The following is a 121,896-nucleotide window of genomic DNA, read 5'->3' as shown; positions in this document are numbered from 1 at the left end:
ACACCAAAGCAAAATTATTATAAAATAATTACTATAAATGTAAAAATTCCCGAGTTGCGGATGATGTTGATGTTGTTTCGAGCGAGCCAGTTGCAGTACGTGCACGGCGAGTCGCGTGACTCCATGCCCACGATGCACTTTGGCACTCACAGTGCGTGTGGTGTGCTTGGCACAGCAACACAGCCGCCGTTCGCCACCAGGGGCCGGTGACGTCCCCACGGCACCTGTGCCAGGCTCGGTGCACTTTTGAGGCCACGTGAAGTGCCGAAGGCTCGCTGCTGGCAGGAGGTCACGGGGCAGACCCTGGGTGCCATGGGTTGACCGACTGAGATGGCTGGCAAGTACACACCAGCTGTCCCCCCTGCTGTGCCAACTCGCTGCTGTTTCACCGTCCGGCGCTCCGCTCGTTGTTGTGAGCGTCGCTTCTCCGCCCCCTCCGTTGTTGCTGGAGGACGACTGCCTCCAACTTCCCAGTAGCGTCCTCCATGAGCCTCCTCCACAGAGGCTGAACTCGACACTGCTGGTACCGGTCATCGGCAAGTATCACATCACTCCATCTCTTCTCTAGCCCATGCCGCGCACGTTTATGTATGTACAGCATGTATATTGAACTTCTTTCGCACCATACGCAGCCACCCGTGCTAATCAGAGGTGCGGTCGAAAGACAAATATCTCCATCTATCCAGGCCAAACAGAAGCTGCTTGGGCATGCGGCGCTTGTGGTTGATGCATGCACCTAGCCTGGCACAAGCGCATTGGTGACGTGACCGCTACTCAGTGACGAACAGCGATTGTTGTTGCTACCACTGCAGCTGCGGCCCCTCGTTGTAAGCGGGTGAGATTTTAATCTTTGACCCTGCGCGAAGACCCAGAAGCCCGCAGGTGGCAGTTGCGGCGACGGAGGTCAACTTTACCTGCTAACCCCCTCCGATGCGTGGATCGTCTATGGGTGCTCCAACTTCCTACCCGCATGCGATGATGTGTATGCTTGTTTACCCCAGGAAAGCCTGGGTAAGTTTTCCCAATAGTGAGTGATGTTGCTTGTGTGTGTGTAAACCCCCACAGAGTAGTTAGAAGGTATTTTTTTAGCATTAGGATGTTTGGCCAATACCGCTTATTTGTTTGTTTGTCTAGCTATGGGAGGAAACCATAACCCAGAGGAAATCCGTGCAGAACAGGGGGAGAGTATACAAACTCCACACAGAAAGGTCCCCTTGTGTCAGGTATCAAACTCAGGGACTTCTTGCTGCGAGGCTGCCCACTGACCCTTTACACGACACGGGCCAGTATCTAAAAATAGTTTTCAGATTCTTTTAATAAAAAAAAAATGTCGAAAATAATTCCACGCGAGTAACACACTTCTTCGACGACACACATGCTGCCAAAAAAATAATCCCGAGTTTGTGTCCGGGTTCCAGACAGCTCTCTGGTGTTGTGATCGAGTCTATCCAGAGCAGGGTTTGCCTGACGTGAACAAACGCTACTTGGCTACATCTCCAAATTTTATAGGTCAGATTGAAGCAGCAGCCAGGGCGATCGATGATAGAGCACTCACCGATCGCTCGCTCACCGGCGGTCAGTCCCCTCCTTGCCACTCTTCTATCGCTACTACTCACTACCACTACGGTGAACTTCATTTACCGATTCCTCCACCACCCCATGTTGAGGACTCGGTCTACCAGACACCGTTTCGTCTCATCTCACACGGTGTTCAACCACCGCACTTGCAGGTTACAACAACTCGCACGCCCACTCACCCGCTCCCTCGCTTGCTCACTCCGCCACACTGCAGGTCACCACATTTCTATTTCTGCTTCTTCGCTCCCACTGCTCCACTTTGGAATTCCCCGTGATTTCTCTTTACAAGCTCAATTCAATAAACGTCTAGACTCTTATTATAATAATTGCATTGGTAATTACCAATGCAATGGTTGTTTGTTTCTGGCCACTTGATATTTTGGGCCAGTGCTGAGCAACTGCTGTGTTTAGTAAGAGTAGAGGCAGCACTGCGGACGATAGAATAAATGTCACTTTATTTTGGGTTGATAAATAACCCTGTTGGAACATCTTACGGATACATCTAGGCCAGCGTAATAAAACAACAAACCGCAACAGATGCAGAGCAATCGCATTACTGGTGGAAGCACTTCTCATTTCCTTAGTGCATGGCTTGCTTTTTAATTGTTGCCTGGAGCGTAAATTTCAACTGGCAGGAGATCCGATCCAACAAAAGAGCATCTCGCTCTCATGAAACGTTCAGCTTTTTAAAGCTTTCCTTCACAGCTGCCAGGTGTTTCAGGGGTTCACGGTGGCCATGCCAGAGACACTGAGCCAGTAACATCGAGAACCTGGGCTTGAACTCAGGTTTAAGCCGCCAGGGTGGCAAGCTGATTGTCTGAGCCTGGCTACCAATAACCGCACAGAAACACCATTGCTATCATAACTCAATTGTGCACTTTCCAGCTCCGGCAACAAAACATTTGGAGATGATTGCCAAACGACGACAATTGATTGAAGGACACAACAGAGGCAACCACCTGGGGCATGGATACTCGGCTCCTGAAGGGATGTCAGAGGTAGTTCCGTGACAAACTTGCGGGGCCATTCTCTGATAATGTCACACTGCTCGCTGCGTTTTCCTGATGGAAATTGCTTTAATTTTGACTTAAAACTTTCGTGACTGCAGGAATTCATATTCTTGGTTCTATCGGTAAAGTCACGTAAATATAAAATAAAAAATACAAATATACAAATTATAAATTGAAAATAATAAAAGCAAAAAACTCACGTTTCGATCGCAACAAAAGCGGTCTTCATCAGGCGGAGTGAAAAGAGGGGGCAAGCCTCCAAATGTAACTGCTGAGAAGGGTTCCAAAGTGAGTGGGCGGGGGACGAGAGCTGCGCAAGCAAAACGAGCTGCGCAGGCAACACGCGATTGTTTTTCTTCTATCTACGTGACTTTACCGAAAGAACCAAGAATATGGAAATGGATTGTCTCATGATGATGCCGAGAGCCGAAACGCACGCCGACGATGAAGCCGTTCTCTTCAGTCTAATGTTGACCAACCCCACTTTCAAAAAACAAACAGAATCTCTGCTCAAATGAGAAATGGGGTGACGCTCATCTCTACTGGCAGCTCTGAGCCAATGGTTAAAATTCCACATTACTATGGCGGGAGCCTGCCTTCCCAAAGGGCAAGGCTGTTGGTCACTCTGTGACGAAAAGACCCCTCGCTAAGCAACAAACACTTGTATCGATCCCAGAGGGACGATCGGTTCCGTTTGACCTCTGACCGGGATTCAAACTCGGTCATATTCTGACAAAGAGACAGCGAGAAACTCCTCGCAGAGGAGAACCGAGCACCGCTCTAGCCACAAGGCCACCGCGTCTGGCGCGAGAGACGGTCACCCACGGTGAGGTTTGCGTGTCAGGCCACGTGGCCTCCTCAGATGCCCTGGTAGAGGAGGTCGTATTGCGCGATGTTCTGCGGATCGATCGGACTGCGCACCATCAGCTTGCCCCGCATGGCCCCGCGGTAAATCACCTCCACCAGGTCGATGAAGTCCTGCTTGCTCTTGAAGCTGCCCACAAACTTTGTGTGGTCGGGCGAGCTGTGAGCGAGGGACAAGACCATGAACGTCAGCGGTTGGTGATCAACAATAAAAACCATCAGTCATCTCCTGATCAAACAATTCACACTATTGTAAACTAAACTATTTTAAATCTTCAAGGTAAGGTGCACTGACCTATATAGCTCTTTTTCAGAAATGACCTGGCCACAAATGATAGCTCAATGAAGTGGCTTATCAAAATGTGGAAATTCATAGCAGGCAAATATTCTCATCCCTTGTTTATAAATATCGAGGGAAAAACCGGAACACCCAGAGAAAAATCCATGCGACCACGGGGAGAACATGCAAACTCCAAATATACAGGCATCAGGGTTGAGATCGAACCCTGTATACGGCTCTCAGCAAGTGGTGGAAAATCCACATTGCTATGGCGGGGACGAACGTATCCATAGAACAACCACTGTTAACTTTCCCATGAAGCAGTAATCGGTGTATTAACCATGGAGGGATGATAGCTGATTATGTATTTTCAAACGGATAAATCTTCCTCAACCTTTTCACTTGCGATTCCTGCCAAAATGATATGATCTCTTGGCTTCCCAGGAGGCAAGTTCTGAAGCCAGATAGGGTGAGATTAGTTTAACTCTATTTACGTAGGGACCACATATTTTCTCACATTAATTATTTACAAATCATTTTGTTCATGAAACGAACAGACAAGATGCCTCATTTCCATATTCGTCTATAAAAACTAGGGTTCAAGTAAAAATAAACCTACGTGTTGAACAAAAATAAAGTTGTTTGTTGTACAATCATTCACAATGCTCTCCACCGTAGTGGATGTCATTGGCCTAAGGCCCTGGATGGAGATGTCGCAAAAAAACATTTCTGAAATCCATTCCAGTGACCTCTTAATCACATTCCGTGGCATTGCCATCTCTCAGCCGCCGTGCGAAAGTGATGTCAGTGAAATTGCAGGAACATGTTTAATGCCGAGAGCCGTTTTTTGGCCAAATAAAGTGAAAACCCAAGTAAAATTATGGCTTTTTTTCCGTGTACTGTGTGTATGTATGTTGAACTTATACTGGTAGGAACGAAGTAGACCAGCCTACAATAGATTATATCGTCCGTCCGTCCGATGTCCGATTACGTGTAGCAACATTGCCCCCTACTGAAAACACTTGGCATGACCCTACAAAAACCTTTAGACTGTGAGGCTTTCCTGGCTAAACAAGTGTAACATTCCCTTATAATTCCCTCAGATAGCTTTCAATTAAAACATTTAAATTAATGAGGCTTTCCTGGCTAAACACGTGTAACCTTCCCTTATAATTCCCTGAGATAGCTTTTAATTAAAACTTTGAAATTAAATAAAAAACTCACAGCGCCCTAAAGCCTACAGCTAGGCCTAAAGCCTAGAACTAGGCCTCAAAATCTCCCTTCAGATCGTCCGATTAGGTGTAGCAACATCGCCCCCTACTGCAAACACTTGGCAGGACCCTACAAAAACCTTTAGACTCAGTGGGGCTTTCCTGGCTAAACAAGTGTAATAATACATTATGTTTATATTCTTTGGTTATTAGTTCCTATCAGTCCACCCCGCAGGGTCCTGTTTTCACACCATATGTAGCCAACCGTGCTTATCGGACGTGCGGCGAGAAAGGACAGCAAACTAAACAGAAATGTAGTTCTGAAGAAAAAAATCTTCAATCCAGATTATTTAAAAGTGCATTGCTCCCAGTCGCTTCCTAATATCTCAAGAGCTGACCAGGGCTAAGACCATCGACTCACTACAATTAACAACCCAGTTGAACCACGTTCATCCGAAACCCACATTCAAACCCGACGTCTTAGCCGTCGCTGGCTCGGTGCCTTAACCCATGAGAGTGAAGCTACGGTTTTTGGCACGAGATAATTTTTTGCTGTAACAAATAATTCACGACCAAGGTACAACGAAAATAAACTGTAGTTCACTACGTTCATGGACAGGGTCACGGAAATAAGGTGGGGAGGTGCCCGACCGAACAATTAACTTTGTAATAATTCCTTTTTATAAATAATTACATTTATTTACAATTTTTCAGTAATTATTTCTCATGATCCAGTGCTACTGTCATCCATCTCGCTCCTGCATAGGTGGCTTATGCTTGACATTTTGTTACGTCCAGTGGACATGATAAACAATTAGAAAATAGATTTGTATTTATTTTAATATAGGTCAACCGGTTTGCATAGGGACAGTCATCGGCCTCGTGTGGTTGCGGGACCTGCGAAACGAAGTTGCAGGCCATGTCTGGCCCACGGGCCGTAACGTTCTTATTAAACTATTTTTATTTTACCGGGTAAGGCCCACTGAGCTAGATAGCTCTTTTTTTGGAGTGACCTGGCCACAATTGATAGCTCAACGAACCGGCTTATCACGTGGAACTCGATAGCAGCCAAATACTCTAAAATGCATATTGATTCTAAATATGCAGGGAAAAACCGGAGGCCCCAGAGAAATATCCACGTGACCACGGGGAGACACCGCAAACTCCAAATATACAACAGGCTCCCCAGCCCTGGGTAGGAAGAGCAGCCGTGTGCAGCTGCATCATACCGAGGCCCTACCCGTAGTCCACCTTCATGTGCTGCCCGTTGAAGAAGAAGATGGTGGAGGGGGTGACCGTGATGTCAAAGTAGTGTGTGTACACGGGCACAGCGCCCACATCCACCAGGTAGATCTCGGCCATTTTGCTCAGATCATGGCTCGTCTTCCATAGCTGCACTGTGCACACACGTGCGCGCGCACACACACACACACAGATGCACATACATAAACTCTCAACTATTTTTATTTTAACAGGTGAGTCCCACCAAGCTATATAGCTTTGTCAGAAGTGACCTGCCACAAAGGATAGTTCAACGAAGTGGCTTATCACGTGGAAATTTATATAAGTCAAAAACTCTAAAACGCGTGTTTCTTAACGTATCGCACGGCATAATGCAGTGATAACAGTTTAGCAGGGTCTACCTCCAGCAGTGTACCCTGGTGGCTTCGGGTCTCGTTCGCTTACGTGCGAGTGTTTGGTTCCGACCACACCACCCCGCTTCTGAAAAAGAGCTATATAGCTCAGTGGACCTTACCTGGTTAAATTTTAAATAGTTTAGTTTTAAGAATTTCTTAGGTATAGACGGAGATTATTTTGATCTCCACCACCACGTGGTCTCGCGCTTCTTCTCTATACGGCTGATGTTGTATCGCTGTGATGATGCCTCCTTCGTATTTGTGAATTGCGTCGTGATGTTCCATGGTTCTGTCGTGGGTGGGTCTACTGGTCTTTGCGTGAGGCTGTGGGTCTCTGTATTCTTCGTAAGGCTGTGATTGTAGTGGAGCAACAGCTGTAAGTTAACATTGAGACGGTTGAGTCTGATGATTGCGTGAGTAGCAGAGTGGTGCACCATCACTCTGATGATGCCCCCTTCATACGAGTCATTAAATGTTCCACGATTCTGTTCTAGGTAACCACAGACTCTGCACATTTAATTTTCCATTTGTGAATCATCATCACCATCATCGAGTGTCCGCATCTGCTGCTGCCATGGTTTGTGTGCGGATGCGGTTCAGGGTTTTGGCCCAAGGAAGCTTCACGGGTGATCGAAGCCAGGGATCTTCTGTGTCGTCGGGTCAGTCACGAGGTGTTTGTGACTTCTTGTCAACTCCCATTCAGCTTTCCAAGCGTTATCATCATCAAAGTTGAAGTTGTTGCATTTAAGTTGCAATGGTCTCGGCGCTGGAAGTTCTTGTGACGCCATCCTCTGGCCACTCTGAGCAAGTGTGATACCGAATAACACTGCAGGCTTTATATGCCTTTTAAACAACGTTTCGGGACCGTGGCACAGTGGCGCTAATTGCACTACGAAGCCAGACGTACGTATGTTGAACTTCCTTCGCACCGTATGTAGTCAACCCGGCTAAATGGAGGTGTGGGGAAAGGACAACAAACTAAAAACAAAAAAAACTGTTCTGAATAAATACGTTTTCAATCTAGATTATTTTAAAGTACATGGCTCCAGTGGCTTCCTAATATCGGATGGAAGAGCATTCCATATGGGCGCCAAAGCGCATCTGAAAGCGCCCGATGCGGTGACCAAAATTTGCTTGATGGTTTATGCTCTTCGATGTGATCAGCAAGGTAATCTGCTTCAGGTGTTGGAAAGAAATGTGTGTAATGAGTGTGACCTTACAATGTATTCGTTCAGCAACCGGAAGCCAATGCAGCTCAGCGAGCACTGAACGGACATGTTCGGAACACACACTTGAGTTTGCGGTTTCCCAGCCATGGCTAACATCAGTGGTGGGTGACACACGGACAAGTCCCAAGACTCCCTCCACATTCGCAGGGTGGTACTGCAGCAAAAGTAATGTCCTATCAATGCCTCACGGCAGGGACTGCGTGGAGAGAGAAAGAGAGGCCTTCACCCAGCACAGAGTGTTGTTGTTGCTCTGGAGACAGGGAGATCAATAATCGATTTTCGGTCGGTGCGTTGTTGGAATTCGTCGCGTTGCTGGAATTCGTCGCGTGAAGGCTGCCAGACAGTAAGACGACATATCACGACGCAATGCCATGGTTTGTGTGCGGATGCGGTTCAGGGTTTTGGCCCAAGGAAGCTTCACGGGTGATCGAAGCCAGGGATCTTCTGTGTCGTCGGGTCAGTCACGAGGTGTTTGTGACTCCTTGTCAACTCCCATTCAGCTTTCCAAGCGTTATCATCATCATCATCAAAGTTGAAGTTGTTGCATTTAAGTTGCATTGGTCTCGGCGCTGGAAGTTCTTGTGACGCCATCCTCTGGCCACTCTGAGCAAGTGTGATACCGAATAACACTGCAGGCTTTATATGCCTTTTAAACAACGTTTCGGGACCGTGGCACAGTGGCGCTAATTGCACTACGAAGCCAGACGTACGTATGTTGAACTTCCTTCGCACCGTATGTAGTCAACCCGGCTAAATGGAGGTGTGGGGAAAGGACAACAAACTAAAAACAAAAAAACTGTTTTGAATAAATACGTTTTCAATCTAGATTATTTTAAAGTACATGGCTCCGTGGCTTCCTAATATCGGATGGAAGAGCATTCCATATGGGCGCCAAAGCGCATCTGAAAGCGCCCGATGCGGTGACCAAAATTTGCTTGATGGTTTATGCTCTTCGATGTGATCAGCAAGGTAATCTGCTTCAGGTGTTGGAAAGAAATGTGTGTAATGAGTGTGACCTTACAATGTATTCGTTCAGCAACCGGAAGCCAATGCAGCTCAGCGAGCACTGAACGGACATGTTCGGAACACACACTTGAGTTTGCGGTTTCCCAGCCATGGCTAACATCAGTGGTGGGTGACACACGGACAAGTCCCAAGACTCCCTCCACATTCGCAGGGTGGTACTGCAGCAAAAGTAATGTCCTATCAATGCCTCACGGCAGGGACTGCGTGGAGAGAGAAAGAGAGGCCTTCACCCAGCACAGAGTGTTGTTGTTGCTCTGGAGACAGGGAGATCAATAATCGATTTTCGGTCGGTGCGTTGCTGGAATTCGTCGCGTTGCTGGAATTCGTCGCGTGAAGGCTGCCAGACAGTAAGACGACATATCACGACGCAATGCCCTATCCACAAATACAATACCTGTCAACCCATACTGTTTACCCATATTCTTGTACAGGGAAATTGAGTTTTTAGGTCCATACGGCATACAGCCGTTTCAATACGGGCAACAAAAAAACGTGACTGTTTGTTTGTGTTTCTCCCTTGTGATGGGACTTAGCAGGATGAACGTTGAGATTATAAGGGCACGGGGTGACCAATAAGGTCTGAATTGGTCTGTAATGAGGTAGGCACTGATAAGGGGTGGACAGGTATCCACAGATACGAAGGAGACATCACAGCGATACACTCCGCTGCTCCTGACGCAGTTGGTGCTCTGCATCTACATCGGCCATACGAAAGAAGAACAAGAAGAAGATCTCGCAGAGGATTGACTAAAGCAGTGGTTCCTCTTAACCTGTGGTGCACGCACCCCCTGGTGGTGCGAGATGCCCTTTCTGGGGGTGCAAGACATGGTCAGATTTTTGTTAATAGGTAAATATTCGAAAACACAAATTAAGCAGGGGCACGTAAGTACAACTACTTTGTTTCATCAAACCCTATGTAGTTATTAACATTGTACATTTTTTTTACGAGTGAGAACCAAAGATGTGTAAGTCTGCAGTAAAAGTTAAGAACCACTCGAATAAAGGGATTGTGAATTATAATTACGATGTACGGATAGGTCGGCCGATGTGTTGTACAAGTTCTGCTGCTTTGCATACCTGCCAACCCCTTATGAGTGCCCTACCTTATTACAGACCAACTCAAATCTTATTGGTCACCCCGTGCCCCTTATACATCTCAACGTTCATCCTGTACAAGAATACGGGGTAAACCGTATGGGTTGACAGGGATGGGTTTGTATAAATGTCCCCCTCCATCGCTCTTCACTCTTCTTGGGTTCCACTCGGCCCACCAAACTTCCCGGGGTGGCCACCGCGTTCATGCACGGGCATCGTCATCCTGTGGGAGAGAGTGCGGCTCGACATTTTAAAGGCAGAGCGAGAGCATCTCTGTAGGAGCTAGGAGATGTCAACGACTTCGCCTGGTCTACAGGAAGTCGTGGTTCCGATCTCGACCCTGACGCCTGCTGCTGCTGTATATTTGTAGTTTGCGTGTCTCTCTCGCTCTCTGTGGCCGCGTGTATTTTTCTCCGGGTCCTTCGGGTTTCATCTCCACATTTAGACTCAACATCACGCGTTTAGAGTGTTCGGCTGCTGCTATAAATGTCCACACAATAAGCCACTTGGTTGAGCTGTCGCTTGTGCTCGCCAGGTCGCTTCTGAAGAGGAGCTACTTAGCCCAGTGGTAGAATAAAAACGCCTTTGCCTCCCCAGTGTTAAACATCAACACTGGGGAGGCAAAGGCGGCCGGGCGTGGTGGTTGCTGCACCCCCCCCCCCGTTCCCACCTCGCGTGCCGAGTCGGCCTTCACAGGTGCTGCTACTCGCTACAGGCCCGTGTGGGCTACACGGGGGACCTTCGTCTGTATGGGTCACGACCCTGACGATGAGCCTCACTCATCCTCGCCCTCACCGTCTCGTCCAGGTGCCGGCAGCTCGGCTCCTCGCTCCTACCGAAGCGCAGCACCAGCACCCTGTCCGCCACGTTCCTGATGGCCGCGTCCACCTCCGCCTTGCAGCCCAGGTGCGGCAGCATGTAGCTCATGGTGGACCAGCGCAGAGACGCCGTGCGTGATGACGTCACCCCGGCCTGATGTGATGACGTGCCCCGGCCTGACGTGATGACGTAACCTTGGCCTGACGTGATGACGTAACCCCGGCCTGACGTGATGACGTAACCCCAGTCTGACGTGATTACGTAATCCCGGCCTGACGTGATGACGTAATTCCGGCCTGACGTGAGAACGTAACCCCGGCCTGACGTGATGACGTAACCCCGGCCTGACGTGATGACGTACGCAGCACTTGGCCTTGTCGATATTGGGACGCGATGACGTCTTTTCGCTCGGCGTGATGACGTCCCGGCGCGTGCCCTCCTCCCCCGGTTCGCGTTTGTGCACCACGTGGTGCTCGGGCGCCAGAGGTCGCGACCTCTGCACTGTGAACCCGGCTGAGCCCCCCCCACGTGCTCAGCACGTGGGAGGCGCAGAGGGCAGCGAGGGAGACGGTGAGAGACGCTCACACAGAGAGACTCACAGAGACAATCACAGAGCGACGCTCACAGAAACACAGAGACACTCACAGAGAGAATCACGACACACTCACAGAGATACACTCACAGACTCACAGAGACAGTGAGACACTAACAGAGACACACTCAGAGACTCACAGAGACAGTGAGACACTCACAGAGACAATCACAGAGAGACTCACAGAGACAATCACAGAGAGACTCACAGAGCGACGCTCATAGCAACACAGAGACTCTCACAGACACTCACAGAGAGAATTACGGGACACTCACAGGGATACACTCACAGACTCACAGAGACAGTGAGACACTAACAGAGACACACTCAGAGGGACACTGACATAGACACTCACGCAGACACTCAGAGGGAGACTCACAGAGAGACTCACAGATACAGATAGACACTCACAGAGACACACTCACAGAGACACACTCAGAGGGACACTGACATAGACACTCACGCAGACACTCAGAGGGAGATTCACAGAGACACACTAACAGAGACGGTGATACTCACACGGACACTCACAGACACGCAGAGACGGCGAGACTGTCACAGACAAAGATCGCCCGTATAGGCTGTAACAGACTGTTGGGGCAAGTGCTGTTAGCGACTAGCACCTATGAAGGCCGGTACGGCACACGAGGGGGTGGGTACCCGGGGAAACACCCGGATATCAGGAGGTTTCATTTAACGCTCCGTCGCTGCACCGTACTGCTATCTCTTTAACCTGCCTCTCAGACCAAGCCTCCAGGACCAGCTCTTCCCAGGGAGTCTCCCATCTCTACACTAACCAGGCCCAAACTTGCATTCACGGCTCCTAACTCGTTCCTGTAAATGACACGAAACCGTGAATGCGTGCGGGACTCTCTGAACGAGGTTAATTTGTAGACAGCAGAAGGGTCGACTGCCACCACCAGGACGGCCCTCCCGTCATCCCCGGCACTGTGATGCACACACTGTGGCCACGTAACCCTGCAAAGTGGCAATCAATGAGACCACTGCCACTACGCCGGTTATGTCTTTGACTAGGAGATGTTTACCACCTCGCCTGGTATACACGAGGTCGTGGGCTTGATCTTGATGCCCGCTGTATGTTTGGAGTTTGCGTGTTTCTCTCCCCGTGGTCTCGTGGATTTTTCCACGGGTCCTCCGGTTTTTCCCTCCACATTTAGATTCAACGTCATGCGTTTAGAGCAGGGGTCTCAAACTCAAATTACCTGGGGGCCGCTGGAGGCAGTATCTGGGTGAGGCAGTATCTGGGTGAGGCTGGGCCGCATCAGGTATTCCACAAAAAAAACTTTGCTAAAAAAATCCAAACTTCTCAAATGTCATTACTAACAGTTATTTAACTTCAATGGGTTCTTCTGAACATGAATAGAATATTGAAGAACATGAACGGTTCTTCTGAACATGGCTTCTCTTGCCTACTTCTTGCTGCCAGAGACCTGGCAGCGCTTCCTCTCACATAGCTGAGCCACATTTGGCTTGAGGGAGGAAGCAGTTGAGACCCTCAGTATGGCTTGAAGATGATCATCAGTAAGTCTGGACCTGTACTTGGACTTATTGAAGTTCAAGGTGGAGAAGAGCTTTTCACACAAATATGTGCTCCAAAAAAGGCACATGGTCCGCTTGAACATTCGGGAAAGCTCAGGGAAGCTGGGGTTCAATTCTCGCAAAAATTGCCCAAGCTTGTCTTCTTTTCCACTCACCTCCCTGAACTTGGCTTTGAGGTCAGAGTTGCACTGCAGGTCAATGAGCTCCATTTGAAGCACAGGAGGGGCATCTTGCACATCAAAGGAGAAGGGATCCGCAAAAATTTGAAAAGTGGCTCTGTGCGTCTTGAAGTCTGCAAATCTGTGATCAAATTCCTCCTGTAGCCTCAAAATGGCATCAACATACTTCTCACCACTGAATGGTGTGCCTGCATTCATGAGTGCCTTGCATGCTGGGAAATGGCAAAGGTTTGTCTGAGAGAGCTGGGCTTTCCATAACACAAGTTTTGTGGAGAATGCTCTCACGTCATAGGCAGCACTGACGAGCTGCCCCTGGCCTTGTAACTTCTTGTTCAGTACATTCAGCTCATGCGTGATGTCAACAAGAAAAGCTAAGTCCATGAGCCATTTGGGATCACTTAGCACAGGAACAGCCACCCCATCCTTCTCCATGAAGGCTTTCACTTCTGTTCTCAACTCAAAAAATCTCTTCAAGACGTTTCCCCTGCTGAGCCAACGTACCTCGGTGAAGTAGAGCACATCCTCATATTCTGACTCCATTTCCTCTAAAAAAGTACGGAAAATCCGGTGCTTTAAGCCCCTGGATCTGATTTGGTTGATGCATTTCACAACAACAGACATCACATTGTCCAACTTCAGGCATTTGCTGCAAAGGGCCTGCTGATGGATGATGCAGTGCAGAGCAATGGCCTCCTCCACACCCTCCTCTTCTAGTTTTCTTTGAACAAGTGCCACCAGTCCATTTTTCCTCCCTGTCATTGATGGCGCTTCGTTCGGTTGTTATTCCAACAAACTTCTTCCATGGCAAACCGGCATTCACAATGGCATCACACAGCTGGCAAAATATCTCCTGAGCGGTGGTGTGGCCATGCATTGGAATTACTGTGAGCAACTCCTCCATCACTTCAAAATTGTCATCAACACCACGGACATATATTGTGAGCTGGGCAGTGTCAGTGATGTCTGAACTCTCGTCAAGAGCGACTGAGTATGCATTGAAAAATTTGGCTTTCTCACGCAGTTGATCATAAATGTCACTTGACAGGTCAGAAATGCGCTCTGCCACGGTGTTAGCAGAAAGGCTGATGTTGCTAAACTGACCTTTCTTTTCCGGACAGACTATACTTGCAGCGTGTAAGATGCACTTTTTGATAAACTCGCCTTCTGTGAATGGCTTTCCTGCCTTAGCAATCATCTCACTAACTACGTAGCTTACTTCGACTGCTGCATTATTCTCTTTGGTTGCTTTCTTGAAGACATTTTGTTGCCTCAGTAGACATGTTTTAAGATTGGCAACCCGGTTGGCTCTCTCAACTCCCTGGTATTTTGCATACTCCTCAGCATGTCTAGTTGAGTAATGGCGTTTGAGGTTGTATTCCTTGTGCACCGCAACTTTTTCTGTACAAATAAGGCACGTCGGGGTGCTCATGTGCTCAACAAAAAAATATTGCATCTCCCACTTTTCCTGAAATTGTCTGTGCTCGTCACCAACCTTTCTCTTCACTGCAGGCTTTGAAAAAGACATGATTGGGGTTGTGTAACAAGATATATATTCATTCCACTTGCTGTCGCTCACGCAATAAAGTTTCAGTCAAGTGTTTAGCCAACCAGCGACGCACGGAGACGTAATTTCCGCAAATGCACGTCATTTCCGCTTTTTCCGGTAACAACAGGTGCGTAGATTATGGGGGGGGGGGGGTAATGCGTTCCCATCAGATTTCGTCCCCACACCCCAGTCACAGGCAGACACAGCTGTAGCGGCTGCTACTATACACGCTTCTCTGTTCAAAGCACGGGGATCTGAGCCGGGATGAGCTGTGGATCTGCGCTTTGACGCGCTCCTGTGCGCGCACAGTGGAGAGCCGAAAGAGGGAGAGGAGAGAACTATATGAGGCAGCGTCATTGTGTGACCACGGGGTTCAAATGCTGCTGGCCACTGTCGGGGCTTTCGCTGCCTTCAGTCACATCATCACATTTTTCTATACATTTTTGTGCTTACTTTGTGCCGGCGTGTTGGCTTGCCTGCGTTCCGGGACTTATTTGAGCAGATCCGGTACCTCTCGTATCGAAAAAAATATGAATATTAAAAAAGTTTTTAAAGAAATGATTATAATGTAATCACTAGAAAATTACGGAGCCCCTGTTGACATCGGTGGATGAATTACTAATTTGTGGCCACGCAATAACAAGATAATCTAATAAGTTATATATAAAGCTTTCTTATCAACAGCATCACAATTTCATAAAATAACAAATGCAGACTTCTAAGATGAACCAAAATAATTATGCACATCGTCATGTACAGTCTGTGGCTCGGTGCGTAAATGTCACCACCAGAGGATGAGGGAATTTAAATCATAAAAATTCATCCACACATTTCAGGTGTAAATAATAATGTAAAACAGCCCAGACTGTAAAATGTAGATATTAGCTCAATGACGTGTTATAAACTGCTGCGGTTTAGAATAATCCGTCTGCGTAAAGAAGCTCCCAAAACCTCACAGCGCAGCGTGTGCGTAAAGGAGCCGTGGTGTCCCTTGAATTTGCCTTCAATTTAACAAATTGTGTGTGTGTGTTCCGTTCGTTTTCTCCGCTGGACACAGAAGTCGCCTTTGCTCAAGATGCCACTTTATTAATCACTGACACAAAGACTGATACCGTCACTGCAGTATAGCCTAAATAAGTCCCACTGCAATGTAAGTGGCATGTGTGTGCTGTTTTAAGCGTCGTTTTATGTGCGTTCCGGGACCTGTGCTCGTCGTACCTGCGCTGTCATATGTACTTAGCGTTCCGGCACCTTGTGATTTACAAATGAAGCACAGGATACATCATGACCTGCGCGAAAGAGGGCGGAAAACTATGAATTTCACCCTCCTGCTCTCCGCACATCCAAAGCCACTCTTTTCTCTCCCGGCTCTCTCTCACTCTCACACGTACACAAACACACTCACACACGACCCCGCCCCCCATGTCACTCACATGCATGCCGCATTCACTGGACAGGCACACAGTAGGAAACCAGAACATCATAACATTGTCCCACACAGCAGCTAACAGCGGGGTTGCTACAATATAAAACTCGCGGGCCGCACTAACATTAAACTTTCATATTAAGGTGGGGGCCACAAAATATTGTCCCGAGGGCCGCAATTGGCCCGCGGGCCGCGAGTTTGAGACCCCTGGTTTAGAGTCTTTGGCTGCTAAAGAAATCCGCGTGATGAGCCACTTGGTTGAGCTATCATTTGTGGCCAGGTCGCTTCTGAAGAATAACCCTATATCGCTCAGTGGGCCTTACCTGGTAAAATAAAAAAACTGTTGAGTTTAATTAGTACAGCATAACCTGCATTGCCTACTGCTCCCCCCGCATTAGGTCTCGGGGGCTGCGTCCTGTGAGCCGGCCATACCTGATCACTGAGGGCACAGGCTAAGGGCGACAGCTTATTCAAACTACTTTCTCCTGTAAATCATAAGAGACTCATCAGACAGAAAGGTGAGTGCAAGCTGGAAGCAAATCATAGTAACAACTCACTTTAGTCAAGGAACATAAACCATCACGCGAACTCCGGTCATCCTCGCTGCGGCTTTTGGCTGGCCATCGAACGAATACGGTCGCCGCATCGCGCGCTGCGGCCGTCTGGAACGCTCTTCCGATATTAAGAAGCCACTAGAGCTATGCACTTTTAAATCTAGATTGAAAACTAATTTTTTTAAACTGATTTTTGTCTTTAGTTTGTTGTCTTTCCCCCGCACCTCCAATTAGCATGGTTGATTACATACGGTACGAAAGAAGTTCAACGTACATACTCAAGCCTGCGTGTATTTGTGACGAGGTGGGGCGTGGTGTGGGTGATTTATCCGTAGGTCTCCGTGCGCCGTATCAGTTGCAGGGGCCGCATCCAGGAGACACGGCGATGATGCTGGGCCCAGCTCTGCTCCGCGTGGCTCGGTGCGCAGTGTGGCGCCACCGGGTGGCGCGTGTGCCCTGTCGTGGCGAGCCCTCCGTGGTCGCCTTCCGCCAATACTTCACCAACTCCGACGCCGGGAACAAAGATCCGCGTGACGCCAGGGGCAACACCGTCTCCGACGCCAGGACCAAAGATCCGCGGAAGGACAGTGGCAACCGGAGAGAGGACGTCAATGGCAAGGAACGTGTCGTCGATCTGGATTTGTGGAAGAGCATCGCAAGCAAAAGCATCCCACGGGAAGCGTCGGCGGACGACGCGGCTACGCACGGCGTCGCTGCCAGCGCCGACAATCGAGAGGAAGCCCCTCGCGAGCCCGGGGCTCCAAGCATCGCCGAGCGAGCAGAAGCCCCTCAGGAGCCCAGTGCTCTGAGCACTGGCGAGCGAGAGGAAGCCGCTCGCGAGCCCGGCGCTCCGAGCACCGACGAGCGAGCAAATTCCGTTGGTGAGCCCGCCGCTCCGGAGTCGGCGCCGGAGCTGGCGGATGGGCACGGCGGTCTGAGCGCGGCGGTCGAGCTAGCTGGAGTGGGCTCGGCGGAGGCAACGCTGCAGCTCATCGGGCTGTGGCGCGAGGCGGGCAAATCCGTGCCGAGCGTCATGACCGACGCGCAGATCCAGGAGTACCTGGAGATGACGAGCAAGTCGATGCGCCAGCGGTTCCTCCGCTTCCTGCACAAGCGCGAGTGCATGAAGGATGCGAGGAAGCAGAAGCAGGAGGCGAAGAGGGAGGAGCGTAAACTACTGCCGCCAAAGGAAGAGGCCCCCGAGTTGCCTCTCAGGTACTTTGGGGGGGGGCGGGGGGGGGCTGGTTAAGGGTGAACAGTCGAGGAATAAACAATCGTGGTACGTTTATTAATTAGTGATGATAATGACACGGTCGATACCATGGGAGATAACGGCACCTGGCTTGTGACATCGCAAGATGACGTGTGCAGTTAATCCTTTCACATGCCAATGACATACGTGACGTGCATCATCAGCATCGGAATGAAACCGAGGCTCCCACAATGCTATTCGAGAGGGCGTGTGGCACAGTGTGGCGCCAGCTATCGTTCCCCTGCAGGTCTCTGCGGCGAGTAACAACGTCTTTAAATAAATTTAACGCCGAGCCGCTGCGCGTTGAGATTCAGCGGTGAACGGGACACCCCACCCTGAAACTTGCAGACGCCTATGAAACGGGGAAGGGTTAATGTCATCAGGAGGGGATGGGCATGAGATGGGACCCGCATCGCTTCTGGTAAATAAAGGATTTTATTTATCAACGTATTCCACCTGGAAAAAAACCTCTTGAGATGGGAAATGTCATTTGCATCGGTGTCCACGGTCGTCGATTGGCCCGCAGCAAACAAAAAGTGGCGCACATACACACACTAAGAATCTCAACCTCCCCTTCGCCTCTTGCCCGTCCCTTCTAGCCCCTTGGTTTTGTTCGTCTCTCCTCATCCTTCCTCTCCCCATAGAAAAATCCATGCTCCCGCTCGTTGTCCCCACCTTGGCGGGGCAGCGAGCCCCGATTTTGTTTCTTTCCTTCCCCTACACCCAGGAGTATTGGAGTCTCCGGGACTTTTTTTCTGTGACACTCCCTTCCTACGTCGCGGTTTATGCTCTTAATACCGGGCTCTTGTTGAATTACAAGAAAAAAATATCTTAACAATTATATTGCTGCACTGCCGGCTGCTGCTGGCAAGGCGGCCCCACAACAGCGGTGGCGTTCTCCAGCCCCTGGTTTACGCCCCATGGTTGGTGGTCGTCCAAGCGCAGTACGGGCTCAAGTCTGCTTAGCTCCTGAGACCCAACGGGTTAGGGCGCCGTTCTGTGTTCAATTGGACATGATCTCTTCGTATAACCTTGATAACACGGAATGCATGAGACACTGTGTGTGTGTTTGTTCATCCGTGGTGGTGGTGGTGATCGGTAGCGTAGCGGTTGGCGCGCTACGCTACGAACCCGGCGACCCGAGTTCGGTTCCCACTCACGGCCAACACGATTATCTGAACCGGTCCTGGGCCTCCCCTAGGTTGACTCAGCCTCAAATGAGTACCTGGTGCGGTGTGTAAACATCATCACTGGGGAGACAACTGTCGCTAACAGCACTTGCCCTAACAGTCTGTTTAAGGCTATACGGGGGATCTTTGTCTTTGTGTACCTCACTGCGCGCCTTGGTGGCAGTTTAGCCTCTGCGTGTTTTGTTTTTCTCGAGGAGCCCAAAGTTATTTCGGTGCCTTGGCGCTCGCCCGTCAACTCATTTGGTACTCTAGCACCACACTGCGCTTCTCGCAGCTTACCACCCGGCACCGTGGGGGGGGAGGGGTGCGTCACGGTGCCGCGTATGACGGACGCACCCCCGCGGGTCGCCATTCAGACGACGTGGCCAGTTTTACTTTCGCCACCATCATCGTCGTCGTCGCCGCCGTCGCTTACAGAGGTGGCGGCAGCGGCAGCAGCCATGATAAATCCGCTGTTGGATGAAGGTCTCTCCCCAAGCCGTGGCCATCTCAGTTGGCCGTGCGGCAACACAGTGTTCCCTCCGGCACTTACCCACGAGCCAATTCCGTTGTTCGTCTAAACCACCAGCTATTGTTCCTCCTGTTGCCCAAGCCCACTCTTCCTCACGGTCGCATCACACCGTTCACTTGCCTATGTTCTTTAATCCACGTGTTGCACTCAGTGTAATTCTTCGCAGCTTGTTGCTCACAATGTGGCTTGTCATTGTGGCGCAGTGGCAAGAACACTTGACTAACAACCACAAGACTTCCAATTCCCAAGGCCATCATGCCTTCTGGGTTCATAAAATATCTACTGCTTTGTAGAAAGTTGACGGTTGGTTGTGTTGGACATTTGTGGGAAAGAGCTTTATAGCTCATCGGATCCTCCAGTATAAATAAAAATTTGGATTCTGTTGTGGATAGACTGGCCCAGAATGTCGTAGAATGCACGTGGTTTACACGCGCGCAATGTTCACGCACACCGTGGCATTAGGGTGGCACCCAGAGGTTGTGACCCCAGGGGAGACCATGGGTGGGGGGGGGGGGGCTTCTGTAATATTTTTTTCACAGATGACCACCTGCACTGGTGGTCCTTGCGGGCCAGGCCTCCGCTGGCCATCACTTGTGAGATCTAGCATTAGAAAGGAAGCGATGGCGAGGCGTACTGCCACGGTGGCTAGGAGATGTTCACTACCTCGCCTGGTATACAGGAGGTCGTGGGTTCGATCCCAACCCTGACGCCTGCTGTATATTTAGAGTTTGCGTGTCTCTCTCCCTGTGGTCGTGTGGATTCTCCTCCGGGTCCTCCGGTTTTTTCCTTCACATTTAGAATCAACATTACGCGTTTAGAGTATTTGGCTGCTATACATTTCCATGCGATGATGATAAGCCACTTCGTTGAGCTATAATGTTGTGGCCAGGTCGCTTCTGAAAAGGAGCTACATAGCTCAGTGGGCCTTACCTGGTAAAATAAAATAAAAAATGGTAGTGACACCGGAAATGGCCATGACCATGTCTTGGTCTCGCCTCGCCGAACCTGACCACGTGCTGCGATTTTCTCCCCATTCTCCAGGAACAGCTTCCTGTTGACGTTCTGGGCCCGCTCGGAGGAGCGCGCCTTTGACTGGCGTCTAGCGCAGGCCATGCAGCACGGCCAGCCGCTCGTCATCGATATGAGCTATGACGACATGATGAACTCGCGTGCGTCGCGCAGCTGCGCCGAACAGATCATCGAGCTCATGTCCAGCAACCGGCGCGCGCTCGATCCCTTCCACCTTCACCTGTGCGGCTACGCGCCGGGTGACGCCAGCGGCCGGACGGCCAGCGCTGCGCTGGCCCGGCTCTACGGCGCCGACGCACTGCGCCGGATCCTCGTCACCGAGACGGAGCGCTCCTACCTGGAGCTGTTCCCCCATGAGCGGCTCGTCTACCTGACGGCCGACTCGCCCAACGTGCTGCGCGAGTTCGACCCCTCGGCCGTCTACGTGGTGGGCGGCTTCGTCGACCTGTCCATCGAGACCGGCGTGTCGCTGGGCCGCGCCAAGCGCCAGGGCCTGGCAACGGCACGGCTGCCGCTGGAGAAGTACCTTAGCTGGGGCCTGGGCGGTAAGAACCTGACCCTCGACCAGGTGGTGAAGATCCTCGACCGCGTCAAGGACACGGGCGACTGGAGCGACGCGCTGCGCTTCGTGCCGCGGCGCAAGCTCAAGAATACGACCGACGCGGACTTCGCCGCTGGCCGCCACGGCCACCAGCACGGCCAATATGGTCAGCAAGGCCAGTACGGCCGGCACGGCCAGCAGGGCCGGCCCTTCGACAACCAGAGAGCTTTCAGACCCGGGTCGGATGCCGGGGTGCGGCGGGGGCCAGGCGGGCAGCGCGCGGGCAACTGGGGGCAGGGCGGGGAGGCGAGAGGCGGGAGTGCGGGCGACACCGGACGGGACGGAGGCGGGCGGAGTGGAGCGCGGAGAGAAGCGTGGCGATGGCAAGGGGACGACTCCAATGGGTATGAGTGGCACGGCGCCAAGGGTCACGGGACTAAGGGTCACGGGCCAAAGGATGGCTTCCTCAGCACCTGGCAATCAAAATCACCGGACAAGCGGTGATTAGTGGCGGCCGCGCCACGTGCCCCGTGATGTTAAAAACATCTTCGCGTTTATATTCCGCGGTGTCGGGGGGCGCGCGTGCATGTCTGTCCTCGCAAATGAGCGTTGGCCGATGCTCGATACTGTCGGCAGCCCCGAAGCAGTGGTGGAAATTTGTCACTCACATGTCGGGGGGTTAATCTGTGCAGTGGACAACCGCTGGTGACTCCAGCAAAGCCGCTCGTAGTTTTATTGACCCCCATGGACATCATGGGCTGGGGTGGTGCTGCTCGCTCGGTATGAACGGAGCGCTCTCGCCAGGGCGACGCCTGAAATTGCACCACGCCGGATGTACTTTTGTATGTTGAACTTCTATCGCACCGTACGTAGCCAACCGCGCTAATCAGAGGTGCGGTGGAAGGACAACAAATTAAACACAAAAAGCAGAAATGCTTTTCAATCTAGTTGATTTAACAGTGCACAGAGCATTCCAGATGGCCGCAGAAGCACATCTGAAAGTGTGCGATGCGGTGTTTGATGGCTGGCCAAAAGCCGCTGGGTGGAAGGTGCTCTGCAGCAGGGAGTGAGCATTCACAACGGGCGTCCCCGTCATGCACACACGCACAGTCACACTCGCAGTCACACACCCACGGCGCTTGAACACCGACATTCAGCATTTTCCGATGACCAAGTCGCCCGGAATGCGCCCACACTCGTCATATCTCAGGAGCTAAGTGGGGTTGAGCCCGGATAATGCTCGGATCGTCGCCCACCACAAAACAGATGTCTCTCTCGATTTAAAGCTTTCGTGACTGCAGGGATTCATCTTCTTGGTTCTTTCGGTAAAGTCACGTGACTTTACCGAAAGAACCAAGAAGACAGATGTCCCTCCTTCTGGGAGTGCATAATTATCCGCAGCATTGGTTTAACACGAGCAAACTGTGGACCGGTTTCGACACTCAGTGTGTCATCAGCAGATTCAGGTGCTATAGGTGACTGCGGGGCCAAGTCGTCAGCAGAGTGCAGCGCAGCAAAATCCATGCTTGTGCTGTACTATGCTCCAACATCTGTGCTCCCCACCTTCACCAACCCACAAAGACCAGCGTGGTGAAGTGTGTTCTAATAACCCCCACGACCCGCGTGGCGTGGCGTGGTGAGGCCCTTATCCAGCAGTGGATCGATAGAGAGGACGGTAAGTGCACACGCTGCCCCAGCTCTCTGCACCACCCACGCGCCGGGTGGAGTGATGCTGTCCGTGTGATTTGTATTTGGCTGCGTGAATCCACATCTTTGACACAGGCCTGTGCCTCGCCTGTTCCCACCGCCGCGCATTCCTGCTCTGTAACAGCGCTGTTGTACACTGCGTAATGCTGTCAATAATAAATGTTACGGTAATGGGACGGTGTGACTTGCTATTTATGGGGTTTAAATGTGTTAACGTGTCATTACTTGTTTTCTATGTATGTGTGTACGAATGTGGATAGCGGTGGTGTGATTACCGCGCTGCGCAAGGAACCCGGCGTACTCTGCCTCAAATGAGTACCTGGTGCGGTGTGTAAACATCGCCACAAGAGAGACAAATGCGGCCGGGCGTGGTGTTGGCCATCCACTCCCTCGTGTGCCGTGCCAACCTTCATAAGTGCTCACGAACAGCGGTTGCCCCAACAGTCTACTAAGGCTACACGGAGAATCTTTGTTTTGTCTGTAGTATGTGTAATGAGCGACTTCCGCGACACGTCGTGTAGAGGGTACTTCTTTTATTTCTCACACTGGGCACAACACAGGCCAACCTTATTCTTCTCACTCTGAGTATAACGCTTAGATATTAAGGTCTCGACTGGCTACACACAGCCGATCACTCGGCGTGGTCCCATCGCCCTCGGCTACACCGCTGGCTGGCGGCGTGACGATGACGGCGATGGAAACCCCGCAGGAGATCTTCCACGTGGCCAGACGACGGAGAGAGATGTCGGTGAGCAGCGACGCAGCATGGACCCAAGACCCCACACACGAGCCCCGAGCCCCGGGTCCGCTCCCCCTTATATCCCCCCAGGCGTGGCTAGGCCCCGCCTCCGGCCACGCCCTCTCGTGGAACCTTCGAGCAGGTTCCCGGAGTATCTCGACTAGCCCCACCTGGTTGGTACTTTAACCGTACCCGTGATTCCCTCTCCTGGCCAGCAGGTCATTACATGTACATGTTTGGGTATAAATGTGTCACCACGTGTTTGCTGTGCGTATCTATATACATCCTCCCACTTGTAATATTAAATAGAGCCGTTGCCTGAAGCTACCGCGTGGCAGGATCGCCACCGTACTAATTACAAACTGCTTTCCACAAATGAAGCACAATACCTTGGTGATCTCGTCAAGAAGTATAAACAAACATCACGCGAACTCCGGTCATCCTCGCAGCAGCGGCAAACAAAGACGGCCACCGCATCATTGCGCGCTTTCAGATGCGCTTCTGCGCCCGTCTGGAACTCTCTTTTGTCTAGATTGAAAACAATTTTTTTTAGAACTGATTTTTGTGTTTAGTTTTGTTCTTAGCACAGTTAGCTACGTACTGCGCGAAGGAGTTCAACATACATACAGACATACCCTGGGCGCGACACGCCCAGGGTATGGCGCTCCCCATGGCCACGGCCGTCTCTGACCCCCAACCCCCGTGGAGGTGCCGTCGCGGCCCCGCAGGGCGCGTGGCCCGGAGCAGCGCTCAGCTCGCATTGCCCAGCCCAGGAGGCCCCCACGCCACGCTTGGTGTTTGAACACATCCGATTAGCATCGTTGCCTACGTGTGGTGCGAAAGAAGTTCAACATACATATAAAGCATTCCTCAACGCTGGCTGGGCCTTGGGGACAGTGGCTAGAAGATGTTAACTACCTCGCATGGTATACAGGAGGTTGTGGGTTCGATCCCGACCCTAACGCCTTTGGTATATTTGGAGTATGCGTTTCTCTTTCCCGTGGTCGCATGGAAGTTTTTCCGGGTCCTCCGTTTTTTTCCTCCACATTTAGAATCAACGTCACGCGTTTAGAGTCTTTGGCTGCTGCGATACATTTCCACGCAATGAGTCACTTGTTTGAGCTATCATTTGTGATAGCCAGGTCGATTCTGAAATTGAGATATTTAGCTCAGTGGGCTTTATCTGGTCAAATACTACCCACAGAAAAACTGTGGGTAGTAGCTGACGTTTCGCACGATGATCCTTGTAGCACAGAAGGAACCTTTGCCCGAAATGTCGCCAATACTATTGTTGTTTCCTTTCAAGGCCACGGTTTTTTTAAGTAACGTGTTGAGTTTTAGTTTTCATTGTTTTTGTGTTTGCTTGTGCACTTTGTTTGAACGTGGACGGTAGCGGGCTTCTGTATGATGCGTCAAACGGTGCACGTGTCTGCAGTCTGTCTTCAAGTTTAAAGTTTCATTTATTAGGTATAGCCCTGTGAGCCATTCGGCTCTTGAATCGGGTGCAACCGCAACAAACAAAAACATGAACAAGAAAACATCTTAAAGTGACTATGTAACTAAGTGGAAACAGAAAATCCAGGAAAAAAAACCGGCTAAAATTCTAGAAAAAAGCACCGTACACCAACGCTGTGTGCAAAAATCCCAGTGGGACGCAAGTCAAACAACAACAACAACCACAAGACAACTTAGATTAAAGCCATCAGTCTAACTCCGTACTACAATAAACAAACATGGCCAAACCAAACAACTTCGAAATCACCTAAATAAAGCCATAAAAGCAATGTAACAGTGATCATAGAAACTGTGACCGAATTTTCACAATAAACGACATAAACAACATGTACCACCAAACCCTGCAGCCATAGCTGGCTGCATGAGTCACTCCACAACATCAGGAGCATCAGTCGGAGTATCAACTCTTTCAATGCACCTTTAAGATCAGCACACTAAATCAAAACATAGATCATACTTTACAGCAGTCATCCGGAGCGCAACATTTGATTTGATTTCAGGCCACTGAATAGCAGTGGCAGCTAGGGGTGTACAACTCCTCTAGAGCAGTTTTGAGTGAAGATCTCATAGGTAGTGATCCAAGTAGTGATCCAAGTCTTGAGCCACATGATGGTCGCCTGCGGCCCCTATGTCAGTCCACTGCTGGATGAAGGCCTCCTTGTGCTCTGGGGGTTGTTTGACCATTCTTCACCACGCTGGTCAATTCGGGTTGGTGGGGAAGCCGTGCGGAGAGAGACGCGGGTCGCTGTTAGCAATCCGCACACTCGACCGCGCGGTGGGTTACAGCGAACGTGCGAGCTGGGCGAGGTGACGCGGCAGTGATGGTGGTTGGGTGTTAGCGGTGGTGGCGGTGGTGGATTCGTGGTGGCGATGTCAATAGTGGATGGTGGTGGTGGCATTGGCGGTGGTGGTGGATGGTGGTGGCGGTGACCCCGTGAACTTTTGGACGCACACTGCTGCTGTCACCGCCGTGTGAATTGCGCGACACTGGCGGGCACGCTGGGTGAGTGGCACGAGTCATCGAGGGAGCGTGCTGAGTGCTGCCTGGCCTGCTTCGCGCACTGCTCGGTGAGACACCACGCGATGGCCCCGAGGATGGCGGTGGAGCAGCAGAAGAAGAAGGAGTTCCTCTTCAAGGTCCTCGTCATCGGGGAGCTCGGCGTGGGCAAGACGAGCATCATCAAGCGTTATGTGCACCACGTGTTCTCGCACGGCTACCGCGCCACCATCGGCGTCGACTTCGCGCTCAAGGTGCTGGGCTGGGACGCCGACACCACGGTACGCTTGCAGCTCTGGGACATCGCAGGTATGTTACGTATGTTGTATGTATGTTGTATGTATGTTGTATGTACAGGCAGTCCTCGACTGACGAACGCCCGACTTACGAACCAGCTTCGAGGAAATATAACAAAAAATAGGACTGACTTAAAACTCACACTTGCAAACTGAACCGTGGAAATATTTTGTTGAGAGGAGCGATCCTCTGCAAGATGTAACGGGTCGGCCTCTGACTGGGTGCATGAGTGCATGTGTGTGTGTGTGCATGTGCGTGTGGGGCGCGGTAGCGTAGCGGTTACCGTGCTGCGCCACAAAATCGGCGACTCGAGTTCGATTCCCCCGCACGGCTAATACCGATGACGATTATCTGAACCGGTCCTGGGCCTCCGATAGGTTGACTCAGCCTCAAATGAGTAGCTGGTGCGGTGTGGAAACATTGCCACTAGGGAGACAAAGGCGGCCGGGCGTGGTTGCTGGCCACATACCGCCTCTTATTTTTTATTTGTTTATTATTGATTACAATTTTTACCCGTGACTTGTTTGAGTTTGTCAAGAAAGCGGCGGTGTTGTTTTTTGTTGATGAAACACCGATTTAAGAGCCTCTTGGCTCACAGGGTACTTAAAAATAAACTGAACTGAATAAAAATTCAAAATAGGTTTTACCCTTTCTGGCAATAAAACATGAGGTTAAATTAACAAATGGAAACCTTTTGCAAGAAATAATGTCTGCATTAAACACACGTACTTGTGGTGAACATGCAAACAAACATGCTCTGATAATTATAAATGTGTTGTCCATAATAGAGGTTTTTGGGTTAGATCGCTTAAATATATAAATGTGTCGTTAAACCCCGCCACCACCCGACACTGCCAACTAGTAAGGGTTCATCTTCTTGGTTCTTTCGGTAAAGTCACGTAGAATGGAAATAATAAAATAATAAAAATAAAACATAATAAAATTATTCTCACGACGTTTCGGCCACAACGCAAGCAGCCGTCCTCAGGTGGAGAACAGGTCTGTCGAGAAGACAGTCTGAATGACACACCCCAGGCTTGGAGCGTCTATGTAAGCTGGGATGGAGGGGGGAAGAGCGCCTTGACAAAATAATTTGCATATCAAGAGTAATTTAGCATATTTATGGCACATTCTGATATGCGATTAGTACTACTTGTGAAAAGCGTAGGGGGTTTGGCGGGGGGTTTAAAGTCATATTATGCCCGTGCATTATGCAGGATTAGCAGCATCAAAGGGAGGGGATAGGGGTAACATTAATAAAGGGAAGGAATGTTAATAGTATGTAGCTGCAGTAACTAAACCACCACGTAAACAACTAAAGTATAAATTACATAGTATCATCAGTATACTAAATATACTCTCCAATAAGCTGAGCTACTAACAGTAAGTAATACATTACAATTCTATGTCGCAAAAAATATATAATATGCTTCCAGCTAAATTTTATTCTTTTACATCACACGGGTCTACACCGTACTATATACTGCCATAGACAAACCCAACATTAAATTATATACTGTATCAACCACACACAGTACTTGTGGTGAACATGCAGACAAATAATGTACCGACAATATACGCATTGTCCTTGAAACGGAACTGACTGCACGAAGTGCCGGTCTCGACGCGTCTGTGGCTCGGCGCAGGCTGGGCACTGGGTCTCGCAGCTGGAATAAAACACATGTTTAGAGCGTTTGGCTGCGGTTATAAATGTCCACAGGATTATGATGAATGACGATCAGCCACTTCATTTAGCTGTTATTTGTGAAGGCTTCTGAAAAAAGAGCTAAATAGCCTTACCTGGTAAATTAAAAAAAATTGTTTAGAATGAGTCAAATCAATGAAACGGCAAATTAACCACGACGGGAGGGTTTTTTTAATTGTGTACAGTCATTTGTGATCTGGTTGAGACTACTGACTCACTGCACGTGAGAACCCGGGTTAACCACAGGTGGCTGAGAACTGGAATCGAACCCAGGTTCTCGGCGTTGCTTCTGAGCCATCCAGCGGCATCAGCTCACTGTTAATCATCGGCAATTCTTCAAACGGGGAGAACATGCAAACTCCAAACATACAGTAGGCGTCAGGGTCGGGAGGAAACCCACGACCTTCTGCATTCCAGGCGAAGTAGTTAACATCTCGCCACTGTGGCTCTAGCAACATGACTGACGGATTACTGCATTTTTATTATTCAGGTTTAATTAACAGTGTCCGCGGTCCAGTTATAACTGTCACACAGTAATCCCTGCCTGCGATTATTATGCATCAGTGTGTCTTCAGAGGGACAGTGTAGTGGTTAGTGCGTTGAGCTACGAACCCGGTGACCCGAGTCCAATTCCCTCTCAAGGCCACCAACGCCAGTAGCGATTAGCTGAACCGGTCCTGGGCCTCCGCTAGGTCGACTCAGCCTCAATGATCTCGCACCTCCGTACATTCGGGAGTTGTTGCTGCTAACCCCTCAGCGTTCCAACAATGAGAACTCTGAGGTCGGCAGACTTGGATCTCCTCTGGATCTCCAGTCCTTGGGCAGCAATCTCTGGGCATTTTCTTTCATGGTACCCAGACTGTTGAACTCTCTGCCATTTACTATTTTAACTCAGTCACTTCCAATCCATTCCCCCCACCATTTTAAATGACGCAAAGCGCCATTGGGATGTTATCTATATATGTATGTAGAACTTATTTCGCACCGTGCGTAGCCAATCGGAGTTGCAGGGGAAGAACAAACTAAGCACAAATATCAGTTCTAAAGAAATGAGTTTTCGATCGAGGTTTAAAATTGCATAGCTCCAGTGGCTTTCTAACGCCAGAAGGAAGAGCGTTCCAGACGGCCGCATAAGCGCATCTGAAAGTGTGCGATGCGGTGATCCATCTTCGTTCGATGGCTAACCAAAATCCGCTGCTGCGAGGATAACAAGATTTCACTCATGATACTCTTTGGTTCTTTCGGTAAAGTCTACCTACGTGACTTTACCGAAAGAACCAAAGAGTATGGATTCCTGCAGTCACGAAAGCTTCAAATCTAGATTTCACTCACGATGCTTCATGCTCTTTGATAAGATCAACATGGTGATGATGAAAAGACGCCGCTATACACATGCTGTAACAATTGTGATCGTCATACGTGTGTGTGGAGGGACTGGCGTGGGAGGGACGCGCGGTGGTCACGCTAGCCTCTCCGTGGGCGCACGCTCGCAGGGCAGGAGCGCTTCGGGAACATGACGCGCGTCTACTACAAGGAGGCGGTGGGCGCCATGGTGGTGTTCGACGTGACCCGGGCAGCCACCTTCGAGGCCGTGTCCAAGTGGAAGCACGACCTCGACTCCAAGGTCCCCGCTCGGCCCCTGCCACCACTCGTCACACGCACGCACACACGCACACACACAAAGCGCTTGCCGCCACAAGTAAGCCACACAACACCTCGCTGATCTCATCTAAGAGGAGCGTAAAACATCGTCGCGCGAGACTGGTCATCCTTGCAGCAGCAGCGGCGGTGGCAGCTTTTGGCTGGCCGTCGAACAAAGACGGTCGCCGCATCATCACGCGCTTTCAGATGCGCATCTGCGGCCTTCTGGAATGCTCTTCCTTCCGATATTAGGAAGCCACTGGAGCTATGTACTTTTAAATCATCGAGTTTGAAAACTAATTTCTTTAGAACTGCTTTTTGTGTTTAGTTTGTTGTCCTTCTTCCGCACCTCCGATTAGCATGGTTGGATATGCAGTGACCGTCTTTGTTCAATAGCTAGCCAAAAGCTGCTACGAAGATGACCGGAGTTCGTGTGATGGTTTAAGCTCCTTGACGAGATCAGCAAGGTTCGTTTGTGGCAAACACTTTGTGTGTAATGAATGCGACCATAAAATGCAATCGTTTGGCAATCGGAAACCAATGCAGCTCGACGAGCACTGGACGGACACGGTCAGATCTTGCAGTACCCGTCACGACACGTGTCACACTGTTTTGTACATGTTGCAGTTGGTAATGTTTTTTTGTCAGATGTCCCGTAGAGCAGTGAGTTGCAATCATGATGGCCGCAGAAGCGCATCTGAAAGCACGCGATGCGGTGACCATCTTTGTCCCATGGTTCAGTCAATGGCCACGCGCGGTGGTGCCTGAGCGACGTGTCGCATGGCGAGCGTCCTGTCCTGTGCGTGCAGGTGACCCTGCCGAACGGCAAGCCGATCCCCACTGTGCTGCTGGCCAACAAGTGCGACGGAGACGGAGCGGACGCCAGGGGCGAGTGGAGCGACACCGCTCAGCTCGACCGCTACTGCCGCGACGAAGGCTTCGTAGGGTGGTTTGAGACGTCCGCCAAGGTACGTCGCGGGCCGTCTTTCGCGCACGGCATCACCGCCGCCCGCCGCCCTTTCAGCAGAGCGAGCCCAGATGTGGTTCTCGACCAGCGCTCGACATCTTACCTACGGCGGTGCAACGTGCGGCCGTCTCCGTACAGCTGATGTTGATGATGTAGGGCAACGTTTTTCAAATTTGTTTGGCCCACGGACCGCTTTGCCGATGCGAACATTTCCACGGGCTACCCAGCGCCCCCACTACCCCTCGTGACAAAACGCATTTACTTCTTTCTCTAAATATCAGGTTTTTTAAATATATATACGGGGGGGGCATTTAGATCTTAGGGTGTGTGTGGGTAGTTAAATCGCGGTAATTTACCTAACTTCATTTTTTAAATTAAATACAAGTAAAATATAAATTAATGTTCGAAACAAAAAGTATAATAAACATTGTCGCTTTTGTCCGGATCAAGCTGCGTTTGCATCACAGCCCCCGCGGACCGGCTGGAGGAAAGTTGCAGACCACTCACTGGTGGTGGTGCAGGGACCGTGCTCTGAGAACCACTGCTCTAGATCAACAGCTTGGGGCGCCGCGGTGGGGAGATGTTAACTACTTTGCCCGGGTATACAGGAGGTCGTGGGTTCGATCACATCCCTGACGCCTGCTGTATATTTGCGGTGTGTCTCTCTCGCCGTGGTCACGGAGATTTTTCTTTGGGTCCTCTGGTTTTTCCCCCGAAATTTAAAATTGTCACACGTTTAGAGTATTTGGCTGCTATAAATTTCCACATTATGATAAGCCACTTCGATGAGCTATCATTTGTGTTAGCTAGATCACTTCTGAAAAAGAAAAATATAGCTCAGTGGGCCTTATCCGGTAAAATAAAATTAGTTTTAACATCATGGGACCTCCTTTGCCAGTACCAAAATATGATCATAGGGTTTTCCCTTTTTTTCTGGCAACAAAACAGGTGTTAAGATGTTAAAACACCAAACTGAAACCTTTTACAAGGAATCATGTCTGCATTAACCACAATACTTGTGGTCAGAATGCAAACAAAAAACATACTCTGATAATATATGCATTGTCCTTGAAACTGATTGGTCCACACCAGAGACAGCTTTCTTTTGAGCCTAGTCTCAAACGGTGTGAGACCAGAGGACGGCAAAAAGCGTACAGCACAAAGACAATGCACTATCAGAGTAATGAGAGCTCGGGGTGAGCATCTACTTCATGGGACTTCCTTTGCCAGTACCAAAATATGATCATAGGTTTTTCCCCTTTTTTCTGCCAACAAAACAGGTGTTAAGATGTTAACGGTTTCAGTTTGGTGTTTTTACATCTTAACACCTGTTTTGTTGCCATAAAAAAGGGGGAAAAACAGTTTAGTTTAATAGCTATCATTTTATGTTGAGGCGGTTGATCCAGATGATTGCATCAGGATTGTTGATATTAATCCTTTCCTATTCCGAGACATATGCAAATTGCAGGGTGAGTGTCCCATTCGCCGCTGAATCTGGGGACGCGCGAGCGGCTCAGCATTAATTTTATCCAGAGAGGCGTAGTCGTGCCATTGTCTTTAAAGATGTTGTACTCACCACAGGGAACTGTAGCGACACAACCGCCAAACTGTGCCACATGGCCCTTCCCGCATGGCCACGTACATCATCGAAACGGAAGCGGAGTAAAAACCGATGACATACACGCATGGGTGCAACTCCCTATTTCAAGAGGGGGGGGGGGGGGGGCTATGCAAGATCCGACTGTGGGCCCCCTCCATTCTCCCGACTCACTTTTACTGAAATAGCTACTACGGATGTTTTTAACCCTGTATACAATAATATGCAGGCTATAACTATATATATAAAACATTATAGTTGCACCGTGTATTGGGTTTAGAGGAAGACAGTCTCTCAGTGAGAGTATTGATACAAATATTTACGGGTACAATACTCACAATTAAGTTATCGTGCGTCTTGTTTTCATGCCCAAGTCAGTGAGCCAACGAGCCTGATGTTGCTCAGTAACAAACATCGGCAGTTACGCTACGAGATTTTACGCTTTGTGTATTTTTTGGAAATATTATGTTTTCGTTTGTAACAATGGCTTTTGGCATTTATGGTTAATTGTTGTAACATTACTTGATTATGTCGATTCAGGGCCCCCTTGTGGCTGACTGGGCTCCAATTCGTCACATAACGCTGCCATGCATACCCGCCCATAGTTGCGCCCCTGCAGACACGGACGTCATCGGAATGGCAAAGGGTTAACCTGCCCCGAAAATCCGAGGAAACCGTCCACGGGCGTTCGTGTGCGTACGGATGGATGGACGCATGGGAGACCCTGTCCATGCGCGCACGAGCCACACGTGACGGCACGCCACCGTCCCCCCTCCCCCCCACCGCAGGAGAACATCAACGTGGAGGCGGCCGCGCAGCTGCTGGTCCAGCACATCCTGGCAAACGACGTGTCCTCGGCGCAGGGCTGCCGGCGCTGCGAGGTCACGGACAGCATTAGGCTGACCACGAGGAACGGGGGCGCCCGCCACATGAAGTGCTGCCAAAAATGACGCCGCCGCTGGCGTTCTGCCCCTGCCGCGATCACGGTGCCACTGCCGGTGCTCTCTTGCCGGGCCGGCGTCCAGAGATGGATGAATTCCCTGCTGGGAGCTCTCACAGCGGGCGCTGAAACATCACCCACCACCGTCTGTCAGTGCCCCCCACGCCCCCTCCCCCGGAGAAGATGAGATCACAGAACTGTGCTTTTGTTTTTATTGTTGTTTGGCCGTTGTTATTATGCTGCGAGGCATTGAATCCACTTGGGTCTCTGGCAGGGCAGTTGCGACCCTTTTGTATTGGGGAACGGCCCGCAGAAGCGGATATCAAGGAGCTACCTCTGAGAGCCCTATTAAAGTGACCTCTGGTCAACGCAGTAGGGGGCAGCATTTTCCTACCGAGGGTAATGTTCGTTGCACGACAGTCAAAGTTATATGTTAATTCTCAAGAGCTGCAATTTAGGCAAATCAAGCACAGAACCCAAATCTAACGCGATTGTTCACTCTGCAGTTGTTGGTGTATGGACTGAGCCCATCAACCGCAGGACCTAAGAACCCTCATTAAGTCACAGGCAGTTGCTGACAAGGTGGATTCGAACCCAGGTTATCCACGCTAGGTGGCACATACTTTATACTCCCTACAAACGGTGTCCGTCGCGTGACAATTAAAGCAAAATGCTTCGTCCTCACAGCTGGAAGAAGCAAAGCAGCAAAACCAATTTAACGTTACAAAACGCCTCCTTATGTCCCTTCACATACATTTTTTTGTTAAAAGTATTATTTGTACACATTTCATCAGCCTTCCGGGAGTGCATAACTTTGCCAGCATTGCTTCAAGCAACCCTGATTCTGCCAATGAGACACTGAATATCAGAACCAGTCCACAGTTTGATTGTGTTTAAACCAGGGAGTGTCAAACCCAATCAGACAGGGGTGCCGGTTTGGATTCAACTGCAACCTCATAATAATATGGTATTCATTTACCGATTCAAAAATCCGAAAGCACGGGAAAAGAGAGTTGATTTATTTTTATGTGGCAGGGTGCGCGCCAAATTCCCCGTTTGAATGTCCGGTTTAAATTCAGTTTGGATTTAGGTAGAAGCTTAAAAAAAATATATAGAGAAATAAGTTGTGAAATTGAAACACGTGGCGGGCCAGAGTCAAGGGCATGGGGGGCTTGGGGGGCCGTGTGTTTGACAGTCCCGTGTTAAACTAATGCTGCTGAAATTCTACCCTCCTAATGGCCGGTTGGATGTGTACGAAAAAATACACGTTTTGTTTTCTGTGGAGGGACAGGCATGCACAACAGGCGCCTTATCTGCTTATTTATGTTGCTACTTATATTCTCAACGGCGCTCATGATTATTTGTGTTAATCTAACGTGTAACTGTACTCTTGTGTACGGTCGTTGCGAGTGGGCTGACACCATGAATTCGTGACGCTCAATAACTTGCCGTAATCACTGCTGGCTGGAGCCTGATCTTCAACCCAGGCTGTCGGTTGGTGGTGCTGGTTCCGTGTTATCAGCCTCCCGCAATGACCAGCCAACAACCCGTTGTCGTGTTTACTTCCTTGGCTGATAGCACTGCCGCGCAATTCATGTCACGCCTCGTTGGTGGACTGGTAGAAACCACTCCCAACTCACCGTCTATGTTGATGAATCACAGAAATTGGTTAAATGAGAGCAAACTGAGTTTAAGGACTCGCAGTGGGCTAAAGGATGTGATCCATGTGTGACGGATCTCGATGGATTGGTATGCGCGTATGTATGTTGAACTTTTTTTCGCACCATACGTAGCTAACCGTGCTAATCGGATGTGCGGGTAAAGGACAACAAACTAAACACAAAAAGCAGTCCTAAATAAATAAGTTTTCAATGTAGATCATTTAAAAGTGCAAAGCTCCAATGGCTTCATAATATCGGAAGGAAGAGCGTTCCAGATGGCCGCAGAAGCGCATCTGAAAGCGCGCAATTCAGTGAGCACCTGTTCGATGGCCAGCCAAAAGCCGCTGCTGCGAGGATATTTCCCACACGCCGGTGTCAGTCCCCTTTCCTTAATAAAGGACGTGAACACGCCACTGCACCATCATGCATTGCTGTGCTCACTCTTTCACACAAGTCTGTAAGTGTTATGTTGTGTCTAACCGGGTGAGTAATCAAGAAACCAGGATAAAGTCTCATTTTCAAAGACTAATCAGGATATGGCAGTACAGAAATGTATTACTTGTATTCATGAAAAAAATGGCATGCTTGCTGAGCACGGGCTGCAAATATCAAATCGCCCAGCGGCCAGCAAAAAAAACGGCACTCTTAAAGTTACGTAGATAGGTTCAAAGAAAATTACAAAAAACTACGACGTTTCGATCGCAACACAAGCGGTCGTCAGCAGGGATAGGGGGGGGGGGTTAGTTTCTAAAGGCAAACTGTCTATAAAGGTTTAAAATGGGCGTAGCCCAAATGTCAGCAGCATGGGCGGGGCAGCTAATGTTAATGTAAGTAATGGACGGCGACCGCGATGGTGGTGCGTTTCCACAAATTAAAGGGCTGCCAGGTAAAAATTAGGATGTTAATGTAAGATCGGTGAGCGGCCTCCACGGCGAGCGCGCTGAGGTGGCTATGTTAATGTGAGCAATTTTAGCTGTTAATGTAGAATTGGAGAGCCGAAAATAACAACTAACATCGTAAGGTGGCAGGATGGGAACATCACAGCCAGTTATGACTTAAAATGGTTGATAACGTCCTTCCAATGATTGGTAAATTTGCACCCTTCTCGGTTGAAATTGTGTCTGTATATATGGATGGCTTCATGAACGATTCTTTGTTGATAGCCAGTGGGTTTGCAAAGTACCTTCGTCTTAGAGAAATCAATTTCGTGTGAGCCCACCGCATGAAAACAATGATCAGCCACGGCCGAGGTACTGATCCTACCGTATTTCAATCTGCCTTATGTTCACGAACACGGTTCGAGAGATGTCGCTTAGTTTCCCTAATGTAACTACTGCCGCAGAAACAGCTTAGTTTGTAGACACCGGGGTATTGCATGTCAGGGATCACATCCTTCACAGATGGGATCAGATCACGAATTTTATGTACTGTGTTAAATCGAACCTGGATCTTGTGTTTGCTCGTGATTTTGGAAATATTTTTAGTGACCCCTGCTATGTATGGCAAGGTGATGGTTTTGATTGGGTCCTCAGATAGTTATTTCCCAATGGTTGGGGTGATAGCTTTACGGATTGTGTAGTCTGAATATCCATTCATCTTGAGAGCTTGGTGTACGTGTTCCAGTTCACTGGCTAGGTGATGATGGTCGGAAATACATCAAGCTCTATGGTGTAGAGTTTTGATGAGGAAATTCTTCTGGGACGGATGGTGGTGGGAGTCAGGTTTTTGGTAGGCATCCGTATGGTTGGCTTTCCTGTAGACAGTGGTATCTTTTCGATTAAAACATCCAAGAATGGTAGCTTGCCATCCTTTTCCACCTCCATGGTGAATTTAATGGCTGGGTGTATGGAGGTGATGTGGTTGAGAAATTGGTTCAGAGCTGGTAGGCCATGTGGCCAGATGACGAACGTGTCATCGATGTATCTCTTCTACAAGGACGGACGTAGAGTAGATGCCTGGATGGCATCTGTCTCAAAAATGTCCATGAAAACATTGGCTATCACTGGAGGTAAGGGAGAATCCATTGGGGTACCTTCAACTTGTTTGTAGAATGTACCATTCCAGGTGAAGTAAGTGTTGGTGAGGCAGTGTCTCACCAGGGCCGGTACATCAGCATTCAGTCCTTGTTGGACCAAATCTTCAATGATTGCAATGGTGTCAGGCACAGGAACTTTGTTAAACAAAGAGACTACATCGAAACTGGAGATAGTGAGATGTCCTTAATTAATGATACCAAGTGAGCTGAGTTAAGTACAGCTGAGGCGATCTTAGCAGTGAATGGTCTTAAGGTCTCAGACAGAAATCGGGCCAGTTTGTAGGTGAGTGAGTCAATGGTGGAAATTATAGGACGAAGGGGTGTACCTTCTTTATGGATTTTTGGTAAGCCAAACAATCTGGGTGGTCTAGCAGCAGAGGGTTTTAAGGAAACCCGCTTGGTTGGTTCGATTAAAGGTGTCGAATCGGTGATGATATTGTTGGTATTCGTAACGAGGCTGTTGGTGGGATATCTTTAAAGTTTTTGTATAGCTACCCTCATTAAGTAGGTCCTGAATTTTGTTATTGTATGTGGTTTTGTCCATGATGAATGTGGCATTGCCCTTGTCGGCTGAGAGGATGAGGAAGCTCAAAGTGCTCATCCTTACTTATGTTGCTGATAGGTGTCTTAGCATTTTTTAGGATTGCAGCGATTTCCGATCTTGCCATGTCTGCAGCAATGTCTCCCAAACCCTTAAGGGCTACATCGACCTGGGCAATGATATCATCCACTGGAATGTGTTTAGGGGTGACTGCGAAATTTAACCCCTTAGCTAGATCCGATTTTAAGCTATCGGAAATTAGACTGTTACTCTCATTGATAACAATCTTGTCAACGTCTAACTTTTTAACATGTGGATCTGGCTTCTTCTTGGAAAGGAGGTTGAACTTGGAAATCAGGTTATCTTTGCATTTAGCTGACATTGAGGCGGCTGAAGAGGCTGTCATGTTATCTACATGTTCCCAAGCAATCAGATCTAGCTAGAGATGACCCAGGGGAGTCCATCCCAGTCGAATCCATACCGATTAAATAATATTTCATAATCGATTCTGTTTATGGAATCGAAATTACAGGTACACATTTTAAAACATAAATAACTACACTATGAATTAATGTTATTACCAGTTACACATTTCCCTTGTTAGTTATTATCTGAGGTATGAAATGTTACTTTTCATGCATTGTTATGAATCTAATGTGCGCACGACTGAGGGCGCCTGGTCTGCAAGAGGTTGTGGGCTCGATCCCGACCCTGACACCTGTTGCTGTATATTTGAAAAAAGAGCTACATAGCTCAGTAGGGCTTACATGTGGACATTTATAGCCGCCAAATACTCAAAACGCGTGATGTTGATTCTAAATGTGGAGGGAAAAACCGGAGGAACCCGGCGGAAAATCCACGCGACAACGAAGAGACAGAGAGACACGCAAACTCAAAACATACAGCAGACATCGTCAGGGTCGAGATCAAACCCACGACCTCCTGTATACCAGGCGAGGTAGTTAACATCTCCTGGCCACCGTGATGATGATGACAGGGTTACACGCAAACTCCAAATATATACAGCAGCAGGCATCGTCAGGGTCGGGTCGAACCCACGACCTCCTGTAGACCAGGCGAGGTAGTTAACATCTCCTAGCCACCGGTGCCAAACCTCTCCTGGTGTCTGCTCTGTATTTTTTCCCGACTCGCTCGCGTCTCTGCCACAGTGAGACAGTGACGAGTATCTTGATCCCCCACTAGGTCGACTCAGCCTCAAATGAGTACCCGGGAGTAAACATCGCCACTAGGGAGACAAAGGCGGCCCGGCGTGTGCCACAGTGCCGGTAGCCTTCATAGGTGCTCGCTAACGGCACTTGCACCAAGTCTGGTTCAGGCTATTCGGGGGATCTTTGTCTTTGTTTGATTAAACTATGGAGTTTACTCCCACGCGTGCCTAAACCCTTTCGTAGGACACTTGCCATGTTTATGACTCGAGTGTGGTTTGTTTACCACCGTTAAATGCCTCGTTTGTTCGTTGTTAAAGATTCCTTGGGGACCCTGTAGCCGTTCTCTGCAATATTCGTGTAATAGATCACGATAAAAAGGGCCATTGCCCGAAACGTCGCTATTGTATATATTCTCCTCAGGCCACACAATTGTGTATTGACACGGAAACGTGTAAATTTATTTTATGTGCTTGTAACACAGCCGTTAACGTAGCCGCATCGCGCAACAAGTCATGTATAGTTGGTTTATACGATAATAAATATCTTAATAATTTATAAATTGGCGCAGGCACCGAGCGGCTTTTCGCTCAGGCGCCGCGGTCGCCCCCACGGGTTCCCGCGCTGCCACGCGAGGCCCCTCCCCCCCGAGGCCCCGCCCCTCCTCCCACCTCAACCACGCCCCCTCGGGCCCAGCAGTCGCGGGGTTGCGACGGCCGCCGCCTAAAGACGCCGTAGCGGGGTCATGCTTCTACCGTCGGACATAGCCAGGCTCGTGCTGGGTGAGCTCGGATCGCGGCCTCCGCACCGCTGTCCGTCGCGACGTTCGCCATCGGCGTGCACCACAGCCAGACCGCCGCCAGCCGTGGCGCCCCAGACCTTCGCGAAACACCGCGGCGCTGTTATTCCCAGGCCTGGCCGTTTGCCTGATTCGGGTGCCGGGCGAGGTGGCCCCATCCCCAGGGGGCCGTTCTGTTTCGCGTGGGTCGCAGTGTTTTGAAGGTTTTTTTTGTTAAAGTTATTTTAATTTGTTACACGGATGATCCCGTTGAGCCAGTTTCAAGGCTCTTTGCAAGGGAGTTCCGTTGTGCGTCGGTACGGCAACAACAAAGTAAAGACGAAAAAACATCCAATCGTGCAGAGAACGAGTAAACACGAGGGGTTATTGAACGGCCGTCAGTGAAACGGGAGAATGCAAAGCTGCAGATGTGAGCGAGGGGCGCGAGAAAAGTTGGGTAGAGGGTGCCAAGTAAGCGCTGCGTTTTGGTCACGTAGGGAGGAACCAAATGAGGGGGGCGAGTGAAGAGACCGGGGGAACCAAGCTGGGAGATGAAGCAGAAAGGAAGGTTGTTGGTGTTCCAGAAACGTGGAGCAGCAGCAGCGCGGAGAGGCTTTAACCCAGCAAAGTTTCGGAAAGCGGATTTCTCGGAGAAATAGGAAGGCGCTTGTTGAGGCTGCCAGAGGTAGTTAGGTGACCTAAGTGGAACTTTGGGTAACTGGCGGATTTGCTGAGGAGGTGCTTTCGGATGAAGATAGACCACTGCTGCTCTCGCCGGATATCCAGTGGGGACAGATTTGTGTTCATGGCAATGTGGAATCGTTTCACGGGGGTGGAAATCGCTACCGTGTATACGTAGTTGAACTGTGTGGGCAATGTGTTCAGCACTTGGGGCCAATGCGCTGCTGGATGAGGGCCTCCCTGCGCCGTTGTAGTCAGGCATGGATATTTGACCATACTTCACCACGCTGGTCTGCGTGTTTAAGTTTGGAGTGAGTATCAAAAAATGTAGGTTGCCTCTGCCCACAACGCCTATACTAAATGTGCATTGCGATCGCCCATCCAAGTACTGTGCAGGCTCAGCACTGCTTAGCTTCCGAGGTGTGATGGGATGAGGCGCAGCTATTGCTTGCCGTTCCCGTCTCACGCCGCCGCTACTCAAGCTCGTGATGACTGCGCCGTCTAACTTGAGAATGCGTTTGGGTTGTGTGCTGGAACAATTGCTGCTAATGTCACGTCGCATGAGAGCGCATATTACACACTTAACGCATTCAGTCCATATTTCACATTGATGTATTGGTCTACAGCAGACAGCAAAAACAGCAAAAACAACAATGTGCAGCGCTTTATAAGTTGGTGTCGAATTACAATAATTGGTCAAGAGTATACGCACATTGTGCTTGGCTGGTATAGGCTCAGAGGGTCCGAGTTGGGCAGCAGAGGGCAGTGCAACAATATTAGCAGTACTGTACAGTACTTATATGCTCCCGCATCTGTGTTTTTTCACCTTCGTAAATCTGCACTGACCAGCGTGGCGAAGTACGGTCCCGTCGTCTGCGATCCCTTGTTTCGGGGATGATCACAGATTTACATAAGGACCTGGAAATAACTTTGGAGTCTGATCCTAGAACCCACAATCCCGCCCGCAGAATGTACAGACGTTCTTACCTTCCGTGAGCGACGGAACAGGGCTCGTGCATGAACACTTTCAACCTAAGTTGGAGAATGTTAAAAACCGCTCGTGCCAGCTTGATAGGAGCGTAGCGGCGATGACGGCGAAACGCTTGACCGAGCGAGTGAGCGAGCGGAACCCGGTGTGCCTACAGGTTACCTGCAGCAGGAGCAGCTCGCGGAGTCGTGCCGCGTGTTCGTGCAGGAGAGCCCTCACCTGCGCGAGTATGCGCTCCACGCTGCCGGGGACGTCGTGAGCCCCGTGTGTGTGCTGGTGAGTGCCCTGCTCCCCCCATGTACGCTCACGTTCCCCGTGCACATCTCCCTCCACCCCCCAATCTGTGATCCACCCCTCCGACCCCTCATCGTGCTCCCCCACACTTTGTCTGGATAGGTGGCAATGGCTCATTCAGCAAGGGTGCTATGACCTGTGACCTTAAAATGTTAGCCCATATTGGAATAATATAATATTGTAAATTCTATCACTGTTAAAATTCTTAGTACTTTTAGTACTATTTTTATGGTGTCACTGTGGTTATAGAGCTCGACTCAGAATTGTAAGGTTATAATTCCGAATCCCAGTCATTAGTTGACTGCCCATTATCCATTTGTGGTCAGTAAAATTAGTACCATTTGCGTAAGTAAACTAAATCGGCTGGCCTACACTACAGCAGTGTGGAACATCCGCCGCTGGCTTGGCTGCCAACAGAGAAAGCTCGTGAGTTAAAATTCTGACCAGGGGGTTGGACTTCGTCGATCATTACTCTCGGGCTGATAAAATAGGTACTCCTGTGTGGGAAGTCAACCATGGTTGTCCTATGCCGAGACTGGCCCCTCAACGGAAGTGTGGCGTTTCCACCACTATCTTTGTGCAGATAGTGAAAGTGTTCAGGTCACCGCAGTGGTGAGATGTTAACTACCTCACCGAGTGGTATACAGCACGTCGTGGGTTCGATCCTGACCCTGACCCCTATATATTTGAAGTTTGCGTGTTCTCCCTGTGGTCACGTGGATTTTTCTCCAGGTCCTCTGGGTTTTCCCTCCATATTTATAATCAACATGCATACTCTTAAATAAGCGCACAACTTTATCTCTCTGTGATGAATGCTGCACTTTCCGTCGTTTTCATGCAGGGGGCGCTGCAAACCTACGCGCCCCCTGCATGAGCGACGGAGGCACAGGGACAGACGTTCGATTACGTTGGAATCGATCTTCAGACGGCGGTCTTCTCGCACGGATAGCTCTATATCGCCTTATCTCGACCCCCGCAATCCCAAACAGGTGAAAGTCCGCATCGATCCGAACCCCCAGCAAGGCCATCTACTTAACGACGAGAGAATTCACACGAAATGTCCTTTTCAATTAAGTCTTCTAGATGTAAAATGATATAAGTTTTTAATGAAGAAAAAATTATCTAATTCAAAACATAATACAATTCAAAGATGTTTCATTTAAAACTTCAAAACGGAGCATCAGGTGCTTGCGTGAATGCGTCGTTCGTGTGCAATTTTTTGTGACTTTCCTGGCCGAAGGCCGTAAATGGTTGTGAGGGGCGCCACAGGCGCCTCCGAACAACCCCTAGTTTAGAATATTTGGCTGCTATAAATTTTTATATTCTTTGGGTCTTTCGGGATAAATTTCCAGATCACAAGCCACTTAATTGAGCTATCATTTGTGGCCAGGTAGTTTCTGAAAAAGAGCTATATAGCAGTTCAGTGGGATTTACCTGGTAAAATAAAAATAGTTTAGTTTTGACGTTTGACTAGAGGCATGGCAGCAGAGTGTCTGAGTGAATGCTGTTGCGACGTGGCTGTGTGGTTTGTTATGCAGTCGCTGTTTGGACGCAGCCTGACGTCCATTCTTGAGGAGTACGTCGCTATCAAAGCTAAAGGTACGTCACCTGTGCCTCTAGAGGCGGCCACACTCAGGAGGAGAAGGGATGTGCTCATGGCCGTGGTACCGCTGATTTGCTGGGGGATGAGTGGAGGATAAGGCACACTTCCATATTTGTTGATTAGTTTCCATACCATGATTATTATTTGTACCATACCTTGCAAGGGAGATGGGGCAATTACGATGAAATGAGAGTGACCCATGTTTTGGCAGTGGCTGATGTCACGGTGGATACCTTAAGCACAAAGTGAAATGAAGCGGAGCACTCGATATCTGAGCTCACAGCCTGATGAAGCTCAAAGCAGCGAAGGATGAATGTTAATGTTGAGTTCAGTCATGAAAAGTCTTAAGCCACCAGCTGAACTTTATTTGTCAAAATTTGATCAATACATTGGCGTGGGCAAATAATATCTTTGTTAACGTGACAATCTTGTCATTTGGAGGAAGGTTGATGACAAGATTTTTGGTGTAAAACTGCCACGTGCCTTAACCCAATAACATTATTGATCGGGAAATGGAGTGATGAAACCATCTCGTGTTGAGTGGCAAGGTGGCGTAAAACATCTCGGCATCGTGATACATAACAACAGCTTGGGGGAGGCCTTCATCCAGCAATGGATTGATTTTGATGACTTTGCAAGTCCTGTCATGCCAGAAAATAATTTTGTCTCAATGGGTACAACTACATTAATCATAAATCATGTGCTTGTTCATGATGATGAAATTGCTCACTGCCAGAATGTATTGCTTATGCTGATGTCCATCATAAAATGAGTGACTGATTAGACAATACGGGAAACTCTTCATCACTGCAACTTCTGACGTGGCTCATTGCTGCCGTGTATTGCTTTTCAATAGAGCGCTGTATTTTTTGCTTGTCCATCCAGCCATTAGTTTGATTAAAGCGCACAAATACTTTTAATGTTGCAATGACTGTCCCATGAATGAGTCATCGCCTCACGATCCAAGGATTCCATTTACGTGGTGGCATCGTGAACATATTTAACAATATTATCCATAACCCCACCATAAGAATATGCAAATTACACCAATGGCTCATGACCATAAATGGAGGTGAGTGCCACCTTGGGCTCATTTTGCAGGAGACATTTTTTTTTACCCAGGACAGCACAATTGACGCTGCAAACTCCTAAACAACAAGCTCCTGAATTCGGTGGTTTGCCCAGCTTCTTGAATGTGCGTGACGATGATAATGACTTTACTTTTGAAATGGATTGAATCCTTCTCATCGCACTGAATCGGTTCGATTAAAACTAGGCAAGCAACGATTCACCCTCTGTCCTTGAAAGTCGATTCAAATTTATGCATTTAGGATTAAAATTTGATTCAAGAAATTCCTTTCTGTGTATTATTAGACTGTCTAGTGTGGTATTGTCTGCCCCATTCTGTTACATTAGTTTTGTTAGCATAAACGTAACATTTGCAACGCATAGACCTACATTGATTACTCATTACATGCCTAGTTAAAACCCAACGAGGGGCGACCTCATCAAGCCGCCACGATGGCGAGATGTTAACCTCACCCGGTATGCAGGAGGTCGTGGGTTCGATCCTGACTGATGCCTCTATATTTGGAGTTTGCATGTTCCCCACGTGGCCGCGTGGATTTTTTTCCGGGTCCTCTTTTTTTTCCCTTCATATAAACACGCGTTTAGAGTGTTTAGCTCATACATTTCCACATGATGAGCTAATTCGTCGAGCTATCATTTGTGGCCAAGTCGCTTCTGAAAAAGCCATATAGCTTGGTGGGCCTTACCTGGTAAAATAAAATTAGTCGAGTCGTAGCCATAGGTCCCTGCCTGAGCCGTGTGGCACGAGCTGAAGTGACCGCCTCTCTGCTCGTCTGCTCGTGCGGCAGATGTGTCGAGCAATCCGGCGGGGGTCCTGTGTGTGCTATGGAAGAGGCTGGAGCAACTGCTCACACAGATCAGGTGTGTGTGTGTGTCTTTCACTTGATGGAAAGTGACAACCCAACACAACAACAACTGTGTGCAACCATACCATTTTATTCATCAAAATAGTCACAGTCCGTGAAAATATGTGGGCACACCGCCATTATTACGTCTCGCCCTTTTTCGTGTTTTCGCAAAAACGTCGTCGCTTCATTATCAACACCGCCACCCGATTAACGTCGCCTCAACCCCACACTTATGTCGCTGAGAGCATCGTCCATCTTTTCTCGTTATCCGTCGCCTCTCAACCTTCGCCTTCACCATCAGCTACGACTACCTTGTGAATCGCTTTGATTTGCCGCGTTTCGATATTCATAATCGTATATTTCAGGAACGCATCCGTGACATAAACTGGGGTGTTATTGTACTGATATAAAAAATAAGTCTTTGACCAAAGTGCCCAGAATGCATCCAATCCCATCAGACCTTGCAAGATAAGCAGGTTTGAGACTGGATTTTCTTGGATTTTTTTACTATAACCACTGACACCAGCATTGGTTCACTGTAAGCAAACTGGACCAGTTCCAACATTCAGTGTCTCATCAGCAGTCAGCCTTGCTTAAACCAATGTTGGTGAACTGCTACATTCAAACCAAATCAGCACAATCATCAATAACACTGCCTTAAAGGGAAAAAATATATAGAAGGCGACATTTTATTATATTAACTTAATCGTAGCACATCAAGCGCCATTTTCAGAAACATCGCCGATGACATCTTTTTTCTTCACGACGAATGTGTAGTTCTTAATTATTTGTGTTTGTGCACCTGTGCTAACGCAGCATCACCATACACTGTTCCGTACATTCAGATTGCTCTCTAAAGCCACGTTGCGTTGTCGTTTTGCGCATGGCTGTGAAGTCGACAGACGTCTGCCGTTGCTCACCAGTGCCGTTGCTCACCAGTGCCGTGTTGTCGTCTGCCGCGTAGAGAATACCAGAACGCGTCTGGGTCGCAGGTTTCAGCAGACGAGCGTGGCGGCTCCTCCGTGCGTCTCGCCACGCATTCCAGTCGCCTCCCTGAGCCAGGTATCGAACGTTTCTGCATCAAGTGAACCTTGGCAATAAATGACGGCTACATTAAAAATAATGGCGATTTATTTTTAGTGCCGTTGTTGCGAGAATGGTTTTTACATTTTTATCACCCACATTCTGGCGGAAGTCACTTCCCCGTGTCACTAAAAAGAGTTTTGTACATAATTGGTGCCAGTGAAATGCGGGAATATCAGGCACACTTCATCGTATGTATGTATGTTGAACTTCTTTTGCACTGTGCGTAGCCAACCGTACTAATCGGAGGTAGTACAACAAGTAAGTACAACAAGTAGGTTCCTGACCTGACTGCACAGACTTATGTGAATATCATTTCCTACCACGTGCAAAAAACTCTAATTCAGAAGGAATTGGCCAATGTAGAAAATTAATCTTGAGGCTTTCCTATTTACACGCTAAATGAATATAAACGTTAAATGTAATACAAAATTGAATCTGCCTTGCATTTCAGAGTGTTGTTCCTCATCCTAGGTTGGACTAAAGCATTTCTCCCTACACCAGCCATGGAGTTGGGCCACTTAACCTTTTAATGTTTTTTAAACCTGTTTAAATTTGTCCAGGTAAGGCCCACTGAACTGTATAGCTCTTTTAAGCGACCTGGTCACAAATGATAGATCAACGAAGTCACTTATCACGTGGAATTTTATAGCAGATAAATACTCTACATGCATGTTGATTCGAAATGTGGAGGGAAAAACTGGAGGACCCGGAGAAAAATCCACTCAATCACGGGGAGAGAAACATGCAAACTCCAAATATACAGCAGGCGTCAGGGTCGGGATTGAACCCACGTCCTCCTGCATAATATCTCGCCATCACGGCTCCCCACTTAAATCATCAGTAGCCTAGTAGAAGTTAAGATTTTAATTTGGCCACATGTCTTGTTGGCCCAGCGTCAGCACTGGCTCTCGGGACTAGTGCCTGGAGGCCCAGGGGGCCCGTGGCCGAGGTCAACCGTGTCCCTCTCCTGTTTGTACGCCCAGCGTCGGTGGCGAAGTCCATCGCAAAGGGCAGCTCAGCGGCGTCCACGCCGAGCCTGGTCACGGCGAGTGCCGTCGACACCCGCACACTGCCTCCCCGGGCTCCGCACACCTCGACCTCCAACCTCACCCCTGCGTCCTCCGCCACCGCGTCGGCCGCGCTCTTGATGCCCTCGTCCTCCTCCTCGCCGCTGCTGCTGATTTCTCCGCCGTCGTCGTCCACGGTTTTATCCGCGCCGTCGTCGTCGTCGCTCCCATCGTTGGAGCCGAATCCCCCCGCGATGGCCGGCGTCCAGCTGCCGCTCGTGCTCGCCACGCCGCCCTCCGACTGCACGGCCGTCACGTACATGCTGGCCCAACCGTCCGCGTGCCCCGTGCAACCGCCGTCGTCGGCGCCGGGGACCTCGATGCCGGGGCAGGCCTTGCTGTCGTCGCTCGGCTCGGTCCTGCGGCCCAGGGCCACCGTGACGCCGACGCCTTCAGCGGACGTCTGCTCACTGCTGGGCAGCTCCGCTGACCCATCCGAGGCTGGGCCCGCCACGAAGATACTTGCCGGTGAGGCGAGCTCACCCGATGGGCGCGCGTGTAGTTGGATCGGTTGAAGTGGTTTACTTTTTACGATGAACGCATTGAATTATGCACAAAAGATCTGCTTATTTACGATGATAATTTATTAAAGCAATAAACGTTTGTACTTTTTTTTTGTGTGGCTTTGACCAAAGCATTCATAAAGTGCTCAATCTGTGCTAAGCTGCTAGAGTCTGGACAGTGCTTGCTGTGGAAGGCTGCCGATATGGGGCTGTATTGCAAACCCGCGAATGCGCCGGCAGAAGCGCTCGCACTTGCCAATGGCACGAACTTCGTCGACGACTCACCATCCAGGCTTCTCCGCCTTCCTAATATGCGTAGAAACACTCGTGCGTGGCGTTGGCCGGACTTCCAAATAGAGAACCACGGAGCTTGGGGAAGGCAGCCCGTTCTGGCTGCCTTCCCCAAGCGCTTGTCTGTGCTTTGCAACGCCCCGGTGCAAAAACTGAACACGTTACAAATTCCGCGGCGCTTGGAGATGCAATTTGCATGAATAACTATGCAAAATAAAAATAAAAAGTCATTATTACTATACAGTGACCTGTTGTTTTCCAAGGATCTTCCATAGCGTCTCGAGCAGGTTGAGAGGACTAACTCCTGAGCTCCCAAAACCCAGTGCATCTTGAGAGTTGTGATTGGGCATGGAATACGCCACTTCCCATTAACTTCTGTTTTGGTTCGTCTTGTTCATTCAATTCGCCTCCGAGGAATATTTGTGTGTTTTTTGTGCAAGATAAACAAATATTCGGTTCTTTCATAACTCAATTTGATCCTCTTGCGGTCAGCATAATTTATGAATCGATGGAGCTTCACATCCATAATGGATGGCCATTAAACCACTACAATAATTTACCATGTTTATTACTATTATAATTGTTTGCCCAGGAAAGTATGACCAAATCTCTAAAGTATTTTTCAGCAGGGTCGTGCTAAGTTTTTGTCGTAGGGGGCGATGTTGCTGCTGTGTAATCCCGTTGGAATTTGTAGGTAATTATTCCGCATTCAGATGTTTGGCCAATAGCAGTTATACATTGTACGTTTTTTTATTTAGCTATGGGAGATGGAAAGTTTATATCTGGAAGGAAATAGATGCAGAACAGCCATTGAGATCATGACAGGTTTTTTTTGCATTCCTTTTGCTCTGTGCCCCCTGTATGCCGTAATGTGCACTGATTCCTACTTTAATAAGGGCGATATTAGCGTGTAAAATAAAAACCGATTGACCGATCGAGAGGGGAGAGAGCGTACAAACGGCGCGGAGAACGGCACCCGAGTCTCGAATCGAACCCAGCAAATTGTCGCTATGGGGCCACGACCATTAGCTCACATACCGTTGTACTCGCTGCGCTGCCTCCGGACACTGTTTTCCGACGTGCGCAGGGTTCGGGAGCAGCCTCTCGAGCAGGGAGAGTGGAGGACGCGAGGTGTCCAGCACAGTGCTGCGATCCGGGTAGGTTTTCCGTGGAGTCACGTGGTGCTCGTTGTGTGGAGAGTGTAATGGAACTGGAAGAGAATTCACAGATTAAGAACCTTAACACGCGACTTACTGGCTGTGTCTCCAAGGTTTCTTCTGGAAGGTCTGCCAAGCTAAGGCAACGTAGTACGAGGAGTTTTTAATTTGTTACAATTATCTATAAAAGAAGTATTTTTGGGTTGGATCTCGTAAATATAAATGTGTCGTTAACTCGCCACCACCTGACACGGCCAATAAGTAAAGTTTGTGACGTAAATAAAACATGACAATTAGTTACTACTTCAGCACACCGGTGTGTTGGAGAGTAAACCCACAACATATACAATTCAAGTACGACGTTTCGCTGGTTATTCCAACCAGTTTCATCAGGCGATAGCCAGAATTGCGGGGGAATTCCTCATGTTTCACTGCTTGTAAGTACCAGTGAAATGCATACTCTAATTGTAAATGTTGTTGGGTTTACTCTCCAACACACCGGTGTGTTGTCATCGCTCTGGATGACCGTTGCAAAGTATGATCTGTGTTTTCATTTAGTGTGCTGATCTTAAAGGTGCATTGAAATTTTTTGATACTCTGACTGATGCTCATGCTGTTGTGGAGTGAGTCATGCAGCCAGCTATGGCTGCAGGGTTTGGTGGTACATGCTGTTTATGTCGTTTATTGTGAAATTTCGGTCACAGTTCCTATGATCACTGTTACATTGCTTTTATAGCTTTATTTTGGTGATTTCGAAAATGTTTTTTGGTTTGGCCATATTTGTTTGTTGTAGTACGGAGTTCGACTGATGGCCTTAATCTAAGTTGTCTTGTGGTTGTTGTTGTTGTTTGACTTGCGTTCCACTGGGATTTTTGCACACAGCGTTGATGTACGGTGCTTTATCTGGAATATTTTGCTGTCTTTTCCTGGATTTTCTGTTTGCACATAGTCACTTTAAGATGTTTTCTTGTTCATGTTTTTGTTTTTTGTTTGTTGCGGTTGCACCCGATTCAAGAGCCAAATGGCTCACAGGCCTATACCAAATAAATGAAATTCCTCGATTGCTGCAACAACTCCCTGCATTCGCCACGCATTGACATGGTTGCCAGTGCCAAGTCCTTGCCTCGTATTAAGATCTGTGGCTGTCACACCCAACCGGAAAGCATGTGACTCGCGTAGAGTGGCCTCACGTGCCCATATCTACAAAATAAGATCAGATAAAAAAAATATATAGGCTCTACTCTTTCTGGTAATAAAACAGGAGGTGTTAATATAATATTGGTCGTGAAAGCATTTGTTAAACAGGTGTTAAAATGTTGGAACACCAAATAAGTCCCTATTCTAAGACATCAAGTCTGCATTAACCACATATACTTGTGGCAAAACCTGCAAACAGATATGCTCTGATACTGGAAAAAAGGTTCCATAGATATAACTGCTCAGTCCGAGCTATTAATACTTTGATACTTACATTGCCTTTGTACTGTTTGCCTTTTGGCATTATCTGGTCTGACACTGGTGAGACACAAAGCCATAAATAAGGCGGCCTCTGGTGTAGGCCAATCAGTTTCAACACAATGCGTACATTATCAGAGCACATTTGTTTGCATGTTTCACCACAAATACGTTTGGTTCATGCAGACTTGATACCTTGCAATATGTATCTATTTTGTGTTTGAACATCTTAACACTTCCTGTTTTATTGCCAGAATGGGATAAAGCCTATTCAAATTTTTTCATCCTTTTGATACTGCCAAAAAGGTCCCATAGATAAGATGGGGTAGTTGTTTTTGGTGCCGCATCTTTAAAACTCCGCGCGCTTTTCTGAATAAGTCGTCTGTCCTGCCCATGATGTCACCAAAACCCCAAACAGAGTTCTGGTGAGACAGATTGTTGACCCGGTGAGCCAGGCGCCTGGCATCTTGGCGTCTTCTGCCAGCAGCAGCAGCAGCAGTGGCGGCAGCAGCAGCAGCACCAGCAGCACCACCAGCCCCAGCAGCAGCAGCTCTGCGCATAAACTATCGATTTCACTCTCAGTTCAAGACCGGGGTGAAGACGGAGCCACCCTGGAAATGACCGCAGAGAGTCTGTCGGTGAGGTGCCAAGCTATGATTGCTTAATTTCGGTATACCTCTTGTCATGACTGTGGCTACTAGTCACATACCTACCCCGGATTTCCCGGGACGCGGGAAATATTTGGTGAGAACTTAAGCCGTTGTTTGATGTATCCTCAGCCCGTCGCGGTGGGGGTGAGTGCGGGCGGTGGGGACAGGTGGGGGAGGGTCTCTTACAGGGTTCAAGCGGCTAGTAATGGGCGTATCAGAGGAATGAGCCATCAACATTGAGATCATGGGTGGTGCTTGTGAGAAGGTTCCCGTGTGTGTGTGTTGGCATGGTAGGGGGCACAGCTGGTGTATCTGCCAGTAAGCTCATTTGGTCACCCTGTGGCACCTGGGTCTGCCCCGTAACCTGTCAGCGAGCCTTTGACACTTAACGTTGCCTCAAACTACACCTGGACTAGCAACAGGCGCCGTGGTGACGTCACCGTCACTAAGTGGCGAATGGCGGTTGTGTTGGTATTGGTGTGTGTGTGGGCGTGCAGCATCAAGTGTTGGAGACAGCCTTGGAGACGCTGCTGGGCGACTCGCGGCTCCAGGAGAAACTGGCTGAGAACATCAACCAAGTCTTCTATAGGTGTGATGAGGTGGTGGCATGGGCTGACACAGATAGTCTTCCCTCTCAACTCCTCCTCTCCCATCGCCATCTGCCTCTCTTCTTAGTCTTCTGCTTAGTGTCAGGTCTTTCATTTCACTGTCCATCCCCCCTTCCTTTCAAGTCATCCAGTAGCTTCTTTCTTGGCCTCTTGACCTATTTCCTAACACGTTTGCAGAACTTCTCTCATTAAACTCTCATCTCTGAGAACGTGCCACCCAATCCACATCATTTGCCTTCCCTGGGTTGTTCTCTTAAACTTCTCTCCTCCTGAACCTGCTCCAGAACTTTGTCATTCTATCTCTCCACCATCTACCCCCCACCAAATTACGCTTCAGAACATTGCAGGCATCTAACAGTTCACCGATTATAATTTATTCTTACGCCAATGATACATGCTCGTGAATCTCACGGCCAGGACACGGTCATTTCAATGCGTGCATGTCATCTGTCTCTGCCCCTCTAATTATACTTTCCACACGAGCAGCCAGTGCCTACTGCCATAACCCTGAGTCGCTCTCCGCTCAGCGCGAGTTCACTGCCCCTCTTCTGCTGCCCCTGTCGTCTGGAACTGCTTTGTAATTGTTCACGCTGCCCAAGTGCAGCTTCAAGTCCTCCCCCTCCTGTGCCTTTCCCTAGCAAATAAATTATAAAAAGTGTCACGTCATTAAACGCTTGTATGTGAGAGAGTTTCATTTGTTTGGTGGTGTTGGGTGGTGGAGGGTCTGAACAACACAGATTAGGTTTGATCATTATGCAACCGACCCCTCTCCCCCAGCCACCCCACAAGCACACGCTCCCCCATCCCAAAGTATTGTGTAAATCCACAGTATTGAATATTTGATTTAAAAAATGTATGAGCATATCAGCTGCAATGTATGTGTGTATGTTTAACACGTCGGCTTTCACGACCAATATCCATAAAATAGTTTTTTTTGGGTTAGATCGCCTGATGAGGCAGGTTGTAATTGTCAGCCAAACATCACGGTACTCGAATTGTAAATGTGGGTTTACTCTCCAACACACTGGTGTGCTGTACTAGTAACGAATTGGCACGTTCTGTTTACGTGACAAACCTACTAATTGGTTGTGTTGGTTGGTGGCGGATTTAACGACACATTTATTTACGTGACCTAACCCAAAAAATAAAATATGTTGAACTTCTTTAACATCATACGTAGCCAACCGATGTACTCGATCTCATCGGATCTCAGAGGCTAAGCAGGCTTTAACCTGGATAGCTCTTGGACGTTAAAGTTTCAGGTTTATTTTGTTTAACTTGGCGGTGAGAACTCAAGACACCCGTATAGAGGAGTCTTGTTTTAGCAAGAGTGACCTAGGCCACAAACATGAGAAAAGCGAAAGGAATGTAACAAAAGTAGAGCAATGAAGGGGATAGAAAGCAGCAGCGCAAAACAACCGCTTTTCGTGTGAAATCGAATATGTCGCACACGCATAGATCGATGGTAAATAATAAATACCCTATCGCGCTAGTGGAATCGGCAGCCCACCACACACGCAACGGGTTGTTGTGCGCGTGGCTGTGCGGATGTGGAACTACTTTACTTGTGGCAGAGGGCTGTGCAAGAAAATCCATTGTTGTACTATCCCCAAATCTATGCTCCCCACCATCAACCGGCACTGACCAGCATGGAGAAGTATGGTCAAATAACCCCATTTTCTGCAACCGTCTGGAACGCTCTTGCGACATGAAGCCACTGAAGCTATGCACTTTTAAATCTAGTTTGAAAACTCATTTATTGATAACTACTTTTTGTGTTTAGTTTGATGTTCTTCCCTGCACCTACCATTAGCACGGTTTCCTGCGTGCGGTGCGGAAGAAGTTCAGCATCCATACTACATATTAGGATACCGAGGCCTTCATCTGGTAATGGATGATAGAAGGCTTTACATTGTCATTATTTTTTTAGGTTTACATAAAGACTCGTAGACCCGGACAGAGAGACCTATAGACCTGCGTAGAATCGCGTCGAGACCCAAAGAAGGCATAGAAACCCAGACTTCACAGCCAGCAATAACACAATGTGGTGACGTATGGCCAAATAACCCCCCTCGGACCCGTATGGTGTGGGCGGAGACCCTCATCCAGCAGTAGATTGACAAAAGTATCACACACGGGTTATGTCGGTGTATATTTCAAATTACTTGAGTTTTCACACCTGATGATGATTGCTTGTGTTGCAATCTAAACGTCGTGAGAATTGTATTGTTTAATTTTTATTATTTTATTATTTCCCTTCTACGTGACTTTACCGAAAGAACCAAGAATATGTTTGAGTTTTGTTCGATTATCACAGTGAGACTGTGGTGACGGTGACGGACGCGGTGGCTACTCCGTCGGCACCTTCCGCGGACAACGGTGATCCGCAGTCCATTGAAGACTTCCTCAACCTGCAGGTCAGTTTGTGGCATGGGCAGCGAGAAGAACACGTCTACTGGCCCCCGTGCGTCCTCGCAAGCCTTCTCCCAAGTGCGGCCGATTACATTTCCTGACGACACGCGTGGAGGGATTCAATTTCCCACCTGGCGACATTATAAAAACGAAACAATTATTTATATTTGACCAGGTAAGGCTCGCTGAGCTACATATCTCTTTTTCAGAATCAGAATCTCTTATTTAGACCGGAGGAATCCAATGAGCTATGAAGCTCTTTTTCACAGATGTCCAGTAGAGGCACGGAGTCAGAACGTTACAACAACAAACAATGCAAAAACACGATAGGAGTGCAATGTATAGGAAAGGTAAACAAATCGCTTAATTTTTTTTTTAAATACTACAAAACTTTTTATCTTGTCAGGTAAAGCTCACTGAGGTATTTACTTATTTTTCAGAAGCGACCATGATAAGCCACAACAAAGTCCTCGCAAGCCTTCTTCACAATAAAGTGGCTTATCATGTGGAAATGTATCGGAGCAAAATAATCTAAATAATCTCAATGCATGTTTCTAAATGTGGGGGGGGGAAACAGAGGACCTGGAGAAAATCTACGCGACCATGGGGAGAACACGCAAACTCCAAGTACACAGGTGTCAGGGTTGGGATTGAATCCCCGATCCTCTGCATACCAGGCGAGGAAGATAACATCTCGCCACCGTGACCGTCGGTTCGATCCCGACCCTGACGAGATGCTTGTATATATGGACTTGGCAAGTTCTCCCTAGTTTCTCCCTCCACGTTTAGAAACACGGGTTTAGATTATTTGGCTACTATAAATTCCCACACGATCATGCCAGCCACTTTGATGAGCTGTCATGTGTGGCTGGATCTCCTGGCCAGCGGGCTTTACCTGAGATAATAAAATAGTTTAGTTTAAACAGAATTAACTTAAACAAGCGACGGGCCCAACAAACACCTGATCAGCGACCCCAGCACCACACCGCCCGGACTCCCGTCTTCCATGGGTGACATTTAACCGGATCCGCACAAACCACGGTCAATAACCCCGAGCCCCACACGGGGCCCCCATTATATCGGCCCGGGCTGGGGCTGGCTCTGTCCCTCGCCCCGCCCACCTTCTAGATCTCTCGAGCTCTTTCCCGAAGGCTCCCGAGAGCTTCTCTATACCACGTGACCACCCAGCGGCCCCCGTCCACCGGTGGCCCCCCTCCAATATCCAGTCACGTGTCGGCAGGTCAACCAGCATATCATGCCCCAACGTAACCCTGGCTCCCTCACCGAGAGCCCGCACCGCACACTGTACGTGGTGCCTCTGCGCTTGCCAGCGCTCACCCAAGCCCCGCTAGGGCTGGTACTACGCCCAGCAAGCGGGCTACACATAATGCCAACATATCCGCCGTGGCCTCGCAGGGCGGCACCACACAGTGACATTCACAGTCACTACACATGCTCCAAACCGTGGACCACCACTCAAAGAAATTGAGTGGCTAAATCACTTAGAACCGAATCTCTTAATAGACGCTCTACGCTCTTCAATAGGCCATATGAAATGGTAAAATCGTCACGGGTGGAGAGGAACCGCAACTGATGCATTGCTTCCATGACCACTTGGAGCTGCGTCCTGCCAGTCCAGGAACAGCCTAGGAGCAGAGTCCCCACGCTCAATCTGCAGTGAGGCTCCCGCTCTCTCCCTCCACATCTCCTATCCTCCCGCTGCCCGCTGCCATTTGGTGCCAGAGGTGGAAGTCTGGAAGCTATGGTCGTGAAGGCAAGGCCTGCACGCGTGTGTGTGTGCATGCGTGTGGGGAGCACTCGCTGAGCCATTAGCACGCTGCGCTACCAACCCGGTGACCCGAGGTTGATTCCCGCTTACGGCCAACACTAGTGATTATCTAAACAGGTCCTGGGCCTCCCCTAGGTACCTGTTGAGTTGTGTAAACATCACCACTGGGGAGACAAAAGGCGGCTGCGCGTGGTGCTGGCCACCCACCCTCTCGTGTGGCGTTCCGGCCTTGGTAGGTGCACGCTAACAGCACTTTCCCCAACAAGGGGATCTTTGTCTTTACTTTACGCCCAACAATGAGCAGAGCACTGGGCGGCTAGATCACAGCGAGTTGTCACCGTGGGCAACACAGGTGGTGCATCTGCCAGTCAGATCTCCTACTGGACATCTGTGAAAAAGAGCTTTATAGCTCATTGGATTCTTCCAGTATAAATACATCTTCTGATTATGATCCAGTCATCTCAGGCAGTCAACCCATGGCACATAGGTCTGCCCCTTGACCTGCCAGCACTTCACGCGACAACTTCAAAGTGCACCTCGCCTGGCACAAGCGTTGTGCTGGGGTCAACGGCACTTAGTGGCAAAAGGCGGCTGCCGCTATTGTTGTTGTTTCACGCCCATGCTCCGTGCCCCCCCGCCCCGCCCCCCTCGTGTGCAGGGCGAGTGCAACATGAGCCGGGAGTCGATCCGAGACATTGTGACGCTCATGCAGTCCGACCCCGCCTTCCACTCCCTCTTCCAGCTCTTCGACTTGGGTGGGTGGGGGCCACCTGGCCACGGGGATTTTGCGTTCAAAAGCAGTTGCTGAGCACAGGCCCAGAGGCCAGCGACAAACAGCACTATCAGTCTTTTTCCCAAGTTGTTGCAACCTTTTCTCAATTAAAGAAGCACATTGACTCTATCACATCTTTGATGACTTGCTATTCAAGTAAAAAAAACCTGCAATTTGATTTTGATAATGTACAAATAATGTCAGCACGGGTAGTCTGTGCAGATGCGAAACCGAAAAAATGAAGTGCGCGATATTGGCACAAACCTTGGGTTCAACTCCAGGCCTTGAACCCATCATTACCAGCGACGAAAACTGCGTTTGTGTCCAGGGGAAGGTGATCTGCTCGTATGAGCATGGAGGCGGTTCTCTCGGTTCTCTCGTGCCCTTTACAGTCCTGAGCCACAGTGGCAGAAATTCCCGTGGCAGGCGCAAGCGTCTCCATCGAGGATAACCACCGTTGACTTCGCAACGAGGGTGTGTGGTTCACCGCAGTCGGGTCGCTGTGCGGTTGGTCGCGCAGGAACGCAGGGCGGCTCGTCGGGAGGTGAAGACGAAAGCAACGAGGAGATGGATGAGGCAGAAGAGGGGGCGGCCAACGGGGAGGTGGGGGAGGAGGAGATGTTGGGTGGCGCTGACTGCCACGGCGACGACGACGCAAACCCTGACGAGGGTCGACAACACGAGGAGGTGACGGAGATGGGCGAGGAGGAGACGGAGCGACACGCCGGAGACGGAGGGGAGGGTAGGAAGGGTGGGGATGGAGGGAAGGGAGACGACGTGAGGAAGCAGGGCCAGTGCACGCACGACTACCAGGACGTGGGCGGCGAGGTGTGCCTCGGGGACGAGTCACATGGTGAGTCCTCGCCCGTGCAGGCGGCGCCGCACGGCAGTCTCCACCGGTGCTGGGGGCGGCTGCTGCTGCGGTACTGCCGTGTATTTGTGTACGTATGTTGAACTTCTCGCGCACCGTACGTAGCCATCCGTGCTAACCGGAGGTGCAAACAAGGGATAGATTCTGATTTACACCTTAGGGGTATTATGAACCTTTGTGGGTCCAACTGACCTCTCAAAGCACGCTGAAGGGGGTAAAAAGTTCCTTTCCTGCTGGTAGTGGTGCAAGGCAGCAATGGCAAGGGACGGTGGTTACCTGACCGATTCTTGTACATGCTCTTTTCTGAGTCCACCGCTGGATGAGGGCTTTCCCTCCCGTGCGGGTTGTGGGAGTTAATTGAGGATACTTGACCACGCTTGAACAGTGCGATTAAGGTTGGGGCATCAACGTGGCAACGTAGAATCAAAATATTTATCCTGGAGAAATTAGATAAGCCTATGAAGCTCTTTTCTCAGATGTCCAGAAGGGACAAGGGGTCAAAGTTACAATAACAAACACAATACAAAAATCGATGGGAGTGCAAAGTATAGGTAAGGTAAGCAAATCGCTAAATATAAATTTGTAAAAATAGATCAAGTTTAAGTAAAAATTGCATAAGTACACCAATTCCCAGACTTGGGCAAGGCAGCAAAACAACAGAAAGAACAGTCCCAAGATGCACATTACAACCAACTATTGCCCTCTGACGTCCACCGTATAACTCACAAATATGTACCCCCAACGAAGCCTTGTGCCCAAGGCACCCTCTGTTAACTCTTTCCCGTTCCGAGGCGTCTGCAAGTGGCAGGGTGGGTCCCGTTCACTCCTGAATCAAGGAACACGCAAGTGGTTAGCGTTAATTTTTTTTAGAGAGGCGTAGCACCGCTGTTTTTTAACACACTGTACTCATCGCAAACACGACTGCACTCTATGATAGCTGGTGCCAAACTCTGCCACTCACCCTAGCACATGGCAGGGCGTGTGGGCACGTACATCATCGGAACGTAAAACGGTTAATGGGGCTCGGTGTTCCTAGTTGAGGCTCATAGAGCCAGACTATATGCCCTTCGGGATTATATTCGTGCTTGACGCCACCGCCTTCACTTGCGTCGCTGTCCTTCAGCTTGCTTTCACGCGCTCTGCAGCGAGGGAGAAATACATTTTGAGAATGTTGCAGAAGAAGTGCGATTTTACTTATGAAGGGCGAGCGGGGGAGGCGCAAGGTGAGTGCGTGGATGAGGTCACGAGCATCGACGGGCACGCTCCGAGTACGAGGGGAAGTCGGAAGCCTGGACGAGTAGAGGAGGAGGGGTTTCTTTTAGTGTGTTTAGTCTGGTGTCTTCCTCCCGCACCTTCGATTAGCACAGTCGGCTACGCACTATGCGACAGAAGTTCAACATACGTTTCTAGTCATGTCCGACTAATGCTGAGCTCTGTCAACATGCAATGGGGGTTTCTAATAACATTGACAATGCATCTGTCCGTATCAGTGTGCATAGACTGGACGCATAGTGAGAGGGAGTTCCAGGCAACTAGGGTAGCACTGGTGGAGCTTTCACCCAATTTTACATACTACTACGAATGATAATTCCTTATCTGTTTTCTTACTGGACATCTTTGAAAATTAGTTTCATAGCTAATTCTGGCATTGTATGTGGGAGGAAACTGGAAAACCTGTCGGAAACCCATTCAGAATAGGAGTGCAGACACAAGTGTTAACAATGCACCACCTTATGCTACTTCATCTGGGCTACTAGAAATAAAAAAATGTTTTTGAAGATAAAATGAAAATATGTTGACGTACAACACTACAAAATAAAACGTTGAGACTGTGACATTTGACAATGTCACAAAATGCCGTTGAGTAATCGCGCTTTGTGGTTGTAACGTTTGTTTGGTTGCCCACAGACAAATCGTGCGGTGTCCCGATGCCTCCCGCCCACCTCGCCCATGAAACCCTCGCCACGGCCATTCGCACGCAGGTGCGGGATAAACCGGTCGACGGCAGGGCGGCAAAATCTAAGCGGGCAAAGCCGCCCACCAGAGTTGCGCTCCCTGGCAAGCGGCTGGGCAGGCCCCGATCCTCCGCGAAATCGAGTGGAAAAAATTCCCCCAAAGTCTCCCTCAAAAAGCACGGGGCCGGCAAAGACACCACAGGAAGCCAGGGCGCCGTAGTCGATCCGGCCGTGGGGGTTAAAGCGGCGGCGCCCGTCGGGCAAGGAGACGGTGCCAACGTCGAGTCGGTCATGGGGGGCAGCGGAGGTGCGGCGGGCGGCGCCCCCGACGGCGCCACGGGGACGCCGGCGAAGAAGAAGCATCCGCGCAAAAGAGCGAAGGGGAAGAAATTGGCCGACGCGACTGCGGCGGCCGCTCCCGCCTCCGCCGTGACTCCCGCGGGGCCCTCCCTGCCGGGTGCTTCTGAGGGAGCGCCGGCGTCCGTGGAGGCTGCTCGCCGCCCGGCGGCACCGGTGGCAGCGGCTGCGCCGGACTCGGCGGGCAGGGAGGTGGCGGGCGGCGCGTGGGCCAGCGATGTGGAGCTCCGGAGCGCCGTGTTGTCCATCACGGGCGAGAGCGCCGCGACCTCGGATGCGGGTGGTGGGTACCACTACCCCGGCAGTCCAGGGAGTTCCCTCACCCCCCAGCAGTGCAGGTGAGGCCCCTTGCAAAGGGCACGGCGAGGAAGTAGACGGTTAAATAAGATAACCAACCCGCACTGACCAGCGTGGTGAAGAATGGTAAAATTAACTCCCTGTGCCCAATCTTGTTTTTTTTTTCTTTTTCCCGCCTTGCACCCTACCACTGGCATCCACTTCCCCTGTACATTAAACAACACTGCCCATAGACACAACACTGCCCATAGACTTAGCACTGCCCATAGACTTAGCACTGCCCATAGACTAAGCACTGCCCATACATTAAGCACTGCCCAATGACACAACACTGCCCATAGACTAAGTAGACTAAGCACTGCCCATAGACACAACACTGCCCATAGATTTAGCACTACCCATAGACTTAGCACTGCCCATAGACTTAGCACTGCCCATAGACACAACACTGCCCATAGACACAACACTGCCCATAGACTCAACACTGCCCATAGACTTAGCACTGCCCATAGACTCAACACTGCCCATAGACACAACACTGCCCATCGACTAACACTGCCCATAGACCCAACACTGCCCATAGACTTAGTACTGCCCATAGACTAAGCACTGCCCATAGACACAACACTGCCCATAGACTCAACACTGCCCATAGACTTAGCACTGCCCATCGACTAACACTGCCCATAGACCCAACACTGCCCATAGACTTAGTACTGCCCATAGACTTAGCACTGCCCATAGACACAACACTGCCCATAGACTCAACACTGCCCATAGACTTAGCACTGCCCATAGACTTAGTACTGCCCATAGACTTAGCACTGCCCATAGACACAACACTGCCCATAGACCCAACACTGCCCATAGACACAACACTGCCCATAGACTCAACACCGCCCATAGACTCAACATTGCCCATAGACTCAACACTGCCCATAGACTCAACACTGCCCATAGACTCAACATTGCCCCTGTACGTTAAAGAGTCCCACTCCTTAACCTCATTCTGTTCCTCTCTTAAAGCCTCGCCTCCTCTTTATCACCCATTCTCTTCCTTTTCCCCCCCCTCACCCCTCCATTCCTTCCCGTCCCTCTCCTATCCTTTTGTGACCCCACGTGCCCTCTGTTACGGACACTAATTTCTCGCCCCTTGCACATCCCTGCCATCTAAATCACTCTGTTCTAGAGCACCTTGAACTAAGGTGCTCTATAAACATGAAACACGATAACATGTTCCACATAGCATGGGGAGGCCCTCAGCCAGCAGTGGATGGACAAAAGGGCTGTTGCCTATGTGCTGTATATTTATAACAATAATTATCTTTATATAGCGCCTTTCATCGCGGAGGTGTACATATTTGTGAATATATCTGTGGCTGCACTGAAGAGTCTATGTATGTACAGTGGAACCTCGGTATACGTCGTTAATTCGTTCCAGAAGGTAGGACTTATACCGAAAATGACGTATACCAAACGATTTTTTCCCATAAGAAATAAAGGGAAAGGAAATAATCCGTTCCAAAGGAAAATAAATGATATTTTATATGGCATATACATTAATGGGGTTGTATAAAATAATTTAGACATTAACTACTAAAATGCATATAGAAGCCACATGACCGAGCTGCTGCCAGCTGCGCTGGTCACGTGGCGTGCCTCAACCCCGCACGTCTCGCGCGCCCGACCCGGGGCTCCACCCTCCATGGGGGCAGCCCCCCACGTCCCCCGCCCCTCTCCCCCACGTGCCCCGCTCCTCTCCCCCACGCCACCCCGCCCCTCTCGCTTTGTTTCAGTCGTGAACGGGCATACGCGGGTACTGTACACGGTGACTCATCCCGACCCATACAAGTTCTAGCAAACGCGTCGTATCCCAAGCAAGACGTCGTATCCCAAGACATTTTTTCTCTCGAAAAAACACGACATATACCAAATTCGACGTATTCCAAAGCGATCGTATACTGAGGTTCCACTGTATTCCAAAGCGGTCGTATACCGAGGTTCCACTGTACGTTGAACTTCTTTCGTACTATACGTAGCCAACCGTACTAATCGATGAACCTCACCCGCTGTCGCGTGCCGCTACCCGGTGTAGGCCGGAGCGACACGTGGTCATGGCGTCACCGTTGGGGGCGCCGGCGATCAGGGCAGCGCTGCCTCCCGCCGACAGACGCTGCCCCCAGCAACCACGGGGCGGCGAGCGTCAACGGCACCAATCCACTCCCGAGCGGTTGCACGTGCTGGCCGCCGCGCCACCCCCTGGTGAGTTCACACGGATGCAGAGGTCAGCCAGCGAGTACACACAGCCAGGGAGTGGGCACAGCCAGTGAGTGCGGGCAGGCAACGAGCAGGCGCAGCCACCCAGTGGGCACACCTAGCGAATGCAACTCACAGGCACAGAGTTCGTGGAGACTTCAAGGTTTTTGGAGAATTCGTAGAGGGAGCAGTGGTTCGTGCGCCGTGCTATGAATCCATCCACCCGAGTTTGGATCCCAGCCGTGGCTGCTAACATCAGTGGCGAGTGACGTCTTAACCGGTCCAGGTCACACTCCCCTTTACCGACCCGAACTGCCCAGCGTGGTCTACATGTCTCTACGTTGCATGTCTCTGTGTCTACCTGTCAAACAGTCTCTACCCCGTTAGCCACCACTGCCGTCTGCGGAGTCACCGTCTCCAGGAACGCTGACGCGCCACTCTGCGCCATCGCGACGGACAGATTCTGGGGGACCCTGGTGCCGAGCATGCCGCGGCATCCCCCGCCACTTGCCATGGGCAACATCGCCGTTCCCGCGGCAACGGTCACCGTGTCGACCGCCACCCATTTCCTAACGACATCGCCGCCGAAGAACATCACCATGCGCGGGACGGTGTTACAGCCAGGGATCATCACGTCGCCGGGTAGGTGCCACGTTGGCACCGGCCGGGCCGCTACTGGCCGTAATGAAGACAATGCCGTCACCTCCGGCCTCCTACGTTTTTGAGCCCTTTTGTCTTGAAGCCTTTCCTCTTGCCCGCAGGTGGTTTGTAACGGTGGTGTGAGAGGCTCAGGGATCCTTCCTGAGATGTTGGCTTCAATGCCTGGGTCTGGTTCTCTCTACAGGGATGCATCAATGTTAATTACCTCGCTTGGTATACAGGAGAGTTGTAGGTTCAATTCCGACCCTGATACTTGTATATTGGAGTTTGCATGTCTCTCTCCCCGTGGTCGCGTGGATTTTTCTCCGAGGCCTCTGTTTTTTTCCCTCCAAATTTAGAATCGATATGCGTTTAGACTATTTGGCTGCTTTGTTGAGCTATCATTTGTGGCCAGGTCGCTTCTGAAAAAGAGCTCACTAGCTCAGTGGGCCATACCTGGTAAAATAAATAAATAGTTTAGTTATGGTTTCATTGCTTTGCCCGATATTTGGATAGAACTGCTGAGACAGTCCAAAACCCCGGGGCTGAGTGTCTCTCGGAGTATTCATAATGACACCGAGAGACACCGAGCTCATGGGACTCGGTGGACAGGAATTCCAGCACCGGAGGCAGCAGAGGAGGAGGGACGTTGCCCATTGAGCCGAGTGTGTCTGTCCAGTGACATTTGCTGTGTCTCTGCCCGCGTGTCTAGATACGGGCCCTACGTTCTTGGTGCGCCCCGTGCTGCAGGGCGTGGTGGGGGTGCTGTCCGTGCTGGGTTCTCCTCCGCGGACTTTGTCGCTGCTGCCTCACCAGGTGAGGCGGCGAGGGCGCGTGACAGCGCCTGGCCCTAGGGCCGATAAAACTCCACCGGCTCGTTAAGAAAATGGATCGTGCCCCGCCCCCATATTAGCCCGCCATTTTGAGAACACGTTGCCGTCTCTCCTCACCGCCCCACCCGCCCCCATCCCCCCGCCGGTTGTACCGCCCTCCGTGTGGATTCGCAGATCGTGCAGCTGTCGCCTCCTCGACAGCCTGTGGCTGCTGCTGCTGCCGGCGCTGCGCACACGAGGAAGTCCCGCTTCGCCGCGTCCACCCCGTCCAAACCCATCGCCATCTCGCCCGGCATGAGCCACGTGCTGCTCTCCCCGGCACCCAGCACCTCCACCACCACCATCTCCTCGCCCACCTCGCAGCCCCTCATCGTGTCAGGTAAAAAAAAGGTCACCCCCCCCCTCAGAAAGTGGTAGTAAATCGGCAATGTTCTTTCCGCGTGACAGCTTTGTCGATGGGCGGCATCGGGTTTGTGGGGGGGGAGGGGAGGCCGTACCACGGTGCATTATTTTTTACTCGCCTGATGATTTGCCCTCAAATATTTTTTTTTATTCCGAATGGAGGCGAGAGCAGTTTTAGTCGTTAGCGCCGCGCGACATCGCAGGTGAATGACGTGAGCCACCCGGCCGGTCTCTTTGTCACCAGCAGGCTCCTCGCTGGTGTCGGGGATGAGTCGCATCTGCAACCTGGCCGACCGGTGAGCCCACGTGGGGTTGTGTGAACGCTGTTGCTCGTGGCTGGAGAGAGCGGCCAGCCGTGGGTGTGGTGTGTGTCCGGGGATTTACATGCAACGAGTTTGGAGGGAGGTTCGTCGAGAAAACAGACTCTGGGGCGTGAGGCAAAGTCGTCGCTGATATGAGAGATGAGCAGCTGGTTCCTTGCGTTGTGTCTTCTGAGGCGCCTCAGTAATTCGGAGTTGTGAATAATAATCGATGAAGACGTTTTGTTCCCGTATCGCAACGTGTACTATGCAGTAGAGGCAATGTCGTGCTGTTGGCTGTATCGCAAGGTATCGTCCTGTTTGGGTCGATACCCTGCGATAGTATCGCTGAGCGTTGCCCACCTGTGCCCTGCGTGTCAGTGTTGCACAAGAGATTATGACGGTTGTTTTTGTGCACCGCACGATGATCCCAGCCACCTGGGTTCTGTTGCTGGTTGTAGTCAACATCATTGGCAAGTACTTGGGCCTCCCTTAGGCCAAGTCGGTCAAAAATTTGTATCTGATGCAGTCTTTAAACGTCAGCGTGGGGGGTGACCAGGTATAGTGCTTGCGACACCAACCCCTCGTGCACCTTGCTGGCGCTGATAGGCGCTCGCCAACCACTCCGTCCGTCCCGCGCGTGCAGGCTCGAGCGCTGCAAGGAGAAGGAATCACTCGTGCCGGTAGAGGTTTTGGCGTCGGCGCACAAACTCTCCGAGCCGCGTGACGCCGAGAGGGCGGGCGGGAGCAGCATGAGCCCCGCGGACGCCGCCCCGGCGCCACCCGCCCCTCACCGGCGCGTTCTCACCTTCGACGGCGTTTCCCTAACGCGGGCGCCGGGCGGCTCCCGGAGAACGTCGGGCGACGCTGGGCCCGCCGCCACCGCCTCCTCGCGACGCTCGCCCAAGTCTCCTGCACAGACGGCCAGGAAGGCGGCGACGGGCGACGCCAAGGACGCGCCCGGCAAGAGGGGGAAGGGGGAGGAGGGCGCGGGGGCGGTTGCCGCTTCGGAGAGGAGGACGGCGGCGGCAGCCAAACGCGACGCCGGCAGGAGCCCCGCCAAGGGAGGCTCCGCCGCCAGGGCCAGGCCCGATGGCAAGGCCGACAGGGGCAAGTCCAAGAGTCCCCCGGACTCAGCGGCCGGCAGGAAAGTGGGCAGAGCGGGGGGCAAGAGCGGCCCTCGCGCGGAGCCCGGCCGGAAGGGGGACGCCGCCCCCGCCACCGCGCCGGCTCAGCGCAGCCGCAAGGGGCAACGGCGCGACAAGGAGTTCCCGCGGCTCGTCACGCCCGTCATCAAGAGACCCGTACCGCTGTCTGACGCGAGCGCGGGGGCCGAGGCCCCGGCGGCGCTGGCGGCGCTGGCGACGGTGGTGGCGCCGAGAGCGGCGACGCGGAGGGCGGGCCGCGGGGTCGGGAAAGAGGCGACCGCGGCGGCAGCTGCCGCGTCCACGAAGACGAACACCGCGAAGGCGAACGTGGCGGCGCCGGCGGCGCTGTGCCCGCTCACGCCGGACCCGTGCGCCCGCAGCCCCGCCAGCGAGGCCGGCAGCGAGAGCAGCGTCAGCATGGCCGCCCAGACGCTCGTCTTCCTCTCCCAGGCGGCCAAGTCGCGCGGCGCTACCGCCACTCCGCCTCGCCGGCCGCCCGACGGTTCCCCGGCGGAGCGCGACGCCGGCGGCTCTGCCGCGGTGACGATGCCGCCGCCGGCGCACAGGCAGTCGGCGCAGAAGCAGCAGCGGCGCGAAACAGACGGCACGCCCGTGTCCCCGCGGAGGTCGGCGCGCCACCTCCTCGCCGAGTCGCCCAGGTCCCGCCCGGGGACGTCGTCGGGGAAGGCGGGGGGGGAAGAGGCGCAGGCCGGGGCGCCGGCGGGCGAGACGAGGAGGGGCACGAAGAGGAAGGCGAGGGGGCATGAGGGGGGGGGCGGCGGCAGAGGAGGCAGCGGCGGCGGCAGCAGCGAGCAAAGCCGCCCAGGACTCGAACGCGTTCAAGAGCCCCTCGCCCGTGAGGAGGCGCGGGACCAGCACCAAGAACGTGAGTGAGAGGGGTGAGCGGGAGGGGTGAGTGGGATGAGCGAGTGGAGTGAGCAGGAGGAACGTGTGGAGGCCGTGGCGCAGCAATTAGCCCACTGCACGATGACCCCAGTGAACCGAGTTCTATTCCTCGCCAGCGCGAATACCTGAACCAGTCCTGGGCCCTTCCCGAGGTTGGCTCTGGCGTACATGAGTACCTGATGCGGTGTGTAAACAAGAACACAGATAGTCCCCGAGTTACGATGGTCCGACTTACGATATTTAGATCTTACCATGGCGATAGCGATACGACAAAATTGTAAAATATTTTAAATTTCGCGCGGCAGGCAATCGCAGCAGCGTACGAATATTGGTGAGTACAGTACAATATGACACGTTACGATACGTTCAATGCATGTATGATACGTAGCTTTAGCGATTTCATTTTAGGGTTACCACGATACGATACGTTCAATGCATGTTAAAAGTTTTTATAGCAGATAAGATTGTTTCCTGAAAAAACTTTCTATTAAATTGCAGTTCATATAGGTAGGTTAAGAATTTACCTCGTTTTTTTTACTTTACATTTTACTGTGCAATACAGTATTGTAATGAATAAATACATACAGTCTATAGTTTATACAGTACGGTACTGTAAATTGCTCTGTTTTGCTAAATTATCACCATTATTTAAGACTCTTGGGTAGGCTAGGACATCTTCGACTTACGATATTTTTTACTTACGATGGGGTCGTCGTAACGCATCTCCATCGTAAGTAGAGGACTGCCTGTACTGGGGAGACAAATGCAGCCGGGCGTAGTGTTGGGCACACCGCCCCCTCTTGAGCTGCGTTGGCCTTTATCGGTCCTCGCTAACATGGGGGCCCTTTTGTGCATGCAAGGGGCTGGTGGATGATGAGGATTTTGCGCAGGGGATCTGCGGTTGCAAGGAGGGCAGCCAGTGAGTTGATGAACCCATGTGTGCGAACCGCCTTGTGTCATCCCACTCTGTGTGCGATGCACAGTCTTTCTCTGGGTGCTCTTTAACATTGGCGTTGGCCCGAACATCCCTCCATAACGAGTGTTGAGACTTTTAACGGGGCTTTCTTGGGTCTGGATCTCCTCGCAGGGTGACAGGGCTACGTGCGGTGCGAAAGAAGTTCAACATAAATGCGTTTCGTTGTCAGTATAAATATTTATTTATCTCGATTGGCTCTACAAACAGAAGGCCTGCTGTAATAATCTTGTTCTGAAAAGGTAAAAACTCGACACATCAGCCCATAACACCGTTGCCTTCATGTACAATATATAATTAATAATTGTGACATTTCCAGCAAAGTCCTTTATTCAGATCAAACTCGGGTCATTGCCAGAAACGTCGCCTATTAATATTTTTTCCGTTGTCTGTCGCGGTGTTATTGGCGAGTGTGTCGAGTGGTTTGTGGTGCTCGTGCGCCACTGCCCCACGCAGCTTCACCGATTAATCTGTTTTGAGAGCGGAGGTGCGAGTTTCACAGTCCTCCGCAAAAAGCACTGCATCGCAAGGCGTGCGTCCCACCACACCCAGCGCCACGCCTCCATTATTTATTTAAACCCTCGCGCAGCCCCTGCGTCCCCCGTAGCCGGAAATCGCCGCAGTTCTTACGCCTTCGTTATCGCTTAACCTCAGTGCCTAATTCGCCACTTGCTGTCTCTCTCCAGAAACGGAAGAAACAGAGGCTCGACTACTTCCCTCCTGGCGTCGACGTTGAGCAGTTCCTCGCCAAGCTGCACTACGTGGAGTAGCCCTTGCCCCGCCCCGCCCTGCCCCCCTGCCCCCCTGCCCTCTAAGACACTTCCACGTCAGTTTATTTAATTTTTGGTGGCACAAGCGTTGGCGGCGCTGCAGATTTTCCGCGCCACCCCCAAGGGTTCCCGTGGAGAGTTTGGACTGCTGCGACGTGCCTGCATCGCGAAGTGCCTGCATCGCGAAGTGCCTCCCGAGTCGTCGCTGTCTCTCCCTGACTGTGGTGAAAGTGATTTGTGATAATTTTTTATTTATCGTTGTTATTGACAAAAGTTTCAGTGGGAACAGCGTCCCTAGGGTCCGCCATCGATCGGTGCGTGGATGCTAGAAAAAGAGCCCCGTTCGTTTTTAGTGTTGGGATTGCGTCTGTTTTTAAACGCAGCAGGGATGTTGCCCCGTTTTCTACACGTAACGGCCCTCTCTCACTAGACTGCTTGGATGTGGGTCTTCCTGTGCAGTGTTAAATAACAATGGCTGTGAACTAATCCCAATGCAGCCTCCCATGCAGCAGCAGCAGCAGCGGCTGGTTGTGTTTGTGTGAGGGGACTGCAGAGAAAGAAGTTGCTCCAAGTGCACCTACCAAAGTGGATCTGCTTCACGACTCCTTCGACTCGGAGTTGACGTCGTCATTGTTAACGGTCACGAGGAGGCTGTGGAGAACCCTTTTGGTTCTGGGCTTGGCCACCGGTCTGCCGGTGTACCAGCCACCCCGTGCCACTTTAGATATCGCGCGTAGGAGCTGGGACCATAACTCGGACCGTCGCTCTTTTTTCACAACAAAAATTTACGTTTGATTGGTCGGTCTAGAAGCGATGATGTCGTTCGAGCGTTTGATTCGCAGTTTAAAAGGTTGAGAGTTAGAATCCCAGCTCGGGGTCAATTTAGCCCATCATCAGCATCATCATCATGATCACTACCCCTCCACGATTGATTAAATGTATTGTGCAGTCGCTCTATGTGGAGATTGTGCCCCCCAGCATGGGAACATGGAATTTAGACATTTGGCCGAGTTAAGCTGCTGTAGAGGGGGGGAGAGTTGTTGCTCGTTTTAGGTAGGGAGTTGACAGCACGGAGAAAGGTTAAGCGTTTCACATGTAAAATATTCAATGTTGACTGAGCATTCCAACAGTAAACAAAAGTCAATATAATCCATATATTATGTTTTAAATACCGAATTGGCAACGCAAGCCCTTTGAAGTGAATTCAAATGAACTCGACTAGTGCCGCTATTTTGACCAAAACCTCCCAAAACATCAAACCCAACCAAATAAAAGGTGGGTTTACATTTTTTTTCACGGTTCGGTCAAATAGATTGCGCCAACTCTTATTTATTTTACTTTGCGTGAACAGGAGTAAATATATAAGGTTAATGTACATAGAACATGTGAATAAAGTGTACGGAAAGTGTTACAGATGAGGGTGTGTGGTTCGTGGGAGGTTACACGGTTTGGTGTCGAGCACTTGGTGAGCCCTCCGTGTCTCCACGTCTGCCCTGGCTCCACGACCACGGTGCCGATGGTCGCTTGTGGAAGTTTTTGCCGAGATTCGATGTCTTGTTTGGGTCACGACCAAAACGTTTCTTGTTGCCAACGGTTCCGTTTGTGTCGCACCCTGCTGGATTTCACTGTGGGGAGAGTGCCTAACTCCCCATAAACTGTGTTTGTTCACATCCCATTCGCGGGCGATTCAGCCCACCATCCCTCTTGGGTCGAGAACACGAGTACCACATTGTGCGAAGTCGACAGTGGTTCATCCTGGTTGACGAGCCCTCGCCAGAGGAAACGTGGAATTTCCACTGTTGGCACAGGACCACCAAGAGAGGCGAGTGCCGTCCTGAAGTTCATCGTTAGAAGCTGCCCCTGTATATGGCAACCGTGGCATGTTTGTGCTTTGCCCCGTGGCTCAACAAGCCGTCTGCGTGTTAAGCGATTGTTACGTCCGTGGCTTAAGTTCGCCAATCGGTGGAAGTTGTTTGACCTTCCTTCCCCACACTGGTCAATGCCGTGTCCCCTTTTGCAGCGAATCCTATGAGTGCCTCCAGCCAGTATAGTTCAACAGGTTTCAAGGTTTTATTTTAAATGTAATATCACCCCCCCCCCTCCACTCGAGGGGATATCAACATTGTACAAACAGATTGAAAGATAAAATTGGGTTAAAAATACACAACGATGAGTTGCATTTGCGGAGAAAGCAATGAGGGAGTGGAAACTCCGGAGCGCAATGGAGCGCGGCCGGCAAGGCGCTCCAGGTTCGCGGAGCGGCGCTTGAAGCCCCCCCCCCCGCCACCTAGGGTCGGGTTGCAAAATCCACAGTTGGGGGAGTCGGCCCTTCTCTGACGATCGTGGCACATAGGGCGCAAGTCGCACGAGGGACCAAACGGTCCCACACGTATGTAGGTACAGGACCGTGCAGCTGCTTTATAGGCCAAAATAGCCAGCTTGTACTGGACACTACTAAAACTAAACTTTTTTTGTTTATTTGACCAGGTAAGGCCTACTAAGCTATATAGCTCTTTTTCAGTAGCGAACTGGCTACAAAGATAGCTCAACAAAGTGGCTTATGTGGAAAATGATAGCAGCCAAATACTCTTAAATGCACTGATTCTCAATGTGTTAGGGAAAAACTGGAGTACCCGGAATAAAATCCACACGACCACGGGGAGAGACATGCAAATTCCAAAAAGACAGGCGTTTCGAGTCTGAATTGAACGCACGACCTGCATACATTGGGGCCCAGTCTCCAATGACTCCTTTAGGAGCCAGGAAGGGGAAATGATCTGAATTGCAGGTGGTCCCAATTTATCCCGGAAGCAAGTCGTACGAGTGCTGGGGAGAAATTGGGGCGAACATCCAAACCAAGAGAACTCTGGTAAGTGACCAGTGGGACTGCGGGGTAGATCGCACTCCGGGTGGGGTAAATATTATTAGTGGAAATCTCTACATTGCACCTCAGAATGTATAATCCTGGTGGTGGAGCAGTCAGGATGGAGCAGACTGTCAACCATCCTGAAGGGCTCAGCAGGGCGGTTCCTTGCCGAGTCGATCTTCCTGGCAACAAAATGTTTTTTCCAGGAAGCCCGCTTTCATAGACTCCCATTGTCAGACAACCCGGACTGCCCAGTTGGCATCACGGTGAAATCTACGCCAACAACGTTCCTTCCGTGGTTTCGTGCTTCTGCAAGCGGAGCTTAACGGAATACCAAGGGGCACTTGCCACTAATCGATAAAGTGCAACATCATGAATAAAAGAGCGGAGTCTACAATAATACTTGTCGGTGGTGCCACTACACGGGATTGAGGATAAATTAGTCCTTCCGGGCATTTCGAACAAAGGAAATTCCATTAGCCTCTTGGACTGGATCTAATGAAGTTTGAATCCACCACACCATTTGAGAGGGGTATGAGTGCCTCGAAGGACACCCTGAATCACCGTATCACCCTGTGATGAGTTCATGGTGGGGGGAAACTAAGATTGTCAAGTTTATGGCTGTGAGTTGCACCACAAACAGATGGGGTTAAGCTCATGGACCCGATAGACAGGTGGTAAGTTCATCCATGAGATCGTCAACCCAAAATCAGTGGGAAGATCACCTCGGATATTTAAAATTGCTCCTCTACCCAGCGGTAAATCGGCTCAGCCGCGGTATAGGCGGTCGGGCTGCGGTGGAAGCGGCCGGATTAGCAGTCGAGGCAGCCGGGCCCCTGTGCAGGCAGCTGAAGCCATGGTGGAGGCGGCTGGAGCAGCCATCAGGGTGGCCAAGCCGCGATGGAAGTGTGCGGAGTCACTTGCATAGGCGGCCAGAGCAGCGATGAGGCAGCTGGAGCCACCTTTGAGGTGGCTCCAGCCAAGGCCGTGAAGTGTTGAGTCAGCCTCGTCCGCAACACCCGCAAATGAGGCCCTTCCTCGTGTGACTCTCTCATCATCACAGTCAGCAGGTGATGTACAGTAGGCCCCTCTCACCATCACAGTCAGCAGGTGATGCACAGCAGGCCTCTCACCATCACAGCAGGTGATGTACAGCAGGCCTCTCACCATCACAGCCAGGTGATGTACAGCAGACCTCTCACCATCACAGCAGGTGATGTACAGCAGGCCTCTCACCATCACAGCCAGCAGGTGATGTACAGCAGGCCTCTCTCACCATCACATCAGCAGGTGATGTACAGCAGGCCTCTCACCATCACAGCCAGCAGGTGATGTACAGCAGGCCTCTCACCATCACAGCCAGCAGGTGATGTACAGCAGGCCTCTCACCATCACATCAGCAGGTGATGTACAGCAGGCCTCTCTCACCATCACAGTCAGCAGGTGATGTACAACAGGCCTCTCTCACCATCACAGCAGGTGATATACAGCAGGCCTCTCTCACCATCACAGTCAGCAGGTGATATACAGCAGGCCTCTCTCACCATCACAGTCAGCAGGTGATGTACAGCAGGCCTCTCTCACCATCACATCAGCAGGTGATGTACAGCAGGCCTCTCTCACCAACACAGCCACACCTCACGTGGAGTACGGTACAAGAGCCACACTTCGAAAACGTGTCGTTTAAACTTGAGTGTTCTCTTTAATTGGAGGAAGGAAAAAATAACTTACACACTCAATTCCACAATTCCGAATACTCCTCTTCGGATTCGAGCAGTTGTCCATATCACTCTGTTTCCTATATCTGCTATCACAGTAAAACTCTATTTACAGCATTGCATATTCCCACATTTTTCCCCACCCCAAACCATGCCCCCCCCCCCCAAACAAACCACACCCCTCCCAACTATATATAGTTTATTGTTATCATTATGCAGCGTTCACTGTGTGCCCCAACATGGGAAGACGTCTGGTGCACAGGGGAACCGGTTATAAGGTAAAGGTCATGAAGGGTGTTCAGTTTTTGTTCACGTTCTGTCAGGAGTCACATTCAGAAGTATTAACTTCTTCCACAGGCGCCGCACTGCCAGGGAGTGCGACGTGGCCTGGATACCGGATTAATGATTTTTTATTAATAACGACTACAACGTAGGCCCAAGCTCATTGCCACAGCGTCGGCATTCGTGAACTTTTTCTCTGCGCTGGAGAGGCGATTTGGGAAAAAATGGTAAACCTGTTAGATGTTAAGAATGTTGATGTCGGAAGGATCCTTCACATTGCTCAAGCCCAAATGGCTCTTACTAAGGCAACAAGCTCCAATGAATTCCAACCTCGCAGCCTTCCCCTGTTGCGCACCCAACACCCGCAGAGTTACGACGATAAATCCCGTCGGTCCACATGCGCTCGCATACCCACGGCGTGCATTAGAGTTAGCGGGCACCCCCCTCCCGTTGTGGTCACGAGGGCCAGGCCAATGAATGCCCCGTTCTGCTGGGTGGGAGAAGTCCAAAATCACATTCAAGAAGAACACTAAAGAGACAAACACCGCTCTCGTCTTGTCGCAACACGACTGGGCGTTCATGTTCGACAAGAGCCTGAAGCTCCGTGAGCACAATCCCACGCGGTCACGTGCTTCGTTGTAGCTCTGCGAATTCGCTGCGTTGACGTGTCGATTACGGACAGCAGCCACCTCACCGTGACATCATTTGACAGCCGTGATGCAACGCACCTTATGCGTAAATTGAAAGGTTTTTTTTCTCATTGACAAGCTTCAGTGATGGGGGACACACCTAACCACACACGAGCCGTTTGTGTCTCTAGAAGGGTCATCTTATTTTAAGTGCATGCCACCAATGCATTAACACAAACACATGGTGGGGAGTTACTGCATCATGGGACAGTTAATGCACGGCGAAGCTATCAACAAAGTCGCGTTTCCCTTGCACGAGCCAATGCCAATAACTCACAAACTGGAATAATATTAGATCTGGCGGTGTCACTCTGTGGAAGAGCGCTTGGGTCACATTCAGAAGGCCATCATCATCACCATTGCCATTAATCTCTCCAGGGTGGATGAAAAAGGGCACCACTTTGTTGGACAGTAAACTGTGGTTGTGCTATGGAAAGACTGGCCTCTGCCAGGAGAATGTGGAATGTCACCACTGTTCCAGAGCCACCAAGATGAGCACCGCTTCATTGTTTGACCAGGGAGACACTTTGGCCGTGTATAATTTACTCGTTGCTTAATACTCTCAGAATATTTTTTTATTGTTTTATTTCAGGTAGCTACCAGTTGTATTAGGCATTCAAAGACAGATATACAGAGGCCAGCATTTTCTGTTACTCTGTCCTGGGCAAACAAGGCTTAATGTGAGCAGGGTGAGACTGGCCTTCTAATGTACTCTGGCGATTTGACAATTCCAATTAAAAGCAGCAGCGGCACAGAGCTGTTACGAGGCAGTGGACCCCACACGGTGCATCCCCCACGACCAATGGGCGCTGCGCTCTCTGTGCTAGAGCCAGGCCTGCGTTTCCACGGCAGCCAGCTCTGGCCACCAGGTGCAAAACTACGATGCAGGAAGCTCTGACCATTAGGTGCAGAACTACGTTGCTGGGCCATCACGAGATTCTCAATAGAATAAATATTAACCCATCCGCACCAACAACATGCTGTTTAGATCACTTTCTGACCCCAGCCTCCAACAGCCAAAAGAGGAGGGGGGATAGGCAGGGCATGGGTGGGGGGGGGTGCTGAGCCAACAGACCCTCATGGGGACATGGGACACAGGCCCTGGTGCTGCTGCTGTTGTGGAAACGAGGCATTGCCTGCACGAGAACACACCCTTCCGGCAGCGCGCGTGAACATAGCAGCAGGGAATGCACGAGCCAGGATTGGTGCTTCAGGGTAGTGGGGTGGTGCGCCCTGCTCCTCCAAATGTCCCTTTGGCATCACCCAAGTTCACGATTATGCGCGGTGGGTCACTGTGAAGGTGGTCCAACACAGCGGCTCTACTGGCCTCCCATCTGTGAGGAGCCGGGCCTGACGCCGACCTCCTTGTGAGCTTCCAATACCAATCCATAATATAGATTTTTTTTAGTTAGATCGCTTAATATAAATGTGCCGCCACAAAGTGGACCCTCGCCGTCTTGATGCCCGGGGACTTTTTTTTTAACGTGTCATTTTAGGTAGGCGGGAAAAAAAGTTACTTTGAGCAACCATAACCTCATTCGTAACCAGAACAACAAAGAGGGTATATATCTGCACATGCACGCGACGATCATTTAACACTCCGTGGCAAGTCGCACGTCGGCACTGCCAAATGAAAAACTGCCGCTTTCGCGAACGAATCAAAAGTGAACACTGGCCGACAAGGGCCGTCCGTCACTGCAGGCCACCATGACTGAGTTGTTTTGTGAGGGGGGCGACTGGGGGGGCGACTGGGGGGGCGTGAATTCCACGCGGCGCCGCCGGTGAGCTCTGGAAGGCGCTCTCCAAGCCAATGTCGCCTCGCTCGCTACGGAGTCCGGCGCTCGCCCATCTCCCATTTTCTTTGGATTTTAAACTCGATCAAAAATCCCCAAGCACTTTGTACATGAAAGCGCTGCAGAAACAACTGATAACAGCATTAGTCCCGAGCCGGTGATGGGCATTCCACATTCCCGTGGCAGGTGCCAGCCTCTTTATTACGATCACTGTTGATTTCTTCCTCGTTATATCGACGCGGAGGAACGACGCGTTGAATAAATCCACAACCGCGAGTTGAATTGGCAAACCTCGTGACTTGAGTGCTCTGATCGCAGCGCCGCCCCTGGCTCATCACGAGTTTCCCTGGCGGGAATCGTTTCACATCGGCGCACAAATTAAACTACCTCTCGGTGGAATTGCAATCGTGAAACAGCCAGTGCGCAAGCTCGGCTTCACACGTTTACCAATCGCCCATCGGCATACGATGAACAAAAACATCTTTTACGCAAAATGAGAAATACTGGAAAAGAGTGAAGCCCTGACTATGGGCTTGGCGGAGCGGGAGAAAAGGGGGAAAGCGCGGAGACTTGAAGATGTCTCGACGTGACCTGTCAACCCCCAGAGTGCCTCACGACAACCCGTACCAAATGTCAAGGTGGTCGCCACGGTGCCACGCGTTGCACCGGCCTCCAAACCAGTCACGGTGGAAAGCACAATGAAACAAAACCAAATCAAGAATTGCGTCAACCTTGAAAGAGCATGCATTGCAAAACAACGACCATTCACCCAAGTGCTGAGCAGTGCGTACGTGGACACAACACAGAACACGGATGCAGCGATTCACCCCCTCTCACGATTCTACAAATTGTCACGAATCGGGGGGGGGGGGGGGGTAAAGATTTAATTCCCAAGACGGATTATTTTTGCCCTCGTGCACACCAAATCGACAGTGGATATAAACACATGTAACGCATTCCTAACGCGCACGATTCGATGCATGTACCATGAGCATAAGAATCGATTGTGGCGGGTGAAATGTTACGTGCCCAGTATATCTATAAAAAAAAACAGTGCCCACTCTCAGGCAATTCCTTTTTACGTCTCCACTCGAACACGTTTGACTTGAGACGGTCATCCAGTGAGCCCCGTGGAGCCAACAATCACGAGTTTGACGTTTGTGTCCCGGGCAAAGTGGAGCGGGCGGTCGATGGGAAACCAGTCAGCTGATCAAAGGAAACCCCCGCAATCGCCCAACGCCCCACATTCGCGCAGACGCAAGCCGCAAATCACGGAGCCTGCGTTTAGTGCACCGTTCCTATCACAAGCTGCCAGATGTCCAGCAGATGGTATTAGTGTACAGCATGTTGGTTCCAGATATGTCTGTGCAGAGTTTTCTGCTTGTATGTGTGGTGGGATTTCTCCAGGTACTCGGATTTCCCCCCAACATGCGAGCCCACGAATTCTGATGCAGAACCCTCCCAGGAAGTGTCTTGAGGCTCGGCGAGGCTTTCCCCCAGATAAATAAACGACATAAACATCGCGAAAAATGAGAACTCTCTCGAGTGTTCCTCTGCATTTGACAAGAAGCATCCCTAAGGTCGACTCAGCCAGAAAAAAAAGTACCGATATAACTGCAGTTGTGCAAGAGCCGGTCAGAGACATTCCTCCTCGCATCCGGACTGAGAATCCGGTTCCCGCGGAGCGGGCTATCGGCCTCGCTCGCTCAAAACCACGCCACCACCAGGGCCTCGTCGCAACGACATCTTAAATACTCGACCCATTTATATTGCCAATGTACACATTGCGTGTTTTTTCTCCAGGGCACGACGTCCTTGCTAGCGCGGCGGCAACTTCCGTCGCCCGCCGTGGCGGACGGCGAGCGGCAGGCTGCGTCGCTGCACCGCCAAGTCCCTTCTGGGGGTCCTTTGCAGCCTGTGTGAAGTTATATCGGCGCAACTTTGAAATGATGTTCAGCGATATTGGACGGCTCACCAAATGTTAAGCCACGTGCACCCAGAAAATAACAACAAAGACCCACTGCAGAGACCGATTGCCTGTCCTGCTGCCCGCGGGCGACTCCTATGTCTCCTTAACCCAAAACGAACCGTGCCGGAGCCTCTACAGCCCTGACAGCCTCTCCGCTCTGCGCGCTGCAAAGAAGCGAGAACACGCCACGGTTTTTCCTCGCTTGTATCCTGCAGCCCGGAGAGAACCAACCACTTCTAAAAGCCACCTCCACGAGTTTTGTCATTTTCTGATACTTCGCATTTGCAAACGAAACAAAACAACGTGCACACACACACAAAAGCTGGCAGCGGTCCTTCAGTCAACAATTCTTATGCCGGTGAGCCTCTCTCCAACAGCATCCGGTGCTCACGACAAAATTTACCTTTTTTTTCTCTCGTAATTCTCGCAACGAACGGAAAATTCACGGCCGCCGGCGCCCACAGCCGGCCAGCCCAAAGCACCGCGGTGAAACGAAAAACACAACGACGCGCCTCCTCGCCGCTCGCCGGCTCGGCGCCCATCCCCCCGCCCCCCTGCCACGGCGTGAACCTTTCCCGTGTGTTCGAGCGTTACAACAAGCGCTGGCGCCCTGAGGGAAACATCTGGGCGCGGAGGCACCGAGAGCGCGGGCGTGGCGGCACGCTCACGCCACGTACATGAACGTGTTGATGCTGTCCTCGTCGCGGCGAATGTACTTGTGGTCGATGAGCCACTCGATCTGCTCCTTGATCATCTTCTTCTGCGGGAAGAACATGTTCTTGAGGATCTCCACCAGCTCCGTCTGCAGCTGCGCGTTCGAGATCTTCTTGCGCATCTTCATGATCTGTATGATGGCCTCCTGCGCGACGAGGGCGTGACACGCAAACACGCACGCACACACAGGTGTGTAGGTGAACGTGTGTGTGTGGGGGGAAGCGGTGGCCTAGCGGTTAGCACTGTGCTACGAACCCGGCCACCCGAGTTCGGTTCCCGCTCACGGCCAACAACCCCAGTGACGATTGTATGAACTGCTCCAGGGCCTCCCCTCGTGTAAACATCGCCACTGGGGAGACAAAGGCGGTCGAGTGTGGTGCTGGCCACCCACCCCCTCGTGTACTGTGCCGGCCTTCATCGGTGCTCGCTAACAGCACTTGCTTGAAAAGTCTGTTAAGACTATACGGGGGATCTTTGTCTTTGTGTACGTAGAGTGGTGGTGCAGTGGTTTGCACACTGTGCTACAAACCCCTTTTGACCTGCGTTCGAATCCCACTCAAAGCCGACATCAGTGACGAATATATCAATCGGTTCTGGGCCTCCCCTAGGTCGACACAGCCTTATATTGGTACCTGGTGGGGGTGTGTAAAACTGGAGAGACAAAGGCGGCCGGGCGTGGTGCCGCCCACCCACCCCGCTGTGGGCCGTGCCAGCCTTCATCGGTGCTCACTAACAGCACCTTGCCCCAACAGCTCATGGAGGCTACACGGGGAACCTTTGTTTTTGTGTGCGCACACCTGCGTGCGCAGGATCCTCAGCTGCACGATGCCCTCGTTCTCCTCGTCGCGGCTGCGCTCTGTCGTCAGCTGCAGTCGCCCAATCAGGTTGATTTTTCCGCGCTTCTGCACCTTCCCGTTCTTGCTGCAGCGGGATCGACGAGCGACACACACACATGCCGTTACACACACGCCGTTACACACACACACACCGTTACGCACACACACACCGTTACGCACACACACACCGTTACACACACACCGTTACGCACACACACACCGTTACGCACACACACACCGTTACACACACACACACACCGTTACGCACACACCGTTACGCACACACACACCGTTACACACATACACACCGTTACGCACACACACGCCGTTACACACACACACACCGTTACACACACACCGTTACACACACACACGCCGTTACACACAATGTTACGCACGTGCAACGTTACACACACACACGCCGTTATGCACACACCGTTACACACACACATCGTTATGCACACACACCCCATTACGCACACACACACACGCCGTTACGCGCACACACACACACACCGTTACGCGCACACACACACACACTGTTACGCACAAGTCCGGCTAGCCGCAAAACCTCGTTAACATGAGTGTAACAAAAACAACCACCCCCACCCTTAGTTACTTACGTATATTAGTGCGTGTGTAATATTGTACAGACCAAAAAAAAACTACTTACAGCATGCTATCTTATTTTATATTTATAGAGCGCCTTAGCTCAGGGCGCTAGCTCAAGGCGCTCTATAACAGAGTTTAAAAATCGAGAGATTTAGATGGCAAGGACACACAAGGACCGAGGAATGAGTGACCGTAACAGAGGGCAAGTGGGGTCACGTGAGAGCAGGGAAGGGACGAGCACGTGGTCCCCCCATCTCCTCCCCCTCATCTTCTTAGGTTTTTTCGGTAAAGTCACGTAGAAAGTAAAATAAAATAAAAAAATAAAAACAAAAATCACGACGTTTCGGAGGCAACACAAGTCTCCGTCATCAGGTGGGACCGTCACAGCCAGATTAGCTGTATCAAGTGAGGCAATGATTCAAGATGTAATCCCTTAAAAGCGAGTTGAGGGGGGAGGGAGAGGGAGGGGGGAGCTCATCAGACTATGGTAGCCAATGAAAGGAACGTATCGGGAGGGAGGGGGGGCGAGGCCAAAAGGGTGGGCGATGGACGTGGAAGCGCTTGTGCTCAAGCGGCCAATTACTGCACACGCCAACACAATGGAGCGATTGTGCGCAAGCGGCCAGCCACTGCACCCGCCAACACAATGGGCAGAGAGGAGGAGGGGAGGTCTAATACACATGATAGACAAAAGAACGAAAATGATGATGGGTACAAACTTAGGGGGAGCTCATCAGACTATGGTAGCCAATGAATGGAACGTATCGGGAGGGAGGGAGGGGCGGGGGGGGTGTCCGCGAGCACAAGTCAGATCTGAAACACGGCAGAACTGATTCTTCTGCCGTGGCCGATCATTGCTACAACTCGGTGGGCTCTCATGAAATTGTCTTTTCCGAGACCAAGGTTCTCTGCAAACCTCCCGGCTACCATCAAAGGTTTGTACACGAAGCCATACAAATATACAAACACAGACATAATTTCAACCGTGATGATGGGTACAAACTTAGTAATCATTGGAAAGATGTTATCAACCACGCAAAAAAGACTTAATCACAAAAAAATTTTTGGACCATCTTATCTGACAGGCACTATTTTACTGTACTTTACCGAGTGTTAACATCCCCAGTTATTTTAACAGTACTCTCTTCATTGTTCAGCCAGCATTGGTATAAACATGGGCATTTTCGTTCTTTTGCCTATCATGTGTATCAGACCCCCCCCCCCCCTCTCTCTCCATTGTGTTGGCGTGTGCAGTAATTGGCCGCTTGCGCACAAGCGCTTCCACGTCCGTCGCCCACCCTTTTGGCCTCGCCCCCCCCCCGCCCCCCCCCTCCCTCCCGATACGTTCCATTCATTGGCTACCATAGTCTGATGAGCTCCCCCTAAGTTTGTACCCATCATCATTTTCGTTCTTTTGTCTATCATGTGTATTAGACCTCCCCTCCTCCTCTCTGCCCATTGTGTTGGCGGGTGCAGTGGCTGGCCGCTTGCGCACAATCGCTCCATTGTGTTGGCGTGTGCAGTAATTGGCCGCTTGCGCACAAGCGCTTCCACGTCCATCGCCCACCCTTTTGGCCTCGCCCCCCCTCCCTCCCGATACGTTCCTTTCATTGGCTACCATAGTCTGATGAGCTCCCCCCTCCCTCTCCCTCCCCCCTCAACTCGCTTTTAAGGGATTACATCTTGAATCACTCCCCCTCATCCCCTACCACCCATCCCCCACCACCCCTCCCCCATACCCCACCAGTAACGTATTGCTTTAAGTACGTAGCCTACTTAAACTATACATTTTACAATTGTACACATCACACAATGTACAAGTATATAGCATGTACTTTAAATCTTTGCATCTCATTCACATTTTAGATTGTGTCATTTAGCCGACTTGGTGTGGGCACAATGTGAAATCCAGCTATCCATAATTTTTACTGCATTCACAATGTTTTATTATTTTTATTATTTACATGTTTACGCAAAGCGATCTGAGGTGATGCTATCTTGAAGGGTGCCGTACAAGGCAGAGAATGCAGAATTCCATTAGAAATAGTGTGCATCATGTATCGCGCTGGGTGTGTTCTGCAGGGTGCATTCACTGGGTGCATCGCGCTGGGTGTACTCTGCAGGTTGTATCGCGCTGGGTGCATCGCACTGGGTGTATCGCACTGGATGTATTCCGCAGGGTGCATCGCGCTGGGTGTGCCTCACTCGTACGCACATGAGCGCAAACTCTTGGTTGACCCAGAAGATGGTTCCCTCCGTGAAGTCCTTGGGCGACACGGCCGTGGGCTCGTACAGCAGCGGCTGCCGCTTCAGCTTGGGGAACGCCACCAGAGACTGGGGGGTGGGGGGGAGCACAGCCAGGCACAGATGTCCCGGAGTGTACGGAGAATCTGGGCAACTGCCCCGGGCCCCATACTTTGGGGGGGGGGGGAGCCCTGCGCTTCGACGTCTAAAGTTGCTAAATTGTTTAAAGTTGCTAAATTCAAAAAATGACCTGCAAATCACTCAATTGGGATCACACTCAGCAACATCGCCGCCTTACTGCGAAACGACTGCAGACTGCGTCTGTGAAACCCAGCAGCGCCTTTGTGATGATAACCCTGCACTATAAGAATGAAGCAAGTATGAAATTAGTATTATATAAGTAACTAAATAATATAATCAGACCACATGCCTCCTCCCATATCTGTCGCACCACATGTTTTATGCACATCCCATCAGCCACACGGCTTTCTAATGTCTGCACTGATTTAAACATTCTGGCTCTGCTCATGAGACAGTGAGTGATCCATACTTGTTTTGGAGACATTGAATGTCGATTCGTTTTACTTGGAGAAACAGACGTGGGAAGGAAGTGTATCATCTCCTTACTTATTATTATTATTATAAATAATGGCTGATTGATAAAGATGGAATGAGTGGCTGCGTACGAAGTCAGTAGACAAGCGGGTGGACAAGCGGGTGGACAAGTGGGTGGACAAGCAGGTGGACGAGTGGGCGAGCGAGTGAACGCGAGCGAGCGGGCGAGCGAGCGGGCGAGTGGACGATTTAGCGGATGAACGAGTGGACGACCCGGCAGGTGAGGGCGCTTACCCAGAGCGTGCGCCGGAGTTCGGCGTCGGGCAGCTCGGTGGCGAGGCGCAGGTTCTCAAAGCTGATGCGGTCGCGCTGCCGCTGGTTCCACGCAAAGAGGATGGCGAGCTGGAACGTTGTCACCTCCAGGTCGTATTGCCCAACCTCGTTCTTGAACGTGATCTGAGTCGACAAGCAAGCGGAACTCAATGGGGCAAACATGGTGAAGCGGCTAACATCAGTGGCGAGGATTGTCCAAACCTTTGCTGGGATCCTCGCTTCACCAACCCCGTACGGACCGGCGTGGTGAAACGAGGTCCAATGACCCCCATGACTGACCCGCCACGTGGAAGAGGCCTTCATCCAGCAGTGGATTGACAATCGGCTGTATAATAATATAAATGAATGGCTGAATGAATAAACAGCCACAGTGGAGCGTACACCCAATGTCATGGCCGCTGTTCGCCCGCTGCTCTGTGCCTCTGCTGTGTGTAATTAATCGGCCTCCCCCACTTGGCTTGAGGTGGTGAGCTTCACCCTACTAAAGAGTCTCCATTGAGCCACAGCATCGATTTCCACTGCACTGGGCGCCCTGATGTTAACGGATTGTTCAGTGGCTGCGGAGTGGGGGCCAGTGCCGGGCAGGGCAGGGGAGCTCAACCGGCACGGGAATGTGGAATTGCAGAGAGGCTGGCCTCAGCCTTGCAGCGGCAAGAGGATGGAGCACACTCCCCGTGGTCGTTTGAGGAAGAAGCCGCTCTGTGGTTGTCACGTGGTGGGGCCTGTGCAGGGCGGGCCACGCGTGCATGCACGTGCGTTTGTGTGTGCGCGTGTGGTGACGTCACCACCACTTAGTGGCGAATGGTGGTTGTTGTTGTGTGGGGAGTGGTAGTCCAGCGATTAGCGCGCTTCGCTACGAACCCGGGGACCCAAGTTCGATTCCCGCTCACGGTCAACACCAGTGACGATTATCTGAATGGTCCTGGGCCTCCCCTAGTTCGACTCAGCCTCAAATGAGTACCTGGTGAGGTGTGTAAACATTGCCACTAGGGAGAAAAAGGCGGTCGGGCGTGGTGCTGCCCACCCACCCCGTGGTGTGCCGTGCCGTGCCGGCCTTCATAGGTGCTCGCAAACAGCACTTGCCCCAACAGTCTGTTCAGGTTATACGGGGGTTCTTTGTCTTGTACGCACGTGCGAGTGGGACTCACGATGCCGTTGGACATGAGGTGGTGCCAGTGCAGCTTGCGGCCGCTGTGGCTCTTCTTGTAGAACTCCTCCACCTCAGGGATCAGGTCCTCCAGCTCCGTGGGCAGCGACACGAACATCTTCTCCGAGCTGCGCGACCACGCGCCCGCGTTCAGGATCTTGATGTTCACCGAGTCTGTGGAGGAGAGCAACACGCTTCATTCACCTGCTCGCTCGCTCGTGTGCTCGTTCGATCATTCGCATGTCCTTTTTACTCATTCGCGCATATATTACTCATTCACTCAATTGGGGTCATCGACGCTTTGGGGAATAGATTTAATCGGTGCGCCGTTACTCTGCCACCTCGTTTGTTGGCTCGCTCGATCATCCGCCCACTTGCTCTTGGCTCAGATGCCACTTGCATTCGCTCACAACTCGTACAACAAAACCTCGGCATCCCCGCCACCCCTCCCCTATCACCCCCTCCCCTATCGCCTTCTATAACTACATATTTTATACATTGCACACAATAAAACATGGACTACACATTACACATAACGTACGTTCACAGCACGCTCACACTATTATAAATTTACTACTGCATTCACTGATCGCCACGTGGCGCACAGATCCCCACTCGGTCTCTCTGCCTTCGTCTTCCCAGCGACCCCCTCACTCCCCTCCCCAGGCAGAGCGGCGTACCGGCCATGGCCAGCTTGTTGTTCTTGTGCATCTCCTTGAAAGCCTGGTTGAGGTCCTCCGACACCTTGATGTCCTGGAACATGCGCGCCAGCTTGTTCACGTAGTCGGCGGGCATCCCCACCTCCTGCGAGCGGCGGAGACGCGGGGGAGTGTCGGTTACTGGGCCCGCTCGGGGGGACAGCACCTGCAGTCGGGCGGCCCCTCCTCCTCCTTTGCCGAGGGCCACACGTGACCTCCAAAGCACCCTTCGGCTCAAGTCGCTTCTGCCAACGCAGGGGCCTCTTGCCGGTGACACAAGTCAGAATTACTTCAGAATCGGAATGTTTATTTATACTGCAGGAATTCGATGAGCTATAAAGATGTCTAGTAGGGGGAGGTCAGAACGTTACAACAATAAACAATACAATAGCATGATAGGCTTGCAAAGTAGAGGAAAGGTAAAGATATCACAATCAAAATAATATAGACGCACGTTTCTAAATGTGGAGGGAAAAACCGGACACGGAGAAAAAATCCACGTGACCACGGGGAGAACACGCAAACTACAGATATACAGCAGGTCAGGATCGAACCACCGACTCTCTGCATACCAGGCGAGGAAGATGACATCTCGCCACCATGGCACCCCTTAAATAAGTAAACAGGAGTTGAAAGTATTCCCTTCTGGCACCGGATTGGTGCGTGGCCAAGGTGCTTGCTGTGATGGATATAAATATCGCTTGCGGGTCGCTTTGAAGCGAGACACGAAGTCGTGTGAAGTCGTGGGCCGTCGGTGTCTGACCCCAGCCCCATGGCACACAGGCCTCGGGTAGTGACCCAGCGCTCGGGGAAGCAAGGATTTGTGGGTCATGGAGAATGCGAAATTCTCAAACCTGCTGGGATGCGGGGCGGACTGTAGATGGCAGTACGGCAAGTTAGTTCGTGATCCCGGATATGCACAGCTTTTGTACGTTATCCCCTCATATGCTTGTGTTCGCTCCGGGCACTCCGGTGTCTCTTATAGAAAGCAAAACACTCCTGAGATATAAACTGACCAAACCTCTCAATGCACCAGCTGTACACGTGGCCACTCAACTGTAACTCGTATATACAGCTCTCTCACCTCTCTCTCCCTTATCTATCTCTTAACGACAGCTCTCTCATCGCCATGGGGAGGAGAGCAGGTGGGCGGGGGTGCGAGCGGGCGGGTGAGTGAGCGGGTGGACAAGTGCTCACCCTCAGCCACTCCACCATGTTCTCCTCGGTCTCGCTGTCAGCCGAGATGTCGAGGATGAGCCGTCGTGTCAGATGTGCCTTATGGTAGCGCATGAACACGTCCTTGTTCTGCACGTACTTCAGCACCAGCAGCTGTGGGCAGAGGCAAGAGGGGGCAGCCCATTACCGAAAAGCCAGCCCCGCCACGCCACCCCCCATCCCTGCATCTCCACGCTCGCACCCCACTCATCCTTGTGTCCGTGTAGCATGTGGCTGCCTACGGGTTTAACTACAGCTGAAATAACAAGACCATGCAACCGGCAAAAACCACACGCTTCCGTTTTGCAGACACGGGCGTAGGTGGTGCCTGTGACTAAATCGGCCCAAATACGTCTTGAGCATCAGATCTTATGGGTGAAACGGTTTTGAGCCTGAACATGGAGAGGAGAGTGAGTCAGAGAAAGAGGGGTGTGAGGGAGGAGAGGGATGAGTCAGAGAGAGAAAGAGGGCGGAGAGTGAATCAGCGCGAGAGGAGAGTGTAGAGGGCATTTGAATGTGAGAGGGTTTACGTTTATATGGCTGCTTTAGATTTCCACATCATAGGCCACTTCATTTAGCTATCACATTTGTGGCCAGGTGGCTTCTGAAAAAGAGCCCCATAGCTCAGTGGGCCTTAGCTGGTAAAATAAAAAATAGTTTAATAGTTTTACGTGAGAGACAGGCCGCCCGGCCCCCTCCTGCCTGGCCCCCGGCCCCCACCCGGCTCCCACTTAGCCCCCCGCCCAGCCCCCACCCAGCCCTCACCCGGCCACCACTCGGCCCCCACCCAGCCCCCGCATGGCCCCTGCATGACCCCCGCCTGGCTCCAGCCCGGTCCCCATCGCCGCCACGCTCCTCACCACTTCTCTGAGCTTGGCGTCGATCTCCTCGGACGTGAGCTTCTTGCTGAGCGGAGTCTTGCGCAGCAGCATGTCGCAGTAGTTCGCCAGCAGCTCGGGGCACTTGCTCTCGGGCTGCGTCTTGGAGTTGAGCCTGGGGCACCAGCCACGCGCGCGGCGTTACACGAGCCACACGAGTCACGCGAATACCCGAGTTGTCAAGTCCGCAAGTCCCTGGGGGACTGCGCTCAAGGGCAGCGGGGAGCCGCGCTCTCAGCACCGGTGCCGACACAGCCATTGTGAACCCCCAAAAGCCTTCACCAATCCACAACTGAACTGCAATAAGCTAGGTCAAATAACCCCCACGACCCACATGGCATGAAGAGGTACTTGTAAACCTTGTTTATTATATCTGGGAAAACCTCGCCGAGTATCAAGACTCTCTTCAGATGGGTCCTGCGTTAGAACGTTCGGCCAATTCATTATGAAGGAATGTTTTTCTTTCAGACCATCATCCAGCAGTCAATTGACACAATGGAGAGAGACGTGCAGAGCCACGGCTGGGACTGCAGGATCCCTGTGGTGCTGGCTCAGCAGCCCGACCATGATCATGATGAACCCACCAATGAGACACACACCTAGACCTGAACAAGATATCTCAAGAGATGCCATCCCATAGGCTTCGACACAGCCTTTATGGATCTGCTGAGAGATACACTCAGTGCATTCAAACGCAGGACCTCAAAGGTTCTGACTCAATGATTGGACGTGGCCACTGAGAATCACCTAAACCACCCCCAAACCTCCTCCAGACAGCAATAGACGAGCCTAGAGTAAACTACATAATTTTTTATTATTTTATAGCAGCCAAATACTCTCAACGCATGTTTTTAAATGTGGAAGGAAAAACCGGAGAACCCGGAGAAAAATCCACACAACCACCACGTGGAGATATATAGCAGGCGTCAGGGTCGGGATCGAACCCACGACCTCCTGTATACCAGGTGAGGTAGTTAACATATCAACACCTTGGTGTCACCATATTATTTCTTATATCATAGTTCAAATGTAGGCTCAGTTTCCTTCTGGAAAAGTTTTAGGTGCTTAGAAAATGTGGTGAACCATGAGTATAACTCTCTGAAAAACCGAATGCCGGATAGCAGAGCTTTTGCTGTAGTTGTTTTCCACAAGTCCCAGAGGACACTGAGGCTGCCTGCGGCTCCCTCACCCTTTCTGTTTGCTGGGCAGCTCCAGCTTGAAGATGGTGGCGTCGTTCACCACCGCCTTGTAGGCCTACAGGGGCAGAGCGAGAGGGAGGAAGAGAGAGAGAGAGCGAGGAAGTGCTCTCGGGGGACTGCAGCTAACGGGAGACACGAGACTCTCCGAGAATGAATAAACCAATGACTGACAGCCACCGTAGAGAGATGTCGATGTAGAGATGTCCAGCCCTACTGTCGATCCACTGCTGCCCGAGGGCTTCACTACGTCAGTCGGTGCGGGTTTAAGGCACAGAGGATGGACGTGGAAGCGCAGAAGTATGCAGCACAAAAATGGATTTTGCTGCACTGCCCATCTGATGGCCACCACGTAGCCATATAGCACGTGTTATGCATGGTGGTCACCCCACCAGGCACTATCCAGGCACAACCCCTGCTTGGCTTCCGAGATGTAACGAGATCGGGTGCATCCGAGGTCGTTTGGTCATAGACGACGTATCAATCAACTCACAGTCCAAACTTGGCAGGACCCTCCTGCAACAAAAGAGTCGTGAGACTCAGTGAGGTTTACCTGGATACACAAGCATCACCATGAAATCATTTGACAACAAAGTCAGAGTCCGTTGATACGAGGAGTGTCTATAATTATAGCAAGATTTGAATGAATGACTTGAGAGTGAATGAATGACTGACCTTGTCCCGGGCTGTAAGGAAGCGCGGGTCGTCCCGGAACGCGTCCTTCACCAGGCGGCTGAAGCGGTGGAAAAGCATCAACAGTTGCTCCACGTACTTCTCAGAGTCCTGCAAAAAGCAAAGACAAAGATTACCCCGTGTAGCCTTAACAGACTGTTGGGACAAGCGCTGTTAGCGAGGCACCTATGAAGGCCGGCAAGGCCACGAGGGGGTGGGTGGCCAGCACCACGCCAGAACGCCTTTGTCTCTCCAGTGGTAATATTTACACACCGCAGCAGGTACTCTTTTGAGACTGAATTAACCTTATAGAGACCCAGGACTGGGTTCAGATAATCTTCACCTATGTTGGCTGTGAGCGGAAATTGAACTCCGCCCGCCGGGTTTGTAGCAAGGTTGTTACAAGATCTTGGTGAAAAAAAAGACAATGGAGGGAATTCCAAAGGTCAGCAGTGTGAGGGACAAAGCAGAAAAGTGTTGTGACCTGCAGTGTGACGAGTGGGTGAGTGTGCGGATGAGTGAGTGGGTTAGTGGGTAGTCGTGACCTGCCATGCTTTTGTCAAAGGTAGTGTGGGATGATACGAAACAGTCAGTCTCTGTCAGACCGAATCCTCAACAAGGGTGATGGAATGAACGAGTGCAGTTCACGGGAATGGTAACCATGGTAGCAGCAGCGATAGAAGGGTGAATTTGGAGGGCAACCACACATTTTAGACTCACTTCAGTCGCAGGCATCACCGCAAGAGACGCCCTCTTGAGCACGGCGCTAAAATTAGTAACGCAAAGTTTCCAGCTGGAAAGCATGCCGCTCTATCACGCGATATTGAGAGCCGTGGGTCAAGTGATCGGGGCCTCATGTGGCCACAGGACGTAGGTCTCTCTCTCTGATGCACAAGCATCCGTTTTTATGCAGGTGAAAAAACGCTCCACGCATTGCATGTATGTTGAACTTCTTTAGCACCGTACGTAGCCAACCGTGCTAATCAGACGCGCGGGGGAAGGACAACTAAACACAACAAGCAGTTTTAGGAAAAAAAAAATGTTCATCTAGATTTAAGAGTGCACAGCTCCAGTGGCGTACCGACGTGCGCGTGCTCGCGAATATCCACTATGGGGGAGAGAGGCGGCTGGGCCCAAAGCATCGTTACCATGCAGTGGCGAAAAGACACAACTTACATGATGGGCGATAGCGGTGTCTCGAAGCCTAAGAGACTTCCTGCTCAAGTGAACAGAGGTGGCGGCCCACCTCCCATCTACAGCCCTAAAAGTGGTACTTATTTTACCGACCGCGGACAGCTGATGGGCAGTCAACCCCAAACCTGGAATTGAACTCGGAACCTTCTGATTGTGAGCCGCTCGTTCTCCTGCTCGCTGAGCATCCGCCAGGTGGGGTATCTACGCTGGAGACTAGCGAGCTGCGGCTGAACGGCATCGCGCATCGCTGGTGTCGCAGACACAGCTACCTCACGAGCTCGCGCGGGAGGAGGAGCCTGGGGGACAAGGCCCGAGCCACGAGCGGATGGCGAGGAAGGAGCCCGATGCTCACCGTGGTGATGGACTCGGCCGTGGCCACCATATCTGCCAGGCCGGCGCTCACAATGTGCTCCTCCAGATCTTTGAGCATGGGTTCGATCCCCGCGGGAACTCGGTCCATCAGCTGGAACATGAGTTGAAGCTCTGTGGGGAGTGGGGGAGTGGGGGAGCGGAGAGGGGGATGTGGGAGGGAGGGATGGATGTGTGAGTGTGAGTCGGGGGAGCGATTGTGTAGTGAAATAAGAACAGGCTTTACCCTTTCTGGCAATAGCGCAGGAAGTGTTAAGATGTTTAAATAACAAATAGACACCTATTACAAGGCATCAAGTCTGCAATAACCACACATTCATGTGGAAAAACATGCAAACAAATATTATCTGATATCTGCATTGCCTTTGAAACTGATTGGCCTACACCAGAGACACCATTCTTTATGGTCCCATAGAGATTGTGTAGTGGTTGATGCGCTGCTGATCAGCGGGGAGCGGTAGTGTAGCGGTTCGCGTCGCTGCGCCATGAACCCAGTGACCCGAGTTAAAGTCCTGCTCATGTCCAACACCAGTGACGAATATCTGAACCAGTCCTGGGCCTGCCTCACATCAACTCAGCCTCAAATGAGTACCTGGTGCAATGTGATAAACATTTCCACGAGGGTGACAAAGGCAGCCGGGCGTGGTGCTGGCCACCCACCCCCACGTGTGCTGTGTCGGCCTTCATAGGTGCTCTCTACAGCACTTGCCCCAAAACAAAAACAACGATCCCCAATAGAGCCGTTAAACGTAATGATCAGTGATTTGTGTATTAAATATGTTTTCAGCCAATTAGTGAGTGTGTATACATGTGGGAGGAAGCAGGAGCACCCAGAGAAGACCTACACGTGTGAGGGGAGAACAGACTAGTGGGGCTGTACGTGCAGTATTAACCCTTTCCCATTCCAATGATGTACATGTACGTCATCAATGTTTATTCCAATTCGGAAGAAAAAATTAAATAACTTTACCGGTACATCTTCAGATCGGAAGATGTATCGAGGCTCCCATAAGGCCATGCAGGATGACGTGTGGCAGATTGGCGCCAGCTATCGTAGAGTGTGGCTACGGTTCTCTGCGGTGAGTACAATTTGTTTAAAAACGGCGCTACACCTCTAAATCAAATTAACGCTGAACCGCTTGCGCATTCCGAGATTCAGCGGTGAATGAGACACCCACCACCCTGCAACCTGCAGACGTCTCGGAATGGGTTAAGGGTTAATAAGCGCACCACGCCCGGCCACCTTTGTGTCCCCAATGCTGATGTTTACACGGAAAACTAGGAACTCGTTTAAGCCTGAGTCGATGCAGGGGAGGCCCAGAACCAGTTCAGATATTCGTCGCCGGGTTGGTAGCGCAGTGCGTCCGTATGTGTGTGTGTGTACGTGTGTCTGGCACTCACTCTCTGTCTCGTTGGCTTTGATCATGCCCGAGCACTCAGCCAGGATGGTCTCCTTGAAGGACGTGACGAGCGCGTTGACACAACAATCCACCAGCTGACAACAAATACAAAGATCCCCCGTGAAGCCTTAACATACTGTTAGGGAAAGTGCTATTAGCGAGTAGCACCAGGCCGGCATGGCACACGAGGGGGTGGGTGGGCAGCACCACGCCCCGCGGCTGCCTTTGTCTCCCTAGTGGTAACATTTACGACACACCGCACTAGGTACTAATTTGAGACTGAGTCAACCTAGGCCCAGGACTGGGTTCAGATAATCGTCACTGGTTTTGGCCATGAGCGGCAATCGAACTCGGGTCACCGGGTTCATAGCGCAGCTGCCATACACACGCAATAACAGTTGCATTGCATGTGTTTTTCCAGCTATGGAAAAATTAAAAAAACAGGACTCGGAGGAAATCCATGCTGAACATGGGGAGAACGATACAAACTCCACACATAAAGGTTTTTGGAATCAACCATCGGCACTTGTGGCTGAGGCACGAGTGCGGCCTCTGCACCACCACCCTCGCTGCCATTAACTGACACTCGCAGGACTCACCGCCTGCACGGAGTTGCAATCTTTCCGCGTCTCCAGGTATCGCAGCGCTCTCTGCTCCTCTTCTTTCAGTTTGGCGTCAGCCTGCAGTCGTGCGCACGCATGCACACACAAGGGGGCAGCACGCATTAGAAGACTCGTCACAGGGAGTAGCAGACAGTATAGGGCACTTCATTCGGATGCACTTCTGCGGCCGTGTTGAACGCTCTTCCTTCCAATATTAGGAAGCCACTGGAGATATGCACTTTTAAATCTTATATTGAAAACAATATTTTTAGAACTGCTTTTTGTGTTTAGTTAGTTGTCCTTCCCCCACACCTCCGATTAGCACGGGTGGCTACGTATAGTGCAAAAGAAGTTCAGCATACATACATACATTTGTGATCTCTGTTAATAAGCAGGCGAGAAAACCCGTTGGCTAATGCTTGGATGGGCGACCACCACGCACAAGTAAGTTGTCATCGGGCTGTGGGGCTCGAACTGACAGAAGTGACAATTGCAGCGAAATCCACTCGTCCTGCACCCAACTCGCCCCCCCACGTACAACCCCCCGCCCCCCCCATCCCCCCCGCGTGACCGGGGGAACCCCCACGGCATTACGACGCACGTATTTCATGAAGTTCTGCACGCCGTTCTGCTGCAGGTACGCCGGCGCCTGGGTGCGGTAGAACGTGTCGGTGGCATCCAGGTACGCCTTCTCAAAGTTCTCCCGGTAAATCTGCAGCCGGTCCTCGGCGTTTGAACACAGGTTGACTGCATACACACACACACACGCAACATTTGCCACCAAGCAGCGGTGAGGTCACCGTGGTGCCTGTACTGGGCCACGTGGCCCACTTGTTCTCTGGCTCACTCGAGAACCAGGCCACTCATCTGGTCACTCTTACTCACCCACATTCCCCCACTGTCCCATCCCCTGACCATGCGACTCCCCAACCATTCACTTGCTCTCCCCCTCACCAAATAATCCACTTCCCACTTTTTTGCCAAAACATCACAACCTCTTTTTTCCAGCTCTCCCACTCACCCACTCTCCTGTAACCCACTTCCCATCTCTCCCACCCACTCTCCTGTAACCCACACCCCATCTCTTTCTCTCCCACCCACTCTCCTGTAACCCACGCCGCAGCTCTCCCTCCTCGCACCGTAGGACTCGCGCACGCCGATGACGAGCTGCGAGTCGAAGGCCTCGCCCAGGCGCTCCGAGTGCACGAGTTTCATGGCGCTGTCCTGGAGCCGCCCCTTGATGTTGGAGAAGATGGATTCATTCCACGTGTCCAGCATCAGCTGTGCAGCGGAGCGTGAGGGGAGACGGCGAAGAGATGCAACGTGCGTCGGTTACGACTAGACCCATGACAAAACCGATCTTCACGCAGCATCAAGCGAAACTGTTGTCGAAAACTGAGGTTCTAATCCTGGGCTGGGTGAATACCTCCGATGGGTTTCACAAATGCCGGGTCTGACACGCACTGTGCTCGCAATGCTAAAAACCTCAAGATTGATTCTGGGTTTCAGCCGTTTGTGATTAAATAAGTTTGGTCCATCTTGCTTGTTTTGACCAACAGCTGAGAGTAAACATATACCTATACAACTCTTTGTAAATTCACTGCTGGATGAGGGCCTCCCTAGCGCTGGTGAGCGCTGTTTGGTAAAGGTGGGGGGCAGATAGTTGCGCATAGTACAGTATAATGGATTTTGCTGCACTGCCCTCTGCTGACAACTTATCCCCGAGCAACCTATAACACCCATTTTGTGAACGATGATCACCCATCAAAGCACAATCCAGCAGGATAACCCCTTCTTACCTATCTTTATCGAAATAAATCAGTTACACTCGGTGTGCTTAGTTCACAGGCGAAAGTAAACCATTATCATATTCTTATCACAAATCGAGAAGGCTTACGTGTTACAATGACAAATCCAACTCAATCAACTCAAGAATCACGAACCACCACACACATCGGCGATTCAAGAGCCGAATTTAAATTAACGAAATACCACGCGGCCACGAAACAACTCGACCAAGCATGAGCGTCGACCAATCGCGAGGGGGTGACAGAAGGGGAGGGCCCCCGTAGGGGGGTAGCGGGGAAAGGGGGTTGGGTGGGGGACACGCACCTTGCGCACGAGGCTGTCCTCGGTGCTCGCCTTGCGAGCCGTGCTCTGCTTGCCCAGCAGCGCCGCCTCCAGCTGGCAGAAGGGCTTGGGCAGGATGTCGCACTGCGTGAAGAACTTGCGCCACTCCCCAATGTAGGCCTTGAGCAGTGCTGAGTCATCCTGGTGGCTGAGCACGCGCTGTGGGCGGAGAGCAACGAGCATCACCCAGAATCAAACTCGTTTCGACTGGAGAAATCCGATGAGCTATGAAGCTCTTTTTCGCAGATGTCCAGTAGGCAGGGGTCAGAAAGTGACAACAACAACAATGCAAATAACTATAGAGGAGTGTAAAGTATAGGAAAGGTAAGCAAGTCAGTAAAAGTAATTTAAGTAAATAAGTTCAAATTGCATAAGAAACTGATGCAGTCATCAACGTTCTCGCAAAGATAAAGCTGCAGCCCTGCAATTTCTTGCTAACGCCACTGCTGGCAATAAGGGCCTCCACTAGAGGTTGCTCTTAATAGAGCTCCTGCAGCGGGTATTCGGTCTGCTCTTCCACGCTGGCCAGTACCGTCTTCGGAAAGATGGTCCACCACACACACCAAGTCGCTCGACCGGCACCTCCGCGCGTGGGTCGAGCGACGGTCAGCGACGCCGCCGAGCGGTGGAAACGCCACGGCGGTGTTACAGCGGACGGGGGGACCCAGTTCTCCAAACAACGGCAGCAAGCGTGGATCTCACACTAGGTGGTGCTCGTCCTGTCGCGGATTTTTTCTTTTGGCGTTATCGATAATAATCGCGTGGGAAACAAAACGATAAAAAAAAAAAGTCTGAATCTTGGTTTGCCACAGGCATCTAAATCTCTGACCGTCAAATTAAATCCAGCCCTGTGTGTGCGAGTCGGACCGCACGTCCCATGATGTCTGCTGTTGATGCCCAAAGGTGGCGCCATTGATGGTTCACGCTGGAGCGTGCCCTGTGCATGAGGAACGTTCGCGCGAGTCGATTGGTTCGGCCGTTGTTAAAATGTATCTGGTTTCGAATGTCGATTACATGACTCACGGAAATGAAAATTGAATCCTGTAAACCCCGGAGGGATGCTGATGCTACTGCTGATGACATTGATGCTGAGATATATGGTGATGTTGATGGTGCTGCTGCTGCTGCTGATGATGATGATGATGATTCTGCTACTGCTGTATATACTGATGGTGATGAAGCTGATACGACTGTGATAACGTTTCTTATGCTGATGACAATAATACCGCTACTGCTGCTGCCAATGATAATGATGCTCACGCTGGAGACAGCAATGACGATGATGTCAGATGTGGCATCCCTCACGTGGGAGACCTGGGAGCCATGCTGCCGACACAAACGCTTAGCGCTTACGGCCTGGGCTTGCCGGATGAAGTCCAGTATGTCCTCCTTGAGCGCTTGGTAGACCTTGGAGGGGCCCTTGTCGTCCCACAGACATACAGCGTGCACGTCCCTGTGAGGACACAGCACGGCCACACACACGTATACAGCCACACACACAAAGCATGGGTTCACACACATGTACATACATACACACAGCACAGCCACACATACATACATACAACCAAACATGTACACACAGAGCGTGAGTTCACACACATGTACATTACATACAAACAGAACAGCCACAGAGACAAAGATCTCCCGTATAGCCTGAACAGACTGTTGGGGCAAGGGTTGTTAGCGAGCACTTCTCAAGGCCGGAACGGCACGCGGGGGGTGGGTGATCAGCACCACGCCCGGCCGCCTTTGTTTCCATAGTGGCGATGTTTACACACCTCACCGGGTACTCATTTGAGGCTAAGTCGACCTAGGGGAGGCTCAGGACCGGTTCAGATAATCGTCACTGGTGTTGTGAGCGGTAATCGAACTGGGGTCGCCAGGTTCGTAGCGCAGCGCGCTAACCGCTACACTACCGCTCCCCAAACACACACATATACAACCAAACACGCACGCGCGCACACACACAATGAGGCTAACAATTATTATTTTGTGCGATACAAAACAACAAACGGCGATGCCTCAACCGCCCCCGCACAGGTGTCAACCGCTGCAATGCAAATCTCAGCTAGTGGGGACCATCTCGTGGAGGCCCAGAACATGAGCTACGTCTGCGGCGAAAGTCAGACGATGCCTTGCTCGTCTGCTCCAGTCTCGGCTGGTAGAGGAGGCGTGCACAGCTGATGAGTTAAGCACCAATCCTGACCATGTGCGGTGGGCCTCTGCCCCCGCCCCCCCCCAACGACAAATCGTCGTCATTGATCTAAGTTGATATGATGGATGCGAAATGAGCGAGTATGCATGTTGAACTTCTTTCGTCACCGTACGTAACCAACCGTGCTAATCGGAGGTGCGGGGGAAGAACAACCAAACTAACTGAAGGGAACCCAACCTCCGGCCCTTTACCAAGGCCCCTTTTACTTATTGGTTCCCTGGCCCAGTGTTCGTGCTCACAGCGACGCCACTCACATGAAGAGGTCCTGCCACTGCTGCCGCGTCACAGCCTCCTGTCGCAGCAGCCGCAGCACGATAGGACGCATCACGTCCCATTTGTCCTCGAACTGCAAGGAGCCCTTGTCCTGCCCCACACACAAAAACACACACACACGACTCATACAACAGCCAATGCAACAACAGTTTTGAGTATTGGCTGCTATAAATGTCCAAGTGATGTCACTTCGATGAGCTATCATTTGCGGCCAGGTTGCTTCTGAAAAAGAGCTACATAGCTCAGTGGGTTTCACCTGGTAAAATAAAAACAGTTTAGTTTACTTTTAGCTTGGATAAGTGCGCAAAGAAGCAAGCAGAGGTGCATACCGCATCTGCATTGCACTGAGGATGCACAAAAAAGTAATGCGTGGATTACAGAACATACACAAATGAGAGAGATGTCATATTGAATGTTAAGAAAAGTGGGCTTGGACAAAACGTGTCCTTGCAAGGTACGATGGCCGGAGATCAGGACTTAACGTCAGAGCAGCAACCAAGGGAGGGAACGTGCATGATAAGGATGTCCATTGCATGGATGCAGTGACAGAATCAGCTCAGGTATAGGTGCTATACATCGTGGGTCGGCAACCAAATAAACAAAAATACACATTTTATCAAATTCGGTATAAAAAACATCAATAAGTCAAAAGCTACAATGCATGCGAATAACGTTAAGAAGCAGTCCTTAAAGAGCAGCATGCAGCTCCGGAGCCGCAGGTTGCCGACCTCAATCAGGTCTGAATTGGTCTGTAATAAGGTAGGCACTGATAAGGGGTTGCCAGGTATGCAGGTCTGTGAGATTGCAGAAGCATGGGAATGCCTTCATCCAGTAGTAGATTGATCAGGGCTGAGGATGATTATAACTTGGCAGGCAGTCCGGGTGGCACTTTGGTTAAAGTGCTCGGATAATAAGGTCTCAAGTTAAAATCCCAGTTTGGGGTTCACTCAGCCTAACATCATGTCTCTGAGATTTGATCAAATGAGTACAACTTCATTGGAAGTCTGCAGTAGTTGCCCTATGGATGCGACAGGCTCCCTTCATGGGAAAGCGGAATATGACAACGCTAGCTCAGGCCACCAATTTATAAGAGGATCGCCCAACAACTGTTTGGGCATGTGCATTCCTTGCATAAAATAATCAATAGATCAAATTAATCAAATTTTATTACCATGACACTTTTACATGTGTCAATGTGTCTATATGGAGCTATGCTTTCCACTGGTGGCACCAAGTGGTGGTAATTCCACATTCTTGTCATGATCCAAGTGTATTTATAGGATAATGATTAGTTGAGTCAACCCCACCTGAGGTGTGATCTCACAACATGAATTCGAGCATCGATCACAGTGCCACCGGACTAGGGCTAATAAAGTCAGGAATGTACAGAACGCCTTGAGTGATAATTCTGTTGAGAATCTTACTCCACCACAAGAATGTGGAATTCCAATCAGTTGGCTCTGGGCTACCATTGGGCCCCGGTTTGTGGCGAGATGTTAACTCCCTCGCCTGGTATGCAGGTTGTGGGTTCGATCCCGCCCCTACGCCTGCTGTATATTTGGAGTTTGCATGTCTTTCTCTCTCTCTCCGCGGTCGCGTGGATTTTTCTCCGGGTCCTCCGGTTTTCCCCTCCACATTTAAAATCAACATCATACGTTTAGAGTATTTGGCTGCTATACATTTCCCCAGAAGCCACTTCGTTGAGCTATCATTTGTGGCCTGGTATCTTCTAAAAAAAGAGATATATAGCTCAGTGGGCCTTATCTGGCCAAATACAAATAGTTGTCATATGAGCATAAACAGACAAATTACACCCACCACCTACAACTCAGCACTTTGAAGACGAAGGTTTGTGTGTTAATGTGAGATTTATTTAAACTCTCAATCCCTCTCAAAACTGTTCAGCAGCCAGGGGATGACAGCACAGCAAGTGGCTTTGTGAACCCAAGAGTGGGAGAATATTTTAGCATCATTCGATCAAACGAGTGGTGCGTTTCCTCTGAGCATTCTGATTTCCTGATGCGTGAAAATCGCTCATTAAAAAATCAATTGGTCAAAATTGCAATGTGTGTGTGCCAGTCGTATTAAAATAAAAACCATTACGCGATTCCCTCCTCTTGCGATTCCTGCTTCAAGTTAAAAAAGTAAATTCCCTTGAAGCGGAGTTCCACGCACTCTAGTACTAGTGACCCACAATGCTACGAATCTCCGTGTCCACCAATTTCAGTCCAAATCCAAATTATCTTGTATTCTTGTGCATGGCAACATGCGTTGTGGGATGCTATCAGTATGAATGATGCTATATAAAATGAAGGCAGTATTATAACATGTTCAGAAGCTAAATGCCAACATCGAGGTCTGCTCGCCACGAGAGGGCTTCAGGAGAGAGTTTGTGTCGTTTTGCTGTTCCTCCATCAAAGGAGCGCAGACTACGGTGGTTTACTTCATGGTCCATAGTTTGGGTTGCATGGACACAGTCGCACTACGATGGCTTTTGTCTTTAATATCCAAATTACGAAGATGTGTGCATTGGCTAGTTGATGTTATGATTGCGATTGATGGTCACACCGGTGTCTTCGACGAATGTCAAAGCCAGCGATGTTTGGGTCTCGATTGAGGTATTTATTATTATTGTCGTCTCGTGTTGCACCACTCGGTTTCCCCAGCGTTCTTCAAAATCTAGGCGAGATTCGTTGTTGAGGTCGATAGCAAGAATACGCGTGACGACAAGTAACAGCTGGAGGTGGTGCACGCGCCCGTCTCTCGAACGCAGAGCGCACCCCCACCCTTCGATCATCGCGTCCATCAGCAGGCGCGTGCAGCGTGTGCCCTCGCGATGTGTTTGCAAAGGGAGGCCGGAAAAACAGGGGTGAGGCGTCCGAGGCTATTCGCAAGAGCTGCAGGATGGACAACGCTGCCTCGAGCTTGTTTAATGTAAAGGACCGCAGGAATCGACTCCCATAAGAGAGCCTCGAGGCTCAGTGAGGCTGTCCTGCAAGTGTGATGCAGTAGGGTCATGGTGTGACTGATGAGTCCCGATGAGAGCAAGACGAGTGTGAACACAAGTGTGATGCAGTAGGGTCATGGTGTGACTGATGAGTCCCGATGAGAGGAAGACTAGTAGTGTGAGCACAAGTGTGGTGCAGTAGGGCCACGGTGTGACTGATGAGTCCTGGTGAGAGGAAGACTAGTGTGAGCACAAGTGTGGTTCAGGAGGGCCACGGTGTGACTGATGAGTAGGGCCACGGTGTGACTGATGAGTAGGGCCACGGTGTGCCTGATGAGTAGGGCCACGGTGTGACTGATGAGTAGGGCCACGGTGTGACTGATGAGTAGGGCCACGGTGTGACTGATGAGTAGAGCCACGGTGTGACTGATGAGTCCTGATGATAGCAAGACGAGTGTGAGTACAAGTGTGATGCAGTAGGGTCATGGTGTGACTGATGAGTCCCGATGAGAGCAAGACTAGTGTGATGCAGTACGGCCACTGTGTGACCTATTTCAGTTATTATTCGTATAATCGTTACGCAATACAACTCAAGTAACGTCACGACTAAATCACGACCACAACAACAACAAATGAAACCTCTCCGCCTCTTCAAAGCAGCGGGCACCGCGCGCACGCGCTCGATCTCTAACACCAACGGCGAGCTCCGATACTCGCAATCACGCAAATTAGTTTTTTTTTTACTTTCAAACACCTCAGGATCATTTACAAAAACCAACACATTTCAACGTTCGGCCAATGGCGGCCTAGCGCCCGGGACGCGCGCGGGCTCGACTAGTTCGAACAAGCAAAGCCCGCCGATTGACCGCCGCGTCCCGCCCGCGTCGCTCGAAGAATCGTTCCCAACGGAGCTCTCGGTGCAGCTCGAGCCCCACCACCCCGGCTGCGTTCGCCGGGGGGGGCCGCGATCCGTTCGCCGCGAGCTTCCCCCTCCCTCGCCATCTACCGCCGCGGCGACGACTCGCTTGCTTACCTTCAGCATATTCGGAGCCGCCATGTCTGCCGGCCGAGTCTCGCGAGAGCGCGGTGGGGGTGGTGGGAGGGGGGGAAGTCTCGCGAGAACTCGGGATTCACGGGGGCCACGGAGCGACTGATGAGTTCCGATGGGGTTGAGACCGATGTTGACACGCGTGTGGTGTAGCAGGGCCCACGGTGTAACTGATGAATCCCAATTAAATATAAACCAATATTAACACATGCGTCATGTATCAGGGCCACAGTGTAACTGATGAGTTCTGATGGGAGCGAAACCAGTTCAGTTTCATTTATTTGGAATAACCCTGTGAGCCATTCGGCTCTTCATTCGGGTGCAACCGCAACAAAGAATAAAATTACAAGATATATTAAACATTTACTATTCGCAAATTGAAACATCCCCTACAAAAACAATACAATCTTCCAGAAAAAGCACAATTTGTTTATGCTGCGTAGAAAAATGTGCAAAAAATCCCATTTTGATGTTAGATCACAATAACAATCATAATACAATGTATATTACATTTTTAAGTATAACTCTATACTACATAAAAAAAATCTAGCTAAACTAAACCTTTCTAGAAATTACTAAAATGATGCTATAAAAACAATGTAACAGTGATCATGAGAAATGTGATTGAAAGTTTACAATAGCGACATACATAACATATATTACTAAACCTAGCATCCTTCGCTAGCTGCATGAGTCATTCCATAATAGCAGGAGCAACAATAGTAGTAGCAGCACAATATAATCAAAATACATGATCATTTCTCGCATTGGTCATCTATACTTATATATTTGATTTCAGGCCACTGGATAGCAGTGGCAGCTAGGGTTGTTCGACTCCTCTAGAGCAGTTTTGAGTGATGGTCTTGTAGGTAGTGATCCAAGCTGGAGTTTATTTGCGATAGCATTCCAGACCCTGGGGGCATCTATAGCAAAAGCCCTTCCTCCAGTATTTGTACGGCAATAAGGAATGCGAAGCTGGTAAATGAGCGAAGATCTTAGTTCATATTTGTTTTCGAAACAATGAAGAGATCCAGCAAGTAATCTGCGGATTTTTTGCAGTATGAACACAAGTGTGATGTTGCAGGGTCCACATTGTAACTGATGAATCCCAATGAAAGCGAAACCAATATTAACACAAGTGTAATGTATCAGAACCACGGTGTAACTGATGATTATCAATGAGAGGGAAACCAGTATTAACACAAGTGTAATGTAGCAAAGCCACGGTGTAACTGATGATTCTCAATGAGAGCGAACCCAGTATTAACATGTGTGATGTAGCAGAGCCACGGTGTAACTGATGCATCTCACTGATAGCGAAACCAGTATGAACACAAGTTTGATGTAGCAGGGCCACAGTGCAACGGATGAGTTTCAATCAGAGACCAGTATTAACACACGTGTAATGTAGTAGGGCCACAGTGCAACTGATGAGTTTCGATGGGTGCGAAACCAATATTAACACAAATGTGATGTAGCAGGACCACAGTATAACTGATGAATCCCAATGAGAGTGAGACCAATATTAACACCAGTGTAATGTATCAGAACCACGGTGTAACTGATGATTATCAATGAGAGGGAAACCAGTATTAACACAAGTGTAATGTAGGAGAGCTACTGTGTAGCTGATGAATCCCAATGTTAGCGAAACCAGTACGAACACAAGTGTAATGTAGCAGCGCCGCAGGGCAACTGATGAGTCCCGATTAAGCGAAACAGAATGAACAAGAGTGTGATGTAGCTGGTCCCATAGTGTCACTGATAAATCCCAATTAAACCACTATCGCCACGGTTGACTGAAAGTGGGCAAACAGCCTTGCTCAGGATTCCCAATAGAGATGTAACGCTTCGTTATAAACTACTTATATAACAACAGTTTCACTTATATGTTTTATTTACAATGTATAATACACATCATTCAAAAAAATTGAGCAAAACAGTATAGACTCTTCTTATAGCAGGGTATTAACCTTCGAGACAAATAAAAACAACCCCAATACTTTACCTTTGAATTTAAAATTTTGAATTAAAAAAAACGTAACTTTAACTTGGAAGGTACTCTATCTGGTATATAAAGTTATCTAGTTTTGATTATCCACAATACAGGGTTTTTTGGGGGGTTAGGTCGCGTAAATATAAATTTGTTGTAAAACCCGCTACCATCCGACACAGACAATTAATTAGTAAGAGTTGTCACGTAAACAGAACATGCCAATTCGTTACTAGCACAGCACACCGGTGTGTCGGAGAGCAAATCCACAACATTTACACAGTTTGGATTATACAAATGGCGAGATGGACATCGCTCAGCTATAATCGCCAGTCTCGTGGGAACAGGTCCAGTGTCAATGCACCGTTCAATATCACTCGGCCTCCACCACGACCTCCACCACGACCTCCACCACGGTCTCCACCACGACCTCCACCACGACCTCCACCACGACCTCCACCACGGTCTCCACCACGACCTCCACCATGGTCTCCACCACGACCTCCACCACGATTCCGACGTGCCACGTCTGTCCAGCGCAGACGTAAACCCTCGCATAGTGCCGTCGCTCAAATTCAGTTTGACCCAAGTCCACAACCGTTCACAGACGAGGAAGAAAAAATCATGCGTACGCATGGATTACACGTGACGCTTTCTAATAATGTGACTTTGTGACTTTACCGAAAGAACCAAAGAGTAATGTGTGTACGTGTTTACGTGTGGGTGTACGTGTGTGTAGGTGTGTGTGTACGTGTGTATGTGTAGGTGTGTGTTTACGTGTGTGTAGGTGTGTGTTTACGTGTGTGTAGGTGTGTGTACGTGTGTGTAGGTGTGTGTGTACGTGTGTGTACGTGTGTGTGTAGATGTGTGTGTGTACGTGTGTGTGTACGTGTGTGTATATGTATGTGTAGATGTGTGTGTGTGTAGGTGTGTGTGTAGATGTGTGTGTGTATGTGTGTGTGTACGTGTGTGTAGATGTGTGTGTAGATGTGTGTGTAGGTGTGTGTGTAGATGTGTGTGTGTAGGTGTGTGTGTAGATGTGTGTGTATATGTGTGTGTGTAGGTGTGTGTGTACGTGTGTGTAGGTGTGTGTGTAGATGTGTGTGTGTAGGTGTGTGTGTACGTGTGTGTAGGTGTGTGTGTAGGTGTGTGTGTACGTGTGTGTAGGTGTGTGTGTACGTGTGTGTGTAGGTGTGTATATGGGGAGCGGTAGTATAGCGGTTAGCGCGCTGCGCTATGAACCTGGCGACCCGGGTTCGATTCCCGCTCACGGTCAACACCAGTGACGATTATCTGAACCGGTCCTGGGCCTCCCCTAGGTCGACTCAGCCTCACATGAGTACCTGATGCAGTGTAAACATTGACACTAGGGAGACAAAGGCGGTCGGGCGTGGTGCTGGCCACCCACCCCCTTGTGTACCGTTCCGGCCTTCATAGGTGCTCGTTAACAGCACTTGCCCCTACAGTCTATTAAGGCTATATGGGGGATCTTTGTCTTTGTCTTTGTAGGTGTGTGTAGGTGTGTGTAGGTGTGTGTAACGGTTAGGGAGCTGCGCTACGAACCTGGCGACCCGGGTTCGATTCCCGCTCACGGTCAACACCAGTGACGATTATCTGAACCGGTCCTGGGTCTCCCCTAGGTCGACTCAGCTTCAAATGAGTACCTGGTGCGATGTGTAAACATCACCACTAGGGAGGCAAAGGCGGCCGGGCGTGGTGTTGGCCACCCACCCCCTCGTGTGCTGTGCCGGCCTTTATAGGTGCTCGCTAACAGAACTTGCCCCTACAGTCTGTTAAGGCTACACGGGGGATCTTTGTGTGTGTCTGGGTGTTTACGGGTGTTTACGTGTGTGTACCTGTGTGTGTACCTGTGTGTGTGCGTGTTCTTAAAAATGCCTAATTAGCGACAGGGGTAGAAATGGGCCGGAGCGAGCCGGAGCAAGTTGGCACAGTCGTGGGTGCAGCTGGCGCATCTACCGGTCATTTCAGTCAGCCAACCCATGGCACTTGCTGGGTCTGCCCCCGAGGCCTCCTGTCAGCGAGCCTTCTACACTTCACGTGGTCGCCTCAAAGTGCACCTGGCCTGGCACAGGCGCCTTGGTGACGTCGCCGTCACTTTGTGGCGAATGGCGGTTGTGTTGGTATTGGTGGGAGTGGACAGGTCCACAGCTCCTTTCACCCGAACCAAGCTGCATTCCCTCCTCACCTCACACACCCAGCACTCCGTACGAGGGATTGTTCTAAAAGTGTGCGTGTTCTTAGGTGACATTATACCACCAGATGCAGTTTACCGTGATACCATGCACACCATCGGATGCAGTTGAATATCACGTCCAGGACAAAAGCTCATTGAGTGACGGGGAAACGATCACATTTTCACCAAATATCTGACAAAAAAAACATTCCCCATCACACAAATCTGGCCCTCTAACTCTTAACACGAAACAATGTTAATTAATATAGTGTCTAAATGCGGCCACACCTCAATGCGCGTACAGACGCCGCGTGTTTATTTAATGGGGGGAGGCAGGCAGTCAAGGGCAGAGGAAATTAAAGGGAATGTCTTGAGCTTGGCCTTGAACAATAACAAAGCGGAGACAGCACGGGTGGCTACGGGAAGAGAGTTTCCAGAATGGACGCCATATTGTTTTCTGAAACGTAAGCCATGAACAGGGTCCACAAGAGGGCTTCTTTTATACCCGAGCGTGAGGTTGGCGAAGTGCAAGGATAATTGTGTCTTGTGTTTGATTCGTTGTTCTTACCCCGCAGTACCTCCGATTAGCGCGGTTGGCTACGTACGGCGCGGAAGACGTTCAGCATACATACACAATCCAGCAGAATTCACAGCGATAGAAGTTGCGTACGCGGTACCAGGCAGAGTTAATGTCAATGGAACCCACTGCTCCAGAGAGCTATTGAGCAGAGGCGCTGAGCAGCAGCACTGCAGCCAGGGGTAGGGTGTGCCCCAATGCTGGCACTCTGTCCCAGATGCGCCACCGAGAGACGACACTCAAAACTGTCGGCTCGACTCATCTGACGCGAGGACCCATTCCCCAAACACGTGAATTCGACCCTCTCGCTTCCACATTGGGAACTCTGCCTGGTACCGCGTTGGTGTACAGTGCTTTTTCTGCAATATTTTGCTGTCTTTTCTTGGATTTTCTGTTTGCACATAGTCACATAATCACTTTAAGATGTTTTCTTGTTCATGTTTTTGTTTCTTGTTTGTTGCGGTTGCACCCAATGGCTCACAGGGCTATACCTAATAAATGAACTTGAACTTGAACTCGACCAAGGTTTATTTTGTTTTGCGAAGGCCAGGGCGGCGTAGCTCTGGAGCATGCGGGCGGTGCAACTGCGCTGAGGTTCACCGGTCGGGCAGGCCCACGTGCCGAGCTGCGGCAGGGCGAGGGCGGCGGCGGGATAGACATTAGACAGAGGGCTCCATGTTACCGGCTGCTCCAGGGCCCACGGCCGCGACGTTATTGCTTCAGGGGCGCCACGGCGGCAAGATGTTAACTACCTCGCCAGGTATACAGGAATTCGCGGGTTCGATCCCGACCCTGATGTCTGCGGTATATTTGGAGTTTGCGTGTCTCTGTCTCTCACCCAGTGGTCGCTTGGATTTTTCTCCGGGTCCTCCGGTTTTTCCCAGCACATTTCGAATAAACGCCACGCGTTTAGAGTATTTCCCTGTTATACATTTCCACGTGATGATGATAAGCCACTTCGTTGAGCTATCATTTGTGCTAGCCAGGTCGCTTCTGAAAAAGAGCTACATAGCTCAGTGGTGCCTTACCTGGTAACATAAAAATAAAGTTAATAGTTTATTCCACTGGCGCGGGCCGCATTTTTCGGTGGCCACCACGTGACCAAGGCCCCCCCCCCCCCCCGCTGGCACTGCCATCAGCAGCTGCAGCCGAGTCCCGCCTTGCGGGACGAGCGCCCGGAGGTTGACCAGGCGCAATCGGGCCGCTCGGTGATCCTGACGCCAGGCGGCAGCTTGGCCGGGAGGGACGACGGAGAGGAGGAGGCCTCGAGGGCGATGGTGCGGGCGTGAATCGCCGTCACGAGCTCCACGAAGGCCTCCTCCACGCCCACACCCCGCCGGGCCGTCGCCTCCACGTAGGCCATGCCGTGGGCGCTCGCGAAGCGCTCGCCCTCCTCGCGGGACACGGCGCGCTGGCGGGCGAGACACGCGAAGATAGAAATAACATCATTCGTTCGTTCGTTTCTCATTCCGCTTGTCCTGGCGAGGGTCACGGCGGCAGCAGCGTGTTGAGTAATGGCGGTCCACACCTCCCTTTCCCATTTCCTGGCAACGGACTTCAGCACTACTACACTATACACTACTATACACTACTACACTATACACTACTACACTATACACTACACTATACACTCCTACGAGTGCGAGTGTGTGCACCAGCGTGGCTGGTACCCACGCGTCTATGGTCAGCATTACTCTACGGACCCTCCGAGTTGTTTAGGGGTCATCATTGACCCCGTGCCCTTCTAAAAGCAAATATCAGTGATTTCCTGCTCAAATGAGCGCTGAGGTGGTCCTCATCTCCCGTTTACAGGCTTCAGCCAGTGGTGGAAATTGGACGTTCCTGTGGCAGCGGTCAGCTGTCTGACCCGCCCCGACTGTGAAAAAAATATTCATTGCTCATCATATTTCTCCATGGTAAATAAATATACTGATTCTGAGCTCATCTATAGGATAACCACTATTGTTTACATTCTCCACAAGCTGGTTCCTATTTTACCGGCCCCAAAGGGATGCTGGGCTGAGTTGACCCCCAACGAAGATTTGAACTCGCGACCATCCGATTGATTGTGAGTCGCTCGCCGTGGCGCTCAGCCTCCGGGCCGGTTTTGTTACAGAGAGCGTGGAGAGGGAGAACATCGATTCGGGTTTCTTGCCTTACAGAGAGGAAGAGGAGGAAAGCCTCATGATGAACATGGAAGCGGCAGGGCGGCGAGAGGGCGAGGCAGGCCCTGAGGGAGGTGGTTGAGAGCGGTGCACCAGGAAGTTCAGGACTGTGGAGTCAATGCGGCGGTGTTGGCTCCGCGAGAGGAACGGGTGCAGAAAATTCCAGGAAGAGGAATAAGATCAGAATCAACCAGAATCAGAATATTTATTCATACTGGAGGAGTCCGATGAGCTATAAAGCTCTGTTTCACAGATGTCAAGTCAAAGATATTCCAGTTATCAAAATAATTTTGTTAATCCAAAAAGTTTCATAATTCCAGTATTTAAAGGGCTAATGAAAAGTAGCATACCGACTACCGGTGTGCCTACAGAGGACAGTGTCCCGTCCGTGTGGGTTACTCCCTTTGGCACATCGAGCTCAAATATGGGCACTGACAAGGCACATTGAACAAAATGCGAAAAGTGTGCATAGAAGCGTAGAGAAGAGCATGCTGGGAGGTACACTGAAGGAGACAGCTGGAAGTTGACGCCAACTGTCCGACGGAAGGAAGCGATGGCGAGCTGTGGCAACGTCAGTGGCATGGAGCAGTGGTTCTCAACCGGGGGTACGCGGACCTCTGGGGGGTACCACGTGGCAATGCCCCAGGGAGGGAGGAGTACGTGCGGTATTTTATAAATGTGTGACATTATATCGTGAGAGTCATTGGTGAATCGTCACGTGTCAATCAGCCAATATAAAATAACTACGATAACATTTTAGTCGATATGGTAACCTAGACCGATATAATACGACCTTTATTAACTCGTTGATCGTAAAAATGCGGGTTTCCAAGAGGAACCAGCGAGTGCGAACTCATCACGTCACGCGCGCAGAGCGGCCGTGGATTTTTATTTTATTCGCTTGCAGTGACTCGTTAGTTAGGGATACCTCACAAAATAGAAAATTGGTCAAATATTGATGTTCATTATTCATAAATGTAGTTCTCAGAACCATGTTGGGTCAGGCAAGTGGATATTCGGTTGAAACTAAATTCAACAGCAGCCAATATCGGTTGAGAACCACTGGCATAGACGATGATGACCTCTTGACACTGACCTTGACTATTGTGGGGCGCGAGTGGTGGTGGTGGTGCCGTGAGTGTGGTGTTGGTAGTGGTAGGGTGAGAGTGGGAGTAGCGGGGTAAGCGTGGTGAGGTGAGGGTGGTGGTAGTGGTTGGGTGAGTGTGGTGGTGGTTGGATGAGATTGGAGCAAGTGGGGTGAGGGTGGTGATAGTTAGGGTGGCAGTGGAGTGAGGATACTGGTTGTGGGATGAAGGTGGTGGTGACGTTAGCGTGCTGCTGTGGTAAGCAGGGTGGCGGTGGCGCGCCTGCCCCATGCCCCCCCCCCCTCACCTGGCCCTGCAGGTCGCACTTGTGGGCCACCAGCACGAAGGCCATGCCGCTCGGTGGCCCGTGGATGCGGGCCTCGGCCAGCCAGTCGGCGATGTGCAAGTAGGACGGGCGCCGGCTGACGTCGTAGACGAGGAGGGCGCCGGCCGCTCCCTGGTAGTAGGAGCGGGTGATCGACCTGCACGGCCACAACGGGATCCATCATCGCCACGGAAGCGACGGCGGTGATGGTCGTGGTCGTGGTGGGGAGCGGTGCGGCGGTTAGCGCCACGCTGCACCACGAACCCGGCGTCCCGAGTTCGATTCCCGCTCACGGTCACCAACACCGCTGACGATTATCTCAACTGGTCACGAGCCTTGTCTAGGTCGACTCAGCCTCAAACGAGTACCTGGTGCGGTGTGTGTAAACATTGCCACTATGGAGACAAAGGCGGCCGGGCGTGATACTGGCCAACCACCACTTTGTTTGCCCTTCCAGCCTCTATAGGTGCTTGCTGACAGCACTTGCCCCAACAGTCTGTTAAGGCTATACGGGGATCTTTGTCTTTGGTGACACCACTGGCCATAGATGTGCGTGTATATTTAAGGTCGCGACCTGCCCGGGTTTCACCCAGGAATTGGCCGTTTGTGAAAAATAGCTTTATAGCTTATCGGATTCCCCCATTATAAATGCATATTCCGCTTCTGAAAATAAATCACACACGCAAAGACATAATACTCACCAGATATGGTGACTGAGATTGCGTTTCGAGATTTTACGCTCTTCCTTCTGATATTAGAAAGCCCCTAGGAGCTATGCACTTTTAAATCTGGATTAAAAACGAATGCTTTTTTCGTTAAGCTCGTCCTTCCCCCGAAACACCTCCGATTGGCACGGATCGCTACGTACGGTGCGAATGAAGTTAAATATACATATACTATACACTACTATACACTACACTATCCGATATACTACATTATACACTATACACTACATTACTATACACTCACTACATCAATATACTACATTTAAAACTTGTTTCTTCAGAACAGTGTTTTGTGTTTAGTTTGTTGTCCTTCCCCCGCACCTGCCATTGGCTACGTACGGAGCGAGATAAGTTCTACATACATACACGCCATCAGAATTCGCAGCGAAATAAGTTGTGTACGCTGTATCAGGCAGAGTCAATGCCCATGATGTACACACTCTGTTCCAGAGAGATCTTAAACAGAGGCGCTGAGCAGCAGCAGTAGCACTGCAGCCAGGGCTAGGGTGTGCCCCAATGCTGGCACTCTGTCCCAGATGCGCCACCGAGAAACGACACTCAAAACTGTCAGCTCGACTCATCTGACACGAGGACCCATTGGTAGATCGAGACCTTGTGTGGGGGGGGCGTGCAGGGATGTTGAGGAGTGACGGTGCGTTGGCGATGTTGTCAACACTGAGGATTGTGGGCCGCGCTCGGGGTCGCCGTGGCGTTGTGCGTCATCGCGTAACGCTGCCCACACCGCGACTGCGGTCTTTTCTTTCAATTGTTCGATAAAACGCCGCAGCGAATCAATCGGTGCGTTCGAAATGTAATCACGTTCTCAAATTCGTCGGCGACGTTACAGTGAAACGACGTTAATAGGAGCCACGTGAAGGGAGGACTTGCTTTGAGCTCACACGGATCACTCCCGCGGAGATCTTTGAAAACCATCTGAATTGAAAGGGGGCAATTTATTCATAATAAACGTTTTTGGGTTAGATCGCGTTATTTATAAATGTGTCGTAACCCTCCACCACCCGACACGGCCAATCAGCAAAAAGTGTCACGTTGACAAAAGACAAATAGTTCACTACTTTAGCCCACCGGTTTGTTGAAGAGTGAATCCACAACATTTACAATTTTTGAGTACGACGTTTCGCTGGTAATTATATCCAGCATCATCGGGCAATTCGCTTTCCACGTAGTAATTCGCTTTCCTCGATCGTGTATAAAGTATAGCATTGCGTGATCGCAGATTGGAGAGGTCGTCATCCAGCAGTGGACTGGTTAAGGCCGATGGTGATGATGGTGGAGGTGATATAACAATTGGCAGTAATTTAGTTGTTTTTCTACCATGTGTCGTGGTGACACGTTAAAGACCTGGGGCAAAATCCTAATCCTGATTAATGTTTTACTTTTAATCAGGGGTTTATATGGAAATTGTGCCGATGTCACTGTAATCGCCATTAAAGAGGGGGAAACACATCTATCGGTCAAATGAGATCCAGGGAGACCTGGGTATTCAAAGTGAGAGAGGCAAACTTGTATTCAGTGATCTAGAACAACAGCGCACTGGGTTTACATAGTGACCAACACAATACACTGGGAGACACCAACACCTATCCGTAAAATGTTTAAAATAACGTAAAGCTTACAAATGTAATCACGGTTGCTGAGCACAGACCCTGAGGCCCAACGCCCAGCATCCAGCAAGCAAACAGTGGCTGTTGAATGCTTCACGGATGAGGGTGAATTCGTTTATGGAATTGAGCAAGGTCACTGTTGTCAGAGCTTGGGGGGGGGGGAAGGAGACGACGATGGGAGGAGGAAATTCCAAGGTGGAGTAGTGCGAGAGAAGAAGTAGAAAGATAGAGAGAGGTGATGCGGCCTGCAGTGTGGTGAGTGGCTGAGTAGGTGAGTGAGTGGGTAGGTGAGTTAGTGGGGAGTGCATGGGTAGGTGAGTGGGTGAGTGGCTGGGTGTATTGTTGTGACCTGTAGTGAGGTGAGTGGGCCTCCCCTAGGTCGACTCAGCCTCAAATGAGTACCTTATGTGGTGTGTAAACATCGCCACTGGGAAGACAAAGGCGGTCGGGCGTGGTATTGGCCATCCAACCCCTCGTGTGCCGTGCTGGCCTTCATATGTGCTCGCTAACAGCATTTGCCCCAACAGTCTGTTCAGACTAAAAGTGGGATTTTTGCGTTGTCTGTTTGTGATAGTGGGTACCTGCGTGGGTGAGCGAGTAGTTTGGTGAGTGGGTGAGAGGTTGAGCCTGTGCATATGTGGGTGAGTGTGTGAGTGAGTGGTAAGGTGAGTGACTAAGTGAGTGAACGAGTGGCTGAGTACTGGGTGAGTAGGTGAGTGTGTTGGTACGTGGGTGTATGAGCTCACTCGTGTGCAAAGAGAGACGGCACGTTTGGGATTTCACCGAGAGAATGAAAGAAGAGCACACGCACAGGTTAAAGAGGTGATTTTGACTATTCATAGAAGTTGCCTCGGGCAGGACGAACGTCTAGAAGGGCCGATGGCTGACGGGCAAAGAACAACTGAGCAGAGGCCAAAGGAGGAAAGCGCCACGATTGGACGTTCACCGCGAAGATGGAGCGACCAGGTCGCTCGCGTGCCGGTGCCGGGTGGATCGTCGCATCGCGAGACCACGAGCGGACCGATCACTGCGCGCACCTGAACCGCTCCTGGCCGGCCGTGTCCCACAGCTGCACCTTGACCCTGCGCCCCGCGTCCGGCCCCAGCGCCAGCGTGCGGATGAAGAAGTCGACACCGACCGTGGGATCGCTCTCCTCGCCGTACGTGCCTTCCACGAAGCGGCGCAGCAGCGCGGTCTTGCCCACCGTGGCGTCGCCCAGCACGATCACGCTGTACTGGTAGCGCACGCCGCACGGCTCCATCGCCACCGCGTTGCGGCCGGCTGCGTCAACGCCAACTGACGCGTCGCCCGCTTGCTCGACCGCGGCCACCCCAGCGGTCGCGTCGCTTGAAGGGCAGGATAGGGAGGATTTCACCAAAGACCTTCACCCCCCCCTGCCCCGCTGGCTCGCTCGCTCTCGCAAGTTCTATCCCACAAGCCGCAGAGGTGTTGTCTCTTGTGTTTTTTCGCTCGTCTTGTGATATTTCCGAGGTGACACTCAACCGCAGCCACGTCGCTCCGCGCGCTGACAGGAGGATGGATTCGCCCTACGCCACCGCTCTCTCTCTCGCGCTCTCTCTCTCTTGTCTCGTGGTTCTCGCTGGTTTGGTGCGATTCCGGAGATCACACTCGCAGAGAGACGGCACTGTCCGTGTGCACTTGAGGAGTGCGGTCCGTCTGTCTGTGTCGTTTTGTGTTTTTTTAAAGCTGGTTTTACGACTGGTTCTGTAAAAGGAATAATTTTCACCCCCCTCACCCCTCCCCGTGCCATTCAAACTTCCTCTTTTGGGGCGAGGACGGGAATAACAAAAAACCGATGGCATCTCATTCGATCGGAGTTCAACCCAAGTCACGACATGCAGCATCCCCCCCTCGAGCTCTCAAACCTCAAACACGTCGGTACAAAAACATAATTTTGGACTTATTCGAACGTTTCATCAATCGAATTGATGAGCAAACCCCAGGCACGCGCATGCAATACGTAGACTGCGCGTGGCGTTTTATCATCCAGCTGTTGTTAGTCACCCGATAGTTTGACAGGAAGTGCCTTGTACTTCTGCATTTTTCACTGAGCTGTGACCACAAACATCGTCGAAAGCAAACACGTCAAACGGTAGACTTCTATTTCCGTGCCGATGACCCCCGCTTAAGAGGACCCAGAACATACTCTGGGATTTTCTCAGCAGCCTGTATGTGGGCATGACTCACTGACGAGCCATCACGAGTCAAGGCCACGATTATTATTCAGCCAATGCCATAAATGCTCACGACCTCTCGCACCTCCCGCTTCCTTCTGTCAGATGCAGCAGATTCAATACCGTCCGCTGACCACCACCACGGGCTTTAGGTCACACAGTTGACACGTGTAGAGAACACGTGTCAACCTCCCTTGCAGTTTTCACGTCTCTGCGGATTTTTGGTGGCGGAATGTTCACCAGAACAGGGGAGCTAGGGGATCGGTGTCGGTCTCAGTGTTGCGGTGCGCATGGCGCTATTTGGCTGTGCATCTGGCAGTTTTGTGTGCGAGCTCCCGGAGCAGGCTGGAGCGCGCTCACTCTGCCACTGAGTGGATCGGTGAGAGGGCGGCAGCAGCTGAGGCGTCCCAGCTCGTTGCTGCGGGTTTCTGTAGCAAGGCGACTCTTGATTTGGTCTCTTCACAGATCTACTTCATGTGAGGCTTTAAGGTCAGGAGTCTGTCCATGATAACCTCTAGTGGGGTCATAGCGTACTGGGCTACCACAGAAGTTTACATCAAGGGTGGCATCTGCTGCATGATTGTTCAGGTGGAAAACGATTGTGGTGGTGGTGTTGGAAGGATTTGGTCGGAGTTTCAATTTACAGATATACGCATCCAATAAGGTTAAATCGGCTGTTAGAGTATTGGCAATGTTCTCGAGCTTTGCGCAGCAAGAGCTGTGTCATACGCACATCTGAACTGGTAGGATGATATCTATGGCAAGTCACTTTTATATATCGTATATTACAGTGTGACGGGGCAAGTGCCGAGCCTTGAGAGAGGTAATTGTTCATCATTCCCCTGTGGCTGTGTGTTAACTGCGAGGTGCACCCTGAACGCATCGTGGCCATTCGTTGAAGAGTAACACGGCACCTGATGATTTTGGCCATCGTCAACAGCAGGCCACGACGCAAACCAGTCTCATAGGCAGCAGCAGCATCAGAAAGGTCGGTCGTTGCTGTGCCGGTCTTCTGTTGACGCTGGAAGTCCGTGAAGTTAACGATCTGTGGGCAGCAGCAGCAACGGTCGGTTCGGAATCCCCCAACTCGTTCTGGAGGCAGCTGCGGGTCGATAACGAGGGGGGTGCGGCGAGCACAGCACCTTCCATTAACCTGGAAGACAAGAGGGACATTGGTCTGCTGCTGGAGGGCGAGTCTTGTGGCTTTATAAGTTTCAGAATGGTGATGACTTTGGCTTCCATTGTCTCCAGGATGTTGCTCGTCCTATATAGGACATGTGAAGAGGTTTGCAAGTCATCGTTGTCAATTTAATCCCAGGTACTTAAAGGACCTCAGCACACAGGACATCATATCCCGGTGTTGGACTTCGTAGACCCTGATATCCTTTAACATTTCAGCAACAGTGTATGGTATGTATGTACATATGCATGTTGGACTTCTTTCACACTGTACGTAGCCAACCGTGCTAATCAGAGGTGTGGGGGAAGGACAATAAACTACACACAAAAAGCTATTCTAAAGAAATTAGTTACCGATCTAGATTTAAAAGTGCATAGCTCCAGTGGCCTCCTAATCTTACACACGATTCAACGCATACTAATCTTCTATTGACTAACTGATGACTCGTTACATGCCTAGTTAAAACGCAACGAGGGGCGACCTCATCAATGGGTCCCTGCCTGAGCCGTTTGGCGTGAGCCGAAGTGACTGACTCTGTGCGTCTGCTCGTGCGACAGATGCGTCGAACAACCCGGCGATAATGAACGAAAGGTGATGGTGATTTTCTTCCGGGCAATTTGTTTGGTGAGCTTGTCCATAGGTGCGTATGAAAAAAACTGCGCGTGGGAAGTCACAGCGTCCGCTGTGGTTGCGGGCGGTCTGTGCTGTGTTGGCTTTGAGTCACCTAGCTTTCGGTAGCGAGATGTTAACTACTTCGCCTGGTATACAGGAGGTCGTGGGTTTGATCCCGACCCTGACACCTGCATATTTGGAGTTTGCATGTTCCTCCCTGTGCTCGCATGTATTTTTCTCCAGGTCCTCAGGGGTTTCCCTCCACATTTAGAATCATGCGTTTAGAGTATTTGGCTGCTATACATTGACACACGGTATGTCACTTCGTTGACCTATCATTTGTGGCCAGATCGCTTCTGAAAAAGAACTTTTAGCTCAGTGGGACTAGTAAAATAAATTGTTTAGTCAAGTTTTACTGCCGGGGTGAGTGAAGTCCACATCAGCAGTGCGGTGCCCTCATCTTGCTCACTCGTTCTGATTAACTATTTCAAGAATTGTTCTGTTCCGGTGGTCAACATTGCGTTTAGGTTTTCAATACCCTTTGGGATGTTGGGTTTTTTTCGGTCAGAATTTTAATGAAATTATTGAAGCTTTTAGGCTCTGGCTCCAGGTTCTTCAATCGAGCTTCGTTTTCCTTTCCATAGCCCGGCCATTTGGCCTTCCAAAAGTCCCAACGTGACCGGCTCATAAGGCAATTGCTCATGTAACAATTAGTGGCAGCTGACCATTCTTGTCCTTTGAGATAAAGCCATAAGTCTGGGTTAGAGCTCTTTTTCGATCGGGCTGAGTGAAATGTGCCCGGCTGTTTAGGGTCGTACACAAGGAACGTGTCACGTGCCGACGACCATTCCTCGAGTCTCCGGCTTTGTCATTGTTCGAGTGGCCCCATTGCGTGTGGTGGCTGTCGACGTCACCCCCACATCACCACTTCTGCTGGTGATGACCATTCCTGACTCGGGGACTTATTACACACATACACGAATGATCATCACGTTACGAACTGTGACGGTTATTGGCGAAGTGCCCGTCACTTGTGGTGGTGGACATGAGAGTTAAGTCCTTTAGGCCTGAAGGTGGCGAGGAGGTCACGTGGAGGGTGGTAGGTGTCCTCAACGTGCGTCTCCTGTCACGTGACGACGTCGGTGCTGCTCGGACGAGAGGTCTTTTGGGTGAACCAACTGAACATTGAAGGAGCCCTCGAGACCTCATTGTCACTTGCTAGTAAAATCCCTAAGGGCGCAATGCCGATGACGGCTTCTCGGGTGGTAATGGCACTGCTGCTAATACAATGATCCCTCGTATAGCCTCAACAGGCTGCAGGGGCAAGTGCTGTTAGCGAGCACCTATGAAGGCCGGAACGGCACACGAGGGGGTTGATGGCCAGCTCCACGCCCGGCCGCCTTTCTCTCCCTCAATTGAGGCCGAGTCAATCTAGTGGAGGAACGGTTCAGATAATCGTAACTCGGTGTTGGCCGTGAGCGGGAACCTAACCCGTGTGTCTGTGCCTGTCTTGCCTCACGGCAGATGTGGAGCGTGCGTTCACAGGAAGTTCCTGTTTTTTTATGCTAATGTTGGTCACGTGACCAGGAAGTGACGATGTTAGATTTCCACTGTACCACGCGGGCGTCAGCCATTACACAGATAAGTCAAGATGGCGGCACGCATCGCATCTCAGTGAGACCACAGCCGCACTTGTCCATTGTGGGAGCTTAAGAAGCATTATCTGTAAGTTGTTTATATTCCTATAATATTGGAAATGCTGTTGTAATGTTGGAATGACCGTTATAGCAATGTAAATGCCTTTATGGTGCCGTTAAGTTGTTGTAGTAAATACGAGGCCTAGTTAGTAACGAAGCCTGTGACTTTCCTTATTGTGGATGTTACTTGTGATTTAGTAGGTCGAGTCAGACTTGTGCCTATGTTGCGATCCTGAGAGTGATGACGAAGTATCTCATCCACAGTTTAGTGTTAAGTGTAATGCTGTACATTTGGGGTGCAGTGGGATGAATACACTATGTGCCTGTATGCAACGCACCAGCTTGTGCCTTTGTCTAGTTGTTCAGGGGTAATGTGGGGGCCTGGTCCTTCCAGGATCTATTGTTATCTAAGACAATGTTCTGATGCTGTGGTGTTCATTGTGTGGGTGTTTCCGGATTATAACAGATGCTGTATCTGTGTTTTCTCACCAGTTTTACCTGTTACAATCAATAAATGACGATCGGAGTTGGACGGTCATCCTGGCTCCGAGGGTTTATTGAACACATGGTTATCTACTCGACTAGCGGTGCAGCGCACGGCGAGGCCGAGATAGTAAAAAGATATTATTCTTGAAGCTCCCAACCAGTGCTGCAGCCAGCTCTCTGCAGCCAAGTAAAAATATATTCTTCTTAAAGCTCCCAAGAAGTGCTGCAGCCAGCCCTGCAGCAGTAAAAAGATACTCTTCTTAAAGCTCCCAAGAAGTCCTGCAGCCAGCTCTGCAGCCAGCCCTGCAGCCAGCTCTGCAGCCAGCTCTGCAGTCAGCTCTGCAGCCAGCCCTGCAGCCAGCTCTGCAGCCAGCCCTGCAACCAGCTCTGCAGCCAGCTCTGCAGTCAGCTCTGCAGTCAGCTCTGCAGCCAGCTCTGCAGCCAGCCCTGCAGCCAGCTCTGCAGCCAGCCCTGCAGCCAGCTCTGCAGCCAGCTCTGCAGCCAGCCCTGCAGTCAGCTCTGCAGTCAGCTCTGCAGCCAGCTCTGCAGCCAGCCCTGCAGCCAGCTCTGCAGCCAGCCCTGCAGCCAGCTCTGCAGCCAGCCCTGCAGTCAGCCTGCAACAAGCAAGGAGCTCTGCAACGAGTCTACATTAAAATCGTGCTGCAAGCATTGCAGCATGGAAAGCCACAGTTCAGCAGGGAGAGATGCTGAAGAAGGTGAACCAAGCAATCCAGGATCTCCCATCCTGCCTCAAGAGGACCAAGGGAGTTCAAGGCCCCAGAGGGAGGTCAGGTTGACGCAAAAAGCCTTGGAAAGCTATGAGGCTGAGAAACAGGACCTTGATGCCAGGATACAACGGGCATGGAACCGGGTTGAAGCAGATTTATCTGAAGCTTCAAATGCCTCAGACACAGTGGCCTCAATTCAGCGGGCCATCCAGCGAGTGAATGTGAGCAGCTCAAGCTACAAGCTCCTGGCAAATAGATACATCTCCTGATTTTCAGGCTTACTTGCCGTGCAGCACCACGTCTGTTGACCACTCATTGATATGCTAATTTTTTCTCTAACCCCCCTTCCTTCTCTCTGCCTCCGCCCCCCGCCCTCTGTCTATTTAAGGCCACCCCACAGAGACGATCACCCCTCTCTGTTACCTGTGTTGCTCCCGCTATGTATCTTGGTGATATCTGTCTGCTAATATGTCTGTCTATAGTTTTCTGGTTAGATTTTATGTCGCTATTTCATTATACCTGATGATGATTGCTTGTGTTGCAATCGAAACGTCGTATTCTATTATTTAATTTAATTTATTATTTTATCTTTAGACGTGACTTAACCGAAAGAACCAAATAATAATTCCTGCAGTCACGAAAGTTCTAAAATTAAGATTGAACCACTTCTACGGGGAAGTTTTAAGCTTATCCTTTTTTCTCTCTCTCTGGCGACTTGTTTTCTCTGCCTGTGTCCTCTTTAGAATGTTCACACTTAAATTCTAACTTAGCAATCTTTGAAATACGTAATCAACCAGGCTATGCGTTAATTGTGTGTTGACCGACCCTCTGTGTTGTATTACAATACATTTCGATATTTTACTAGGTTATTTAATTTTAGTGTGTCCTCCTGATTTTCAGGCTTACTTGCCGTGCAGCACCACGTCTGTTGACCACTCATTGATATGCTAATTTTTTCTCTAACCCCCCTTCCTTCTCTCTGCCTCCGCCCCCCCCCTCTGTCTATTTAAGGCCACCCCACAGAGACGATCACCCCTCTCTGTTACCTGTGTTGCTCCCGCTATGTATCTTGGTGATATCTGTCTCAGGGGCGGTTTCTTCATTAGGGCGATTGGGCGACGCACCACCAATGTCATTCAACCACAGAGTCACGCTAGCCGTCACTGTCAGCCTCTGGATATAGTCCAATCAGCGTCATGTCACGTTCTGTGGAGTACCGCCTCTTTTTGGGCGATTTCACTACGGCTGAGAATCGCCCCGAGTGGCCCCATAGACTTACATTCAAAGATGTTTTTTTTCGAACGGGGGCGCTGCAATGCATTCTCTATGGCTTCCGGGAGGGCATGCACTAACGTGCTTACGTCATCATACGTGCTAACGTCATCATACGTAAGCACGTTTCATCCAACAATATAATTTATCGCCACCTAGTGGAAACTTTAATAAAATAAACGTGAGTGGTTTGTTTTAATAGTGAGTATATAAACAAACAAGATGTATTGTTAGAGTCACTTTATTTTTCATTAATATTAAAGAAGTGAAGTTGCCTTTACATGTGTAATAACAGCTATCGTGGGTTCACGTGGGGGATTGGCTTGCCGGTCCTGCTTGTAGCCAATAAGGGTTGAGATAGGGAGTGTGGGGCCGGCGTGATCACGGCATGTCAGCAGGAGTGATTGGCCCAGCCAATTGGGACCCCAGCCAATGGGGACCCGGGTAAGAGGCGTGGTCCCGGGATTGACAGGGAACCATCGAGAACGGTCGAGATTGTCCATGGAGGATTGGCTGGGAGGACCACGTGACGAAGGGATTAAGAGGGAGAGAGAGGAAGGATCGAGGAGGAGTCTGGGAACTGAACGGGGGCGAGAGCCACGCGCGTACGGGGCTCCGGGTGCCACGTGCGCGGTGGGAGCTGGTGGGAGTCCGCTGACGCTACGTTGTCTGCCAGCAACGGAGCGTGTGGGAGCAAGTGTACCGTCAAGTGAAAATAAAGAGGACTGATTCCGAATCCGTCTCCGGAGAATTATTACATTGGTGTCAGAAGTACTTCTGCGACTGTTTGGACGATCGTCAAGATGTCCAAGCACCCCAGAAAAAAGAACCTGCCTGTGCCTCTATCGGAGGAGGAAGTCGAGACGGATGAAGATGAGCTGTTGGGAGCTACAGCCCCTATGCCGCCTGTTGAAGATGTACCTCTCGACGTCTCTCAGCGTCGACCGACGGCAGATGCAACCGCTGCAGGAACAAAAGACGAGTGGCGGCTGATGGCGGAGCAGATCGAATCATTACGCACCATTCTGCTTAGTCTGGTGACCGCCGTGGCATCCTCACCAGCCGCGGGCCGCCAGATTGCCGATCAACTGGACGCCGTGGGAAGGAGTCCGGTGAAGGAACCTGCGTCCGCCATTCCTTCTGCTACGCAGGAGGACGCCGTCGTTTTGGGTGGGGCAGCTGCGCCAGAGCCGTCGGCCGCCATTTTGGGCGCGCCTACCGCCACGCGGCCGCCGGCCGCCATTTTGTCTGATACGGGTGGAGAGCGGGAACGCCAGTCGGAGACGCCCGCGGCGCGCGCTTGCCACCGCGGACATCGCCTTCCACAAATCAAAGAATTCATCGCCGGAGGTGATTGGAGTGCTTTCACATGGCGCTTTGAATCAGCTTTTAGATCCGTCAATTGGACGGAGGAGGAAGCACTGGGAGCGCTACCTACACTGCTCGACGATGTTTCTCTGGGGGTCTTCCGTTCCATTCCGACGGCCAAGAAGAAGACACTGCGGGACGCGTTCGTGGAGATGGCGGAATTCTATGACCCACCGACGTCAGCCACCAGAAAATGTATGTTACATCGCCGAGCATCGGAGGAATCGCCGTTGGCCTATCGGGGGGCATTGATGGCGCTGGCCATGGCTGCCTACCCCGACGCGACGGCCGACCATTTGGATCCTCTCATCCTCTCCCGTATGCTGGAGTTGGCTCAGGAACTCAAGATTTCGCTGCCAGTGTGCGGCCACGAACCACTTACATCGCGATGGGTGGCGCGTTGCCTGGACGCAAAATTTAATATCAGGCGTTGGGACCAGATGGCGGCGTGGACGGGGAAGCCGGAGATCGACGGGCCACCTTTGGGGTGGTCTCCACGACTAGTGGTCCACTGCTCCGACGACTCGGGCGACGACGACATGCTGGCTGCTGCTGTTCAGCACGAGAGTCCGGGACGGCGGCTGCGCGACCAGCGTGGCAACTACATGGGCCGTCCGCGTGCAAGGGCCGGGTCGTCCGACCGCCGGCCGACGTCGGCGG

General features: G+C 50.8%; 6 protein-coding genes across 13 annotated transcripts; 3 read left to right on the top strand and 3 right to left on the bottom strand.

Annotated features, from left to right (window-relative positions):
- Positions 1 to 2,016: 2,016 nt before the first annotated feature.
- Positions 2,017 to 10,930, bottom strand: TXNL4B (thioredoxin like 4B). 2 transcript variants are annotated; one of them, XM_078616402.1, is made up of 3 exons: positions 10,726 to 10,930; positions 6,184 to 6,335; positions 2,017 to 3,612 (listed from the first exon to the last, which is right to left on the bottom strand). In XM_078616402.1, the coding sequence occupies exons 1-3, from the start codon at positions 10,855 to 10,857 to the stop codon at positions 3,447 to 3,449; spliced, it is 450 nt and encodes a 149-aa protein (XP_078472528.1). In that variant the 5' UTR covers positions 10,858 to 10,930; the 3' UTR covers positions 2,017 to 3,446. The 2 variants fall into 2 exon arrangements, with proteins under 2 accessions (XP_078472528.1, XP_078472529.1); XM_078616403.1 differs by having other exon boundaries at positions 6,184 to 6,340; positions 10,726 to 10,889.
- Positions 10,931 to 11,150: 220 nt separating this feature from the next.
- LOC144734267 (uncharacterized) lies at positions 11,151 to 23,012 on the top strand. 5 transcript variants are annotated; one of them, XM_078616399.1, is made up of 4 exons: positions 11,272 to 11,319; positions 16,451 to 16,570; positions 16,962 to 17,821; positions 20,601 to 23,012. In XM_078616399.1, exons 3-4 carry the CDS (start codon positions 16,992 to 16,994, stop codon positions 21,631 to 21,633), a joined length of 1,863 nt encoding a protein of 620 aa, XP_078472525.1. In that variant the 5' UTR covers positions 11,272 to 11,319; positions 16,451 to 16,570; positions 16,962 to 16,991; the 3' UTR covers positions 21,634 to 23,012. The 5 variants fall into 5 exon arrangements, with proteins under 5 accessions (XP_078472522.1, XP_078472524.1, XP_078472526.1 ...); XM_078616397.1 differs by having other exon boundaries at positions 16,942 to 17,821; XM_078616396.1 differs by lacking the exon at positions 16,451 to 16,570 and having other exon boundaries at positions 11,151 to 11,319; positions 16,942 to 17,821.
- A 3,003-nt stretch (positions 23,013 to 26,015) lies between these two features.
- Positions 26,016 to 35,319, top strand: LOC144734268 (ras-related protein Rab-38-like). Its single transcript, XM_078616401.1, has 4 exons — positions 26,016 to 26,396; positions 29,583 to 29,713; positions 30,540 to 30,698; positions 33,083 to 35,319. The coding sequence occupies exons 1-4, from the start codon at positions 26,174 to 26,176 to the stop codon at positions 33,242 to 33,244; spliced, it is 675 nt and encodes a 224-aa protein (XP_078472527.1). The 5' UTR covers positions 26,016 to 26,173; the 3' UTR covers positions 33,245 to 35,319.
- A 4,005-nt stretch (positions 35,320 to 39,324) lies between these two features.
- Positions 39,325 to 69,825, top strand: LOC144734176 (uncharacterized). Of its 3 annotated transcripts, XM_078616255.1 has the most exons (20): positions 39,325 to 39,419; positions 41,242 to 41,360; positions 42,917 to 42,977; positions 44,859 to 44,931; positions 45,883 to 45,980; positions 46,988 to 47,539; positions 48,953 to 49,022; positions 50,896 to 51,115; positions 51,625 to 51,716; positions 54,053 to 54,152; positions 56,595 to 56,691; positions 57,229 to 57,561; positions 59,488 to 60,229; positions 62,284 to 62,450; positions 62,817 to 63,086; positions 63,796 to 63,899; positions 64,091 to 64,295; positions 64,563 to 64,614; positions 65,264 to 66,651; positions 68,331 to 69,825. In XM_078616255.1, the coding sequence occupies exons 1-20, from the start codon at positions 39,383 to 39,385 to the stop codon at positions 68,378 to 68,380; spliced, it is 4,830 nt and encodes a 1,609-aa protein (XP_078472381.1). In that variant the 5' UTR covers positions 39,325 to 39,382; the 3' UTR covers positions 68,381 to 69,825. The 3 variants fall into 3 exon arrangements, with proteins under 3 accessions (XP_078472381.1, XP_078472380.1, XP_078472379.1); XM_078616254.1 differs by lacking the exons at positions 39,325 to 39,419; positions 41,242 to 41,360 and adding an exon at positions 41,375 to 42,367 and having other exon boundaries at positions 64,566 to 64,614; XM_078616253.1 differs by lacking the exons at positions 39,325 to 39,419; positions 41,242 to 41,360 and adding an exon at positions 41,375 to 42,367.
- Positions 69,826 to 72,959: 3,134 nt separating this feature from the next.
- CUL5 (cullin 5) lies at positions 72,960 to 101,129 on the bottom strand. The gene is made up of 19 exons (XM_078616256.1): positions 100,995 to 101,129; positions 96,996 to 97,105; positions 95,880 to 95,979; positions 94,509 to 94,685; positions 93,536 to 93,677; positions 92,998 to 93,143; positions 92,394 to 92,474; positions 91,796 to 91,889; positions 90,378 to 90,508; positions 88,835 to 88,942; positions 88,153 to 88,217; positions 86,946 to 87,078; positions 86,068 to 86,199; positions 84,853 to 84,976; positions 84,174 to 84,346; positions 82,987 to 83,148; positions 82,109 to 82,227; positions 79,243 to 79,366; positions 72,960 to 78,590 (listed from the first exon to the last, which is right to left on the bottom strand). The coding sequence occupies exons 1-19, from the start codon at positions 101,016 to 101,018 to the stop codon at positions 78,396 to 78,398; spliced, it is 2,340 nt and encodes a 779-aa protein (XP_078472382.1). The 5' UTR covers positions 101,019 to 101,129; the 3' UTR covers positions 72,960 to 78,395.
- Positions 101,130 to 101,270: 141 nt separating this feature from the next.
- On the bottom strand, positions 101,271 to 113,694 carry LOC144734179 (ras-related protein Rab-39B-like). The gene is made up of 3 exons (XM_078616257.1): positions 112,736 to 113,694; positions 109,331 to 109,505; positions 101,271 to 107,184 (listed from the first exon to the last, which is right to left on the bottom strand). Exons 1-3 carry the CDS (start codon positions 112,957 to 112,959, stop codon positions 106,909 to 106,911), a joined length of 675 nt encoding a protein of 224 aa, XP_078472383.1. The 5' UTR covers positions 112,960 to 113,694; the 3' UTR covers positions 101,271 to 106,908.
- Positions 113,695 to 121,896: the final 8,202 nt, after the last annotated feature.

The sequence above is a fragment of the Lampetra planeri genome, chromosome 50 (assembly GCF_965212315.1).
Source record: "Lampetra planeri chromosome 50, kcLamPlan1.2.h2, whole genome shotgun sequence".
NCBI classification, from domain to species: domain Eukaryota; kingdom Metazoa; phylum Chordata; class Hyperoartia; order Petromyzontiformes; family Petromyzontidae; genus Lampetra; species Lampetra planeri.
This window is presented reverse-complemented; position numbering and strand designations above follow the sequence as displayed.

What these genes read in the sequence shown, in the direction of transcription:
- TXNL4B (XM_078616402.1), bottom strand. Translation starts at nt 10,857, where the DNA reads ATGAGCTACATGCTGCCGCACCTGGGCTGCAAGGCGGAGGTGGACGCG. An exon ending in GCCGGCACCTGGACGAGACG is followed by an intron (nt 6,336 to 10,725) that starts GTGAGGGCGAGG and finishes TGCACAGTGCAG; the next exon opens with CTATGGAAGACGAGCCATGA. An exon ending in CACATGAAGGTGGACTACGG is followed by an intron (nt 3,613 to 6,183) that starts GTAGGGCCTCGG and finishes CCTCGCTCACAG; the next exon opens with CTCGCCCGACCACACAAAGT.
- LOC144734267 (XM_078616396.1), top strand. Translation starts at nt 11,166, where the DNA reads ATGACGTCCCGGCGCGTGCCCTCCTCCCCCGGTTCGCGTTTGTGCACC. An exon ending in AGAGGGCAGCGAGGGAGACG is followed by an intron (nt 11,320 to 16,941) that starts GTGAGAGACGCT and finishes ATTTATCCGTAG; the next exon opens with GTCTCCGTGCGCCGTATCAG. An exon ending in GCCCCCGAGTTGCCTCTCAG is followed by an intron (nt 17,822 to 20,600) that starts GTACTTTGGGGG and finishes CCCATTCTCCAG; the next exon opens with GAACAGCTTCCTGTTGACGT.
- LOC144734268 (XM_078616401.1), top strand. Translation starts at nt 26,174, where the DNA reads ATGGCCCCGAGGATGGCGGTGGAGCAGCAGAAGAAGAAGGAGTTCCTC. An exon ending in GCAGCTCTGGGACATCGCAG is followed by an intron (nt 26,397 to 29,582) that starts GTATGTTACGTA and finishes GCACGCTCGCAG; the next exon opens with GGCAGGAGCGCTTCGGGAAC. An exon ending in GGTTTGAGACGTCCGCCAAG is followed by an intron (nt 30,699 to 33,082) that starts GTACGTCGCGGG and finishes CCCCCACCGCAG; the next exon opens with GAGAACATCAACGTGGAGGC.
- LOC144734176 (XM_078616253.1), top strand. Translation starts at nt 42,191, where the DNA reads ATGCTGCACTTTCCGTCGTTTTCATGCAGGGGGCGCTGCAAACCTACG. An exon ending in CTTCCAGCTCTTCGACTTGG is followed by an intron (nt 56,692 to 57,228) that starts GTGGGTGGGGGC and finishes TTGGTCGCGCAG; the next exon opens with GAACGCAGGGCGGCTCGTCG. An exon ending in GCAGCCCCTCATCGTGTCAG is followed by an intron (nt 64,296 to 64,562) that starts GTAAAAAAAAGG and finishes CTTTGTCACCAG; the next exon opens with CAGGCTCCTCGCTGGTGTCG.
- CUL5 (XM_078616256.1), bottom strand. Translation starts at nt 101,018, where the DNA reads ATGGCGGCTCCGAATATGCTGAAG. An exon ending in CGGCTCCGAATATGCTGAAG is followed by an intron (nt 97,106 to 100,994) that starts GTAAGCAAGCGA and finishes TGTGTGGGGCAG; the next exon opens with GACAAGGGCTCCTTGCAGTT. An exon ending in CGGCCGAGTCCATCACCACG is followed by an intron (nt 88,943 to 90,377) that starts GTGAGCATCGGG and finishes TGCTTTTTGCAG; the next exon opens with GACTCTGAGAAGTACGTGGA.
- LOC144734179 (XM_078616257.1), bottom strand. Translation starts at nt 112,959, where the DNA reads ATGGAGCCGTGCGGCGTGCGCTACCAGTACAGCGTGATCGTGCTGGGC. An exon ending in GCCGGCCAGGAGCGGTTCAG is followed by an intron (nt 109,506 to 112,735) that starts GTGCGCGCAGTG and finishes GTGGCCGTGCAG; the next exon opens with GTCGATCACCCGCTCCTACT. An exon ending in AGTGCGACCTGCAGGGCCAG is followed by an intron (nt 107,185 to 109,330) that starts GTGAGGGGGGGG and finishes CTCGCCCGCCAG; the next exon opens with CGCGCCGTGTCCCGCGAGGA.